This window comes from Notamacropus eugenii, chromosome 4, assembly GCF_028372415.1.
Source record: "Notamacropus eugenii isolate mMacEug1 chromosome 4, mMacEug1.pri_v2, whole genome shotgun sequence".
In the NCBI taxonomy this organism is placed as follows: Eukaryota; Metazoa; Chordata; class Mammalia; order Diprotodontia; family Macropodidae; genus Notamacropus; species Notamacropus eugenii.
Window position 1 is genome coordinate 68553468 of NC_092875.1, and position 127929 is coordinate 68681396.

Sequence of the window (127929 nt, forward strand, 5' to 3'; positions counted from 1 at the left end):
GCTGTGGACTGGGCGCCGGGACTGGGAGCTGAGTGCAGTCCTGCCACGGCCGCGGCACCGAGAGGAAAAGATCCGAGTGGGCTTCAGGGACGGGATCTCCAGCGGCCATGCAGGGTCCCTCCACCCACAGAGGGACCTGCAAACCTCTCTCAAAAGGTCCGTCGCACTGCAGACGTGGAGCCCAGCCCAGACCTGTCGTGGCAGTGGCACCAAGAGATACAGATCCGAGCAGGCTTCAGGGACGGGATCTCCAGTGGCCGCACAAGTCCCTCCACCCACAGGTGACGGGGGGTGGTGAGAGAGTCTCTTTGGCGGGTTGAGAGGGGAGTGGGGTGCCCCCATAACTCAGGCCCCCCCCCGGGAGGTAGAAGCTGAGAAGCGGCTGCAGACCGGGGCTCCCCAAGGGGGCAGGAGCCTGGATCCATTGTGGAAGGTCTGTGCATAAACCTCATGAGGGAACTGAGCCTGAGAGGCGGCCCTGCCCCGACCTCAGCACCTGAACTTAATCTCACACTGAATAGCAGCCCTGCCCCCGCCAAAAGCCCTAAGGCTGGAAGCAGCATTTGAATCTCAGACCCCAAATGCTGGCTGGGAGGATCAGGAGGCGAGGTGGGTGTGAGGAGAATATTCAGAGGTCAAGTCACTGGCTGGGAAAATGCCCAGAAAAGGGAAAAGAAATAAGACTATAGAAGGTTACTTTCTTGGGGAACAGGCATTTCCTCCCTTCCTTTCTGATGAGGAAGAACAATGCTTACCATCAGGCAAAGACACAGAAATCAAGGCTTCTGTGTCCCAGCCCACCCAATGGGCTCAGGCCATGGAAGAGCTCAAAAAGAATTTTGAAAATCAAGTTAGAGAGGTAGAGGAAAAGCTAGGAAGAGAAATGAGAGACATGAAGTCAAAGCATGAACAGCAGATCAGCTCCCTGCTAAAGGAGATCCAAAAAAATGTTGAAGAAATTAACACCTTGAAAACTAGCCTAACTCAATTGGCAAAAGAGGTTCAAAAAGCCAATGAGGAGAAGAAGGCTTTCAAAAGCAGAATTAGCCAAATGGAAAAGGAGATTCAAAAGCTCACTGAAGAAAATAGTTCTTTCAAAATTAGAATGGCACAGATGGAGGCTAATGACTTTATGCAAAACCAAGAAATCACAGAACAAAGAGAGAAGAATGGAAAAAATGGAAGATAATGTGAAATATCTCATTGGAAAAACAACTGACCTGGAAAATAGATCCAGGAGAGACAATTTAAAAATTATGGGACTACCTGAAAGCCATGATCAAAAGAAGAGCCTAGACATCATCTTCCATGAAATTATCAAGGAAAACTGCCCTGAGATTCTAGAATCAGAGGGCAAAATAAATATTCAAGGAATCCACAGAACACCACCTGAAAGAGATCCAAAAAGAGAAACTCCTAGGAACATTGTGGCCAAATTCCAGAGTTCCCAGATCAAGGAGAAAATATTGCAAGCAGCTAGAAAGAAACAATTCAAGTATTGTGGAAATACAATCAGGATAACACAAGATCTAGCAGCCTCTACATTAAGGGATCAAAGGGCATGGAATAGGATATTCCAAAAGTCAAAGGAACTAGGACTAAAACCAAGAATCACCTACCCAGCAAAACTGAGTATAATACTTCAGGGGAAAAATTGGTCTTTCAATGAAATAGAGGATTTTCAAGTATTCTTGATGAAAAGACCAGAGCTGAAAATAAAATTTGACTTTCAAACACAAGAATGAAGAGAACCATGAAAAGGTGAACAGCAAAGAGAAGTCATAAGGGACTTACTAAAGTTGAACTGTTTACATTCCTACATGGAAAGACAATATTTGTAACTCTTGAAACATTTCAGTATCTGGGTACTGGGTGGGATTACACACACAGACATGCACACACGCACACATACATAGAGACAGAGTGCACAGAGTGAATTGAAGAGGATGGGGTCATATCTTAAAAAAAAAAATGAAATCAAGCAGTGAGAGAGAAATATATTGGGAGGAGAAAGGGAGAAACTGAATGGGGCAAATTATCTCTCATAAAAGAGGCAAGCAAAAGACTCATTAGTGGAGGGATAAAGAGGGGAGGTGAGAGAAAAACATGAAGTCTACTCTCATCACATTCCACTAAAGGAAAGAATAAAATGCACACTCATTTTGGTAGGAAAACCTATCTCACAATACAGGAAAGTGGGGGATAAGGGGACAAGCAGGGTGGGGGGGATGATAGAAGGGAGGGCATGGGGAGGAGAGTGCAATTCGAGGTCAACACTCATGGGGAGGGATAGGATCAAAAGAGAATAGAAGTTATGGGGGACAGGATAGGATGGAGGGAAATATAGTTAGTCCTATACAACACAACTATTATGGAACTCATTTGCAAAACTACACAGATTTGGCCTATATTGAATTGCTTGCCTTCCAAAGGGAAGGGGTGGAGAGGGAGGGAGGTAAAGAAGTTGGAACTCAAAGTGTTAGGATCAACTGTCGAGTACTGTTCTTGCCACTAGGAAATAAGAAATACAGGTAAAGGGGTATAGAAAGCTATCTGGCCCTACAGGACAAAAGAGAAGACGGAGACAAGGGCAGAGAGGGATGATAGAAGAGAGAGCAGATTGGTCATAGGGGCAATTAGAATGCTTGGTGTTTGGGGGGGGGAGGCAATAAAAGGGGAGAAAATTTGTAACCCAAAATTTTGTGAAAATGAATGTTAAAAGTTAAATAAATAAATTAAAAAAAATAATACCCTAATCCCATGCTCCACTTCCCATGATCTATATCCACCCTGTCCATTTGAACTAAGAGCTACCCATCCAAAACCATATTACAATCATGGGTCTCATCCCATCAAGTGTCAGTGACACCCATGAGGCCAAATTTGCTTCCTTCCTCTACTTCTCCTCTCATTTTTATAGACATCTAAGGCCATAGGTGTCCCTGTTGCTTAGATTTTTTTTCCTCACATATTTCTGGATGTACCCACTGCCATCTTTCATACACTGGTACTCTCTATAGTCCTGTGCTTAGTGAATAAACCCATGTGGTTTTCTTCTTCCCCTCTTCCTTTTCAATTTTAAAGCCCTTTTAATTAGATTTGCAAAACTGTAAGCACATTCATCCATACCATTCCTTGTTTATTGCACTCCATTCCTAGCCAGGATCCCTTCGTTCCTATATTTTGAGGCATGTGTGGTCCAACAGCCCAAATTCCATTCTCAGATACCATCTTCTTAACCAACTGTTCTCTTCCCAATTCTGCCTTTCTCTTCTCAAGCCTTTGACTTCAGTTGGCAGCAGTGATGAAAATACCACTTGTGCTCCCTCCTCTTCTCATCCCCATCTTTAATTTCACCCTGAAGACTGTTATCCTTGACAATTTTCTCTAGATTCTTTCTGGCAGAGTCATTTGTGCACACATGACCCATCAGACATGGTCAGGAGTCATTGGTTTGACAAATCATAAGAGGTTCTCTTGGGTCAATGTCAATTTGGAAGGAAGTCTCCAGTGGAGAGTCTCAAACACCCTTCAGTTCAGCAATGCAATTCTTTTTTTAATTAGGCATGGAACAATTTTTATTTCACTGACCACAGAAAATGAATAAGACACAAAGGATTCATTGCAGCCCATGAAAAAAATAGAGAAACATAAGACACTCGAAGAGTCCATTAGGCTTATGAGATTCAGCAATTTGATTTAACAAATATTTGTTATGCACCTGTTGTTTGCAAGGTACTGTCAGTCAGCCAACCAGCATTTATTAAGCACCTCCTATATGCCGGATGCTAACCACTAAACTTAAACTTAGCTAAGCATAAGAAAGACAAAAAACAGTCCCTTCTTTCAAGGAGTTCACAGTCCAAAACAAACAACTATGTGTGAATAACACAAAGGCAGCTTAAACTGAAGATATATTCCCAACTGAGGGAAGGTACTAAGATTAAGGAGAACTGGAAAAGGCTTCTAGAAATGAGACTTTAGCTGAAGGAAGCCCAGAGGAAATGAGAAGGGAGAAAATTCTATGCATGAGGGACAGACAGAGAAGATGTTCTACTTTGAAAATGAGAGAGTCATGACCAAAGACCAGCGAGGAAGCCAGGGTCATTGGATTCAAGAGTTTTGGGAGGGTAGTGAGGGCTTTAAAAGTCAAAATGGAAATTTTGTATTTGATCCTAGAGGCAATATGGGAAAAGTGTGGTTTACTGAATCAAGAGTTGATATGGTCAGACCTGCACTTTAGGAAGACAACTGAGGGGAACATGGATTGGAGACCAAGCAGTAAGCTAGTGCAATAAGGTGACAGGTGTCTACGGTAGGTTGGTTGTGGTATAAGAGGAGAGGAGGCATATATGATGAGATGCTATAAAGATAGAAATGACAGGATGTGATGCCTGATTGGATATGGGAAGTGAGAGAGTGAAGAGTCAATGATGACTCTTAGGTTATGACGTTGGGTGATTGAGAGGATGGTGATGCCTTTGACAGTAATAGAAAAGTTAGGAATGGAGGAGGGCTTTAGGGAAAAAATAATGAATTCCGTTTTGGATATGTTGAGTTTAAGATACCTGTGGGAAGTCCCTAACAGTGGAGACAGGACACAAGAGACTCGAGCTTCTCTTCTCAGCTCAGCGCTCAGGAGGCAAGAGATGACAGAACAGCTGGGCTCAGGGTTCAGGGAAGCCACGTGGTTGGAAGCAGAGGATCCTAGTACTGTGGCCAATCTGGCTGCTTTGCTTGTCATTCCAACTTCTTCCCTTCCTCTGTGTTCCTGGCTCTGTGCCTTTTAGAAACTCTTCCTAAGGGGTAATCAGAATGCATGCTGTCTTGGGGTGGGCAGAGGGGAGAGATGGGGAGAAAATTTGAAACTCAAAATCTTGTGGAAGTGAATATTAAGAACTAAAACTAAATGAAATAATTAATAAAAATAAATAAAACCTAGCTCACATGGGTATTGTGAAGTTTAAATGAGATGATATAGAGCCACTTAGCAAAAGTAAAAAAAAAAATCTTTCTTAAAAAAATAAAAACAATGATAAATATGAAGTGGAGAAGGGAAAGAAAGAAGGAAGGAAGGGAGGAAGGAAGGAAGGAAGGAAGGAAGGAAGGAAGGAAGGAAGGAAGGAAGGAAGGAAGGAAGGAAGGAAGGAAAGAAGGAAAGAAGGAAGGATGGAAGGAAGACATGTGGCCCAGAGGGCTGTACCCAAGAAGAGCCATTCTCAGTAGGTTTCTCTTCTACTACAAGGTACGACACCCTCCATCCTTAGCCTTTTCAACGCAGTAGCCAATCAGGGAATACACAACAGGGAATCTCATACATGGCCAGAAGGTGCTCCCCTGCTAGAACTCCCATATGAGCCATCAAAAATAGGTGGCAAATACCTACCCATGTTGTTTGGGGGAGGGGGAGCAGGAAGGACTCCATTACATCAGCATAATGTTTTGTACGCAGCAAGTATTTACTACATGCTGATGAAAGAAGGGAACAAGTGCTCCCATAAGCATAAAAATTAGGGTATGATGTCTTTCTGGTCACAAATCGCAAAACTGCTGAAGTGCAAGAATCAGATCACACTTGAAGAAGTTCTACTTAAAACATCTCTCTTTCTCTTCTCTCATCTCTCTTTTTTCTTTCTCTCATTCTTTTTTCTCTCCTCTCCCTCTTTCTTCTATCTCCCCCCTCACTCTCTCCCTCTCCCTCTCATCTCATCTCTCTTTTCTTTCTCATTCTCTTTTTTCTCTCCTCTCCCTCTCCTTTTCACTGTCTGTCTGTCTGTCTCTCTCTCTCTCTCGCATACACACACACACACACACACACACACACACACACACACACATATGAAGTCATCCAACATCTGCTTGAAGGACTCCCATGATGGATCCCACTGTCTCCCAAGGCAGCTCACTGAATGTCAGGACAGCCTTTAGGGCTTAGAGGTTCCTCTTGTCATCCAGCCTAAATTGCCTCTTTGCAGCTTTACTCACTGCTCCTTGTCCTAGCTCCAGGTAAAACAGGACATGTCTGATCCTCACATCATGGTTCGTCAGGTAATTCAAGCCTGCTGTCATGGCCCCCAAATCTTCTCTGCTCCAATTCCAGCACCCCCAATTATTTCAAACAATACTCAGCTAGTAAGTGTCTGAGGTCAGATTTGAACTCAGATCTTTCTGATTCCAGGTCCGGAGCTGTATCCATGGCATTATCAGCTGCCCTCTTTGTGCACAAACAAGCTATATGCAGGATAAATAGATCATTAGTAGAGAGAAGACTCTAGAATGAGGAGGGGTTGGGGAATACTTCCTGCAAAAGATGAGATTCTAGTTGGGACTTGAGGGAAACCAGGGAGGTCTGTAGGCAGAACTGACAAAGGAAAGCATTCCAGCCATGGGGAACAGTCAGAGAAGTACCCAGAGCCTAGAGATGAAGGGTCTTGTTCATGGAACAGCTAGGAGGTCAGAGTCACTGGACTGAAGAGTGTGTATTGGGGAATAACAGGCAAAAAGGCAGGAAAGTGTGTGTGTGTGTGTGTGTGTGTGTGTGTGTGTGTGTGTGTGTGTGTGTGTGCGTGTGTAGGGGATTATGAAGAACCAATCAGAGCATTTTGTATTTCATTCTGGAAGCAATAGGGAGCCAATGGAATTTATTGAGAAAGGGGGTGATAGAGTTGGGCCATAGCTTTAGGAAAATCACTGGGAGTTGAACAGTCAACAAAAGTGTCAGGTAGAGGGGTTAGCCTTGGTAAAGAATAAAACCACCTCTTCTTATGAGACAAGGGTAAAGGAGGAGAGAGTGACAGAAGGTGCCTGAGTGATAGGAGATGAGAAAAGGGGAAGAAAAGGGAGCTCATGGTAAATGGCCTCAATTTTTTCTCTATAATATGAGATGATGGGAGTGATTGTGATTCAGCAGGGCATGATGGGCAGCATCATATGGAGTCATGCTGGCTCTTTAGTATTGGGCTGAATTTTTTTTCTTTTAAATGTTTTATTGATGCCTTTTGTCTTCATACCATGGTTATTTCACACGTACCCAATCGTCAGATTGAAAAGAGATCTCAGATTGAAACAAAGAAAAACATCAAGCAAAAATACCTAGCCTGCCACTAAATCTGATGGAATTCTCTTGCTGGTTTTTTATGATCACTGCTTCTGTTTCTAATTGTTTACTGACCATCCTTTTAATAATATATTCTACAATTTTGTCAAGAATCAAAGTCTTGATATTGACTTAGAGACTGCAAACTCTAGTCTTCCATTTTTTGAAAATCAGGTCAATATTTCCCCTTCTAAAATACTACAGTATCTCTCCAATTCTCTATCATCTTTGAAAAATTACTAAGTTCTTTTTGTAGTGGCAAAGAATTGGAATTTGAGGGGATGCTCATCAGTCGAAGAATGGCTGAACAAGTTGTGGCATATGATTGTAATGGAATATTATAATATATAATATACATCCATGTACATTTACATGTGAAATGATAAGCAAGCTGATTTCAGAAAAGCCTGGAAAGACTTATATGAACTGATTGATGCAAAGTGAATTGAGCAGAACAAGGAGAACAGTACACAGTAACAGCAATACTGTACAATGATCAAATTCGAATGACTCAATTATTCTTAGCTAGCTATACAAGGATCAAGGACAATTCCAGTGGATTCATGATGAAAATGCTATCCACTTCCAGAAAAAGAACTTAGGGAGTCTAATTGCAGATCAAAGCGTACTATTTTTTTGTTGTTTATTTTTCCTTTGGTCTATGTCTTCTTTCACAACATGACTAATACAGTAATATGTTTTGCATGGGTGAACATGCATAACCTATATCAAATTGCTTACTGTCTCAGGGAGGAGGGAGGAATGGAGAAAGAGAAAATTTGGAACTCAAATTTTTTTTAGAAGAAATGTTAAAAATTGTCCTTACATGTAACTGGGGAAAAATAAAACATTATTTAAAAGAAAAACGAAAAACCAACAACAATGGCTCAGCAATCACATTTGCCAGTTCTTTCAGTACTTGAGGAGGTAGTTCAATTGGACCAGGTGATAAGCTCATCAGTGACAAGTAGATAGTCATTTATCTTGGGTGTCAACTTCCTATTCATCATATTTGTTCCATCTCTTACAGTTTAAAGAATCTCCTTAGCAGAGAAAACAGAAAGTCTCCTTCTCATTGATGCAGGCAAGGAGACTCAAGGAAGGGTTTAGACCCTAACAGAGAGGCAGGGTCTAATAATGATGCTGATGAAGACAACTGATGGAACAGAAGTAGATCAGAGGAGTTCCCTAATCAAACTGATAAATACAGCTCTTCCCTATAGAATGTATTAAAAGAATGAAGACAACTCTTAGTTGTTTTCCAGTCAATAGAAAAATCCAAGTGATTTCTTGGCTGGCACTTCTGTATGAATTTTTGTAGTAAAATCCATCCCTTTGCACTGGTCTATAAAACTTAGCCAACAGACCTACTCTGTCTTTTTTACTGGTTTATTTTTCTGTTTAGAAGACAGGCAGAATAAATCTAGAAGCTTATATCAATTTGGAGTAAGGGTAGCTGGGTTCAAATCCTATCGGTGTAACTTAGAACAAATCACATGGTCTCTCCGAATCTCGTTCTCCTCATCTATAAAACAAAAGGATCAGAAGAGATGATCTTCAAAGTTAATTTCAACTCTAAGTCTCTGATCCTGTGTGATCCTATGATTCTGATGGGGGATGCAGGAGCCTGTTCATAGACACAGTCTCCTCCCCCCAGCAACAAATCCTGGCTGCCTGGGAGCAGGAGCACATGGAAGTTACATATGCCCACCCACAACCTTCAGCCCACTCGGCCAGAGAAGACAGTTATTGACAGGGAATTTTCCCAAGCCCCCGAAATGGCAGCAGCCAGGGCTGTGAAGGCATACCAAGAATTCCTGAAGAAGAAGGTGACAGAAGGTGATGTGTGCTTGTCCATGGGGCCCAAGAGGCAATGTCATGGACAACGTTCCTAACCTCCTGCCTTCTCATTGGAGGAAGGGGTGGGGAATGGTGATTACCTAAGCAATATGCCTCTGGGATAAACAAGGGGATTGCCAGTGTCTGCCGGGATCTGCCTCCATAAGCACAGAAGAAATAAGAAGTAAAAGTCCTGTGTTTTGCAAGCTGCAAACAAGTGATTTAGACAGAGTAAATCCAATGGGAAGCAGTTTGTCTGTCCAGCAATCTCAAAAAGTCTGCTTTTGGGGGAGTCTTAGTCATGTCCAAGTCTTCTTGACCCCATTTGGGCTTTTCTTGGCAGAGATGCTGGAGAAGTTCACCATTTCCTTCTCCAGGTCACTTTACAGATGAGGAAACTGAGGTGAACAGGGTGAAATGACTTGCCCAGGGTCACACAGATAGTAAATGTCTGAGACTTGAGATTTGAGACTTGGGGAGAAGAGTCTTCCTAACTCCTAATTCCTAACTTCTTAACTCCAGGGCCAGAGCTCTGTGCATGATGACCTCTAGCTGCCCCCATTTTACTATGTCATGCTGCTATTATGGAGAGATTAGACAGAGACACAAGTAACCAATAAAACAAAGTGGAGAATGCTGATGTCAAGGGAGAGCTGCATGATACAATAAAGAAGGTTTTGGAGTCGGAGAGTCTGGGTTTGAATGCTTTCTATCTGTATGACCTTGAGGAAACATCTTAATTTCTCTGCATCTCAGTTTCCTCATTTGTAAAAATGAGTGAGTTGAAGAGGCGGCATGGTATAGTGGGAAGAATGTTGGATTTGGGGTCCGAGGAACTGGGTTTCATGGTTCAACAGTCATGGTCATCTTAGCCCTCCCTGACTGATTCCCTATCTCATTCACCACAACAGCTTTTCTAAACCTCTTTATCCCAGCTTAAAGTTCCCATGGCATCTCCTAGCTGCCCCCCACCCCCCAATTCAGAGCCTTGTCGCAAATTTTACCAAAAAAAATTGAGGCCATTTGCTGAAAGCTGCCTCTTCTCTCCTCCTCCTCCTCATCCCACATCATTCAAATGCCTTCTGTCACTCTCTTCTCCTTCCCCCCCACCCGCCCCCATCACACATGGAGAGCTGGGCCATCTCCTTGCTAAAAGCGAACCCCATTACTACCACAAGTGATCCCATTCCTAAGACAAATCCCCTGCCATCATCCTCACTCTCTCCCTTATCTTCATTCTATTCCTGTGTACTGATTGCTTCCCTCCTGCTTACAAACATGCCCACGTCTCCCTCACCCTCAAAAAACCCTCCCTTGAGCCAGACATCCCTGTTGGTTTTCATCCTACATCCCCCTCCCTTTCATGGTTAAATTCCTCGAGGGAGGCTGCCCTAATCTCTTTCTCCTCAGCCTTTTCTCTCACTCCACTTGACTCCTTAAAATCTGGCTTCATATCTCATCGTTCCACCAAAACTACTCCCTCCAATGATCTCTTAGAAGCCAATTCCAATGGTCTTTTCTCAGTTCTCATTCTCCTTGGCAGCTCTGCAGCCCTTGACCCTGGAATCATCCCCTCCTTAACCCCTTCTCCTTAGGTTTGCATGACACAGCTCTCTCCTATCTGTCCTATGAGCCACCTGATGGCTCCTTCTCAGTCTCCTTTGCTGGATCTTCACCCAAGTCCTGTCTGCCCCATGCAAATTCCCCTAGACTCTGTATTGGGCCCTCTTCTCTTCCTACTCACTATTTCCCTCGGTGATCTCATCAGATCCCATGGACTCAATTAGCATCTCCATCTAGATGATTCTCCGATCTATTTATCAAGCCCTCACCTCTTTCCTAATCTCCAATCTCACATCTTCAACTGCCCACTGGACATAACAGCCTAGATGTCCCAGAAACATCAAAGACATCAATATGTCCAAAACCAAACCTATTTTCTCACCAGACTCAAGCTCATGACCTTCCCCTCTTTCTAATTATTCTATTTCCATTGAGGACACTGCTATCTTCTCAATCACTCAGGCTCACTACCTAGCTGTCATCCTCAACTCCGCTGTTTCTCACTGTCTATATCTCATACTGTTGCCAAAGATGTGTTGATTGCCTTGGTAACATCTTTTCATTTGTGACCCCTTCTCTCCTTCTTCTCTCACCACCACTATCCTCATGGACTCAAAGCCTGAATGATTGCAGTAGCCTCTTGGTGGGTCTGCCTGCCACAAGTCTGCTCCAGTCCTTCATCCATTCAGCTGTCAAAGTGATATTCCTAAAACACAAATCTAACCATTCAAAAAATCCCTCTGGCTCCCTACCACCTCCAGAATCAAAAATAAAATCTTGTTTGGTTTTCAAAGCTGACCCTCTCCTACCTTTCCAGTCTTCTTACCCTGTTCCTTCTCCCACGTGCTCTGACATTCAGTGCCACTGGCTTTCTGGTTGTTCCTAGAATAAGTCACTCCATCTCTGCTTCATGATTTTTCACTTTCTGCCTGGATAGAGGCACTCCCTCCTCATCTCCACCCCATCTGTTCCCTGGCCTCCTTCAAGTCTCAGCTAAAATCTCACCTCTATGAGACGTTTTTCCTAATCCCCAGTAATGATGGGGATTCCCTCCTGTTGGTTATCTCCGATTTATCCAGTCTACACTTGGTTTGCACCTAACTATTTGTATGTTGTCTTTCCCATTAGACTGGGAGCTCCAAAGGGCAGGAACTATCTTTTGCCTTTCTTTGTATCTCCAGCAGTTTAACACAGTTCCTGGCACATAGTAGGTGCTTAATAAATGCCTGCTAATTGATAGATTGAGGAGGATGTTTGGAATTTAGGGAATAGCTAAGGGAAAGGGAAGGTGAAAACTGAGGCAGGTCTTGATGGGGCACTTGGGTACATGTACTTGGGCCCCAATTCTAAAATCACATTTCTCTTTAAAAATCACATTCCTCCTTAGCCTCAAAATACTATCTCAGGCACTTTCTTCTCAGCCCAAGGTTGTTGCCCCAGCAACAACCGTTATCTCCCTTCCTGATACAGCAGTCAGCTGCATCTATAAAACTTATTAGTCTGAACCAACTGTGTGCTGGCTGAACAGGCTGTACACTGGGTCATAACGACGTTTACCGCTCACTGACCAATCATATGTATCCTAGACTTAGACATATGTATACTCCTTTACACGCATTTTGTCTAACAAGACATTGATGAGAGCAACCTGGTATTTCTGAGTCATCCCTGACCGTTACTTTACTTAGTGACATTTCAGGTCTAAAACCCCACCTCCAGGTAGCCCCATTTTGGACTATTTCCCGATGAACTCTGGGTAAAATACCTGCATAGTAGATACCAAAAGTGCATGTTCCTTTAAGAATTGACTACTCCTTAACTACTCCCTAATCCTACCCCAAAACACCTAGTTAGCATATTTGGTGCTTGCTATACTGTAGAATATCCTATATAAACTTTACCTGTACCCCTCTAAGGTTGCAAGTTCCCTAAGAACTCTTGCCAGCTGAAAAGTGTAATAAATCTTTACTTTGACCCCAACAATGCTTGAGTTCATGAATTCTTCTTCAGGCAAAGTGCCCCTGGTACTCCTGTCTTTGTGAGGATCTCACAACCCCCTTCCAGCCCTCATCAATATGGCCATATCCTTCTATTCAGTAAACTCCAATGGTAAACTTCTATTCAGTAAACTCCTTGTTACTCCCAATAAAATCTGTCTTGGCTTTTAAGGTCCCACATAACCTACTTTTCCAGTCTTTTTACACCTTTCTCTCCTCCACCTACCTTGTGATCCAGTAGGTGCTTAGTAACTGCTGGTTGGTTGACTGAGAGTGGGGAAAGGAGGGGAATATGATTGTACTGTTGAATGGTAGGGGGCAGGTATAAGGGACGGTGTCAGGGGTAGGGAGGGGAATTTGGACTGTGCAGAAGGGATGGAGAGAGGAGGAGAAAACTTGGACAATGGTGGAGGGAGAGAAGGATTTGACTTGTGTTGGGGTGAAGAACTGAACAGTGTTTTGGAGGTGGAAGATGATAGAAGGGTGATGAGGGCTCCTTACAGAGGGACCCACTAAGGTTGCAGAACACAGTTTTCAAAGGCGCTACCAATCAAGGAAGGGCAGTCACTTACCCGGCCTCCAGCCTTCCCTCCTCTGCCAAAGATGGGGCTAACCAAAGCTCGGTCCCCTCCAGGTCCAACTATCAAGTCCTGACTTTGGCCTCTGGGGGGGGGGGGGGGCAAGAAGCATTCCCTGGACCCTCGTGCGATAAGGAAAGTGATGGAAAATACTTTTAGAAAAGAGTCCATGCCCTAAGCCTGGGGGTTCTTTTTGCCAACCTAGGCATCTGCAAGATCCCTGTGCATCCAGGAGAGGGAGCTGATGGGAATAAAAGAGGACTAGACTTCAACCCAGGAGTATGAATTATAGAATTGAAAGTGACTGGGTATGGGGAAAGAGGAGAGGGGAGCAGGGGACGTGGCAGGGACAAAAATAGATTCATGGAAATTTATTCATTGGGGGGGAAATAAAGAATAATAAGAACTTCAGAGGCATACAGTACACTCAAGAAGAAGTCATCCCCCTTTTGATTCAAAGCCTCCATAGAAGGGGAACCCACTTCCCACTAGCTTCGGAAGCCCCCCATTGCCCTTCTGGACAGCTTACTAGAAAGTCTTCCCTGATCGAAAGCCTAACCTGCAACTTCCCTCCCTGACTCCCCACTCTCCCACCCATTGCTCTGTGGCCAAACAGAACAGGTCCAGTCCTCTTCCCAGGACAGTCCTGCAAATGCTGGGGGAGCTAAACAAGGTGCCTGCTGCATCTTCTCTCATGCAGACTTACCATCAGCACTTTCCCCTACCGATTATTATAAGGAATGATCCCAAACCCCCTCGCCAGCCTGGAGTATCCTTGAGACACTCTCCAGCTTCTGCATGCCTAAAATTTGATGCCCACAATTCTCTAGATGTGGCCCAGCCTATGCTGCTGGAATCATTCATTTAGAACAGGAATTGAGCCCAACCTCTTCATTTTATAGATGGGGAAACTGAGAACCAGAGGTTAAGTGACTTGCTCGAGGTCACCCAGACCAGTAAATGATGGAGCTGGGATTCAAACCCAGTTCCTCTGACTCAGCAGCCAAACTCTTTCCATCGCACTGTATCATAATAATTGTCTACTAATCCTGGACACCTCGAGACTGGACTAAAGAAGGAAATGGTGGTGTGGGGGGAGTGTTAGCAAGGGTCATGAGATGAAAAAGGGAATGGAGAAAGTTCTTGGAGAATAACCGTGAAATCTATACAGCATCAAGCAAAGATCTAGGCTGACAAAGGGGAAACAAGGTGTGCTATTGATGGCTTGGGAAGAGGATTGACACAGTAGTTGTAGAACTCAGGATCAGAAATCAGTCAGGGAGCAGTAGGATTGCCTTGATGCAAAGGACGCCCATTTGAGATACAGTACCTCATTTATAGTGTGCCCTGTGCATGGCTTCATTATTTTCTCTCAACTGTTCAGAAGCACATCAGCAGGAATGGAAGAGGTAGATAAGGGTTGGCAAGGCATGATTTGCAACAGGATAAGGTGGGAAAGAGCAGACTGAGGACATAGGAGGTGAAGGAACATCAACATGTGTTGGGCAGCTAGGTGGCACAGGGGAGACAGCACACTGGACCTGTATTCAAATCCAGGATGATACACTGGGCAAATGACCACCTCTGCCTCAGTTTCCTCAACTATAAAATGGAGGGAAATAACAGTACCTATATCTCCCAGGGGTGTTGTGAGGGTCAAACGTGTACTTTTTTAAGAGTAGGACTTTTGCTTAATGCAGTGCCTGGCAGACAGTAATTACTTAACAAGTGCTAGTTTCCTTCCTTCCTCAGTAAGATTGTTAGTGTTGTTGTCTGTCCTTCATTCTGGAAGAGGACCATGACATCAGGGAAGAGACGCCATGACATGCAAGTGAACTGGGTCTAAGTGAGGCAGGGCTGTGCAGGATGACCAGTCTCATTTTCACCTCCAGAGCCATCTGGGTCCAGCAGCCAGAGATACTCATCAGGATGACTGGCGATGGCCCCCTCCTCAGTTAGGAATTGACAGAGGAGGAAGACGGCATACCAGTTACTGACCTCACTGAGAAAGGAGGGAGATTATCCCCAGGGCGGGAGAGAAATCATCAGGATATCTTTAGATCCAGAGAGATTCAAGGAAGAGGTTTCTGATGGTGATAGGGGGCGAGTCTAGAGGTGTAAATGAGGGGAGGGGAGGCAGGATGTCTTCAACCTTTGCCTCCTACACCAAGGAGTCAAAAGATGAGAGAAGCAATTACCTGTGACCCCAGAGGTCCTGAGAGCTAGAAGATGGAAGAAGTCTAGCACAAATGGGAATTTATTCATTATAGAATAAGACTTCCATAGGGAACAGTATGGGTTGTTCTGGATTAGGACACTGTAGGGGGTGGGGATAGGGAGCATTAAGGACAATGGGGAGAACAGGCAGCAAGTGTTATGGATTCCCACCCCCTACACTCCCTACCCAATTAAATATAAGCACCTTTAGGGAAGGAAATGTTTCTATTTTGCATGGCTCGACAGTGTCTTGCACATAGTAGGTATTTAATAAATGTCTGCTGAATTGAAAGGTTAAGAGACTTGTTGGGGGAGGTGGGAGAGCACCTAGACATTAATTGGCTAAGCCATGATATGATGATGTTCAGTTGTGTCTAACCCCATTTGGGGTTTTCTTGGCAGAGATGCTGGAGTGGTTTGCCATTTCCTTCTCCAGCTCATGGTACAGATGAGGAAACTGAGGCAAATAAGGTGGAGTGACTTGCCCACGGTCACACAGCTACAGTCTGAAGCTGGATTTGAACTCAGGTCTTCCTGACTCCAGGCCTACCGTTCTATCCACTGCAAGCATGGACTCTTCGGACTCCCGAGGTCAGTGTTCCTTGTACATTATTTCCATTGGACAGCTCTGGAAACCAGCTCAGGGGAAGCTGAGTGATTTCCCCTTGGCCACAGAGTGCAATCAGGAAACCCATTCTTTTTGATTCTAACTGTACTGCCCTTTCCTTTCTCCTTAGCCAGATCCTTTGCCCTTCATTAGTAAAGCTCTTGGGAAGGGACTCACTTGAGAATCAAGGTGCCCCAGTGTTTCCTCTTACTAAATAGACTCCGAGCTTTCAGGGCTGCCTGGAGGTGGAAGGTTGCTGAGTGAGGGTGGCAGCTATTCAAATAAACCTCCGAGGAGGCAAGTAAGCCTCCCATTCACTCCAACTGCATTGCAGAGCTGAGAACCACTCAGACTCCAGGCTGTGCAAGGCCTGCCTCAAGAGAGGGCAAAGAACTGGGGGGAGGTATTAGAAAACTCTCAAATTTCCCCATCACCCACTCTGCAACAGGTCCCTATCTTCTCCAGATGATGAAATCCCTCCAACAGCTAACTGTGCGTTGGGGAGACAATGTGAGGAAAAATCACTGCACCCACCCTCTCTGTTCCTGCTCCAGCTCCACGGATGCAGGAGAGAGCTAGCTCTCCCGAGAGCACTAAGCTCTTTGGTAAGTTAGGCGATCCAGATTTGAGGCTATGGATTCACCTTGGGCTAAAACTTCAACCTCCACACCCCCACCCCCACCTTGAGATTGCAGGAGGCAGCCTAAATCCCCTCTAGATCAGGGGTTATTAATCTGGAGTCCACAAACACAAAGGGATTTGTACAAAGATTTTTATGGAGCCCTTGAACTTGGATGAGGGAGGAAAACTAGGAGTAACAGGTTAAAGCCCAGGTAAAACAGCAAGTGTCTGAAGCAGGATTCCACCGGAACTCTTCCTGATTTCCATACTTTATCCAGTGCACTCCTTAGCTGCCCAAAAGATCTGTGACACCAAAAACCCTTAAGAGTCTACAACCATCAGCCTCTAAAACATGACTCAACAGGAAAATCTTTCAATATGGCTTTATTTTTCCAAGTTATTTCTTCCCACAGTTTGCAGGGACCCTGAATTAATCAATCTATTGACCTTCCTGATCAACCCTAGGCAGAAGACTCCTTAGCCCAAACACATCAGTGCTCATTTAAAACAATTTAAAAAAAGGTGGGAGACATCCCCCAAACCATGCCTTGGGATCTGGTCCAGCCTGTGTGGAGAGGCCCAGGAAGACCGAATGGCTAAGCTGATCACCCAAGGACCTCTGGAGGGGTGGGCCTATTTTGCTCCCAGAGGAACCTGTGCAAAGGATATTTTAAAAGAGGGATCCAGGAGTGTGGTGATAGGAAACATGGTAGCCCCTCCCATCCCATTGTTCCCTCCAAATCCTCTCCCAGAAATTTCATCTCAGAGCTGAAAACACAGCATGCCAAAGCTGGAAGGGGCCTTAGAGACTGTGCATTCATTTAAGAAACTGAGGTCCAGCATGCAGAAGGGCCTTCATAATCTGGGCTTCCCAACTTCATCCAAGCTCCCTCTACTAGGCTGAGCTGTAATGCCAGTTACCCAAGGGCAGCCTGAGGTTCTGACGAGAACAAGGTTCCTATGGTAGGAAAGGCTGCCGAGGACCAAAGGCCTGGGGAGAGCACTACAGTCCCACCTAGGAGCAGTGAAACAGAAAAGAGGCACCTTCAGGATAGATCATGGTGGGTGGCATGGATTCGAGAATATAGGACTGTTGTCCACAGCAGCTGTGTGGTGACCCCAAGTTCAGCAGTTTAAGGGCTGGGTGACCAGAGCTGGGATTAAGGGCAGGAAAGCCAGATGGAAAAATCCACCACCCACACTCCTGTCCTTAGCCTTGGAAGCAGAAAAATGGAGGCAGCATCTAATAACATGGGATGATGCCATACTTTGTGCTAGACCCTCTGGGGTCATCTAAATTTGCTTCTGCCCTGAGCACGGAGGTGACGGTGGGAGCTGGTCTCAACCCCACCCTCAAATATCCTTCATGTTTCTGAGATAGCTCCAGGCCCAGTTTACTGCAGCCAACCTTAACCTTCCTCTGACCTCCCATTCTAATCCTCTGTGCACTGAGATGCCCACCTAAACCCAAGTTCTTCCAAGGTAGAGACCACTTGTTTCTGATTTCACTTGTCTGGATACAAGGGCATGGAGTAAGAGCAGTCAGTAAAAACCAGTAGAATGAGTTTGATGGGTGGGTCTGAGACTAGCCAAGGCTCCAGAGCTCTTTTGGAACAGCCTTTCCTAAAATTTCCTAAAATAGACCCCATAGGTCAGCCTGTACACAATGGTCCAATCTGGATGCATGTTGCGTCGACAACCGCAAAAGAGGAGTCAAACTGGTGGAAGAAAAAGGGTTTGGGAAACTTGAGAAGTGGAAGAGAATTCTCTAACCCTCTTACCTCCATGCATGAACTTCTCCCAGAACCTCCCTAAGAGATGGGCACCCAGCTTCTGCTCAGAACATTTCCTGTGACAGGCTCACTACCTCCTAGAGCAATCCATTTCCTTCCTGGGCAGTTGCTACAAAGCTAATTCCAATAGCGAATCACAATCTGCCTCTGTGATGTCCACCTAGTGACTCCTCCCCTCCCCCCACTTCTGAGACAAAATAAATCCAATGCCTCTTGCCTGGGGATGAGTTATTTGAAAGCAGAAATGCCATTTTTGGGGGCTGTCTTCTGACAGGCTGAACATTCCTCTTTCCCATGCGTCATAGAGGAAGGAACCGCCTTGGGGCAGAAAGATGGGAGCAACCAACCCAGGAGGTCAGAGCTGAAAGGTACCTGAGAGGTCGAGTCCAATGCCCTCATTTTCGAGGAGGCTGAGGTTTGAAGACATGGAGATGGTGGCCAGGCTGGACCTAGAATCTGGACCTCCCAAACATCCCTGCCCCCTCTGCTGCTGCTGTCTGGATCCCCAGGATGGAGCCCAGCTCTCCCTCCAGGGCTGCAGAGGGGCTGGGTAGGAAAGGTTCCCAGGAGGCTAATGAGCAGAGATGGCACACCTCCATGTTAGGTGCTTGGCCTCAGGGTGGGCCCATGAGGATAGAGCCCTCAGCTGTGCTCTCCTGGAGACAGAGCCCCCTCCCACAGAGGGCATGTTGGGGGAGTAGGAAAGATGGGGTCTGGGAGCAAGAAGGCTTGAAGCCTCGCTACAAGGGAGCTTCTCCTAGAATGCTGGAGTGATCACTGGACTTCCTAGGCTTGGAGCTCCCTCCCTCCCAAGGCAGCCTCTGCCAGGCTCCCAGTGCTGGGGAGTCCTTCCTTCTACTAACCTAAAGCCCATCACATCCCGCTGTGCCGCTAGGTCTCTAGGGCCACCAGTACGTGGTTGGTGTGCTCTCCCTTGACTCCCCAAGTCTTAATCACAGTCTTCTCCAATGTGGCCCTCAGGCCTCTGGCTCAGACCCATCCCTGGGCACCCAGACCTTCCGAGTGAAGGCAAAGAGAAAGCCTAGCCAAGACAACCGGCCTGGGAAGGAGTCCTCAAGTTTCCGGTTCTCTTTTAATTCAGGTGTGCACTGTTAACATGAGCTCCGAGGTCTGGGGCATGGCAGGTCAGAGGGGGAGAGCTGAGCTTCCCCAGGACAAGCCTAACCCATGTGTCCCTGGGGGGGCCTGAGCTCCTTGGCTACACCCCGAGGAAGTTTCAGGACACCTGCAGTTCAGTGTCTCAACAAAGTCTTGGGGCTGAGCTGCCTTGCCAGTGACAGGGCAGGCAGGCAGACAGGAGGCGGGCCCGAGCAATTCTCTGGGGCTTGTGCCTTCCCTGCCCTGGAACAGAGAGAAGAGCAGAAGGCAGGACCCAGCCAGACAGGATTGGGGGTAGGGGGGACAAAAGGGCAGGGACGTGGCTAGACTGAACCGAGGCTCCTGCTGCTCCCTCCGGGGTGGCTGGCTCAGTGCTGCTTGACGAGGGTAGAGAGGGGCCAATTCACTGCTGCTTCATCTTCAAGGATATTCTCTGTACTGTCTTATAGAGGAGACCAAAGTGCTAGGACAGAATGGAGAACCAATAAGTCTGCATCTCAGAATCGGGCCAGAGGAGAGAGCCCAATCCCTTCTTTTTACAGATGGGGAGGCTGAGGCCCAGAAGGGGAGGGAGCTGTCCAGTGACATGTGCTACTAAGGGCAGAGTCCAGACATGAGCAGGATGGCCAGAAAGCTACCAGCCCATCCTCCACCTGCTGCTAGAATCCCCTCCCCGCCCCCCCTCCCTTCCCCACTCCCCCCCCCCCCCCCCAATCTAGAGAGAGTCACAGCCAAAGGCCTAGATGGGACCTTAGAGTCCCTCACTGTACAGATCCACCCTCTGTGGGCCAGAGCGGGAGACACAGAGAAAAAGGCCCCGTCCCACCCCGCAGCTGCCCTCAGGGTAGGCGTGTACAGAGGCATGGAGGGGAATCTCAGATTGGGGAAGGAGGAAGGAATCCCATGGCAGAGTCCTCTGACTCCTAGGCCAGGCTGCCTCCTTCCTCTATCACCCCTGCTCTGACCTGCTACCTTTGCATCTCACTCCATTGCTGAAACACTTCTAGTGGTTCCTGAGATTCTCTGCCTGGCATTTGAGGCCCTCCCCAATCGGATGCCGTACTGCACCCATTTCTCCCCTCCACAAACTGGAGGCCACAGGCAAACTGGATAGTTTCCACCCCCCACTTCTCCCTATGCCTTTCATCCTCATCTTTCTCATCTTTCTCTGCCCTCCAGGCAGCCCTCCTGGACTGATGGCCCCATGGGCCACACACAGTACTTTTCCTAACTCTCCAGTGTTATGTCTCATGTAACAGCAGGTATCATAGTGATCCACATCAATGTCTTATCTTTCTTCCACAGCCCCCCACTAGTCTGAGCTCCACAAAGGCAAGACTGTGTCACATCTAGTAGGTACTTCACAAAAGCTTGTGATTCTCTTGGAGCCCGAATCTCTCCCAGGGCAGGGCTGTGCACTCAGAAGGTACCACTTGAGGGAGAGACTGGGGCCATGCTGGCTAAACTCCGTGCTCTCTGGGGCTCTGCATCAGTCTGACCACCAGGCTGCCCCGCAGGCCCAGAGGTGGGAATGAGGCAAGGAAAGGCCCCACAACTCTGCCCTCCTCTGCTTCACACTCCAGGAGTTATTTTGGGCAGTGGCCAGCCTGAAGAGAAAGGGCAGGCCTGATGTCTGCATCCCACCTGCACAATTACTAGCTTGTGGCCTTGATTTCCTCATCTGTCAAATGGGGCAAGTAGAACTCAAGAGTGTTCACCTCACAGGGCTGCTGTGGGGTCAAGGACTGTACAAATTGGCCAAAGAAAGCCCTGGGCTCACCCTCCCCCAACTCACCTGGACTGCAAAGTAAGCCACTCCTAAGTAAGCTCCTATGCAGAGGGCCAGGAGTAGATCAAAAATGGCTGGTTTGACCCTGAAGGAAAGGAAAGGGAAGGAAGCCAGCTCAAGTCAACAAAGAAGCCAGGGTGGCTGGAAGCAGACTTGGGAGACACTAGTTCAGACAGAGAGAGAGACAGACAGGCACACACAGACACAGACACACACACGCACACACATATACACACACACACACACACACACACCCCTTCCCCCCAACTCCCACACTCCACATCCCACCAAGCCCCCACCTACCTGTAGGCATTCATCACTTGCTTCAGCTGGTCATAGAAGACAAACTCCGGGTCCCTGGAAGGGGAAGAAATGGGCCTTTCAGCAGAAGTGAAGCAAACACCCCCAGCTCATTCCCTAACACCTTCAGTCTCTTCCACTCTTAAGGAACACTGCTGACCCATTCTCAGCTTTTCCCTACCCTAACTATCACCCAACCCTCATCAGTGCTGCACACAAAGGGAAAACAGAGGAGGAGGGGAAGGAGAGAGAAGGAAAAGGAGAAAGGAAAAAAGGGGAGAGAGAGGAGGGAAGGAGGGAGGGGAAGAGAGAAAGGAGAGAAGAAAGAGGAGGAAGAGAGAGAGGAGAGGGGAAGGAAAAAGAAGGGGAGAAAAAGAGAAGACTTAAAGCTCTCCTGCAGAGGAGCAGAAGGTCTACTGAGAAACAGTTTCACCTCTTGACAGACAGGTGATGGACCAGAAGCGAAGAATGAGACATACATTTTTCAGACACAGCTGATGTGTAGACTGTCTTGTTTATACTTGCTATAAGGGATTTTCTTTTGGGAAGGGGAGAAGGAAGGAAAGGAGAGAAGAAGCCGCCAATGAAGCATTAAAAACCACACACACAGAAGGAGATAGAGACAAGCAGGACAGCTTTGGAACTGAGGTGAAATCATTATATCCTTTAAAAATAAATTCCCAAGTCCAGGCAGCCAGTGACAAAGGATTAAATGAAAAAAGGACGACAAAAAACGTGAACGATGAACCTTAGGGGAGATGTAAATGTGAGAAATGACCAAAAAATTAAACTTCCATTCCCAGACTAAATGCAAGGACTGCATCCTGAAGTCAGGCACCCCAGACCAGCACCCCCACCATTGTCACAGCTGGGGGACAGCGGCGTGTTTGCTAGGGGTGAGGGGGAAGGCAGGGAGAACAGATCTCTCCTTCCCTTGGCCAAAGACTGGCACAAGACACTAGCCAGGTTAGGAGAGAACTCTGGGTGTGGAACACTGAACGTGCTCAGACAGGGCTGATGCATGAGTTAGCTCTGCTAAACTCCTTTCCCCCCATCTTTTTAAAGTCTCTTTATAGGGCACAGTTTGCTGGGTAGGGGAAGAGGAGAGGGAGAGATGCTGAAATGAATGTGATGTGCAAAAAAAGAAATAAAGGAAATCAGTAAAGACCACTTGGTCTGAGGGACCTATCTCCTCAGGCTCCTGGCTTACAGAGAACAGGGCAGTCATCCCAACCCAGGATCTCATGTGCCTGTGGCCTGGCCCCATCACCTCCACCCTCCCTCACCGTTTGTCTGCCTTCACATGGTGCTGTCTGACATCCTTCAGGTAGCGACTCAGGTAATATTCTAAGGTGTTGAGAAAGGTACTGTCTTTGTCCACAAGCTGGGCAGCACGGGGCTGGTTGGTGAGCCAGTCCATCACGGAGTCGATCTGCTCCTGCTGGATCTGCTGCGAAGAGCAGGGTTGCCAGAGACTCGGCCCATTCATTCAAGCTCCTCCCCTCCTTGGTTCCCACCCAACCCACGTACTACAAAGGTCCCCTGTTCCCTTACCATCTGTTCTGTGAAGACCTGAAGATCAGCAGGAGTGCCCTGCAGAGAGAAGAGGAGGAACACAGAGTGCTGAGGCTGGACAGGACAAGGGCGAAGGTGGGAATGAGGGTCAGGGTTCTCTCACCTTCTTAGTCAGGTTGTAGATGACTCGGGTCAGGGCCTCTGCAATGATTCTGGTGTTGCGGGTGAGTGTTTTGGAATCTACTCGGGACCTTCAAAGGAAAAGAGGGACCAGAAATGAGAAGTCTCGCTGCTTCCCTGGTCATCCTTTCCAGGGCTGGAGGCTCCTTCTCTCACATATGCCTTCTTCCCACAATGATGAGACAGGGATTTAGAGGCAACCTGATAATACAGCATCTACTAGGTGCTAGGTCTTGTGCTAAAAGCCTTACAAAATATTCCCTCGTTTGATCTTCACAACCACCCTGGGAGGGAGGTCCTGTTACTATCCCCATTTAACAGATGAGGAAGCAGACAGAAGTGTCCTTCCCAGGGTCACAGTTAGTTTCAGAGGCCAATTTGTAGCCATTACCAACATCTTCAATTCACCTCTGCCCTGCAGGAATGATCATAAAGCTGTGTTGGTAAATGTTTAATAAACAGATCTCCCCCCAAAAAGTCCATGCAACACACTTCCCAGTTGAATCTGCATTATTAACAACTTCTCCATCTCTTTCTTAAATCTAGAGAAGCAACAAAAAAAACCAACCAAGTCCTGGCTGTACTGTTTTCTGATTTTTGAGATGTAAACGTTCACAACGGAAGTTTAACAATTACCTCTCATGAACCAGTATGAGCTGGCTCCAGCATAGTCCTGAAATGGTCATGCCCTAGATCTCCCCATAACCCATAACTGTGCCACCTTCATGAATTTGAAACCTGACATTCCCTTTACAGACTGCAATCTCCCCTCCTCTCATTTCATCCCTCCTGGTTATCCTAACTCACGCAGCCCTGGCTTGACCTCATCATCCCTTCACAGATTTGAATCCACAACCATACAGCCCTCCATCTGTGACTCCCTTGTCCTCTAGTCTGCTATTTTTCACACCTCATTAATTATCACCCCCGAATATCATTTCTACCATCTGTGCAAAGCAACTGAAAGGAATCACCAACCATGGTGACAGAGTTCAGGAAAAATTAGCATTACCTATCCTGGCTAGATGACCCTAGGTAAGTCATTCTGACTGCTTAATGTTCCCAGAAAAAGACTTTTTAAAATATGTACTCCTAATCTAGGATTTTTTGACAGATATATTTCCATATAATTGGTTTCCTTTGTAATACTTTGCATTTTATTTTTTTGCATTAAAACAAGACTTGAAGAAGGGGTCAGTAGACTACATCAGACTAATATGGGGGTCTAGAACATTAAAAAAAAAGTGAAGAATCTTGCTCCAAAGCTACATGTTACAGAATAGTGATGAAATGCCATTAAGAAACACTCCTCCCACCAGAAAAAGATTAATCTCAACTAGGCATTCATTGCATCACGGCTATCTATTTCTTTGTGTTGCTAAATTTATCTAGGTCTGACAGGGACAAATTGAGGTCCCACATTATTACACTTTTACTGTCTATTTGATCCTGTAAGTCAATTTAACCTTTCCTTCAAGTATTTAGAGTCTACTCTATTTGATATATATGCTTGGCACTGATATTAATTTAGCGACTATGGTAACTTTCAACAAAATGTAGCTTCCCTGTTTATTTTTTGTCTGTTTTGCTGTTGTTTTGTCTGAGAGCATGACTGCCACTCCAGTGGCAGGTAAGACACCTTACCTTCTGCTTCAGCCCCATATTTTAACTATGTACATCTTTCTCTTTCACCTACACCTCCTGTAAACATTTTGTTGGGTTCTGGTTTCTAATCATTCCTATCCTCTTCTACTTTGTAGGTGAGTTGATCTCATTCATGTTCACAGTATATTGTTAATTGTGTAATTCCCTCTATCCTATTGTCTTCCATTTTCTCCTTTTTGTTTCCTGCCCCTTCTTTCAAGTTTGTTTTGCTTAAGACCAATCTTCCCCTCATCTACTCTTGACTTTCTTCCCCCCCTCCCTTTTCCCTTCTCCCCTCTCCTACTTCCTGTACCCAATCCCATGTGTATTCTCCCCTTCTTTTACTGGTTCAGATGAGACTGAAGTTCAAGTGTTACTTGCTCCCCCTCCTCAACTATCTCCCTGTTTGTCTAGACAAATTTCTCCTTTTGCAGCCCCATTATGTAACATCATTTTCCCCAACCTTCCACTCTCTTCCTCCTCGCTGTTTTTCTTTCCCCCCGCCCTTTCCATTCTTAAGATTATCAAAACATAACATGACCACTTCCAGGTCCTCTATCTAATTAGACTCCCTCTATGACTTCTGGTGGATACAAGTATCATTTCTGTCCATTAGAATTGCAAACAATTTATCTCTGTTTAGTCCATGTGATTGCTTATTCATCTCTACCTTTTCATGCCTCTTGACTAACGTTTGTATTTCAAAATATCTAGCTGGTTCTGGGTTTCTTTTTCTTTTAAATAACGGAGTCCTTTATTTTATCAAAGATCTATTTTTCTTCCTGTAAGATTACACTTAGTTTTGGTGGATAAATTATTCTTGGTTCTAAGTCTGTATCTTTTGCTTTCTGCAAAATGGTATTCCAAGTTCTCCACTCCTTCATAGTGATGGCTACTAAGTCATGTGTGATTCTGACTGTGGCTCCTCGGTACTAGAATTTCTTCTTCCTGGATGCTTGCAGTATTTCTTCCCGTGTCCTGGAAGCTCTGGATTTTGGCTGTAACATTCCTGGGAACTTTCATCTTGGAGTTTCTTTCAGGAAGTGACCAGTAGATTCTACTTCCATTTTGCCCACTTGTTCAAAGAAAGAGGATCGTTTTTTTTCTTTAAAAATTTTTTTTTTAACATTCTTTTCTTTTTAAATTGAGTTCCAAATTCTCTCTCTCCTTTCTACCCCTACCTCACAGCTAAGAAAGCAAGCAATTGTGATAAGAATTATACGTGTGAAATTATGCAAAACATTTCCACTTAGCCATACTGCCAAAAAAAAAGCAAGAAAAATAAAGTGAAAAAAATTATACTTCAATTTGCACTCAGAGTTCATCAGTTCTCTCTCTGAAAGTGGACAACATTTTTTCATACAGAATCCCTTTGAACTGTCTAGGAACGCTGTATTGATCAGAGTAGCCAAGTCTTTCACTACTGATCATCATGACAAGTGCTGTTACTAAGCACAACGATCTTTTAGCTTACCTCACTTCACTTTGCCTCAGTTCATATAGAGACCGCCGTGTTTTACTGAAACATCCCTCCTGTGTTATTTCTTACAGCACTTCAGTACTCGTATCACTATCATACGCCCATGTTTAGCCATTTCCCAAGGGATGAGCACCCATTTGGTTTCCAAAAAAGACAGCAATATTTTTACACATACAGGTCCTTCTCCTTTAATCTCTTTGGTCTAGTAGTGGCCCTGCTCAAAGGGTACGCAAAATTTCATAGCCTTTTGGGCAGAGTTCCAAATTGTTCTCCAGAATAGCTGTACCAGTTTATAACTAACAATCATGGTTTAGTGTACCTATTTTCCTCCATCCCCTCCTGCATTTGTCTTTTCTGATAGGTGTGAGATGGTACCTCAGAGTTAATTTCCACTTCTCTTATCAATAGCAATCTAGAGTTTTTCACACGACTATGGATGGATTTCTTCTTCTGAGAACTACCTGTTCAAATCCTTTGACCATTTATCAATTAGAGAATCATATTTTTATAAATTTGACTCCCTTCTATATTTAGTTTCTTTGAGAAATAAGATCCTTATCAGAGAAACCTGCTGTAAAATCTTTTGATATTACATCACTGTCTAGGATACCTTTTAGCAAAACGTAGTAGCCCTCTTTTTTTCGAGGCAATCAGGGTTAAGTGACTTGCCCAGGATTTAATAAGTGTCTAGGCTCAGATTTAAACTCTGGTCCTCATGACTCCAGGGCTAGTACTTTACCCACTGTGCCACCTAGCTGCCCTCCCCCTTTGTGGCATAGGGCAATCAGGGTTAGGTGATTATTATCTCTTTTAATTAGGTCTGGTTTTACTTTTGCTTTGCCAAAGATCATGATTGCTATCACTGCCATTTTTAATTCAACTGAAGCATATCAGATTCTGCTCCAGCCCTTTAACTCTTCCTGTTTCAAGTGTTTCTTATAAACAACAGTATCTTTTATAATTTCTTAAAATATAAAGTCTTTGCTCTTTTTTCAGCCATGGCTTTAAGGTACTATGATGATTCTTAAATTGTCTCTCCTATTTTCCAGGTCAGTTGTTTTACTATAAGACTAAACCTTACATTTTCTTCGAGTTTCTCACTTGAGTTTGTTTTAATATTTCTTGTCTTATGGAGGCATTGGCTTCTATTTGGTCCATTCCAATTTCTAGGAGCTTTTCCAAGTTATTCTTTTTTCAAATCTTTCTTCTTTTCCCATATGTTTTCCTCTAATGCTCTTATTTGATTTTTAAAATAATTTTTAGCCCTTTTTTTAAACTCTTGCTTCGTCTGCTCCAGAGATCACAGGTGAACTTGTGTCCAAGCTGCTTTTCTTCGAGGCTCTGTTTGTAGATGCTTTTAGACTGTGTCTTGAGCTCCCCTGTCATCTACTCACAGCACTTCATGGTGCCATTGTTTTCCTATTTGCTCATTCTTCCAGCTTCCTTCCTGACCTTGGACTTTATTTTAGGGCTGGGCTCTGCTCACTTATAAGGGAAATGTCTGAATTGAGTTTTTGTCCTCGGGTTCTTCTGCTGCTTTCTTGGGGGCACCGATCATTATGTCAGTCCAAGGTCTCAGGGACTGCTCTGGCTGGGTACCCAGCAAGCTATCAATGTTCCCAAAGTGGTCTGATACAAGACAAAATACACTCACTACCCCCTGGTCTGAGCTCTGCAAGCTCCTGACCTGAGTTTGGGTCTACACAACACTCCTATTGGCTTATCTTTGGTTGGAAATTGCAGCAGACTCTTGTCCAAATCAGCCACCATCAGTCACCTAGGAAGCTCTGTTGGTTCAGAGTTGGTCAGGGATTCTGCCCTAGATATTTCACTGCAGGCATCAGACTGGGTTGGAGACCAAAACTGAGACCCCACTCCACTTCTTGGGTCAGTCATATAGCTGTTTGCTTCAGCTCAATCCACAGCCCAGGGTCAGCAACCAGTTCTCACACTCCTCTAGGCTTCCTTAGTCCACACTGGACTATGACCTATGACAGTTCTGAATGGTAGTACCTGTTCCTGCAGCCTGCACAAGATCGGGGTCCCTCCACATAGACCCAGGACCTTTGCTCATCTGATGCACAATCCCAGTTCTCCTTCAGTTTCCATATGCTGGAAACTGCACATCACAGTTGCATCCCTGGCTAGATCCTGCTCCTAGTAAACACAGAGACCTAACTCTCTATACTGACCTGGGCTGGAAATGTGACATAATGATTTTTTTCCCCTTGGGTTTCCCAATGAGGATTTGGTCTGATACATTCTCCAGATATTTGTAGGGGGCTTGTATTAGAGAAAAGATATAGGACAATAGCTAAAGGGGCTGGATGAAACAGGTGAGGACTTTTGAAAGTAACTGAGACAGTGAGGTTGGGAGAGGAGGGCAATCTGTTGGAGAACACAAGACAGAGAGACATCACTTCTGCATGTAGAGACTCAGGTCAGCTCTGGTCTCCCAAACCTGCCCAAGCCTGGGCCAGGCACAATTAAACCCACTATACCTTCCCCAGCTACCCAACTAAATCAGCCTCCTACCCAGGTGAAGGATCCACATTATTTGCAAGGGGATAACTAAATATCCCCATAGGAGAGGGGCTTCTGCCCCAGAATCCCATCTTACCTTTCAACAAGCTCAAAACTCAAAGCAATTACAGATATCTCCAATAAAGGAAAAATATGATTCACTCCATTCAGTGCTAGCTTTGTAGTCTGGGGGAGTCCTGCCTTGTCACTCACTACTTTTATGACTGGGCAAATCACTTCATCTCTCTAGGTCTTGGTTTCTTGATCTAACCCCAGGAGAGGGGAGGGAAGAAGACTGAACACATGGGTCCTGCCTTGCCTCTGATCCCTCCACCCCCACACAGAGATGTGCACTTTACCAAACCCTTCTATCTTATACAGGTCCTGGCAAGAAATCCAAGTTTGCCAGCAGCCATTCCAAGATGGGGAAGAGTGGAAGTACAGGGGACGCTGCCAAATGAGATCACTGTACAGATTGGGGACACCCATGCCAGGACCCCATCCCAGGTGTCCACATGTCTCTGGGTAAGTGTAGGAGCAAGGCTTGTTTCTATCACAGCTTTCCAGCAGGACACTCTGATCCCACACAGATTTTCTGGGTGGGCTGCCACAGCCTGGGGTGAGGGCGAGGTGTGACAGCTGGCTGCACAATGAGAATGCCTCTGCAAGCCTACAGGGACATCAATGTTCCACATGTAGGATTCCAATCCTGGGCAAGGAAGGAGCCTCAGAGGTCATCTCATCAAACCCCTTCCCAGTGCAGATGAGGCCAATGTAGCTTCTGCTAAGACCAGAGGGTGTCAAATGCCACCTTTTCCAAAAAGCTTGCCCAGATCTCTTTCTCGTCTGATCGTCTAATTCCACAGTACCTTAGACATGAGGTTCAAGTACCCCCTGGCTATGTGATCCAGGGTTAATTCACAAAAGCACCTCTCAGCATTCTATGTAACTCTCCATGACCACTGCTGAGATAATGAATACCTTGGAATGATTGCTTGTATTTGAATTCACACTATATGAAGGTATAATTATGCAAAAATGTTCACTGATTCCAGACCAACGTAAATATGTCATACCTATGCAAATAATGGGACCACTTTTAGCTGTATAAATTGTAAAGGAGGCACTGACTGGCATGGGGAGGAGTTTCCTCAACTAGGACATCCCTACACCAATGAAATCACAAGTCCATCACTGTCCCTTTTACTCTTATGTACTCTTTATTCTTTTGTTTTCCTTTTGAGACTAGACCTCCCTTTCTTGTCCAGCTGCGGCTCTCAGGCCAGATCTCAAGATTGATTAGCAGCGAAGTTCTAAGCTGCCCCATTTCTGACCTGAGTCAGATCCTTAGGCAACCCAGCTAGTGGTCTTTCCAGGTTCAGCCCATTGGTGCAAAGCCTCCTACAATGTAGAACTCCTGAACTCAAGAGGTCCACCAACCTCAGCCTCCCTAGCAGCACGGACTTCAGACCTGTACTACAAAGCCCAGCTCCATGTTCTAATCTATTGGACTGCTACAGGCCTCACATGCAGTGTAAATTACCTTGGATTACTGAAGGCAGGTTCTATCAAGCTGGAAATGCTTAAGGAAAGTTCCCAGCAATAGCTTCTCTGTTTCCAAGAACAGAGAGGCTCATTACCAGCAGGTCAGTCATGGAGAGATGATTACACAGCCACTGTACCCTATCTAACAAAATGACTCTCAGTCCCATGAAGCCAGCAGCGACTGAGGACAGAGTGCTAAGAATCAGCTTTTAAACTGTCGACGAATACTAACAAGGCTACTGGCATGCTAAATAGCTGCCATACAGTTACAGAAAGAACTAAATGCTATCATAGCCTTGACATTCTCCCCATGAGTGAAACCAGAAGGATCCAGGAGTTAACTAGGGGCAGGAAGGTTCTCCTGGGAGAGGCAGATAAAGGAGCCAGATGTGATCTTGCAGTCAGGGGCAAAGGAAATCTCATTTCAAGGGATGGCTGGTTATCTGATCTTGGTAATCAGGACTCACAATATCAGTCCTTTGCAAAAAGATTACCGTGAAGATAATTAATAACCAGTGACATACCAACAACTGCTGCAGAGAATGAGGGGGCCCAGAAATTCTAAGACTCTCTGAATAAAAATCAACCCATGTTCTGATGATCACAGATCTGCAAGGGACCTCAGAAGCCATAGAGTCTGACCTCCTCTTTTTTACAGATGAGGAACTGAGAACCAAGAAGGTTAAATGATTTATCAGAGACAGGATTTGAACCAAAGATCTCTGATTTCAGAACTGGTGCCCTTTCCCCTATATTCAGTGACTTCAATGCAGAGATACAGTGGGTGAGAAACTGTAAAAGATATGTTGGAAAACCTGTTTCAGGAGTAAAAAACCAAAGATGCCGAAGGCTTGTAAACAATTCTGACAACCCTACCCATAATGAATATTTTCTCTAAGTAGGAAGGCAGGTGGCAATGGACAAACACCAAATAACACCCCAAAAAAATGAAGCTGACTAAACCTGACCCCAAAGAAGAGATGTGAGAAGATACCCTGCCCCCAACTCCTGCTTCTTCACAGATGAGCAGGATCAAGGGTGCGAAACATGCCATTCAGTACTGGTCCTCTGACATATGTTGGCCAGTGATGCACATAGCTCATTTTCCCCCTATTCCTTTTTTTATTCTTTATTAAAAGAATAGTTCTCTGGAAGAGTGTGGGGAAATGACACAATGAAAGATGCAGGTGATGTTAAAAACAAAAGATACTAATAAAATTGTATTTAAAAATTTTGTTAATTAAAAAACTATATTACAACTGAAACAGTTCTGTGGAAATTCCAGCTCTCAAAAATGAACAAATCTTTGAAATAAAAACAAAGACAAGAAACATTCAGACTCTAAAGTGAGAGTCATTTCCACCTCAGTGACCTTGGCCACCAACGTGGGAAAGCAAAGATCAAATACCAAATGTCAAGAATAAAGACAAGAAAACCAGCCAACGAGGCGTCCAGCCTCACCTATTAAACAAGCTATTAATACAGAAAAATGGGAAATAAATAAAAGGACAGATGTGCACTGACCAACTGAAAAGCAAAAGCCACACACAACAAGCACCCAGGTACCATCTCAGTCAAAAAAACGTTCCATCTCTTAGCCAACCTGAGAAAGATGGCAGCCAAGGCCAACGCTCATCTGTAAAATCCCACAGAGGACGACAGTGGGAGAACACAAGCAATGCTTCTTCTCATAAAACTTATCGAGAAGGAAAGAAGAGAAAAACATGTCTAAAGAAAGCCTGAGAAGAAACCAGACAAGCTGAGGGGATATTTAAGGATAAAACTGGAAGGATGGTAAATATTTCTACAAACACTTTTTTTCACCAGTGACAGTGAAGCTCATACACTTGTGAATCCTAATGTCCCAATGCCCAAGTTATGCATGAGGCAGTAGCAGCAAAGATGCCAAAGAAACTAAGAATGGGAGGAGCAGCGAGAACAGACCACGCACGCGCAGTGGGCACAAAGCCGAAAGAAGGCAAGAGACTTGGGGATGGGGGGAACTGCAGAGCTAACTGTCACAAAAGGCTTTCCCACCTCTTCAAAAGTTACGTGTGCATCAGAGTCAGCAGCCTTTTCACTGCCAGGGGCAGCATGGTATAGGGAGGAGAAAAGCAGCCAGGAAGACCTGTGTGTGAGTTCAAACTCAGACACCCTAGCCAGGTGGTCCTGGCTGAGTCACAGTGGCCCAAGCAGATCTTGTCAAGGCCCTGCCCTGCAGAGAAGGTGCTGACCTCCAGCCCCTATTCTACAGCTCCATAGGTCTTCACAATCACACAATTGACCAAAAGATCCAAACCTGGTTACTGTTTGGTGACTTAAAAAAAACTTAGTCCACAAAAGCAAAATACTGCCTGGCAAGCCCTCCCCCAGCAAGGTACCTCCTATGAACATGTCAAAGTCAAACCCTGAAAGGCGTTAACAAACAAGATGGACCCCTCCACCTAAGACCCAAGATATGAGTGTTCTCCCCAAAAGCATTTATTTGCTACTGTCCTGGAGGGTGTCCAGCAGAGTGCAAATTGGAGGCTAATGGTGAGGGCTTCCAGATGCTCCTATGTTTTCCCTCAATCGTGGCAGATCCTCCCAAAAGAGTGAGACTCATTCAAAAATGTTTGGCTAAACCATCTACACAGAAAAAATCAAAAGAATACTGAATTCCTGCTCCCCAGGCTGTATGTGCATCTGGAGGAATGAATGAGATGGCCCAGAAGGAAAGAAGGCTGGATTGCCTTTGGGAAAATGTCTCCCACACTTAACAACTCCAGGGTTTTCTTTGAAACAAAAGCCCAGACTTTAAACTTTGGTATTCTACCACTGTATTGCGGTGTCATGAAAAATTACCCTCTCTAGAAAATTAAAACGTTCAGGTTCATCAGAAGGTGCTGGAGAGGTGTATGGTCACCAGGAGCACCAGTATCAGGGATGTCAGAGAGATGGAGATCCCAGAAAGGGAGGTGGGCTACTCATACAGAGGAAGTAAGTGACATCAGGGTCACCTACATCCTCTAGCTCACTGGATGGATGGGCTCCTTGTGAGAAATGCACAGGAGGCCAAGGGTCACAGATCCCACTGAAGTACAGGACTTATTTCTGCATGTCTCACCTTCCTTTATTAGACTATCAAATCGGAAACACAAAGCACCTTTCTAGGTTCCCAAGGCCCCAGCACCAGCACTGCAGGGACTAGACATACATTTGTGAAAGGAGGAGAGGAAATATGGGATGGAAAAGCCCTCCCTGTTTCACAGGTTCAGTATTAGAAATAAAAAGCAAGATGAGAATGAAACGACTCACTGTGGTAGGTGTGACAAATTGCCAGTAAGTGATGTGCCCAAGCATTAGGGACCTAGGCGGACTGAAAAGGAGGTGAGTGGTTTTTGGAAAAGAATGAGGGCAAATACTGTAAGATAAAGGAAAGGGAGGAAGATGTCCAGGCCCTGGGGAGATCTCTGAGTCCCTGGGGTATTTACAGAAGGCAGGAGGGAGATGTGTGCAGGCTAAGAAGGCACAGAGGGGCAACCGCAGACACACACCCAGGTGGGGATGGCTCTGCTGAAGCAGCACAGTGATAACAATACTAACTCCAGGGTCTGTGGGACAACCCAGTGACCCTGCGAGGTGATGTAAGGACTGAGAGCAGGAGCCTGGTTTTAGAGAAAAGAAAGCAGGTGTGTGGGAGAGGGCCCAGTCAAACAGTGTGCACTGCTGTCCCTGCACTTACGAACCCCAGCCTGCACACCCAGAGGCCCAGGTTCTTCCTCTCCAGTTCCCCTCAGCAGGGGTGCCACGCAGTGTCTAGACTAGCCTGCCTCCTGAGGAGAAGCTGCACCACAGAAAGCACAGGCAGCGAGGCCCAGGCCGGGATGGCTTGATGCACTGTTCCTCTTCTTCCAGAAGGAGCCTCATCTGCTCCAGCCACATAAGCTGCCAGCCAGAAAGGCAGGAGGACCCACCCTCCTCCCTAAAACCGTCCACCTCTCTCCCATTGGGAGGCCCATTAGGCAAATGCAGTGTGGGAGGGGACAGGCCTGAGCTTCAGCACTGAGCCCTGAGTCCTCACTACTAGCCCTGCTTGAGCAGTACCAAGCTATCTGAGACTAAGGAGCCCTTGGCCTTCCCTGCTCAGTGGAGGCTCTTGGCAACGCTGCCCCTCGCCCCAGAGGGTGTCTGTGCCCTTCGGATGACTCCTTAGCTGGCTGCAAAAACATCACGGGGAGGATTCTGATTGGGATGGAGAGGTGCCATCCCCTGTGTGCTAGACCTCTGGGCCTCATCTTCTTCCTCTCGAGAGGAGGCTGGATTTCAATCATTGCTCCCCCCTCTACATGCCACGGTGCTCTCCTGTGTGGCCTCTCTCCCCAGGACCACACTAGTCCCAGGCAGCTCCCTTTCCTTCCTGGGTCAAGCCCTTGCTTCTCATTTCACTAGCTCATGCCCACAATGTCACCCATAAGGAAAGACTCCAAGGACTATTTCTGCTGTGCAGTACCCAACTATCGCAAAACCCAGCCCACCCCATCCGCATCAGAATGTCACCTCCCTAAGGTTGGGGACCAGGTCCTTTTTCAATCCCATGCTCCTGGCAGAACAAGCCCAGCACCTTCATGCCCATCAGGTATTATCTGAACTGAATCAGAGACCCCCCAGGCCTGGCTTGCTGGCAGAGAAAGATTTGAAGCCCTTGAGTATACTGAGGGTCCTCAGGAAGGACTAAGGAGAGAAGAGGAAGAAAGGTCGCAGGGGGCTGGTGTGTCTAGGCTTGAGGTAGCGTGTGGGGCCATACAAGGAGCATCCAGCAGAGGCTGCAGGATGTCCTCAAGCTTGCCTTAGGTTGGACAGAAAGATTGCTGAGGTCCCCGCAACTGCAAAATCCTAACTCCAATCACACCTCTAACCTGAACAAGCTTTCTGGGCCACGAAGGCCTTTCTGAGGCAGCTCCCAGCTCCCCTAAGTAGCTGGAAGGGAGGGGAGTGGTTGGAAGGATAGAGACAAAGCCACCAACAGGGAGAAGGCAGCTCCCTGGGGCCTAGCTGTGGGCAGCCAAGAGGCCGCCTCGGAGAACGCTCAGAGAGGGAGGGAGGAGGAGAGGAGGTGGCCACCCTTACCTGACATCCATGATGCTGTTTCGCAGCCCATCTCGATGGCTCTCCAGGTGGGAGACTGTGAACGCTGGGAGGCGGCGGATGGCAAATCGCTCATGCTCCCAGGCCAGCATGTCCTCTGCCAGGTTGATTTTCTTGTGCACCATAGAAAAGCTCACCTCTGGGAACTGACTGGAAGCCACCTGCACAGAGACCAGGCTGTAGCTGGGCTGGAAATGGGGGTGGGAGCCGGTGGCCAGAGAAGGCTGTCGAGCTCCAGTCTTTACCTGGACAGCCAACAGGGGCACCCTGGTACAGGCAGAGGCTCTGGCTGCCAACTCTGGGAAGGTAGATACGGAGGACAAGAGCACCAGCCCAGCTCCTGCTGGTCCTTTGGGGGCAGTCCCTACTTGGATACACCAGGCATCCATTCCTCAAGCAGAACTAAAGAGGGATGTGGGACTCTGCCTGCCCTTGGCTTCGGTCCTCCATGCTCCCACCCTAGACCGTTACCATCTCCAGCTCTCGAAGGAAAGCGTACTGCAGGGTCCCCTCCTTGGGAGGCTTCGACACATGCAGGTGCAGGCCGTTTCCTCGGCCCAGGGTGTCGAGGCAGAGGACAAAGGCCACATTGTCTTGCAGCAAGCTGGAGTCTGAAAGAGGGTAGGGGGCAGGTGATGGGAGCAGTCAAGCTGGCCCCCTGAACAAGTGGCCAAACGAGATCAGCTTCCCAAGGTATCTCGCCCTGGTTGCCTGGGCCACAGTCTCCAAGACCAGCCTCAGCCCCCCAACAGCAGCCCCTGACTCACCTGTGTGGTCAAGGTTGTCTTCTAGCCACCGCTTAGTGCCCTGATAGTTAAATTTGCCCCCACCAGAGGCAAAAAACAGCAGGTTGTACCTGCCAGGTAAACAGAACTAGTTAGATTACAGTATTAGAGCTGGGAGGGCCCTTAGGACAGGGGATGTAAGAGTTGGGAGGGCCTTCAGACTTTTTAATTTTGTGTCCTTGGCATGGAGCCTTCCTCATGAGCTTTCTCAGTGTTTGTTGAACTGAACTGATGAAAGAGGTGCCAGTCTTGTTCACAGACTAGCTATGCTGAGCACTCAGAGATCCCTATTTCCCCAGCAGTATAAACAGTCCATACATGTATTTTCCACTTTCAATGACTTTCCTGGTATCTGAATCTTGGATAAACACTTTTAGTGTTTATAGTGGAAGAAAACCTGGAATTGGGAATGAGTCACCTTGGGTTCCAGAATCAGGTGTTCTGTTAACTCACTTCATGACCTTCATCAAGTCATTTCCTCTCTGACTCAGTTTCTCCATCTGTACAATGGGGTTGGATTATACTACTTCTAAGGTTTCTCTTAGTTGTGACATTTTGTGTTCTGAGGGTGCCCTCAATACTGACCTTCCATGTCCTAGGGGCCCTCCCAACCCTGACCTCTGGGTTTCTAAGGGCCCTCCAGTTCTAACATTCTACGCTCTAAGGACTCTTTGTAGCTTCTGTGTAGCTTCTGTATCACATACACGTCAACACTAGGCATCAGGACAGCACTCTAATTCAGGAAGAGTGTATGCTGATGAAGAAAGGAAGGAAATGCATGAGTAAAGTCTGAAAAGAGTCTATTTAGTGGAGAACATAATCAGCTTGGCAAAACGGAAAGAACATACTGGATCTGAAGTATCTGGGAGGAATCTGGGTTCAATCCCAGCTGTCACTGACTCCCTGTGTGACCTTGGGAGCAAGTCCTTCCCTTTCTCTGGGCCTCAGTTCCCTCATCTGTAAAATGAGGAGGTTGGATGCTATGACCTTGATGATCAATCACAGGCCTTTCTAGCACAACAGGAAAAAACATAGGGAAGTCCATTCCAGTTCAAACCTAAGAACACCATCTCACAAAGAGGCCATCACATAATGAGCAGCCCTACAGATGCTCCTGCAAGGAGGGAAGTTTCAGTCCCTGAAAGCATTCAAGCATTCACTGACCACCTGTCAAGGAGGTTGCCATGGAGACTGCTACATGGAGTGCAAGCTTGGACTAGCTGAGCTCAAAGGTCTCTTCCAGCACTGAGAATGTGTGATTCTAGGTCTGGTATGGAAAGAAGAGACCCGATGGCAAAAAAAGGGCTAGCATCAGGATAGTGGGAAGACAGGGAGAAAGGGGGAGAAAAGAGTATAAGAAGATAGGAGGGAAGAGAGGAGACAGAGGGCAAAGTCACAGAAAAGAGAATGGGAAAGGAGGGAAAAGGGGGTTCTTAGGTCATCCTGGCTAGACCCCATGGGGGCTTTCCCCCAGCTCTAAGTCCCCAGGATTCACGGGCAGCAAATGGTGCTAAGCCCCTGAGATCCCCAAGGTCTCCAGCCCACTTACGCTGCATGGGTGCGTTTATAGGTGTACAGCCTCGAGAAGAGCCTCGCCAGCTCCAGGAGGACAGAAATCCCACTGCCATTAGAGTCTGCTCCATGAGAGAGCCACTAGAACAAAGCAGCAGTCTTAGGTTTTGCCTCTGAGCAGCCTTCTGGACAGAAGTCCCCTGAACCTCCCTTCCCGCCCTCCCACCCTGGCCCTTCTGAAAGGAAACTCGAGGAGGGGAGAAAACTAAGGGAAACACTTACAGGGGCCACTCCAAAGGAGTCATAGTGAGCCACAATGACAATGGTGGGCAGGTCCTCTCCGCCCAGTCCTGTCAGCCGGCCCTGCGAAGAAAGCCACCATCAGCAGGGGGAGTAAAGGTACCAGGCGAGTTACCACCTGCAAAAAGAACATGGCATCTCCCTCTCACAGACACAGAAGGCCAGCTGGCCAGCCACCAGCCTTGTACACCAGGCTCTGAGACCTCTCAGAAGCAGCTCAAGTTGTGCTCCAATCCTATTCACCACCTGTCATGCCCCACCATTTATTAAGCACCTACTGTGTACCAGGCTCTGAGCTAAGCACTTCACACATATTCTCTCATTTGATCCTCACACAATCCTGGGTGTTATTATTACCCTCATTTAAGCATTGAGGAAAACGAGGCAGAGGTTAAGTGACTTGTCCAAGGCCACACAGAGAGTAAGTATCTGAGGCTGGAGTTGAATCCAGGCCTTCCTGATGCCAGGTCCAGTACCCTGGGCACTATGGCGCCACCTAACTGACAGGGACGATTCTTGACCTCTTAGGGAGGGAAGTAGGCAAACCAAGGCTGGGTAAAAGCCCTGCTGTGGCCTTCCTCCATGGGCTCTCACGGATCCCACTACTCTTACACAAAAGCTTCAGTCAGCAGGAAGTAACCAGGCCAGAAGACACTGAGGGTGAGCTGAGTCAAGGCCAGCATGACTGAGTAATGGCGGGTGCTTGGGGTCCTCCTGACCTGACCCAGCCTGCCTGTCCAGTCTAATGTTCCACTACTCCCACAGAAGGACTCCACCGTCCCAGAACTGACACTATGTTTGACAGCTACTAAGCCAGCCCAGAATCCTCTTCTCTGAGCAGGCGTCACCTCTCCCAGAAGCCCTCCCTGAGCCCCAGAAGTGGAAGGTAGCAGTCCCTCCTAGGAACTCCCTCAGCATTTTAAACCTGCACCATTCATAGGATACACTTCCCACCACCTGATATTCCCCTGGGGAGATGCCACACCTTCCCAACCAGAAGGTAAGCTCTGGGAGGGCAGGAGCCCTAGCTTGTTCACCCCAGTCTCAGAGCAGCTCCCTCTTAGACCCTCCTACAAGGCAGACACTCAACTGTTTGTGGACGCTTCTGCTACTGGCCACTAATAAATAATAGCTGACATTAATACAGGGCTTCCAATCTGGCACTTCTCACTTGAATTTCACAACAATACCATGAGGCTGGCATTGCCAGGTGTTTAACAAATGAGAAAAAAAGGTTCAGTGGTGATTTGCCCAATGAGAAGGGCAGAACCACATCTTCCCCATGCCCATACTCTGTCCACTACAGGTTAGTATCTCTGAAGTCACTAATCCCAAACCATCTGGCTACAAGAGACAGGCCAACCATTCCTGGTGCAAAGAGAGGGCCAAGAAGAGCTGGAAACACCTGGGTCCAGATGCCCTCCCCAGGCAAAGTGGCAGGTGGAGTGAGGGAAGGGGCTCCAGTCAGTATTCCCTGAAATACATCTGCTGTTGGGAAAGAACTACAGGGTCCAAACGTTAGAGAGGCCCTGTGAGAGACCCTCAGGCCTGGATCCTTCACCTTCACTGTGACCTGGACACTGGCATGTCGCCTGGTGAATGAAGCCTGGGAGTGGAGCTCTCCTCTGAATCAGGTTATTAACTGCACTAATGAGATATGTGAGATCACAAAGGAAGCCAGTTATGGAAAGTATCAATACATTAAAGAGCCCAGTTTCTGGGCCCCAGGTTAAGAAGTCTGAACTCATCCAACCCTTCATTTCACACATGAGGAAACAGACTAATCTGAGGTCATAGACAGATGGGACTGGACCCCGACTCTTAGGCCTCTCTATCCAGGGGCACAGGACTGGAAAGCCTTGGTCAGCAGAGGGACTGCCATACACTTAAGAGCAGTGCCCACTACATTGCCACCTGACGGGCTCAGGTAGAAACATGCAGCCCAGTCTCTCCAACAGCAGGTCTGCCCAAGCTGTTCCTGCATCTCCATCCTGAGCCTCTCCTAACTTAGGCTAGCACTGAAGGTCCTCTCCATTGGGCAGACACCGCCAGCACATCACCTCTACTTCAAGAGCCTTCTAGAACCTAGACTCATCTCCACCCTGGGCTAAGGTGTGGCTAGGGGGGAGCAAAAGAGAAGGGGAGCATTAGGGTCTTGGATCCAAGTCCTCTATACAAATCTGTAGCCTCAGTGAATCCAGGCATTAATCGATCAGTTGTATATTTGCATCAGATTTATCTTCACACTACAAACATGCATTTACTGAGCATACGGCACTGCCAACAAGGGCAGGGTGGGGCTCAAAGTTAATGGCTGGCAAGGGGAAGTTCCTTTGGCAATTAAAGAGCTGTAAATGGATACACCACATGCAAAAGACAAAGTTGTCTGCAGGCCTCCTCCTCCTCCTGCTCTGGAGAGGTGGGAAGTGGGGGCAGGGAACACTGCATCTAACATGCCAGGTATTTTCGAATGTAATGATTGTATTCATTCTATGTCATTTCAATGTGATGTTTTTTTTCTCTCTCCTTCCTTCTAAGGGATGGCTCCCAGTGGGGAAAGAGATAGACCTGGAAATGTGGACATTATTAAATCCCTTTTTAAAAGGGAGTTTTCTGTATTTCTACTTCCGCACCTCAATAAATTCAGCACAGCCTGCTTGGGGCTGCCTTGCAGTTCTGGCCTCAGGGCACTCACCTCCACACTGGTGATGAGCCAGTCGCTCACAGCTTTGCTCTGGGCCCCACTAGTGACCATCTGGAAGCCGTTGGCAGTGGCTGTGTGGAGAAGAACTGCAGAGAAAACAAGCGCCGTGCTCAGGACCCACTCCTCCCAATTCCCTCCAGGTAATCACAGTGCACCCCAGCACCTCCTTTGCCCTAGGAGCCCATCTCTCTTGAAATGAGGCACAAGTGGCATCCTCATCTCCCCCACACCCTGTGAGGCCAGTGAGTGTCCTCAATGGCTGAGAGCTAGTGAATGATCCTGGGGCTTAAGCAGAAGGATGTCCAGTACAAAGACTACACTGTCTGCCCACAATTTCTACCATTTAATTAGATAGAGATGGGAGATGCCAGAGGGATTTATTTAAAAATGCTGCCTTTGCACGTTTGGGGGCAGCCAAAAGGGGCCCACTGACTGGTTGTGTCATAAGAGACAACAAATGAGCTGATTTGGGGTGGGGAGGGGGTGGGGGGGCGGTGCAGAACCAGGAACACTACATCCACAAGGACTACAATACCAAGATGAGAAAAGCACCAAAACCTGCTCAACACAGTGTGACTGTGATGAGCCACTGGGAGCCAGGAAAGAAATAAGAATGAAACGATGATCCAGGCCAGGACGGCAGGGGCACCCGAAGGCCCTGGTGGGGTGGGGCAGGGTGGGGTGTCTGGCCTGCCAGCCCTCACCAGTTTGGGCAACTAGGCTTAGCTGTTTTTCTGTATCACCAAGAAAGTTCCATGAATATACATGGGGGAAGGGTGATAAGATTCCAAAGTGATTAATGTAAAAAAGCTAAAGCTATCAATAAAACTGATATTTTTTAAAATGAGTAAAATAAATGGATGCAGCTTTTTTCAATGTTCAATAAATTTAATGATAAAAAATAAATTAAAATGCTGTTTTGTTTACCAGGAGTCAAAGTTATCCTGACATTTCTTCCCAGCTAGAGAGGAAATGCTGATCCATTGCTGAGTGATGGAAGGAGGGAAGAAATGGGATGAGAACATGTCCAACTATCCCCCAAATGGATACTTTCCAGAAGAACTGAAAGGAGAGCGGCCACCCTCACCCCTTGACAGAGACACCAGGAACGCTGAAGTCAAGCCGCTGCCCACCTGCCCACTGCCAGCCCTACCTTCCGCTGCAGATGCTGAGCCCTGGGAGGCTGAGGCAGCCTGTGTCTGCTCATAGATGGAAAGCAAGGCCTCATCCTCCACCGCAAAGTAGACAGGGACAATGGTCTCCATGGCCAGCATCTCAGGCTCAATCTCCATGAATTGCTAGAGAAAAAAAGGAAAGCCCAGGCTCAGAGTGGACCCCACCCAACAGCTTCCAAGCCTGACAAATGACAGAGGTGGGCTAAAAGTTGGCAAAGGCTGTGGAGGTACCATGAGCAGGTTCTGGTCTGCAGAGGTGGATAGGAAGTGGAGTTGAGAGGGTGAAGGGGTCAGGACACCATGACTAAGGGGGCCAGGGCCCCACATCCCACAATCAGAGGACCAAGTCTCCAGTGCCTGGTCCTCTCCATTTACCATGTGACTATGGTCAACTTCTGATCTCTGTGCCTTAATTTGTTCATCTGTAAAATAGGCACATTTACACTGCCTCACAGGGGAGTTGTAAAGACACAAGGAATAAAATGCTTTCTAACAAATCTACAAGCAATTATGAAGCACCAACTATGTGCCAGGGTCTGTGCTTAGTGTAGGGAATACAGAGTCTTGTATGAAACAGTACTGCTGTCTGGAGCACAGTCTAACCCATGAAGATTCTGCAGGTATAAATACCGCCATCATCCAGCACCCTCAGGCCCTTCCTGAACCAGAATCCCTAAGGAGCAAACCCAGGGAAAAGGATCCTCGCCAGACTCAGACACCACCCAAAAAGGAATGACTCCAGAGACAGGTCACAGCTATGCTCCTCTCTGCTAAACCCAGAATACCACAGGGCCTCCTCAGAAAGTCACAATCTCCCAGGAGGTGAGGGGTGGAAAACAGAAATTAGGGAGCTCCTGATCATGCGTGGCTAATGGTGAGATCAGGGTGTGACTACACCCACGGAGGGCTGAGGCATCATTACTGCTAAGAAAATACTAATTCGTAATGACAAGAACCAACATTGACATAGCTACAGAACATTTGCAAAGTGTTTTACAGGCCATTTGATCCTCATAACCACCTTGGGAGGCAGGTGCTATTATTATCCCCATTTTACAGAGGGGGAACTGAGGCAAACAGATGTTAAGTGATTCGCCCGGGGTCACAAGGTTAGCCTGTGTCGGAGGCCAATAACTCCGATCTTCCTGACACTAGGTCTAGTGATCCATCCGCTACATCACTCAGGGACGTCACGGTGGCATTTCTAGAGTCCTTTAAAGTTTGCCATTCACCTGACAAAGGTTATCTTATTTGATCCTCAAAATAATCTTGGGGGTAGGTACTGGGACCCAAAGAGACTAAAGAACTCAGAGACCAGGGTAACTGAGGCAGCTTCAGGGTGTGTGCTGATCCCCTGGATAAGAGAGGAACACTGCGGGCCAGTGAACAAACTCTCAGAGCACAGTGCCGGGCACAAAGGAAGCACTTGAAAAAATCTTGATCAATAATTGAAAAATGAGGCACGTAGACCACTGCCACTAGGGGGAGGATGGGGAAATGGGAATGAATGAAAACCCCATTCAGTGCCTTCTCTGGAGCAGGCACTGTGCTGGATGCTGTGAACAGACAAGTGAGCCATCCCCTGCCCTCAAGGGATTACTTGGAATGGGGGAGACAAGCCAAGAGTGGTGGCCGGGAAAGGGAGGTCTGGCATGGAGCAGGAGGCCAGGGGACAGTCTGATCCTCTCCAACAGCAACAGCAGTAGTGATCTGATGACTGTTTCCAGGGCCAGAGTCAGAAGCAAAGAGGGGAGGACAGAGCAGGATATACTCAGCATCAGATGGCAGAATGCCTGCGTGGTCCAAGACAAGCACTGACCCATCAGCAAAGCTCAAGGGTCCACAGGGACTGGCCAGACAGCGCTGGTGTCAGTGAGGCGAGGCAGCCACAGGGAGAGGCAGGAGAAATGGCAAGACGCCATGTGAATGTCTGCCCTGAAGACAAGAAAAGAGGGGCCATTCTTCTGGTCAAGGCCAGTTCTCTCCCTGTGCCCATGGGTGCCTCTCCTGGTCCTCTTCTCCAAACCTCCCCTCTAACCCTTGGCTTCTTCTCATCCACTGTCTGACTGTCTGATGCCTCCTTTCACATTCAAGTCTCTCCTTAAAAAACCTTCCCTGTACAAGCCAATCTGCTATCAAGGCCTGTTGATTTGACCTCAGTAGCATCTTTCCCACCCAACCCCTTGTCTCCTCTGACACTGCCACCCTCACTGGTGAAGGCCTGCATCGTTCCATAGCTGCTAGGGGGCTGCCTGCCATAACCCCCTTCCCCCACCCCACCCCTGCTCCTATCAGCCACTAAAGTGATTTTCCTCAAGCACACATAGAACCACATCACTCTCCTACTCGATAAACTCCACCATCTCCTTGTCACCTCTAGAATCAAATACAAAATCCTCTGTTTGGCCCCTTCCCACTTATACCTTCTCTCTCCCTGTCCCCACTCTGCAATCCAGTGACACTGACCTCTTGGCTGTTCCTGGAACAAGATACTCCAACTCCTGGCCCTGGGCATTTTTACTGGCTGTCTCCCCACCTGCAATTCTCCCCCTCCTTGTTTCTGCTGCCTGGCTTCCTTCAAGTCCCAGCTAAAATCCTACCTTCTATACAATCGTTTCCCAAGCCTCTTTAGACTGTGAAGGGAAGGGGGAGTTATGTGAGAACGGGGTCTGCACAGTGTCTCACACACAGGAGGTGCTTAATAAATGCTTGCTGTTGACTGACTACACTAGTAGAGTAAGGCCCCACATGGAGTCACTGAAATATAAAACCTGGGGGAATGAGAATGAAGGGGAGAGAGCAGGGAAGGACAGGGATCAAAGATGACAGCCCATAATCAGAACTGCAAGAATCTCTGGATGCCATTCAGTGCAACTCTGTCATTTTACAGATAGGGAAACTGAGACCCAGCAAGCACAAAGGGACCTGCTGCCAAGGGTCCCCCAGCAGTGAGTGACAGAAGCAGGTTTAGAAGCCCAGTCTGCCGAGTCCAAACACTGAGAGCTGTGGGGCTGAGTGTGGCTGAGGCAGCAGAAGGAGGGGGAGGGGAAGGGGTGATGGGGTGACAGTACGTACTCGGATGACATCCTGTGGCACAGCAGCCATGGCCCGTGGCAGGATGATGACCACAGCCCCGGCCGACTGCCGGAGGGCCTTTTGGTACTGCTCATAGGAGAAATCCACCAGCCGCATCATGACACAGCGGCGACTCAGCACATCCGCCTCAACTGTCCTCGCCTCTGTGTTGAGCACTGCATTCCGGGTGCCTGTGATAAGGGAGAAAGCAGAGGAGCCCTCAGCCACTGAAGAAGCTCTCCCCATCCCAGGGAGCTCACAAAAAACTAGCATCCAGTGGGTCTGCCAAGCTGAGTGGGACTACCTGGAAGACAGAAGTCCTGGGTCCTGGGTTTGAATGAATCAAGCGACAAGACTGATGAAGCACCTACTAAGTGCCCTACACCAAGTACCAAAATGGAAACAACCCCTACTTGAAAGGAGCTAACATTCTCATAGGGGAGACAAGGACACCCATAAATATATACAGCACAACCATTAAGTGAATACAGACACACAGCAAACAGGTAAATACAAGGGAATCTGGGAACATTTGGGGGATCAGCAAAAGCTTCATGCAGAAGGTGAAGCCTGAACTGCATCAGAGTGACAAAGGAGCAGAAAGCAGGCCAGTGTGGCTGGAAGACGGAGGCCAAGAAAAGGAAAGTTAGGTTAGATGAATGTATTATGCTGTAAGAAATGATGGAAAGGGTTTCAGAAACACCTGGGTAGATTTGCATGAACTGATACAAAGTGAGCAGAACCAGGAAAACATTGTACATAGTAGCAGCAGTAAAGTAAAGACAAACTGTGAGACTTAGTAACTGATCAACACAATGAGCTAACACAACTCCAAAGGACTCATGATATAAAACGCTATCCACCTCTAGACTGAGAACTGATGCATTTAGAGTGCAGATTGGACAACATTTTTTTTCTCTTTCTCTTTTTTTTTAGAACATGGCTAATGTAGAAATGTTTTGCATGACTTCATATGTCTAATGGGCTTCATATTTCTTGCCTTTTCAACAAGTAGGGAAAAAAGGGTAAAGGGAGGGAGAGAATTTGGAACTGAAAATTAAAATTTTTTTAAATTAAATTGGGGAAAGTTGTATGTGGTTTTAAAAGCTATAGAGAAGCTTATATTTTATTCCCAGGCAGTTAGGTGGCCCAATGAATAATGAACTGAGCTTGGAATTAAGAAGACTCATCTTCCTGAGTTCAAATATGACCTCAGACACTTTCTAGCTATGTGACCCTGGGCAAATCATTTAATCCTGTTTGCCTGAGTTTCCTCATCTGTAAAATGAGCTAGAGAAGGAAATGGCAAACCACTGCAGTATCTCTGTCAAGAAAATCTCAAATAGGGTCATGAAGAGTTGGACACAACTGAAAAATGAGTTAATGTATTTTATCCTAAAAGCAGTAAAGAAGCCATGGGAGAATCAAGCGGTCAAATTTCTACTTAAGGAAAATCACCGGTTACAACGTATGGCTGCAGTGGGAAGAGATTTGAGGCAGGGAGACCTGCCTCAAAGAGGCTGTAGCAAATATCCAAGTGAGAAGTGATGAGAGCCTCAACTAAGGTGGTGGCTGCTAGAGTGGGAGAAGAAAAGAAAGCAGAAAAGACAAGATTAGCAGCTCATTGGATACATGGGGTGATGGAGTGTTTAGAATTGAGGTTAATGCCAAGGGCACATACATGGGAGTCTAGAAGACTAGTAATGCCTTTCAGAGGTTTGAAGAGAAAGGTAAGTTCAGTTTGGGACATGCTGAGTTTGAGATGTCTATGGAACAATCAATACACTGTCTCATCAACTTAACTTGCTGTTGACCTTGGGCAAGTACCACTGGGCCTCAGATTCCTTACTGATAAAATAAAGATGGTTGGACTTAAATGGTTTCTAAGTGGCCTTCCAGTTTTGATAACATATGGTTGATATGTGAATTAGGTTAAAATCCCTTTCTCAAGGGTATCATGGTCTACTAGCCAGGGACATTGCAAATAGATGCAACACAGCCCAGACCTAGAGTTGTGCCCATCAGTGCAAATGTCCATTTGGTTGACAAAGGCCTAGCTAACACAAACAGTTGGCAATAGTTCACTACAAGCAAAACTGCCAAAATAGAATCATCTGAGGGGTCTGGGCACCTTCACTGTTGCTATTAATTTCCAAGACCAATCAGGAAAGAGTTACTCTCGTCACAGCTTCGAAGGAAGCAGGGCTGCCTTTGAAGTGCTTTCACGCTGGACAATAACCAGCCATTCAGGCTAAGGCTGAACATCAGCCAAGTGTAATGATCACTGGAGTTACTGTGAAATAGCATTCATCATCCTTCCCTCCTCCCAGAGAGGGAGTGAACACACTGGGAAGACCAAAATGATTCTTTAAAAGTTTCCTAGGCTTTAATTCCTTATCCACTTAAGTCTTCTCTGCTGAATTCAAATCCCCAGATTCCTTAATGCTGATTATAACATGAGAGAAATGATTATATAACTTGGGGAGATCCAGAGTTCCCCCTTTTTCTATAGTCCTCATTTCAAAGTTCAATCTCTTGAAGGACAGTACTGATAACGAGATAGGTCAGGCATTAACCAATGTGACAAGGAATTTAATCTAAGGTGGGAAAGCCCACAGGTTCTATTCCAGTTTGGATGGGGATCAATTCTTTGATTAGATTGCCCAAGGTTGGGGGTGGACTGGGAGGAGAGATAGTCTCTTTGTCCAAGAATGATATGATGTTACTCTCTCAGACCCTCCTAATAGTGAGCCTACTTCTTATTGTAATATTCATTCTCTCATTAGTTATTAACCAATCAGAGCTGATTGCCACCCTCAGGAACACCCATGTTTCCAAGAGCATATAAGCTGAGCTGGCTGCCATAACTGTCATTGGCATTTGAGAGTATCACTGACCTCTTTTATTAAAATGCTAGCACCATTAATAAAATGATTAATTGCCAAGAAATTATGCCTCTTGCAACTTTGAAACATCACAACTGAATCATAAAATAGTAAAGCTGCCAAGGAATTTGGAGACTGTTCACTCCAAATCCCTGAATTTCACAGAGACATGTACTCACTTTAGAGACACGATGTGGAAATTAGGAGGCCTGGGTTTAAATCTTAGGGCTAACTCTGAGGTGCCACCTCACATCTATCAGATTAACAAAGACGGCAAAAGAAGAAAATGATCAATGTTGGAGGAGCTGCAAGAAAACCAGAACACTAATGTGTTGGTGGAGTTGTGGACTGATTCAGCTGTTCTGGAAAGCAATTTGGAAGTGTGCTCTAGGTTACTCAACTCTGCCTTCCTTTTGACCCAGCAATACTAGGTCTATACCCCAAAGGAGTCAAAGAAAAAGGAAAAGGACCCACATATACAGAAATAGTTACAGCAGCTTTTTTTTTTGTAGTAGCCAAAAACTAGAAACTAAAAATGTGCTTTCTTATTGGGAGAATGGCTAACCAAATTATGGTACACGAATAAAATGGAACACAATCAGGCCAAAAGAAATGAAGGACAGTTTAAGAGAAAACCGAAAAGATCTCTGTGAACTGGTACAAAGTGGAAGGAGAAGAACTAGAACAATTCATACAACGACATCAGAGAGAAAAACAACTTTCAAAGACTTGAGAATTCTGAGCAGTTCAACAATAAACCACTGATCCAGAGAAGAAAGATGAACAGAAGACCCATGCTGTTCCACAGAAGCGATGAACTTTAAAATGCAGAATACGACATGCATTTTTGGGATATGATCAACGTGGAAATTTGGTTTTACCCTGGACTATGCATATTTGTTATGAGGGCTTTTTTTTTTTTTAACATTCAACTGCAGGGAGGAGGAGCAGTAGGAAGAATTCCTTATAAATAAATATAATTTTTTTAAAAAAATCAGCATTAGTCACAGCAATATGGCCACAGTCAAGTCTCTGAGCCTCAGTTCACTCATCTTCCAAAAGGGAACTAATACTTGTACTCAGTACTTCCCTGGCCTGTTGTGGAAGAAGGCAATTTTGTACACTTTAAAACACTAAAACAAGTCAATTTTTCTCAAATTTTTTTAACATTTTTATTTAAAATTCTGAATTCCAAATGCAATACCTCCCTTCCCTCCCATTTCCATAATAGCCACTTTGTACAAGACTTGAATAAAAGTTAAAAAGGAAAAATAGCATGCTTCAGAACGCATGCAATCAATATCAGTTCTTCCTCTGAAGGCAGAGAGTAAGGATGGCGGGGAGCAGGAACGACACCTGCAACCTTGAGGCCACATGTGGCCCACTAGGTCCTCAAGTGTAGCCTTTTGACTGAATCGAAACTTCACAGAACAAATCCTTTTATTATGAGGATTTGTTCAGTAAAACACGGACTCAGTTAAAACTTGGATCATTGTATTACTGAGAATAGCTAAGCTCTTTATTGGACAATATTGTTTTTACTGTGTATAAATGTTCTCCTGGTTCTGTTCACTTCACTGTGCGTCAGTTCATCTAAATCTTTTCAAGTTTTTCTGAAATCATCCTCCTTGTCACTTCTTATAGCACAATAATATACTATTACAATCATCTACCACAGCTTATGTTGCTATTCCCCGACTGGTGGGTATCCCTTCAATTTCTAATTCTTAGCCACCACAAAATGTTGCTATGAACATTTTTGTACAAATAGGTCCTTTCCCCTTTTTTCGGATATCTTTAGGATATAAACCTAATAGTGTGGTACTGCTGGATCAAAGGGTACGCAGAATTTTATAGCCTTTTGGGCATAGTTCCAAATTGCTCTCCAGAATGATCCGGAATGGATGAGTCCACAACTCCACCAACAGTGCATTAGTGTCCCAGTTTTCTCCAACACCCAACATTTTTCTGTTTTTTCATATTAACCACTCTGATAGGTGTGAGGTGGTAAAACAAGTCAACTTAAAAACACTCATTAAGTGCCTACCATGTGCAAAGCAGTAAGTATGCTGGGCTACGGACACAGGATTCTTCATTATTATTTTCTCTCCCTCTACATGCTACCTACTCACTCTCTTCCCAGGGAACAAACATGGAGAAAGGATGTTTTCAGTCAGGCCCCCTTTGGATGAGCTGCTGTTGGCAGCCCCTGGCAGTCACTCTGGATTTGGGACAAACCTCTGCAGCCAACCAAAGCCTTGACATTAGAAAACAGCTGGCCTCCCAATAGACAGAACAAGCAAGCATTAGCAAACCTCAGGGACAACGAGAAGGAACACTTCACTTGGAGAAAAGTAGTCCCAAAAAAACAATTCAATGAAATATTAATTGCAAGAACTTGGAGGGGGTAAGAGGGAAGAATTGATGTAGTGCTTTTCAAAGGAGTTCATGAGGAAAGAGGCTATCAGCACTTGGTCAGCTGGATTTGCCAAGATCTCATCGGGAAGCCAGCTGTGTTCTGGGCACAATGACAGCAAAGATAAATGGAACTCCAGCAGCAAAGAGGATCTGATCACCTTGCCCTGACAACCATCTAAATCCCCCATCAACAAACACCACTCAGTGCCTGGCTCTCTACCTGCCTGGGATGTAACAATCAGTCCTGTCACCTCAACTGGTCTCAGCCAGGATGTGTCCAAATCAGGACTTGAACCCAGGTCCTCCTGGTTTCAAAGCCAGCTCTCTATCCACCAAAACACACTGCCCCTCAGGGCTATAAAAATGGAAATAATCATTCATTATAATCATTACACCAAGAGGAGCAGTTTTATATGTAATCTTTTTCTACTTTTGTCCAGAAATAGAAAAATGTTATTTTTCAGGTTTGTAATAATAGAGAATTTTTATCACCATTACACGTGGAGAAACTGAGATCCAGAGCTGTAAAAGGGCACAGTTTGCCAATGGTCATTCAGCCAGTATTTGAGACAATGGTCCCGGCCCAACGTGAACAAATGCCCCCAAGCAGACCATTGCCCTGCATGGTCCTCTCAGGTTCACAGCCCAAGAACAAGGGTTTTATACTACACACATTATTTGCTTAACAGATTAACAGCAATAATTTTTTTAAAAACCATACAAATATAACTACCATATTTTGGTTATGACCACTGTCATAATTCAAATCACCTCAAATCCTTCATATGGCAGTATTTGACTCCCCTTGTTTTCCTGGCAATGCAATCTTCCTTAAAAGCCACTTTTAAAGGTACTGGCATTTGAACAAATATCTCAACAAGCTCCTTGGGCCACCTCAGGGACCAGATATTGCATGGGTGGTTAAAAAAACACAACTTCACTCTGGTTCCACTTTTCATATCTCAGAATCTTCTGGCTACAAGGGTCCTTAAAAGCTCAAGTCCAAATATCCTATTTTATGAATGGGGAAACTGAGGCGTAGCCAGAGGAAAGGATCTGCCTAAAATCCTGGCGCAATGGAGAGGCAGGACATGGATTTAAATTTAGGTCTTCTGACTCAGAGCCCAACCCAAGTCCCTGCCCATTTCACCTGTCTCCCTCCAGGTCTAATCAAACACATTTGAGCTCATGCTAAACCTTGAACTCTGCCCCAGCAATCCAAGATATAATATAATCTGACCTGGAAATGGGTAGGAGGTGAATGGGGGGAAAGGTGGCAAGGAAAGGAACCTTGAGAAGCCATTCAAGAAGCCAAGAGCTGGCTCTATTCAGGCCCAGCTCTAGAATGCGCAGGGAGCAGGAGGATCCAGGAGCAGGTTAGGTGAGGCCACCACAGCTCACAGAACCAGGGCCCAACTCCAAACCCAGTCAGCCCAACCCTAACTGCACTCTTTCCTCCACACCAGGTCCAGGTTTACACTGCCTTGAGACTTATGGGGCCACTCTCGTCTCCAAGGATGGCAGATACCCCATGCCAATAATCACCTTTCAACATTTCCTCTACTTCCTTCTGTATAAGCCAAGATAGGAGGCTCCAGCCAGAAAAGCAGGGAAGAACAAGAAAGAGGAACCACTCACTGCCTCAGGGCTTTAGACCAACACACTCACCTTCCCCCAGAGGCCTTTCCCAAGCACACCCCAAATTCCTCCAGTTCCACACACATACAAGACCAGAACACAGGGCTAATCTGATCAGCAGAGACAAGGAGGGCAGGGACAGTCAGGCAGGAAGCAAATATCTGGGGATCCGAGAAGAGCAGAGGACAATCTCTGCCTACTGCACTCAAGGAGTCTGCTTCTGCAGCCCCGGCACCTAGCAGAGGGCCTTACCCATACACAGGAGGCCCTTACTTCATGAAAGTTTGCTGAATTTAGCTGTAATCCAAACTTCGGAGCCTGCCCATGTGGCTCAGGGACTGATTAGGAAAAAGATGCAAAGCAGACTTACAAGGAGGAGTCCCTACAAAGCAGGGAGAAGGAAAGAGGAGAGGAGAGAGAGGCTTTCAGGCAGAAGGGCCTGGTCCCAGGGGGATGAAACAATCCAACTCCAAGACCCCATTCCCTGGGGGGGACGGCAGCTCCCAGGCTGGAGCTATGGAGTCTCTCCTGAGGCCCAATTAAGCAGAGCCCAGAAAAACATGCTGCCTCTTCCTTGGGTCTCCAGAGCCTTGGCTCCCCAGGCCAGGAAACAAGGTAATGGCAGGGGACTAAGGCCAGCAAAGCCCAACCTCAAACTGAAAGAAGGAGTCTTCAAATAGTTTAACAGACACTGTGAGTCTGAGAAGCTGATGCCCAATGGGAGGGAGCTCCAAATCTTCCAGTTAACCATGAGGGAAGCAGGGTCCTGGTGCAGCAAGGATGTCCCAAGCCAATGCATCCCACCCCTTCATTTGGAGCTGAAGGGGAGGCTCAGTGACTTGTCCAAGGGCACACAAGCAGGAAGCATTAGAACTGGCACTGACCCCAGGCCCTGAGGGGTTCCAGAGTCATTTCACCAGGACCACTGCATGTCCCATGCTTCTTCCCCAAAGCCAGGCCAACCAGCTGCCCAAAGTCCATGCTGAAGTGAGAGGATGAAGAGATAGAAGGGGCCTTGGAAAGCATCCAGGGCACCCTCTTTGTTTTACAGATGAGGAAACTGAGGCTGAGGTTACACAGGAGCTGTGGAGCTTGGCTCTGAACTCCACTACTCCGGCGTTAGTGGGAGTGTGAAGGCCTAGTATGGGACTGGTGGGCTTTTCCCCAGCACAAGGGCTGGTACTGGGGCCAGGAGACTTCCTGGACTGGGCGCCACTGACAAGGTATTTCTCTTTCAGGGCCTCCGTTTCTTCCCTTGTAAAATGAAGGTAGTACTCACCTCCCAGTGTTACTGTGAGGAAAGCACTCTGCACATGTGAGGCACCAGTTTGGAGGTGCAAAGGTTAACAGCCTCATATTTTTATTTTATACAGATGAGAAAACTGAGGCTGAACACCTGCCCAAGGTTAAATAACTAGCGAATGGCAGGATCAGAAATTTAAAGCCCAGGCTCTAGATCTCAAGTCCAGCTCACTGAAGAGTCGTAGTGGCCCAAGACAACGCCCGGAGAAGACGCGCTCCCAGAGGGGCAGAAAAACGGCTCACACACACTCAACACAGCACACATGCTCTGCAGATTCCTAAGCCTGTCACTGCCAACTGTGCAAGCCTTCCCTTCCCCCCAAAGAGCCTGGTATGGGGGAGGAGGTGGGAAAGGCCACCAGCAATCTGGTCTTTCTGGGAGACCAAGGTGGGAGGGAAGCCCCCAAGCTTAGGGAGAAGCTAACAACCTCCAAATGCTTCCAGTGAGGCAAGGACCTTGGGAGAGGAGCCCAGGAACACAGGGAGGGTCCACAAGGAAATGAAAAGTGTTTTTATTGGGGGGAGGCAGGTAAATACTGGGTTGTAAAAAACTACCTCTGAGAAAAGAAGGTAGGAGAGGGAGCCAGAGGAACAGAAAACAGAGCATCTTTGGAGAATGGGGGCGGGGGGAGGGGGGCAACAGCTGCAGGACAGGGGGCACCCAGCAGGGCCTGAATGGAGCCTGCAGACAGGATGGGGGCCAGGGGTCTCCCCGGGGTCAGGCAGAGTTGGACCCTGGACAGGCGAGGCCCATGACAGGAGCCCGGCGCAGGGTAGATGGCTTCGGGGAACAGTTCCCGGCTCGACAAGCAGAGATGGGGAGGGGGCTCCAGGGACTAGAGCACGGCCATCCGAGAGGCCTCTCCAGACTGAGGGCAGACCCGGCCCAGGGGCAGGGGCCAGCCAGAAACAGCCGGGACTGGGCTGGGAGGGGGCAGCAGAAGGCAGGACTGGTCAGTCTGGGGCAGGATCAGACACGGGCACTGTGACACCAGCTCGCGGGCACGGAACCCCCGGGGCAGCACAGACTAAGGCCCCAGGGCACGGGAGAGGCCGGCCCAGCCCCCCGCATGGGGGGAGGGGCTCCCACTCCAAACGGCAGGACCAGACAGGGATCTGTCTGGAAGGGACGGGTGCGGTGTCCCTCGCCTCGTGGCCAGGGCCAGGCTGAGCTGGTGGACAAGGGCGGGGGGAGGGGCGGAGGTCCTAAGTCTGGGGCAGGAGGCACAGAGAGGGGAGCCAGACTCCAGGAGGGGGAGGGGGCCCACGAGCGCTGCGGGGTCGCGCTCGGGTGGGGCGGGGCGCGCGCACACACCCACTCACACACCCACCCACCCACAGTCGCACTCACACTAGGGGGTCGGGGGCCGGTCGCGGCGGGGGTGCGCATGGGGGGAGGGGCCGGGGCGGCGGCGGGGGAGGACGCACCGTAGGCCTGGCCCTGCAGGTCGTACTGCTGCATGCGGTAGACGGTGAACTCGTGCGCCGCGTCGGCGGCGGGCAGCGGCGGCGCCACGAGCAGCAGCACGGCGGGCAGGAAGACGATGAAGCTGAGGGGCAGGCACGAGGCCTTCAGCATGTTCTCCAGCACCTCGCCCGCCTCCTCCAGCATACTGGCGGCCGGGCAGGGGCGGCCCGCGGTCGGCGGGGCTCCGGCAGGGACACGGACGGCGGCGGCAGCTCGGGCTTGGGCTCCCGAAGCTCGGACTCCTGGTCCGCCGGCAGCACAGCGGCATGGACAGCCCCGGGGTCCTTCAGGCAGCGCCGTGTACTCCGCCGCCGCCGCTCTGCCTCCTGGGAAATGTAGTCTTAGCGGCACTGGGGAAAGAATGCGTTCTCCGGGCGCGCTTAGCCTCATGGGAGTCGTAGTCCTCTGGGCCCACGGTGCTTGTGGGGAGGGGCGAAACGTTGACAGGCGGGCGCAAACGCAGTCGGGAGTTGTAGTCTCCTTGGCCAAGGTGCCTGGGTCATCCAGCCCGGAGAGAGCACGTGGAAATTAAAATGTTAATTTCAAGATTGGGGGAAGGGGCGCCCTGGCACGAGCACCCACGTGGCGCTTGGGTTTGACTCAGCCCTGCTACTCAATTGTGTGACCTTGGGCAAGTCGGTTAACCTCTGCGGGCCTCAGTTTACTCACCCGCAAAATGAAAGGGTTGCACCGAATGAGGCATCTAAAGGGCAAAATGGATAGAGCACAGGGTCCAAAAAAGACCCGAGTTCAAATCCAACCCCAGACACTTTCTACCAGCAAGACCCAAGGCAAGCCACTTTGCTTCTTTCTGCCTCAGTTTCCTCATCTGTAAATTGGGGATAATAACTTCACCTATCTCCCAGGATAGGTAAGGATCAAATTTATTAAAATTTTAAATTAATATTAAAATTAAAGTTATTTTGAGGATCAAATTAGATTGTATTTGTAAAGCATTGGCACACGGTTGACACTTAATAAATGTTTGTTGCATTCCTAACATTCCCTAAAATCTATGATCCTGTAATAACCTTTTTTGCTTCCTTTTGCAGTTAAAAAAGTGCTATCCCCATGACAACCTTGTGAGTCCCGAACAGCAAGTGTTATTATGATTGGTCTGTGGCTGCCCAGCTAGAAAGAGGCACATCTGGGTCCCCTGATTCTGGGAACAACATTCTTCCCATTGTACCACTTCCCAAACTGATCACTGGGGAGCCATGGGATTTCTGGCAAATTATTCAATGAGCAAATGTACATTCTTTCATACTGAAAAAATGTTACATTACTATTTTTAGATATAGAAGATGTCCTACATAGAAATGAGGAGGAAAGGTCCAGACCTTCAAATTCATCCATATAGGATCTCCCAGCATAGAAAAAAAAAATCCCTCCAATGATACAAATTGACAGCTCCTATCCCATGTAGTCCTACACAGTTGCCTGGAGCACTGAAAAGTTAAGTGACTTGCACAAGGTCACCCAACTACAATGATTCAGAAGCAAGACTTGAACCCAGAACTTCCTGACTGAAATCAGCCCTTTATCTACTATGCTCAGTGTTGTGATGAACAAAATGCGAATTCATCTGAAAGCATTAATGTATTTCTGTCATCTTGAATTACCTCAATTAACAGAAACTAATAGAATGACTATCTTGGGGGGGGGGGGATCCTCAAAAGATTTTTGACATTTAAAAAGGACCCTCATGCTAGAAAAGATTAGAAAGCAATTCATTTATTTATACTTCACTGCCTGTCCATGAGTCAGAGAAGTTAACAGACTTTAAAAAAAAATTGTTCAGTTTTATTTTCATATCCACATTCTTTCCTTCTTACTTCCACTCAACCCCAAAGGAGAAAGTAAGAACATTAAAACCTGTATAAATATGAAAAATCAAACAAAGCAAATTCCCACACTGTCCATGTACCTCAATCTATGTCCATTACCTCTCAGGATGTGGAAAGTGTATTTTACTATGGATTGTCATCAGCCATTACACTGATCTGAACTCCTAAATCTTTCAGAGATATCTTTACAATATCATTGTTTTTGTATAAATTGTTCTCCTGGTTCTGTTAACTTCACTCTGTATCAGTCTTTCCAAATTTCTCTGCAACCGTCCCCTTAATCATTTCTTACATCACAATAGTATTACTTTCATGTGCTACAACTTGTTCAGTCATTCCTCAATTGATGAACACCCCTTCAATTTCCAATTCTCTGCCACCACAAAAAGAGCTGCTATCAGTATTTTCGTACATATGGGTCCCTTTACTCTTTTTTGTCTCTTTGGGGCATAGAGCTACTAATGGAATTGATAGATTTGAGGGTAGGCACAGATTAATAACTTTGGGGGCATAGGTTCAAATTTCTTTCCAGAATGGCTAGGTTAGTACACAGCTCCGCTAATATAGTTCATTATACTTATTTTCCCACATCCTTCCAGTATTTGTCATTTTCCTTTGTCAACTTTGTCAGTCTGATGGGTGCACAGTGAGTGATACCTAAGAATTGTTTTGATGTACACTTCTCTAATTATTAGTTATTTGGGGGACTTTTTCATATGGCTATTGATAGGTTGGATTTCTTCCTCTGCAAACTTTCTGTTCATGTACTTTAACTGTTTTTCGATTGAGGAATGACTCTTATTCTTACAAATTTGAGTCAGTTCCTTATATGTCTTAGAAATGAAACCTTTATCAGAGAAACTTACTTGAAAGACTTTTTCCCCCACTTACCTGCTTCTTTGCTAACTTGCTGAATTAGTTTTGTTTAAAAAGTGCAACACCTTTTTAATTTTATGCAATCAAACTTGCCCATTTCACCTGTGAACCTCTCTACCTCTTGGTTATGAATTCTGCCCCCATTCATAAATCTGACCTGGAAAGGGGTCTCCACAAAAACTCTCCAAAATTACCAGTGTTCTCTTAGTTACCAAATCCAAAGGCTTTTTTTCAATCCTCATTCTCCTCAACCTCTCAGCAGCCTTTGACACTGTAGATCACTCTCTCCTCCTTGATACTGTCTTCTCTCTGTGTTTCTGGGACCCCCCCTTCCTGGTTCTCCTCCTCCATCTCTGATCACTCCTTGTCTGTCTCCTTTGCTGCACCTTCCTTCAGGGTATGTCCTGTAATCACAGGTATCCCTTTGGGCTCTGTCCTGGGCCCTCTTCTCTTCATCTATACAACTTCATTTGGCAGTCTCATTAGCTCCCACAGATTTAACTACCAGCTCTACATTTATGATTTGAAATTTACCTGTTCTGCCCCAACCTCTCTGCCAACTTCTAATTTCTCATCTTCAACTGCCTTTCAGACAGTTCAAACTAAAATGTCCAGAAGACAACAATCCAAAACAGATCTGCTTATCCTTCCCCCTAGACCCTCTTCCCTTCTTTACTTCTTATTACTGTGAAGCTGGCACCATCCCAGCCTCTCAGGCTCACAACCTAGAAGTCAGCCTGGATTCCTCAACTATCTTTCACCACCGATATCCAAGCTGTTGCACAGGCCTGTCGATTTCACCTGTGCAACACCTCTCAAATATGCCCCCTTCTCTCCTCTGACACTACCACCCCTCTAGTACAGGCCCTCATCATGTCAGGCCTGGACTATGCCAATAGCTTAAGTGGGTCTGCCTGCCACTGCAGTCCATCCTCCAGCCAGCCACTAACATGATTTTCCTAAAGCAAAGGTTTGATCATATCTGTCTGTCTGTCTGTCTGTCAGTCTCTCTCTCTCTCTCTCTTATACACACACACACACACACACACACACACACACACACCCCACTCAGTAAACTCCAGTGCTGCCTGTTGCCTTCAGGATCAAATACAACATGCTCCATTTGGCATTCAAAGCCCTTCCTAACCTACCACCCCCTCTCCCCACCTTTCTAGTCTTCTTATGCCTTCCTCCCTCTTTAATTCAGTGACACTGACCTCCTGGCTGTTCTATGAATAAGACATTCCATCTCTCTGATCTGGGCACTTTCCCTCCTCTGCTCTGATCACTGACCTTTAAGTCTTTCTTTAAGTCCCAACGAAAATCCTACCTTCTACAAGAAGACTTCCCTTACTCCTCTTCATTCCAGTGCCTTCCTCTCTTAATTATCTATTTATCCTGTCTATAGCTTGGTTGGCATATGTTTGTTTTCTTATTATAATTGTAAGCTCTTTGAAGACGGGGTGGGACTGTCTTTCGTCTCTTTTTGTATCCCTATCACTTAGCATATTGCCTGGCATTGTAGTCACTTTGTGTGTGTTCATCCTTTGTTGCCAAGAAGACCATGCCATCAGAGAAATAATGACATGACTTGCACTTGACTTTGTTTTGAGGGAGGGAGGGCTGTGTGGGTCACCAGTCTCACTTCCCCTACAGAGCTATCTGAATCCAGTGACCAGATATTCATCAGAATGACTAGAGATGACTCAGGATGAGGCAGTTGGGGTTAAGTGACTTGCCCAAGGTCACACAGCTAGTGAGTGTCAAGTGTCTGAGGTGAGATTTGAACTCAGGTCCTCCTGACTCCTGCACTGGTGCTCTATCTGCTGCACCACCTAGCTGCCCTAGTGGTCACTTTAAAATTTTATTGATTGAAGAAAAAAAAAAGCACATGCAAGATACATGAAAAGTAACCTTAGAGTGAAAGGTATTAGCACGTAGGGAGACTAAGAAAGACTTCCCAAAGAAGGTGGTATTTGAACTGAGTCATAAAGAAGGCCAAAGACTTTAAAAGGCATCGTTGAGAAGGGAGAGTACTTCAGGCATGGGGGCAAAGCCTCAGGGATGGAAGCGGGTGTGGGAGAGATGGGAGATTGATAGCAAGTTGGCCAGAGTGGCCCTGGGCTCTTCACATGCCTTGTCTCCTCTTCTCTGAAGAGATGAGCCCTGTCTCTGAAATTCCCTGGTGGGGAACAGAAGGCGATTATAGACTTGTAGCTTAGCAAATATTAGCAGTTTAATATATATTCACATAGAGAAAAGAGAGAAAGGAAGAAAGAACAGAAGAACAAGGGACAAAACATATCCCTGGGGAATCATTTGGGAGATGTCAGAAATTTGCAGGCTGTTTAGTCATAATGATGGGGAAAAACTTCAGGCACAGCAAGGACTTCCTCCGATGTTACAGACATGGAAAGCAACTCCTCAGATCGCACAGAACTGGGAATAGGACTAAGGAAAGAAGCTAGGTGTTTATTAAGTGCTTACTATATTTGAGGTCTTATGGGGCACAATGGATCGAGTGCTGGGCCTAGAGCCTGGAAGACCCGATATCAAATGCAGCCTCAGATACTTCCTAGCTGTGTGACCCTGGACAAGTCATTCACCCTGTTTGCCTCAGTTTCCTCATCCGTAAAATGAGCTGGAGAAGGAAATGGCAAATCACTCTAGTATCTTTTCCAAGAAAACCTCACAAGGGGTCAGGGAGAGTCATGCACGACTGTAAAAGATGCAACAACAACAACAGAGGTGCTAGACCTTGCGCTAAATTCTGAGAACACAAAGAAAGTAAAAAACATGGTCTCTGGCCTCAAGGAGCTCACATTCTAATGAGGGAGACAAAGAAAAAACACTAGGAACATACAAGATGTGGAGAAGAAAAACTGGACATAATCTCAGAAGGAAGGTACTAGCATTGAAGGGAACTGGGAAGGACTTCCTCCAGAAGGTAGGATTTGAGTTGGGTCTTGAAGGACCAGACAAGCCAGGAGGCAAAGGTGAGGGGGAGGAAATTATAACACAGCCAGTGAAAAAGGCACAGACTTGGGAAATGGGGTCTTCATGGCTTGAGAACCAGCCAGGAGGCCAAAGTCCCTGGATCATAAAGGACTCCCAGGAGGGTAAGAAGATTGGAAAGGTAGGAAGCACGGTGATCTAATGAGATCACTAAGTGCGACGATACAGACAGGGAAGAGAAGAAGGCCAAGGACACAACCTTGAAGAGCATCCACAGGGAGCTAAAGGTATCATCTGTATGAAGATCCAGTGAAGGAGGCTGATAGGATTCTCAACCCAACAACCTCTCTGCTAGATCTGTTCAACCCTGGTGAGCCATGAAGTTCAAAGAGGCAATGCTCTTTTGCAAAGTTCCAGCTGAGAACGACCCTCATAACACCTGACCTTGTCTCTAGAACTGACTCTCATGAGCTGACTGGAAACTCAACCACAGTGGCCACCAGGGGGAGCCAATGACCAATAAGCCTAGTTGATTCGTTTCTACCATATAAACAGCTGCTGGACTCTAGGGGCTCCCAGGGTTGGGGAACCTGTGGCCTCAAAGCCACGTGTGGTCCTCAGGTACGGCTCTCTGACCAAATTCAAATTTCACAGAACAAATCACCTTCATAAAAGGATTTGTTCTGTAAAACTTGGATTCAGTCAAAAGGCTGCACTCAAGGATCTAGAAGGCCACATGTGACCTCAAGGCCACAGGTTCCCCAACCCCAGTGGGGCATTGCATTCATTCCCTTTACATTTAAGGATCTCATGTTCTCTGGACTCAGGCGTGTGGTCCAACCTGGTTGAGTCCCAGAGAAGTGTGGCCTATAACAGAAAGTCCCTTTTCTCACATTCTGACTCATTTAGTCCCCCACTCCAATTAGCCAGGAAAAAAATTACCTAACCTTAGGTTTTTGCTCATGGCTAGGGTCTTCCCAAAATAGTAATAAAAAGGTACTCAACATATCACATGAATCAGGTATGGGACAGGTATTTATTTCCTCCATACAAAATAAGTATTAAGCATTAAACACTCTGAAGCATGCATTGACAGAAAAGACTTAAAACAAAATTTACTAACAACATTAGTTGTACAGTCTCTCTCTTAGTCATTGCTGGCAAGATTCTTGCCAGAGTCCTCCTTAATAGGTTGATCCTACACCTGGAAGATGGTCATATACCTGAGAGCCACTGTGGCTTCAGAAAGGTTCGAGGAACAGTCAATATGGTGTTTGCTGCCCAACAACTCCAGGAGAAATGCCAGAAGCAGAACAGAGGTCTGTACACAATGTTTGTAGATCAGACCAAGGCTTTTGACACTGTTAGTCATGAGGGCTTATGGAAAATTATGCCAAAATTTGATTGCCCAGAGAAGTTCATGAGTCTTGTATGTCAATTTCATGATGGCATGTCTGCCCAGGTTCTAGATAGTGCACAATGTTCTTGTGCCTTCCCAGTCACCAATGGAGTGAAACAGGGCTGTGTGCTTGCTCCCATGATTTTTAGCCTGATGTTTTCAGGTGTGTTGTCAAATGCTTTCAGTGAGGATGAACATGGCATCAAGGTCAACTATGTACTGATGGTAGGTTCTTCAACTTGAAAAGGTTACAAGCCAAGATCAAAGTGGAGGGAATGTTGGTGCACGGGTTTCTGTTTGCAGATGATTGTGCATTCAAGGCAGCCTCTGAAGCTGAGATGCAACAAAGCATGGATCAATTCTCTCCTGCTTGTGCTAATTTTGGCCTATGAATTAGCAACAAGAAAACATAGGTGCTCCATTAGCCACCACTACCCCATCCATTCGTAGAACCATCAGTTACAGAAAATGTAGAAGTTTTGAATGCTGTGAATAAGTTCATTTACCTTGGTAGTGTACTTTCCAGGGATGTACACGTTGATAATGAGATTGAGGCATGCATTGTCAGAGCTAACTCAGTGTTTGGGAAGCTCTGAAGGAAAGAATGGGAAAGAAGAGGTATTAGACTGACTACCAAACTGAAGGTCTACAGAGCTGTTGTGCTGACCTCATTGTTGCATGCCTGTGAAACATGAACAGTCTACCAGCACCATGCCTGGAAACTGAATCACTTCCATTTGGATTGTTTTAGGAAGATTCTGAAGATTACCTGGCAGGACAAAGTACCAGACACTGAGGTCCTTACTCAAACTAAACTGCCAAACATTCAAACTGTACTGCAGAAAGCACAACTCGAATGGACTAGTCATGGTGTTCAAATGCAAAACATACATTAGCCAATAAGACTATTTTATGGAGAACTCACACAGGGCAAGCTTTCACATGGTGGCCAGAAGAAGCAATACAAGGACATTCTCAAGGTCTCTCTCAAGAACTCTGGATTTGACTGGGCAACATGGGAGACACTAGCACAGGACCACTCAGCATGGCGTGTCCACATCAGAAAAGGTGCTGTGCTCTTTGAGCAAAGCAGAATTGAAACAGCTCAAAGGAAATGCAGGATACACAAATTTAGAGAATCGACCCCAAATGTTCACAAAGACTATTTGTGCCTGACCTGTGGTGGAGCCTTCCATATTTGTATTGTTCAGATCAGCCACAGTCGGATATACTGAAACTTGACTCTAGCACAGTGATGTCATTTTGGTGAAGGAAGGACAACAACCAGCCGACTAACCAACCAGCCCAGGATGCTGAGATATTTTCTTTAATACTTGGTATCTATCTCCCTGAAGCTGGAAGTACAGGTGCTACTCACAGCCCCAAACTACTCCATTTCTGACCTGGGCAAGTTCACTCTTCCTTAGGCAACCTGGTGGCCCCCCACCAAGGGGTTGAGACTTAAATCTCATCATAAAGCAGTTTGAAGGACTTGAATGGACGTTATTACATTGCCCCTTCGCTCTACAAATGTCCCCTCAAAACGTTGCTCCAGTCCTTTCTCATTGAGCTCTTAAATGGATCTCCCTGAAGTACAGGTCTGTCTATGTCTCTCTGAACTCCTCGATAAACTCTAGTGGCTCTCTATTACTTCCACGATCCAATAGAAAATTCTGTTTGTGGTTTAGTCTTTTACCTCCACTTCACACAGAAAAGATCACATACCTTTGATCTCAATCAGCATCCACAAGCACTCCTCCCTCCTCAGCTCTAACTCTGAAATTCCTCTGACTTACAAGGATGGAGTTGGTTTGCCCCCAGGATGTAACTAGGAGGTATTAGTGTAACTTCTTTTGATTTGGAGCAGGGAAGGGAGGAGGGTAGGGACAGGGCTGTGCTGGAGCCAGCGTGAACTGACTGGAGCTATTTCCCCTCCCTCCCCACTCCCATCCCTCAGAGCTGGTTATTTAACATTTACTCACATACCATTGACAGAGACCAAATTCTCCACTAATTCACCTGTCATAGGATCATGAATTTAAAGCTGGACAGAACATTAGAGGTCATCACATGCTACTCCCTTCATTTTACAGATGAGGAAACTGAGGCTCCAAATGTGGGATCAGTTCTCTAAGTTTGCACATCCTGTGTTTTCTTTGTATTAACTGACTTGCTTAAGGTCATGTAGTTAGTGTCTGAGGCAGGATTCGAACCCCGTTCCCTGACTCCAAGTCAAATGCTCTGGCCACTACCCCATGGTGCCTCTAGTTTCTCTTGATGCCTCATTTTAGTCTTCTTCAGTCTCAGTTGTTGAGCCCCTCCCTGATTGTCCAGATCATTACCTCAATGCGCTCACCTTCCTCCCTTCAAAATCTATTTAGTCATCTGGTTGACCATTATATTGTTTTCCTTGTCCCCCTCATCTTGTTCCCAACTTCAGCCTTGGATTACTCCAACCATCTAGACTCTACTTTTGCTTTCTTGCTGGTGGATGCCAAGGGAGGAGTCAATGCAATGGTTCACTACAAACCCATGTTATCTGACTCAGCTGGGTCCTCACCACTAACCAACAACCAACACTTTTTGTCTTCCCTGATTAACTCTCCCTTCCACTCTCCACGGCGGCTTTTCTAAACCTTTTCTCTTCTCCCCAAACCTTCTGTACCATGCCAGGCCTCACTGGAGGACCACATCCTTTCCTTTGCTGAAAAAATTGAAATCATGGGACTTCTCCCCAATTCTATCTTTCCAATCCCCTCAATACCACCCCACACTCACTCTCTTCTCCTGTGCTCCAGTCTTGAAGGAACAGACAGTCCTCCTTGCCAGTGCCAACTTCTCACCTTGTGCCCTTGGTCCAAGGGTGAGCAAGATCTAGTTCATACTGGCTCCTGAGAGCCAATGGTAACCTTTTTAGTGTCAACATTTACACCTTGGAAACAGTCAGATGCTACAAATCAGGAATTGATTTTGTTGTTGATTGATCAAACATAAGAAAGTGATGAAGGAAATGCTAGCGATGCAAATTACACTTAAAAAGCATTTCCTGTGTACATTTTTTTAGGGAGGAGGGAGCCTGTCATTAAGCATTTACCAGTACACCCCTGCTTTGATCCCATCCTCCTCATCTCCTCCAAGAATTTGCTCACCCTTTCCTTTAATAACTGTTTCCCTTCCTAATTGCCATCACCTTTTCATCAGTATGGAAGGATACAGAGTCAGCCTCAGAACCAGAAAGTCCCAGCTCTGAAACATACCAGATGGGTAACTCTGGACTCATTGTTTTATCTCTCAGAGACCTTGGTCACCCTCTGACAATAAATTTCAAAGAGGTTGCCAACTTGCATGAGTAGAGGAAGCTTCATTATTCCCTACACCAGAAAACTTCACAAGTCTAGTTCCTCTCTATACATACATCTATCTATCTATGTATCTGTCTATCTATCTATCTATCTATCTATCTATCTATCATCTATCTATCATCTATCTCCATATACATTATTTTCTTCCCTGCCCCTTAGAAATATGACCAAACTTTGTCCCATCCTCTCCTTAAAGACCCTGGCTTAACATTAGCCCCTCCTGAAGGGATCTCATACCCCTTCTCCCTCCTGCTGTCAAATGACTGGAAAAAAAACCCACCAAGCTGCCTCCAATCCCCACATTCACTTTCTCACCTTCCCACTTATTTCTCAGTTCTTTGCTATGTGGTCTCCTTCTTGAACTCTTGGAAGCATCTGGCACAGCTGGCAGCCCTCTCCTCCTCTGGATTTCCTCTTTTTCCTCAGTTTCTGTGCCTGTGCTTTGTGGTGGTCCAGTCCCTTCTTCTCAATCTCCTTAGCAGGTTCATCACCTGTGCTCCACCCTCCACACTGGGGGTGTGCCTCAAGGCTCTGTCTTGGGCCCTCTCCTCTTCTCTTGCGACAATCTTTATATATTTATTTTTACCCATACTGTATGAGTTTTTTATTAGCATGTTGTTTTCTTTTAGTTGAGGCATCTAGGTGGTATAGGGAATATCATACTGGACTTGGGACTCAAGATGATGTTTGAGCCTAAACAATTGCTTGTTTTCCACAGGCAGCAGAATGATAGGGGCTTATGTCCACTTCACCAAGAGTGCTGTTGCTTTCTCTCCATGGATATAAAAAATGCTGACCTCCAGAAGCTAACAGAAACCCCAGGCAAGGTCTCTGCATGACTAACCCCAACCAGATCCTTCTAACCTCAGGTCATTCAGCTGCTCTCTTCCCCAAATTGGGCTAACAGCTAGAAACTTGCTACTCCAGGGCCATGAGCCCTGCAGAAGAAAACACTGTACAGATCAAACTATCCCAACAAAACGCTCTTCCCCTATTGCTCAGAATTTCAGTCAATACTCAGTTAAGTGACTGACTGAAAATTTTCTTCCCCAGTTGCTTGAGATTTCTCACCTGTGACGTCCAGAATGCCTAGTCTCAAATATTTCCTAGCTGTGTAACCCTGGGTAAATCACTCAACTTCTGTCTGTCTTAGCTTCCTCAACTATAAACAGGTATAATAATAATGCTTCAGTTTCCTCAACTATAAAATAGATAAAATAACATCTACCCCACAAGGTTGTTGTGAGGATTAAATGAGATACATAGTGTTTTGCAAACTTTAAAGTAATGATTATTATGCATTATTGTATAATAATGATATTATTATTGAATATCAAGTTTTTGAGGACATAGTAGGGCCTAGCACATACATAGTAAGTGATTAATAAATACCTTCTGATTGGTCCAAAGTTCAGCTAATAAGTGAGTACCTATTCTACAGCCCAATGCTAGTCACCAAGATAGATTCCAAGATAACTGACAGAGAATAGAGAAACTGAAAGACTCCCCTGAGGACACCTAGCCCAATGCGTACCTGAGACGGGATCCTTTCAATAAATTCAGAGCAAGGAGTCTCTTTTAAAGATCACCAGGTCTGACCCCACTCACCCTCTCTCTTCATGGTATGAAGTTGCTGACAAATCCAAGGATCGTTGACTTAAGAGGTGAGAGGGACTTCCTCTCATCCAGTCTCCTCACTTAACAGATGAGGAAACTGAAGCACAATTCATAACTATTCAAACCTGGGTCCTCTGATTCTAAATCATTTATTCTTTCCATTGTACCACAAAGTGATTTATTTATTCACCAGGGAAGGAAAGGCCCAGCCAGGAAGGGAACTGGGTTGAAGGAAAGAGAGCATAGTCTGTCAACAAGCACTTATTAAGCACCTTCTAGGCTCCAGGGAACCGTGATAAATACTAGGAATACAGAGAAAGGCAAAAGACAATCCCTTTCCTCAAAGAATTCACAGTCTAATGGAAGAGACAACATGCAGACAATTATGAGCATACAAGATATATACAGGTAAAACGGTGAGTCCTCAACAGAGGGAAGGCACTAACCTTTCCAATTCAGGATCGGGAAAGGCTTCCTGTGGAAGACGACATTTTAGCTGAGACTTGATAAAACCAGGGAAGATTGGAGGTGGAGATGAGGAGGGTAAGCATTCCAATCATGGAGAACAGATGAATGCCTATTGACAGACAATGAATGTCTATAATGACCGACTAGAGCCCAGAACCAGAGGGTCTAGTTCAAGAAACAGCAAGAAGGTGAATGTGACTGTATCATGCTTACAGGGTATAAGAAGTGAGAAAGGCAGGAAAGTTAAGACTTTATAAGTCAAACAGAGAGTTTTATATTTTATCTTAGGGGCAGATTACCCCCTTCCCTTACCATTTAACAGCTGTGTAATAATGAGCAATATCCTCTTCTGTTGTCCTTTTAATAGTTCTCAGTTTCCTCATCTGTAAAATGAAGGGCTTAGACAGATGATCTCACTCCAAAGAGGAGAGGAAAGGGAATAAACATTTATAGAGGGCCTACTGTGTGCCAAGCACTGTGGTAGGCATTTTTCACAAATATTATCTCATTTGATCTCAGAGAAACAAAAGAACAGGACCCTTGGGTTAGCCTTTCTGCTAAAAAGAGCATGAAAATTCTAGAATTTTCCCAGAACTGAGAGGTTTCTCAAAAGTCAGCTAGTCCAGCCCCAACCCAAAGCATGAATCTTCTTTAAAAAGTCCAGAACAAGTAGCCATCCAGTCTCTGCTTGAAGATCATCAGTAATGGGGAGCTCACTCCCCCTTGAGGAGGTTCATTCCATTGTCTGATGGCTTTGCTTTGTTGCAAAGTCCCTCCGAATGCTGGCCCTCCAGGTCCACAGCTTGGGAAATGCTGACCAATGACCCTGTTTTTGTAGAAGCTTAAATTTAAAGCTCTTAGGGACCTTTGGGGTCACATTGTCCAATCGTCTCATTTCATTATTGCTACTTTTGTTATTGTTTTGTTTTAATGAACTTTGTCTGTGCATCACAATCATTCCAGCCTCCTGTGACAAAGAAACAATTAAGCGAAGATACCCAATTCAGAGACTGAATCAGACCATGTAAACAATATTCCAACCCAGTAGTCCTTCACCTCTCTACTGTGAGATAAAAGATATGTTTCTTTATTTGTTCTTAGGGACCTTCCTTATATTTTCAGTTACGCAGAAGTCAGCTTCCTTTAGCAATCTTTTCATTTATATTGTGATAGCCAATGAGTCTATTACACTCTGCATCAGTTCATATAAATCTTTTGATATATTATCAAAGACAATCAAGTATGTAGTAAGGTGTTTTGCACTAGATAAATGCTAGCTATTATTACAAACTATTATCATATTTCTTTGAATTCTTTAGATTCATCATTTCTTGCCACGCAATATTTCATCCATTCATATGCCACCTTTTTTTGAGCCACTACCCAATTGATGGATCTCCACTTCATTATCCAGTCTTTACTGCTACAAAGGAAATTGATATAAATATTTTAGCATAATACGTTGGATCTTCATTTCCGCCTTTGACTTCCTTAGGGGTATATGCCCAATAATTAGAATACTGGGTCTTATATCTCTTTTCTTCAATAATTCCAAATTGAGATTCAGAACAACCAACCACTTCATTTTACAAGGAGAGAAACTGAGGTCCTTAGAGGTCATTGTTGTTGTTCATTTTGGAAGAGGACCAGTGACATCATGAGAGTGATGTCTTGACTTGAGTGAATTGAGTTTAAGTGAGGCAGAGCTGTGCAAAATCATCAGCCTCACTCTCTTCTCCATTCATCAGAGTCCAGTGGCAAGACTAAGATTACTCAGGGTCACAGAGATAGTAAGGGGTAGACCCTCAAATTTAAACACAGTAAGTTTTTCATGACATCATGCTGTCTTCTTCATCCCTTCATCCAACTATTTATTCATCCATCCCCCATCCAACCATCCATTGATGCATCCATCCCCTACCTATCCATCTATCCATTTATTCATCCATCTCTATCCATTCATCCATCCATCCCATTTATCCACCCATTCCCTATCCATCCTTCCATTCATTCCCCATCCATCCATCCATCTATCCACCCCCAGTCTATCTATTCATTTATCCATCCATCTATCTTCCCTATCCATCTAAGACATTAAACAACCATTTATTAAGATCTTCAAAAAAAAAGATCCTCCCATATAATGTAGGAATAAGTTTTGCTTGAATGTTACACAGTAACTATGTCATATATGTTATAAGAGTTTTGTTTTTCTTTCTTCTTTTTCTTTTAAATGGGGTGGGGGAGTAGAAAGGAGAGAAAATAAATGTTTGTTCAGTGAAAATTTAAATAAAATAAGAGATTTGGACGGGAAAGATTTCCCTTATGTAACATTGCAGGAAGTAACAAATTTTGATGGTATTGTACAGTAGTAGACTGACCCCTGAATTTAGAGTAAGAAAATCTGAGTTTGAAACCTGTGAGCAAGTGATTCAACACCTCTGGAGCCCTGTTTCTTCATTGGATTTATCCCTTACACCTCTAAATCTATGACCTTGTGATATGTCAAAGTGATCTCAAGGTCATTTCAACTCTAAAGTCCTAAAGTCTTGGCTAAGACACTTTGTGTGCCTTTGTGGAGCTCAGTGTCCAGTGGAGAAATGAATCTCAAATCCCGTCTGCATGGGTGCTCTCTCTAATGACACCATGCCCTCCTGTAACTCCTCCAGAACAGGTCAATGGACTGGGTTGGGGTTGAGGGGTGCCAATGGAACCTCCACTGAGAACTCTAGAACACAAACCCTTAAGAACACTCAATGCTTTTCCATATCTTCCTGGAAGGACCACAGCTATTTCCCACCCAGGGAGGGGACCAGGGCCTCCCTTCACATTTGTGACCAATACCATTTCAGACAACCCTCTTATGTCTGGTATCTTTTTCAGCAAGACTCATCTCAGTACCACGGCTGGGGTGTTAGCCATTTCCTCCTCAACGGTCACCACATCATACCCTCCCACATCCAGCACCAGCCCTATACTTCCTGTTCCCAAGGCAATAATGGGCGTGGGGAGAGAGAGGGAGAGAGGGAGAGGGAGAGAGGGAAAGGGATGTTTCTGGGGCTTTGGGCCATGTCTGGACCTACCCAAAAGGTGGCCTAGAGGTCAAAACCAAGAAGGAGTCCTCAGCCATTGTCATGATCAGAACATATTTATTGACTTTGCCTAGGGCTATTTTCCTCCAAGGAGGGAATCAGAGACTCTCAGCTGAAAGGGACTCATGGGAAAATTTTGTCCCCTCCACAATATCCCTGAGAAGTGGTCCTCTAGCTTGTCTGAAGACCTCCGGTGATGACATTGCAATACCCCATCTGGCTTCTTTTTCATGCATACCATGCCTAGAACCTCATACCACAGGACATCAAGCTGGGAAAAACTTTTGAACAAAAAATGCCAGAGCTAGGAGAGACCTTAGAATGTCAGAGCTAAGAGGGATCTAGGAACACAAGTGAGCACCGGGAGGGCCCTTAGAATGTGGAATGTCAGAGCTGGAAGCTGGGTCTTACAGGCACATTGTCATTTGATGGAGAAGGGTACTGAGATTTGCCCAAGATGATATACCAAGTTACTGTCCAAGTTGAAACTAGAACCCAAGTCTCCCAGATTGCCAGCCTAAGCCTCCTTCCATTGTTCTAGGAAAATGCAGAAATGAGTCAGTCTGGGAAATGTGGAAAAAAGCAGGGAGGCTGAGAGCACGCAAGTCAAAAGAGGGGAGAGGCTACTGTGTGTCCCCAAGGCAGAGGGAAACGGACCTCTGCTGACATCTGGACTCAGAGAGCCTGGCCCAGGGCTCAGGGTCCTGCCGTTTCCACCTTCCAGCCCTCAGCTGCCTCAGCTGCCCACTGTCCACCTAGAATGGTTACGGATGGGGCCCTACACCCCACATCTCCGAAAATAGCAGCTACCTCCCAGAAGTGACCTGACACTGACTGACAGTTCCTCTTTAATTTGTGAAAAATAACATGTAAGTGTGAGAAGAAGTTAGGGCCCCATAGGGAGGGGAAGGGGGAAGGCACAGGACTCAGAGACTGGGAGATGGAGAAAATGACCTTTCTAATTGTCCCAGGCCAAGGGACTCAGGGACTGGGAACTTTCAGATAAATCACCCATTACTAGAAAGGGGGAAGGGTAATGAATTAAAGTGAGAGGAGGCACCTGCAGTTGGTTTACAAAAACAAAAACAAAAAAAAACAAAAGCCAAAACACCAAAATCAACAGTTATTTGGAGGGCTCTCACTCAATTTCTCCCTCAAATCCCTCCCCAAGCACACAATCACATTCTAAGATTTTATATATATATATATATATATATACATATATATATATATATGTATGTATATTCTTGTACCATGGCTGCCTGAGCCTGGGTCTCTGTTACAAATAAACACTTTTCTTCTCTGGACCTCAGTTTCCACATCTGTAAAATAAGAGGATTGGACTAGATCAATAATTCTTAACCTTTCTTTGTGTACTTAACCCTTTAGGAGGCAGCCTGGTGAAGTCTATGGACCTTTTCTCAGAATCACGTTTTTAAATTCATAAAGCAAAAGATGTAGGATGACAGTTATCAAAATTTTTAAAAACCATGCCCAACAGGTTCACAAGTCCCAGGTTATGATCACCTACACTAATGCATCTCTGAGGTCCCACTGATCTCTGAACCCTGTGAACCTATAAAGTTAATTACAATGAACTCACACGCATACTTAACACATGTCCTAATACATGTGTGCCCACATTCAGACCTTAAAATAACAAGAAGACTGGAATCACCTTTCCTAGAGATTTCTAAAAATAGAGGGATGAGACACCAAGGTGTCTTCCATCAGAGACATTTTAAGTGCCTTGGAGACAAGGGAATGGACAAGATGACTTCTCTGTGTGATATTATGTAGGGGAGCTCTGTGGACTCTGAGATCTACACACATAGACAAATGTCTAATGTCTTATACTCATGCAACAGCACAGATATATCCCTAATGAAACTCTTTCCCAGAATTAATCCCCCTACCTGCCCACATATTTCCCATTCATGCTTTGATTTCCATTGTATTACATTTAATCCAGGGCCCTAGACAGAGCTCCCTCTTCAGTTTAATTGGGGGTCATAGCCCCCCTCTCTTCTCTGCACTGTACCCACTAAAACAAGTCATCAGTCTGTGAGTTGCCTTCTCTGCCCGGCCCTGCAGCCTCAGCATTGCATGGACTCTTTAGCAATCCTGACCCAAGGAAGAATGAGGTTGGGGTCATCTTAAGAACCTTACCCTTCCTGATCAACCAGAAAAGAAAGGTAGGGTGTACATAGGAGTGTGGAGGGGGAGGCAGCTGCAGGCAAAGATCCCCAGCCCACCAAAGCAGCCCCTCCCTATGATCCAGAGGTAGAAGATCTTTGCCCTAGGCATCCTGCCAGTGCCTACTGGGGCTGCTGGGCTCTGTGGTGTAACATCCTCTTTACCCAAGACATCAGGGCCTTGGTCTCATGCCCAGGACTCCTATCCCAGATCATTACCCAAAACCCCTTGCAGGAAACTAGGCAAGGGGGAACAATTCCTGGAACCTCAACCAATAGTTCATAACAGCAAAGGGCATAAAGCCCCACCCCCAATCTGCCCTCCCTTAGGGGGACCACGGTCAGAAGGCAAGAGCAAAAGAGGAGGGTTTGGGCCTGGAGGCTGGGGGCAGGGGATTCGAACAGGCTCAGACACTTCGTACACTGGACACGCTGGACAGAGGCTCACGCATCCGGAAGCTGAGGGAGCGGGAGGTCCGAAGGCTGTCCCTGGGCCGAAGGGAGCTCTCAGTGGAAGAAATGGAATGGGTCTCCATGGCCCGGACCAGGCAATCCCCAGGCCCTCGAATACCCAGGCTAAGGCAGCCGTAGCACAAGAATCCTAACACAGCCCGGCACACCTCCCGACTGCGGAAGGAGTAGATGAGAGGGTTGATGGCTGAGTTGAGCACGGCCAGAGTCAAGATCCAATCCATGCCTCGTAGGTACTCCTGGGCCCAGGCAGCGGTGCCAAAGATGTCCGCCAACAGCAGCCCAAAGAGGGGACCCCAGCAGAGGAGGAAGGTCACTAGGATCATCAGCACCGTCTGTAGGAGGCGCTGGGCCTTGCAATGGGCGTAGCCTCGCGGGACCTTCTGTCCATTGGCACGGACCAAGCGAAAGATGGCGCCATAAAGCAGCATGATGGAGGCCAAGATCAAACTGAAAATGACCACACAGAAGAGGATGTACCACTTGGAATAAAGAGGTAACAGGCTGGAACAGTTGGAGAAGTCACAGATGCAGTTCCAGCCAAGCAAAGGCAGCAGCCCCAGTAGCAAAGCCAGGAGCCAGCAGAGGCCAATGAAACCGTACACACGGACCATCTTGTGGCTACGCGCCACCATGGGATGCATCATGGTGGTGAACCGCTCCACAGCCGTGAAAAGGAGGCTGAAGGTGGACGCAGCCAGGGCCATGAAGAGCAGCCCCTCCCGAAGGAACCAGTAGGTGGGTGTCAGATGGAAAGTGAGCCCACCAGACAGGACAATGTTGACCAGGTAGGCCACGCCTGTGAGGAGGTCACTCAGAGTGATGTTAACAATGCAATAGTAGACCCAGCGACGAGAGCGCATGTGTGTGATGATGGCCACCAAGACCAGCAAGTTCTCCAGGATGATTAGACAGCTGATAGCCACAAAGAGGGTCCGAAGCCAGCCTAGGCCCTCTTCAGGTGGTCCCCGAAATTCCAGGCGTCCTGTGTAGTTGTAATGCTGCAGGATGAGGTCTGGGTGCCCAAGGTCCGCCAGTTGGTGACAAGAGGAGAGGTTCATCACCCAGCCTGGGAGCAAACCACGGGCCACGAGGAAACTAGGCTATTCTATTCCCCAGGGCCACTCACAGGCAGAGAGAGACCTTGGTGTCTAGGCAGGAGCAGGGTGGAGTACCCTGCCTGTCTTGAACAGCAAAGAAGACTAGGCCAGGGTTTCCTGTTGTTTGAAATTTCCTGTTATGCAGCAGAGCAGTGCCCCCAAGGGTGAGGCGGAGGGGCAGGGAGGGGCCAGGGCCACAACAGGGCCTCCACCCCAGCTGTGGTGGAGGAATAGTAATCGAGGAGCCCTCGGTGGCCTCCAGGAAGGCTCCCAGATGGGGACCAGAGCAGCACAGGCCCCAGCCTGGCAGGGGAAGGAGCCCAAGTAAGGCTAAGGTGCTTAGGTACCAAGGGAAGCTGGTCCTCTCCACATTCCCTTCAGGCATGTAGTCCTTTCTCAGAGGAAAGAAGGAGGAAACATGTGCCTTGGGCATCCTAAAGAATGGAAGCCCTTGGCCATAATTCAGACACAACCATCCTCCTTAAGTGGCTCTGTCCAAAGAAGGACTCTGGTCAAGGGGCAGCCCAGATAGTGAGTTTGGAGCCTTGATTCCTGGAAGCCCCAGAAGGGACAATTAGCACAGAGAGGCAGCACTGACATTTACACACACACACACACACACACACACACACACACACACACACCACTGACAATAGACATACACAAGAAACCAGCGCCTGTGTAGACATTAACAAAAAGGAACAACACAGAAATAGAAATACAGATGTCATTGATGGACATACTCATATACTGAAAAGCAAAGTGTAGATGCATCCACTTGGAGGCAACTAGAGAGACCAGACACATCAAGATGCTAGGGGCTGGAAATGACCCAACCTGGCCAGGAACTGAGGGGGATGTTGGATGGTGAAAAGCCTTTCCTTCTGACATTCTGAGTTCTCTGGTCTACGGATCCTTCCAACCCTAGCATTCCATGGTCCAAAGGTCCTGTCAACTTAGACATTGTATTTAATATTATGAGGACCTTCCTACCTCAGCTCTGACATTCTGTGTTCTAAGGGCCCTCTCAGCTCTGACTTTGGATGTTCTAAGGGACCTCCCAGCTCTGATACTCCATGTTCTAAAGACCCTCCCAGCTCTGACATTCTGTGTTCTAAGGGCCCTCTCAGCCCTGACACCCTGTGTTTTAAGGGCCCTCCTAGCCCTGATACCCTGTGTTCTAAAGTCCCTCCCAACTCTGACATTCTGTGTTCTAAGCTCCTTTCCAGCTCTGACATCCTACAAATGTATGATTCTTCAGAGGTGAAGGAGGAAGGACAGTAGTTGATGCATCAACAATTCACAGGGTGAAAAAGGACACCAAGATACCAGAAAGGGAGAGCTCATTGTCTAACAGTTAACCCACCATGGGAGCCCAGCGCCCCCTGTGGGAAGAACTAGGAACTGGGCACAAAAGGAGGAAAACAAGCTAGAGCTAAACCAGTGGGACAAGGGAGAAAGAACCCCTGAACTTCAGGAGGCCTTACTCTCAAGGGGAGACCCAATCTTGCCCTAAGGAAGCCTTCAGTCTGAGGTAGGATCTAATAGTTGCTCACAGATTACCTAGAAAATCCCATAAAAGAGCTTATGTCTAAAATCACCCAAGAAGACTCCATGGACCTGGGTTCAAGTCCTGTTGTGACACATACTGGCTATGTGATCTCTGGCTAACTTCTCCATGTTCTAGCCAAAACTGTAAACCTGTAATATGGAGGGCAGTTGTTTATCTGCATTGGTAGAGGGAATTGAAATCCCAACATCAGGTTCAAAAAACAAAATAAAACAAAGCAACAAAACAAAACAAAACAAAACCGAATCCTGCAAGGAGAGAACTTTGTACATTCTTTCCTTGTGCTCTGGTTAATTTTTATTGTGCCTACCAAATGGAGAAGGGAATCAACATTTATAAAGCACCAGCTGTGTTGCAAGTGAGCCCTGTGCTGTCAGCTAGGCAATTTAAAGATAGGATCTCATTTGGTCCTCGAGACATCCCTGGGAGGGAGGTGCCAGAGAGGTCTGGCGTCTGCTGGGTTCACCCTGTAAGCTCCCGGAGGGCAGGCACCAAGTTGCTTTTCATGATCTTTCTCCAACATGGAGCACAATACATTCATTGCACCCAGGAGGCATCTAAGAGTTATTAGATGGTTATGTATCTAGATAGAGTGAGACCGCTCTACATATCTATAGATACAGACTTATAGCTCTAGATCCATAGAGAGTATGTAGATATACACATCTGTATATCTAGAGAGAGAGAGAGACTATGTGTATTTATATATATGACCTCCATGAATGTATCTTGTAAATACACACATGCACATATAGATATATATATATATATATGTGTGTGTATACATGTGTGTGCATATCTAGTTAATTATGTGTTAACTTCCCCGCCTTTATTAGAATGTGAACTCCTTAAAGGAAAGGACTGATTTTACATCTTTATTGGTATTCTCAACACTCAATATTGTACCTGGCACGTAGTGGATACTTTATAAACGCTTTTTCATTCTTTCATTCATTCATTTTCTCCTGGCTCTGATATCCCATGTTCTAACATCTGCAGCATCTCTAATATCCTCTGTTCTGTACTTCCCAGTTGACATTCTGCACTAAAAAGAGTTTTTTCCGGGACTTAAATTTTAGCATCTTCTTGTTCTTATCCCATCCCACTTCCCATGATCTTGGAGGAAGATTCCTTTGAACTAATGAGGAGAAAGGGGATGAAGGAAGGGTCTTGGGGGGAAAGGAAGGTCCGATGGTGCCAGGGAAGAGTAGGGAGGAACCCTCTGGGGCTCCAATGAGATTTTAGTCATGCCATCCTGAATCTGGGTCTGTTGAGGGCTATCTTAACTCTCTCTTTTTTATCCTTTTCCAGGACTTTCTCTTCTTTTCCCTTCCCTGAGCTGCCCCTCTACTACTGGGTCCTCTTGGTGAAGCACCCAAACATCCATCTCTCTACCTTCCCCTCACTCACTCTCTTGCGCCCAGACCCTGGGCATCTCAGGTCCTTGGCTGCTGTTGTTCAATCATATCCAACTCTTTGTGACCCCCAGATGGGGTTTTCTTGGTAAAGATACTCAAGTGGTTTGCCATTTCCTTCTCTGGTCCTCAGATCCTTGGGCTCAGGTTTTGTGCCTTCAAAGGATCTGAGAATGTGGTGCTATATGTTCTCCTACTGCTCCTCAGTCTTTGGAAACATAGGCAAGCATGGTCCTTCCCTCGCTAAGGAGCCTACTCCATTCTAGGGCAGCTGTAAGTGGTAAAGCTTCCTCCCCCAGCTAGCCTAAATCTGCCTTAGCTGGTGAAATCCAGCACTGATCACACACTGTCTGGCACAAAGCTGGTTGGTTTGAGCAATTCTATTGACTCCCCAAAGCATTTTTTTTTGCATCACCCCTAGGTCTAGTTTTGGGGGATACCCGAATGCATTTGTCTCCTTCAGGAATCAGCCCTTCAGCATCTGAGGACAGAGAGCTCACCCTGCTCCCAGACTTCTCTTGCCCAGATGAAGCCCTTCTCTAACTCATTTAATAGGTCCCTGTAGGAAATGGCCTCCAGCGTCTTCATCATCCTCGCTGTCTTCTGTTGAATGCCTTAGCTTGTCAGCATCCTTCCTAAAGCTTCCTAAAACCCTTGGTGGCTGCACTTTCAAAGGGACCCTGGAACTTCTGGAGGTAACATCCTGCCTAGATTGTCTAACCCATCAGGGGTTCTAGTGAGGGGCTGCTGATTCTAGAGGCCAGGAGAATGGGACCAAGAGGAACTGAGGTCATGATGTGAGGGAGACAAGAATTCCCATTCCCAGCTACCAGGCCTCTTTCTCTGAGAGGGGACCTAGGTTGGGAACAGAAGGATCCCTGCTAGATCTCTTCAGGGAGCTGAGGAGGAGGGGCTGAGATCCTCGGAGGTGATGGCAGGGAGGGCAACCGTGGCATCACCCTTCTACCAGTGCTGAAAGGTTTGGGGGCTGAACAGGATCTCTGTGAGAGGAAGCCAGGGGAGGTGAGAGGAGGTGACCAGCATCATCTTCAGAAACAGCTGCCACATCCCAGTCATGGATCTGGGAGACTGTGTGCCCAGGCCCAAGGAGACCCCTACTCCGTCTGATTCCCTGACCCCATTCTCCATTCACTGTCCAGAGCCCCTGATCCAAGGCCCTGTAAAGAATAAAAGCAGTGGTCTCTTTGCCATTCCCACAGTTCTCAGCTCATCTATACATAGATTCCCTGATTCAGGACCACAAAGAAAGCAGAATACAGTTGCCATGGAGACAGGCCCCCCAGGAGTGCCTCAGCAGGCCTTAGAAGATCCTAGTCACTGGATTCCCTTTACCAAGGGACTGTAGCTTCTTCCAGCTCCCTTGGTGGTCACTCCTAATTACTGCCTGTCCAGTCCTCCAGAGCCTGGAGAGGCCATGTGCTGAAGTGGGAAATTCAGACACACAGGGCCGTGGGTCAAATCTCAGTTTGGCTGACTAGTGGCATAGCTTTGGGCAAATCTCTCAACCTCTCTGCAGCTCAGTTTGTCCAACTGAAAATTGAACTAAATGACTTCTGAGTTCCCTTTTTAGCTCTGCTCCTAATTTAGTGATGCCTTAATCCTGATTATTCTACCAGTTCAATGTGGGATCTTGGACAAAGGTCTACCCTTCTTGAGACTTTGGTGTCCTCCATAAAATGAGGCATTTGGGCTAGATCTCTAAAAGGCTACAGTTCTAGTCATGTTTTGGGGTGCCCATCACAGGGCCTAACCATAGGGCAATCCTTAGAGAATTGGACGCATTAAAAGGCAGCTGAGGCAGAAAGAACAGAAAATTAAATTGGATTTCCAAATCCCAGCTCTGACACTAACTCAGTGTGTGATCTTGGGCAAGTCACTTCTCCTTAGTTTCCTCTTTTATGAAATAAAAGGGGGAAAATAGGGAGGGAGAGGTCTGGAAATGACTGGCATGGAAGGAAAAAGATGCCTCAATAAAATGTTAAAATTAACAGAAACAATGAAGAGTGGATTACCTGGTCTCTAAGGGCTAATTGTTCTACCTGGTCTGAGCTGTGGGTTTTAGGCTACTGAATCCCAACCCTTACCCCACATCTGCCTCCAGGTAGAGAATGGAGAATCCGCCTAGATGTGGTGGAAAAGATGTCCAAAAGAAGGCCAATGGGACCCTGGCAGCCTGGATCCAGCCTCTTTATGAAACTCTAATGTCAACACAACCTGGCACCCCATGAAGCAGGGAGCCCAGGGGATAAAAATGCAGCACATTCTCCACTTGAATACTTACACATATCTTTAATGCCTTCACCCCATGGGGCTCACAAGAGATCAGGAAATAAATAGACAGAAGAGAATGGGAAGCTTAAGAAGGAGTTGGCATCCAATTTAGGAATGAAGATAAATGCCCAAAGTTGACCACTTTGATGGTAAAGTTGCTCCCCAGTGGGATGTACCACTTCCATCTGGGCAAACTCCCTAGGGTGTTATCCAGGTCTTCAAAGGCCACTTCAGGGTTGGACCACCTTCCTTCAGGACCCAAAGTTACTGGAGGACTATTGACACTGACTTAGGAGGTGGCGTGGAACAGTGCTATGGGATGATGATTGAATCCCTTCCTTTGGACTCAATTTTCCCATCAGTAAAATGAGGGAATTTCCAGTTATGGTCTAAGGACCCTCCCAGCCCTGACATCCTGGGTTCTAAGGGCCCTCCTAGTTCTGACATCCTGGGTTCTAAGGGCCCTCCCAGTCCTATATTTTCTGTTCTGTGAGTCTTTTCGACTCTAACTCTTTGCATCTTCATGCATCTCCTATGCATCTTCTCTTTGCCTGCCTTGATGTTCTAAGGTCATTTAAATGCATCCACTCACATTTCCTTCTAGGAACCACAAGGTGGCAAGTTCTGACTGGCTTAGAACCAGCTTCAAAGGGTACAAGGCAAGGGCCCATCAAGAGGACAGCCAGGGAGAGAAAAGGGGTTCTCTACAATGCAGCACAGGGGAGTCTGGCCTCCTCTCTGGCCTCCCAGGCAGCAGACATCAGAGCAGGTTGATCTCATCCAGGTAGCGGGCCAGCACTGAGTCCCGGACATCCTTGAAGACCTTACGGATATTATGGGTGTCTGTGGCACAGGTGTAGTGGCTAAAAAGGCGCCTCGAGCGGGAGTTCTTCCTTGCAGAGCCTTTAGTATCCCCAGAGCCAGTGTATATCCTGGTGTACATTTCTAAGATGAACTCCTTAGCTGCTTCTGCATCCTGCTTGGGGCCTGGTGACAGGGAGGAAAGGGATGGTAAAAGACATGCCTAAAAATGGTGGCCAGAGTTGTGTCTCGGGGTCTCCATGAGCCATGCTTAAGTCACCACAAGAGCAAAAGAGGAAGTGGGACCAACCACCCCTGCTCCCCAGCTGGGGCTGGAGTCTGGTCAGTTAGTCCCCCTTCCTGTCTGGGGTCTAGTTTCCTCAAATCGGGAACCAGAGAGCCAAAGAGCCTCACTGGGAGGAGGACAGGATGTGTGCTCTGTGTTGGGGGTGGGGGTCAGGGGAGATGCCTTGACAACTCTTTCCCTGGGTGGGGGTCAGCAGGGAGTAGTTGTATAACATTCTCCTGGTTCTGTTCACTTCATTATGCATCCGTTCATGAAAGTGAGGGAAATCCTAGGATTTTAGAGCTGAAAAGCAATTACAAGATTGAATCTAATCCTCCTCATTTATAGAAAGAAATATGAAGCCCAGAGGGAAGAGAGAAAGACAATTCATTGCATGTTTATAGAGGAAACCAACCTGTCCTGTCTTGGGAGGGAGCAGGAAGGAAGAGGGGTACCCTAATATGAGCAAGAGACCAGAATTCTAGGGATTTTGCTTCTAACTGGTGATAGCTCCCTTCTCTTAATATTCCCATCTGTAATATCCATCTGTAAATTGAAGGAGGCAAACTTGGTCATCCCTAATGTCCCTTCCAGCTCTGAGGCTCTATGAAAAGAATGTGGACCCAAGGCAGATGAAGCTGGGCCATCCCCCAAATGAGGATGAGAATGACATGGCAAGGACCTCCCTGCACATCCCTCCATTGTGCAGAATGGCCAATAGGGTGTCCTGGAGATCAGGTCGAGATCCGGGGTTGAGATAGGGAGTTGCTCACCAGGGAAGTTGGGGAAATAGGTGGCCAAGTGGGAGGTGGGGATCTTCTCTTCCAGGATGTCTGTCTTGTTAAGGAAGAGGATGACAGAAGTGTTCTTAAACCAGGGCAGCTCCAAAATGGTGCCAAACAGGGCCAGACTCTCTTTCATCCGGTTCTAGGGAGAGAAAGATGTCAAGGGGAATGGTTCTTAAATATAAAAAGAGAATCTCCAACCAGTACCTGAGCAGGAAGCCCCTAGCTCTGTCACTTGCTTCTTACAGTATCTTGGACTAGTCTTTACCCTCTCTTGGTCTCAGTTTCATCCTTTGTAAAATGAAAGAGTTGCCCACTTCTATCTTCTAAGTCTCTTCTAGCTCAAGATCTAGAGTCCCTCTATAATATACTCAACAAGTAGCCATTTATCTTCACTTAAAGATTGCCCAGTAACAGGGAAGTGACTAATCTTCCAAACTTTTAGTCCTTCCTCCCTCTAAAAAAGATGACCTTTAATTTATATTTTGTATAAAATTACATATGGGCAGCTAGGTGGAATAGTGGATAGAGCACTGGATTTGAAATCAGAAATACTCACTCGTTTTCATGAGTTAAAATCTGTCCTCAGACACTTACTAACTGGGTGACCCTGCATGAGTCACATAACCCTGTTTGCCTCAGTTTCCTCATCTGTAAAATGAGCTGGAGAAGGAATGACAAACTACTCCAGTATCTTCGCCAAGAAGACCCCAAATGGGGTCTGAAAATGTTGGACGTGATTGAAAGAACTCAGCAGCAACAAATAAACGTATACATGTATGCGTTATTTCTCTCAATAGAACATTAGTTCTCTGAGGGCAAAGACTTTCATCTTTGTCTTTGGTATCCCTAGAACTTAGCAATGCATCTGGGTCAAAGTAGATGTTTAATAAATTAAGCATTAATAAATGCTTGTAGATTGGCCAATTGATGGCATTCCTTCTTCCCTATGACAACCCTTCAAATATTTGAAGATGTTGTTCAATTTCCCCCACACCTCCAGACAACAGCTTCACTTTTTTCAAATTATAATCACCAGAAATGAAATGGTCTCTATTCCCTTCCCCAAGCTGGTCGCCTTTCTTTGGATGCATCTGGCACTGGAGCTAGAGAACCTGTGTTAAAATCTTATCTCTGAGGATTACTGCCCAAGAGACCTTGGGCAAGTCACTTGGCCTCCGTGGTCCTCAGTTTCCTCATATGTAGGATGAAGGATAATGGCCTTTGAGGTCCCTTCCAGTTCTACCTACACCTATTCCCTTTACTCCTCCAATTTGCCAATGTCTTTCTTTCCCTTTGATCAATATTGATTGGATCTGATTGACCAGATGAGGTTAAGCTTTTATCGAGTACCTACTATGTGCAAGACAAAATGAAAGATGGCCCCTCCCCTTAAGGAATTGAGATTCTCACCAAAGCAGAGGATAGTATTTACGAGTTGTCTTTGTGACAAGAGTCTCTGTCCCTGTACAAGTAAGTGCTTGTATGTCTTAGGGTATGGGGGGACTACATTTGTGCATTGTGTGTGTCTGATTGTATCTGTGCATGGGATTATTTGTTTATACTTTCAGGCTCTCCAGTCCCCCTGGTTACCAGCACAGATCCTTTGTAGACCCCTGGAAGACTTTGGATATGGTCTTGAAGAGTTGCCAGAGTCCAGGGCTATTTCTTAGCCATCGGCCAACCTGGATTCAGACACAAACTTCTCCGAACTTGTGACAGTAAGCCTGTCTCTGTATTCAAACTCAAAGCTTTTGCAGTTTAGTAAAACCTGTCAGATCTCGTCCTGCTGGCATAGTCATCTGGAGCCCAGGGTCCTCTCTACACTGTGGAGGGAGACTTCAGTGCAGATGTACAAACCATGATGTAAATAGTAGTCTCCAGAATCATTTGGTTGCATATCCCTAACATACCCCTAAAAAAGGTGGGAGCATGTACCCCATTATGTGTATATTCACTTATTTGTAAATTACATGCAGGTGCTACTATACTAATAATTATGCGGATTATAAAATTTACCCAGAAGTAAACATCGCAGACAATGAATTAAGATAAAAATCATGCTTGATAGTAGAATCGCAGGAGGAGATGGATGACCCAGTCAGATCTATACTTTGGCAGCTGCATGGAGTCTGAATTGAAGAAGGGGAGAGATTTGAGGCAGGGAGAGCAATCAGGAAGTCAGTGTAATGGTCCAGGCTGAAGGTGATGAGGCCTAGGCTAAGGTAGTGGCTGTGTGAGTAGAGAGAGAAAGAGAGGAGAGATATGAAAGACAGAGAGGGCAAGATCTGCCAGCTGGTTGGATATGCAGGGCAAAGGAATGGAAGGAGGTAAAGATGACTCTGAGATTGCCAGCCTGGGAGACTGGAACAATGGTGGTAACTTCAACAAAAAATGGGTAGGTTTTGAAGAGGTTACTGCTCATCTGGTGCTTCCTCATTTTTTTTAGGAAAGGAAAGGAAAGGAAACGAAATGAAACAAAACGAAACGAAAGGAAAGGAAACAAAACGAAAGGAAAGGAAAGGAAAGGAAAGGAAACGAAATGAAACAAAATGAAACGAAAGGAAAGGAAACAAAACGAAAGGAAAGGAAAGGAAAGGAAAGGAAAGGAAAGGAAAGGAAAGGAAAGGAAAGGAAAGGAAAGGAAAGGAAAGGAAAGGAAAAGGAAAGGAAAGGAAAGGAAAGGAAAGGAAAGGAAAGGAAAGGAAAGGAAAGGAAAGGAAAGGAAGAGACAGAGAAAGGAAGGAAGAGAAGGAGGGAGGAAAGAAAGAAAGGAATAAAGAAAGAAAAATGAAAGATATAAGGGAGATTTACTCACTAGTAACTGCTCCAGAGCCTCACCACTGAGGGGGTGCCTGCTCTAGCCACAAGGTGATGGGAAGGCAGGGCATGGAGACCCAGGCCAAGAGGGTCTCCCTACCAGTCATTTGGCTGTCCATTTGCTTTGGGGAAGAATAGTTTACAAGTGTCCTAGGACCCCCCCATCCTGTACATCCCCAGAAGGCCAGGGGTAGGAGAGATCAGGGAGGGGAAGATGGTTAAGGGGGTGTTGTAGCAGAACAGAAGCCCATAACTGTCTGTGGATAGAGGGAGAGGTTGGGATGAAACTCATCTCCCCACACTCTCATTAGGTGATCCAAGGGATGTACCCCTGAGTGTCAAGCTACAGTCTCCCTAAGATTATTCCCAGTCCCCACTTTGGAGACCACTGATGTAGTACATGGTGTACTGGGCTCCAATCCTACTTCCACTGATCACTAGGTAGATAAGTCTGCACAAATTAAATCACTTTTCAGTTTCCTCATCTGTCAAATAAAGGAAATTACTTTGGGTGCTTCACTGTCTTATTGTGAGAATCAAACCAGATAAGGCAAGTAGAATTTGTTGAAAACCTGAAAGTATGGGATAAATGTGAACTACAATTATGTCACATTAGATAAATATGAAAGGCCACATGGCAGAACGAATGGAGGCCTAGCCTTGGAGACAACAAGACCTAGGTTCGTCTAAAGCTAATATCTTGCATTAACTGATGCCTGCTAGTGCTTTCTGAATACTCTCATTCTGTTTCTTGCTTTAAAAGTAAAGACAAGATTGTTGGACCAGTTAAAAAAAAAAGACCTGGGTTCGAGTTCTGACTCTGACACACCTACCCTACTAGCCATTAACTTCTCGGCTTCTCAGTTTGTGTCTCTAAGACACAAACAAATGATGGATCAAGATTAGGAGAGGACATTTCCACACTGAGAAACTACTACTGGCAAGACCTTAGACCATGACGTGTTAAAACAGAAGACTTTAGAAACCTTCTCAGCCAACACTCTCATTTTACACATGAGGAAACCTGTGATAAAACCACAGGTCCCTACCCAGCTTTTCTATCTTCAAAAGAAGACTGGATAGGGACAGCTAGGTGGTACAGTGGATAGAGCCCTGGAGTCAGGAGTACCTGAGTTCAAATCCAGCCTCAGACACTTGATACTAGCTGTGTGACTCTGATTGCCTTGCCAAAAAAATTTTTAAAACCCTAGATGACCACTTGTCAGGAGGTATTGCAGAAGGGGAGTCTTGCCAAGGTCTGGTTTAGACTAGAGGAAACTCAAGGTCCCTTCCAACTCTGAGATTCTGGGATGCTGAGGAGTGTTTGTGTGATAGTGTATACTTGTCTTCAAGTGACTGCATCTGGTTCTCTGTGTGAGAGGCTGATATACATGCTTGTAAGTCTGACTGATCATGTGTGCCTGACAACACATGGAACCATGTCCAATGAGGCTGTGAATATGGAGGAAAACAAAGCTGATTGTGTCTGTATGGGTGACAGATCACCTTCTGCGTGTTTCAGTGTATATAGCTGACTACCAGCACCGAGGACTCACCTGGGACTGTGTGTCCCTAAAGGTGAATGTCTCGTGGATGGGAATGAGAGCCCAGGCAGGCCCCTCCCTAGGGGACAGAGAATGTTCCCAGGTACCACCACAACCTCCCTTCTCCCCTCTGTTTTCTCCTAGGATACAGACCCTCTCCACCTCACACCTGTTTGGTCTCCCTGCCTCCTGGCTCTCTATATGCCAATCTATCTTCCATATGATGGCCCACTGGGCTTCCTAACCCATAGACCTGACCAGATCACACCCCCTATTCAATGACTCCCTTTGACCTTCAGGATCAAATTTAAAATCCTCTCTTGGGCTTCTAAAGTCCTTTGTAAGCTGACCCTCTCCCACCCTTCTAGTCTTCTTCTCATCCCTTCCTCCCCTTCATAGGACTCCAGTGACACTGGCCACTTTGTAGTTCCTCCATCAATCCATCTTCCAACTCCCTCCCTCAAGCCTAACACGCTCCCTCTCCTCATCTCCACTTCCTGGCTTCCCTTACTGGCTTCAGGTCTCAGCTCCTCTTAGTGCCTTCCCTCTAGGACTATTCCCCTCCACCTTGTGTCCCACTCAGTTGTTTACACATAGTCTCCCCCATTTGATGGTCCTTCAGGGCAGGGACTGTCTTTTGGCTTTCTTTGTATTCTCAGCCTTTAACACAGTGCCTGACACATAGTAGGCTCTTTATGGGCACAGTTGGGTGGATCAGTGGATAGAGCACCAGGCCTGGAGTTAGAAATACCTAAATTCAAACCCTCAGACACTTACAAGCTGTGTGACCCTGGGCAAGTCACTTCACTCAGTTTGCCTCAACTTCCTCATCTGTAAAATGAACTGGAGAAGGAAATGGCAAAGCACTCCCATTTTTTTTTTTTTTTGCCAAGAAAGGGGAGACATGACTGAAAACAACTGAACAACAATAAATACTCATTGATAGGCTGACCTCCTGGTTGTTCTCCTCCAGACACTGATCATATTCACTCAGTGAGGCCAGGTAGATGAGAGCGATGACATTTTCAAAACAGTGAATCCACTTCTTTCGTTCAGACTTCTGACCGCCCACATCCACAATCCTGTGTCAACCAAACAGGCTAAGGTAAGGGGGGGCTCTGGGAGAGACTTCTGGGACACACACCTGACCTTTTACGCACAGATCCAGAATTAATTAAATGCCAAGGCTCCCCAGGACAGCCCCCACCCCAGCTGCACCCACACAGAGGTCTCAGAAACAAGAAGGAATGACACCTAGGACTAGATTGGCCACCAAATTGATGGATGACCTTGGACCTCTCTGAGTCTCAGTTTCCCCATCTATAAAATGGAGGGATTATACTAATTGACTAATAGGCAGCTACGTGGCTCAGTATATAAATACTAGAGAGAGAGTCAGAAAGCCCCGAGTTCAAATCCAGCCTCAGATAGTTATTGACCCTGAACAAGTCACTTCACCTGTCTGTCTCAGTTTCTTCACCTATAAAATGAGGATAATAACAGCGCCTACCTGCCAGGTGTCATGAGGATAGGAGGAGATAATAAGGTTGCAAACCTTATTATGCTTATACACATGTGAGCTGCTATTCATTATTATTTATTTCTAAGGGTCCTTCAAATATTTGCATGTAGAAGGAAAGGGCACATGGATGGAGAAAAAAGCAGTCATTTTTCTGGGCTTGACACTGGGGAGAAGGATACAGGGGCCACTTTTTTGAGCTAAGAGGAGATTTTGAATTAAGAGGCAAAAAGTGTAAAACCTTGGCTTGTCCATCCTGGGGTCAGACCTTACCCGGACCTCAACCTTAGCCTCAAGCAGAGGAGACACCTGCTGTTTGGAAAAGGTCTGGCTGGGTTCCTGACAGGGCCTCCACCCTGCCCCCACCCCACTCACTGCCACAACAGAGCTGAGCTTACAGGTCTTCTTCCTGTTCTCTGTTCTCAGAAATGTGGGTCACTGATAATAGGGTCTACGTCATTTCCCCCCAACCCACATGGACAGGTTATTTCCCAGGGGCCTTCCCTAGTAGGCACAGTCCCAGAAAACTCTGGGGCCCAGCGAGGGAAAAAAGTAGAGTGCTGGAAGCCACCTACCATAGCTTCCCAGGTCTCCAACTCTCTCGCAATAGGTGTCTGAGGTGGCTCCCTAGAGCCAACAAAAACCTAGTGAATGTGGAAAAGTGTGCTATCGAATTAGTTCTAGCAAGAACTAGAAGAGACCGTAAAATATTGAATGGGAAGAACCTTACAGAATGTTGGGGGTGGGGCTCTTAGAGCTGGGAAGGGCCTTAGAACCCAGAATGTCAAAGTTGAGAGCACGCTTAGAACACAGGAGGTTAGGGTTAGGTGGTCTCTTAGAACACAGGATGTCAGAGCTGGGAGGACCCTTAGAAGACAGAATATCCTTTCAGTGCCCACTCACTGTTCAGGGCAGGTGCTGCTGTAGCTGCTGAGCATACAAAATCAAACAGGGAACATCCCTTACCCTCACTGGATCATAGCTAGGCCAGTTCTAGACCTCCCTTCTGGTCCGAGCTGAAATCCTGCCTTCTGCCCAAAGCCTTTCCCAATTCTTCTGGATGCCAGTGCCTTCTCTCTATTGATTATCTGCAGTGTCTCATGGATACATCTTGTTTGTGCATAGTTTACATAATGTCTCTCCCATTAGCTTGTGAGCTCCTTAAGAGCAAGGATTGTCTTGTGCCTTTCTTTGTATCTCCAGAGTGTAGTATGGTGCTTAGCAAATTATGACTGGCACATAGTAGGTGCTTAGTAAATGTTGACAAACTGACAGAATCTAGTCCAACCTTCTCATTTTACACATGAAGAAACTGAGGGGCTGAGGAATGATATGGCTCACTCAAGGTCACATAGTAAAGTGGAAAGCCCTTGACCTCAGCTCCAGTGCCCTTTCCACTGGCTCCCCCTGAGTTCCAGTGGGACACCTGACATATACACAAATAAGTAAACACCCAGAAATACAGGAGGGAGAGAGCTCTGTGAACTAGAAGGACAAAGGCAGGTAAGTGATGGTCCCATACCCCAGTGAGTCATGCTAGTATAACCCACCCCCAACCCTAACCATTTTACAAATGGAGAGAATTGGGCGAATCTTGCCCAGAGTCACACAGGAGACCTGAGCCTACTGGCTGCCCACTATCTCTGTGAGCTAAGCAGGAGATCCTGGAGGAATCAGGGTTGATGGGGGGAAGGAACCAGGAGGTCCAGAGTCTGATCCAGTGATTCAGGGTGGAGAAGGGGCAGCTCTGGGGCACTCACCTCAGGTTGGTCTTCTGAACAGAAAAGCAGTATTCATTAATGCCAGTCGTTGGCATCCGGCTCCTCAGAACATCCTGGGCTGTGGGGATGTAGCTTTCTTCTGTGATACGCTCCAAGTTGGACAGGTAACTGTAAACCCAGACCTGACTCTGAGTCCTGGATCTGACCCTCTTAACCCTCTGGGTCCTGGTGCAACCATTCCCTATCCCACTCCCCCAACACAGCAGAAGCCAGCCTTTTGGTGTGTCCACCACAAAATGGCATTCCCCCCCCCCCCGAAACCAGGAAGCTTTCCAGTACTACAGTGTTCCTTTCCTTCTCTGAGTCCCCACAGGCCCCACTAATTGCACCCCACAGGGTCAAGGGGCCAGCCAATCACTGCCCCTTTCTCCTGCCTTCCCCCACCCCTCAGTGTCTGCCCCAGGGCTGTCTCTACACAGAGGCTCCATCAGAATTTATTGACCTAGGTTGGTAGTAGTGTGAATATGATCAGAATCACATTTATTTTCGAGGGTGTGTGTGTGCTAAAGTGTTCACTAAGAGCTTGCCCCAGTGGATGCTGAGAAGTGTTGGCATCAGATGTCACAGGTGGAGTGAGTGTGTGCCCTTCTCCAAAAAAAGAGAGGAAATGAGGCTGGGGAGCTTATGAGGATATGTGAACCAACAGAGAAATCCAACAGAACAGGGTTGGAGAGTCAATACTCTGCTAAAGGTCTCGTATACTCTATCTTCATGCAAAGACACTCCCCCTGACTCCCAACCATGCATAAACATGTACCACACTCAGCTGAGATACACCAGAAACACACAGCATACCCAGATCCATGCATCACACATAAAGCCCCATGCATGCAGACTCCCACAAAGTGATGGGACAATATAGTCTCACACATACACATCACAAACATATGTTCCCTATTAATAGGTGTATTTTATTTCTTCAGACACACACACTGCCCACAGATGTACCCTTTCTTTCACACACACATATACCCCATGTCCACAGGCACACGCCCTCTAACACACAGACCTCTCTCCCCCGTTGTCCCTACATGCACCTAACATTTCTAGATCCAGACAGAAGCATCCCGGGGGCATGTGTTTGTTCACTTTTGTGATGCATTACTCCCCAATACCTAGAGTTGTGGGGTTATATTTGAGAACACAAACACATACATGTATAGAGATGACTATGGGATAGCTCTGCCTTTCTGGATTCCTGATTCCCCCCAGGAGTCCCCTGGCTCCTGAGCTGAGTCTCTGGGGTTCCATCCAGCATCCCTCCCATGGATGTGACCCAGAGACTTCCAGGGCTCAGTCTTCACGCTTAGGGGGAAAGCCTGGTAACTCAATGACGCAGAAGCTGGATTTCCTCCAGGCAGATCACACACACACACGCACACACACATACACATAATTGAACCCACCAGACCCTGCATCTGCCCTGCACTCACTACACAGCAGAGTCCAGCAGATGGAACTCACGACGGCGATCATAGCAGGTTCTGATGCCAGCATCTTTCCATAGACACTTAATGGCATGGGCATGGGGCTTCTCGAAGGTTGTCACTTTGTAAGCATCCGTGTTCATAATCAGGTTAGCATGATGCTGGAAGGTAAAGGGGCCAAGAAGTCAGAGCCCATAGGGTCACTGAGGCTATCAGCCCAAGTCAAGCTAGAAGGGTACCTCTAAGACAGGCGAGATGCCAGGTTTTGGGTTTCCAAAATAATTTCTTCTGTAGTTTGCCTCCAGGTCACCCACAGCACACCCTCACATGTCATCCTCTTCATCTTTCCATAATCAGATCAGAGAACTATAGAAATACTAGTTCATACAATGGGGAACCTTGGGGATTTAGCCCAACTCTCCCATTTTACCGATAAGAAAACTGAGGCCTAGGGAATGCCTTGCTCAAAGTCACTCAGGTATTAAAGGGTAAAAGTAAAATTAAAACCCAGAGCCTCTAACTTCAAACCCATTACACCAAGATGGCTCCCACATATACTTCAAGAGATAGGTGAATAGGTAACCTTGAACAAATCTCTCTCCCTTCTCTGGGCCTGTTTTCCTGCCTGTCCAACAAAGGATCCTCTAAGGTTCCTTGCAGTCCTCAATTTGTAGTCCTCTCATCTTATAGGGGCCCACATGCCTGGGAGTGGGGGTGGGGTGGATGTCAGGAAAGAGAGATGACCGTGGGCTAGAGCAGCAATAGGGTATACCAACTATCCCCCTTTCCCATTGCCCCTAGACCCTGCATCAGTTCCTCCTTGTTGGGCTCACCCTGCTCTCAGAGCAGCTATAGGGGATGTGAAGGGTGTCCATGGCCTCAATCATGGCCTGCATGGAGGTGAAGATGTTCTGATAGACCAGGGATGTGAAGCCCCTTCGGTCCTCCTCAGAGTAGCCTGCCCCATGGATAATCCGCATCTGTTTGATGAAGGTGCTTTTTCCACTCTCTCCAGTACCTGTGGATAAGAGACCAGATCAGGGTCAGGAATGGCCTCGAGTTCTCCCCCAGGCCCCACATGGGGGCTCCTACAATTTCACCAGCCTATCCTCCCGGGGGAGGGGGAGGGGGAGGGGAAAGGGTTCCCAATATTGTCAACTTATATAAAGATTAGAACCCTCTGCCTGCTTCCCAAGAAACTCTTGGACAGACATTGACAATAAAGACTTACTTAAACAGTTTTATTCAGTAGACAGGGCTCAGGACTGGGCAGTCATGAGACTCCCATTTGAGTGGTGGAGTCAGGTCTGGGACCTTCACAAAATCAGTCTCAAAGTGGAAAGAGACCTTAGTGACCAGCCTATACATCTGAAAAAAATTCCTTTTACAACACAGCCAACAAGGGGTCATACAATGTGTGCTCAAAACCCTCCAAAGAATGGAGTCTTTCCTCAAATGATAAGAATTCTTTCCTATGATCAGTCTTCAATTTGTCTGTTTGAAACTTCTACCCATCTGGCCTAGTTTTGGCCTCTAGGATCAACAGAATCCATCTGATCTCTCATCTAGAATATTATAGCCCTTTAAATACTGGAAGGTAGTTATCATATCCCCACTGAGTCTTCCCTTCTCCAGGCTGAGCATCATCAACTCCTTGGATTCATCTTCTCATGGCATAAATTCAAGGTCCTTCACTGTCCTAGTTTCTCACTTGGGAATATTCTCCAAATTATCAGAACCAAATTCAGTACTTGAGATGCAAACTGACTAGGGCAGGGAGTAGGGCAGTGATTACTGCCTCCCTGATGTGGCCCCAAATTGAACTGGTTTTCTTGGATGTCATCCTCACTCTCCTTCACCACTCCGCTCACACATCCCCTACCCCAAGCCCATATCCAATCAGTCACTAAGTCTTGCCTTTTCTCCCAAACATCCCCTTCTCACAAAGTCACCAAGCCCTCATCACCTCTAACTGGGACTATGGTAATAGCCTCATCAGTCTCCCTGACTCTCTCACCTCTCCAATTGATCTTCTACTGACCTGTCAAAGTGATTTTCCTAAAGCCCATATCTAACTATGTCACTCTCATTCCATAAACTCCAGTAATCCAGTCAAGGATAAACTCTTCAGTTTAGCATTTAAAGCCCTTTATAATCTGGTCTCAACCTATCTTTCTAAACATAGATATCACATATAATATATATGCACACACATACACATATATATGCACATATGTACATATATATAAAACAAATGACTGGATATTCAATAAAGGGTCATTAAAGAAAGAATTTAAAAAGTAACTGGAAACTAGATGACACAATTCTAAAGAACTTCTGGGTTAAAGAACAAATTATATCTTTGTCAAAGAACAAACGATAGAAAATTTCATTTAAAAAATGACAGTAAGGAGACGATATACTAAAACTTATCAACTGCAGCTAAAGCAGTTCTTAGGGGAAATGTTACATTTCTACATGCTTTAATCAATGAAAGAGAGAAAGAACAAATTAATGATTTTTTAAAAATTTGAATAATAACAAATCAAAAATCTTCAAAAAAATAACTAAGTAGAAATTCTGAAAATTAGAGATTAATAAAAGGTAAACAAATGAAGCCACTAGATTAATAAACAAAACTGATTTTGGAGCTGGTTTTTTAAATTTTATAAAACAGATCAGCAGTTAGCTAACCTGATTTTTTTTTAAAAAAGAGGAAAACCAAATTGTTTATATCAAAAACAAAAAAGGAGAACTTGCAACAAGTAAAGAGGAAATCAAGGAAATTATCACAGACGAATTTGCCCAATTACATGCCAAGAAAACCGATAACTTTGGGGCAATAGGTAAATACTTACAAAAAAATAAGACACATATTTTTGAAAACAAGGAATAGTTAGCTTACATAACTCAATATCCAAAAAAGAAATTGAACAACATATAAATGGTCTTTCAAAGAAAAAAAAACCAGTACCAATGGACTCACAAATGAATTTTTATCAAACATTCAAAGAAAAATTTATTTTAATGCAACATAAACTGTTTACAATTTCTAAAAAAGACACCTTTTAATCTCTTTCTATGATACAAATGTGATCTTGATACCTAAGTTGGAGAGGAATAAAGCAGAGAAAGAAAACTACAGACCAATATCCCCAATGGACATTGATGCAAAAATTTTAAATAAAATATTAGCAAATAGGCTAGAATAACACATTAAAAATATCATACACTATGATGCCAGGTTAGATTTATTCCAGGAATGAAAGGGTAGTTCAAAAAAAGGAAAATATGCATATAATAAACCGTATAAATAATAAAAATGATCATATTAACAAATGTTGACAAATCCTAGGTATCAATAATTATATGACAAAATCCAACACTCATCTCTATTAAAAACTATAAAAATCATAGAAATAAGCGAACCTTTCCTTAATACAGTAAATAGTATTTATCTAAATCCAAGAGTAAGCATTATATGTAATGAAGAAGACTTAAGAGATCTTTCCAGCAAGATCAAGGGCAAGAAAAGGATGCCCATTGTTACCACTACTGTTACACAGGGCTGGAAATGCAATTGAATATGAAAAAAATAAGCATAAGTAAAGAGAAAACAAAATTGCCACTTTCTGAGATGAGATGATGGTAGACTCAGAGAACCCTACAGTCAACAAAAAATTAATTGAAATAATAACTTCAGCAAAATCTCAGGATATAGAACATATCCATGTAAATAGTCAACATTCTTATATATAACCAACAAAATCCAGCAAGAAGAGCTAGATGAAGAAATTCCATTCAGAATAATTATGGAAACTAGGAAATGTTTCTAGTAAATTCACCCAGTGATTATGTGAACTCAACTATAAAACAGTCTTTACAGAAATGAAGACAGACCTAAATAACTGGAGAAACAGCAATTGTTAATGGATAGGTCAAGCTAATGGGTAGGGCAGCTAAGAGGTGCAGTGGATAGAGAGAGCACTGATGAGCTTAAATACAGCCTCAGATTTTTGCTAGCTAAATGACCCTGGGAAAGTTATTTAACCCCTCTTTGCCTCAGTTCTTTATCTGTAAAATGGGGACACACTGGAAAAGGAAACGGCTAATCACTTAAATGTCTTTGCCAAGAAAACCACATGGACTTTGTCATGTAGAGTCAGATACAGTTGAACAATAATAGGTCAAGTCAATATAATAAAAGTGACAATACTGCCTAAATTGATTTATTTAGTGCTGTACCAAGCTCTCAAAACAGTATGTTACAGAGCTAGGAAAAATAATAATGAAATTTATATGAAGCAGCAAAAAGGTAAAGAGTTTAAGGCATAACAATGAAGAAAGTAGGAGGGAACGTAGTCTATTAAGATCAGATGTCAAACCACACTTCAGAGCAATAATCATTAAAATGTTTTGGTATTTGTTAAAAAAGAGAGAGATTGATAAATAGGACAGATTAGATACACAATATACAGAGGAAAACCAACACAGTTTGGCAAACCCAAAGACCCTGGTTCCTGAGAAAGGGCTCACTATTTAATAAAAGTGAATGGAAAACATGGATGGCAGTCTGGTGGAAATCAGTTTTAGACCAACATCTCACACACAAGACGAACTCTAAATGGATACATGACGTAGTTATAAAAGGTCCCATGACAAAGAAATTAAAGGAGAGTTGAAGAGATTCTATGGATGAAAAGTTCAGGATTAATTAATTGACAGGATCACTCAGAATAAAACAGACAATATTGAGCATATCAGCTTTCTGACACGTTCTAGTTGTGTGACTCTGGGCAAGTCACTTAACCATGTTTGCCTCAGTTTCATCATCTGTAAAATGAGCTGGAGAAGGAAATGGCAAACTGCTCCGGTGTCTTTGCCAAGAAAGCCCCAAGTGGGATCTCAACAACAAGTCTTGTTGATGCAGTGCCTGGCGCATAGTAGGTATTTGATAAGTGTTTGCGGAATGGAACTAAACGAATTGGGGAATGGTCACACTGCAATCAATGTCTCTTTTAAAACACAACGAAGATGAGGAATATAATGAAATTTGGAAAGAAACAGAAAAAGGATGCAGATAAAAGAAAGCAGAGCTGACAGAATATACTCAGTGATTATGACCATGTAAACAGCCACAACGTTCGATAAATACAAAGCTCCACTTAACTATTTTTTTTTAAAAATTTCCTATTCTTTTATTATTTTAAAGAAAAAGGTATTTTGAGGACTTTGGGGGTTTGGGGGTAGGGGCTGTTTTTCATTTTATTTATTTGCATTTGTTGAAACTGGCAACTGACAGCCTTTGCTCTCTTGGTACCTGCACTGTGTCAGAGAGATGGACCCAGAGTATTGATGGACCCAGAGTATTGATGGACCCAGAGTATTGATGGCAGAGTCTCCTGTGAAGAATTCACCAAGGGCCAATGGAGACTGAAGTCAAAGAGGTTGAGAAGGGGTGGACAAAATTCTCACCTCGACCATGGGAAAGAGGCTCACATGTTCACAAGAACCTAGATCTGTCAAAATTTATATTCTTTTGGGGAGAGGCATAAGAACTACATATGGGATTTTATTGGTGCAGGGAATTAACTCTACCAAATGGTGGTTGGCTTCTCCACATCTTATCCTGAAGACTCACCCAGAGCCCTGAAAAGCTAAGGGACTTGCCCAGGGTCACATGGCCAGGAGGGTCAAAGGTAAGATTCAGATCAAAGTCTTCCTGGCTTTGAGGCCAGCTTTGTATTCACTACACTAGGTGGACACTCATGTTTATAATATATAGAATGTTGTGTAATTCCTAGTAAACATACTATATGTGCAACATATATAGTATGCTTATAATAAAAACTCTTCTGAGCTCTAAGGTTCTTTCAGACTCTTCCATCCTATGACTCTGTGACTCATCCCCTACATCTCCTCCTTAAAGCCTCCTTGGGTATGATCTCATTTGCTTCCCACTTCCTTCTGCAGATTGTAGACTGAGCAAATTCTCCCAATTTTATAGGCTCCAAGGGCACATGCCTGAAGTCATGCCTGGAATTTGGGAATGGAAAGTAGAATCAAACCTCAGGTTAGGATGGGGAGAGTATTGACCTGGCAGTAACAGAAAACACCACCAGATCACCTTTCACTTTTCCTTAGGCCCCCTACTGAAAGGAGAGTGAAGGGGGTAGGGGTGGATGGACCACAAGGGAGGGAAAAGTTGCAGGCCACAAATGAGGAAATGGGTGGAGACAGAGAGGGAGTTGGGAGGAGAGGGCAGGAAGCAGGAGAGTGAGGCAGTGATGGGGGAGCCCTGAGTCATACAATGACTGAATACAGGCTCCTTCCTGCTCCAACATTCTCTGTTCTAAGGTTGGATTGAATCACAGAACCTCAGAATAGGAAAGAGGTCTTTGGGGGTCTTTTAGCTCAAGTTGGAAAACCTCCAGCAGTGACAGACTCATTACCTATTGGGGCAGCTGAGATAGCTCCCACTAGGAAATTTTTGCCTACATGGGATAAAAATTTGCCTGTCTGCAAATTTGTTGATATGAACAGAACAAGTCAGATCTTCTTCTAGGGCGCAGCCCTTCAGGTCCTGGAAGTTAGCTATCACGTTCCCCCTCAGTCTTCACTTCCTCAAGCCAAACACTCCAATTTTCTTCATTCCAGTAACAAAATGCATTGGGTTTGAGGACCAGTACTGTGAGTGCTCAGTTATTAACCCATCAGTAGTATATTCCATCTCTCCCTTCCAGACCTAATATTTCATGATCTGAAGATTCTTTCTGGTTCTGACATCTTGGGCCATGTGTTCTGAGGCCACATCCTTCATCCTTTATGTCTGAACTCTTTTAATAACTTCCAGTCTTCCCCTACTCTAACCCAATCTTCACATTTTCCCCCAAAGTTTATCTCTGATACTTCTCATCTGTTCAAAAACCTCCAGACATTTTCTGACCCCAGCAGAAAATCCAGACTCCTCACTCTGGCATTCAAGGCCTTCCACAAACAAACTCCACCTAATCTTTCCAGATTTTTTCCCCTGTTCCTCTTTATGTTCTTGATGCTCTGTGTTAACAGCGTTTTACCATATTGGTCCAGACAAGATCTGTCTCTAACCTGTGGACACCTGAAGCTACACAAAGCAGGCCAGAGACAGGAGTGTCAGGAAACAAGAAGAGTTTAATTAACAGTTTTCAGAGTGAGGAATGCTCCCCATACTGGAGTAAAGGCACAGCTTATGTATATAAATCACCAGTGAGGAAGGTGGGAGGGGGATTACAAAACAATTCTTTCTAGAGCTTGAGTGGTTTCCCACAACAAGCCCATGAGTCCACAAGCTGCATTGTAAGCTTCCGGATCCCAAGTCAGAAGAGGCAGCTCTGAGAAATTGAAATTATTAGTATATTCATTATATACGTATATCATACTGATTAATATAAAAATCATAATTCCCTTCATATCTGTCCAAATTGGATGGCACGCTCTTTCCTAAATACATTTACTTTTATCCTTTTATTAAGGGGATTTGTTCTGTGAAATTTGTATTCAGCCAAAGGGCCACACTTGAGGACCTAGAGGGCAACATGTGACCTCAAAGCCATAAGTTCCCCACCCCTGTCCTAGACTTTCCCCTGTCCTTGGCATTCCTTCTATTTATGTGAACCAACCTACACCATCTCTGTCCATTGAAATCCTACCCATCCTACAAGGCCTCACATGTATGCTGCTTCCCCCAGACTCCCCTGACTAATTTCCCACCCCACCCCCAAGCCCATAATGATTGTTTTCTTGGTCCTCAGAACACTGATTTCCTCTCACTTATGGCCTTTATCCTATCCTATTATGGATTATATGGGCCCTATTTCATCCCGTTTCCAGACTACCAGCTCCAGGAAAGGAGAGCCAGATATTATCTATCCCTGTCCTCACTCCGTCCAGGGCCCAACACATCAGAGACCTCAGGGAATGTCTGCTGAGCTAAGCAGGCACCTGGAGCTCACATAGGAAGGGCCTGCTTCCTCTTTGACCACCCGGGCTCTGGTTTGAATGGTGAAGGAAGAAGATTCATCTAGAAAGTAGGACTAAAAATGTGTAATCCTCTACGACCAGGAAAGAGGGTTTCAAAACTTGGTATTTAGAGGCCTTTCTGTATCAGCTTTTTTTGTGGGAAGGATCCCTAAGTCCTAACAGGGATGACTAGAGATCATAGAACTCTAGGGAGTCATACAACATCAAAGCTGGAGAGGTCCTTGGAATACAAAACCTGGAAAGTCAAAGCTGGAAGGATGAGCCAATATTCAGTTTTGATATTCAGTGTGTTATTCCTTGAATATAGGTCCCCAACCCCCAAGCCTGGGTCTCCATGGAACCAGAAGATTTGAAATAGGACAGCAAAATGAGGCAGAGATTGTTGGTCTGGGGTTACTCCAGGGAGATCCTGCCAGAAGGCAAAGAAGTGGAATCTTTCCAGGCCCCTGGGCAGCAAGGGATAGAAGCTCTCTCAGTGTGGTGAGAGGAGAGAAGGAAGGGGGAAAGTTGTAGGAGCCACTGACTCCATTAAGAATTAAAGACTAGGGTCACCATCTCCCATTGACCTTACAGGTATCTTTAAGAAAGGCCTTTGGGTCCATTCTGGCCCTCCACATATCTGGCCCACCCTCATTTTTTGATCCTTACCTCTGCAACTCTAGCCTAAGGTGAGAAGGAAGAGAGAAAACAGATATTAAGAAAAGACAAGTTTGAGAAAATATCAGTGGTAGAAATCCCTCTGAGTCTTCACAGAAATGAACAAAAGCCATGCCGACAGAAACACAAGTGGAGACACTCCCCATGCTAGCAGTGCAAGGCCTAGCTGGCCTGGGAGTGGTGGTGGGGAAGGCAGAATAGGGAGCAGGAGAGGTACATATGGTTATCCTGAGGAACAGGACCAGCCTGGTCTGACAGGTTGATGACAGGGCCCTTCAGGGCATCAAGATCTACCGGTTCATGGGATTTGAATTCTGAGCCCTTGAGTTTAAATCCTCATGCTGTCCCTTCCTACCTTAGAAGATGTGACCTTAGGAATGTCTCCTACCCTCTCTGGCCTCAGATTCCTCATCTATAAAATGACCTCTAAGTTTCCATCTAGATCTCAATTCATTTACCTCTGTCCCCACTGCATTGAATGAATGACCACTTCAGACTCTCTGTCCTCCCTGGATCTTTGAGGGGAACAAAACTTGAACCTCCCAGGAACAAGGGAATCAAGGAGAGGAAAGCCAGACAACCTAGTAGGAAAGAGACATAAATCTGGCAATTCCCAAGAAAGGAGTGATTCATGGCCTTATCAACAATACCATGTGGGTGATGCTTGATTCTTTCAAATAGTTTCACCATTTCATAGCTATTGCTTCATTTGCTGACTATTGGGAGCCTGGGGTTCTTTCTGTAGGACATTGGGTCATTCCTTTCCTTTCACCAGGCCTTTCTAAAATGAATATATGGTCTCTAAGGTCCTTCCTTCCTCTATGAGCCCAAGAGAGTCAAGAATTCTTGCCTCTGGATCCTCCTCGGAAGGTCTCTGGTCCCCCTGGGTCAGAGGCCCCTCTGAGGCAGGGCAGGACCAAGCAGACAGAGACACTCACCCAACAGTAGCAGCTTAAGTTCTCCTCGGTCCCTCTTCTTCTGTTCCATGAGGATCTTATTGATTTCTTGGTCAATCCTTAAGGCCATCTTCTCATCCTCTGTCAGGCACCAGGGGCAGCAGTGCCAGCTGAGGGAACGGGCCATGGCCTTGGAACACCAAGGGCTGGAGCTGTCACAGGGCTAAAGCAGCATGTTGAGTGTCTTGGATCCCCGCAAGCAGATTTTCTAGCAGGAAGATCCTACCATTCCCAGTTCTCCCCAAGGACCAACACAGCTCTTTGGTGCAGTTTCTGGTTCTGCTCCGTCCAGGAAAAGATGATGGAATCCAAGGGAAAAGGAGGTTGATCTCTTCTGTGCCCTCTCCTGCCTGGGTCTCCTATAAGTTTTGGCTTATGTTTCAACTCAGGAGATAGGGAAAAGAAGAGGAAGAGGACAGCGTCACCAAGTTCTAGACCAATCTCACCAAGTTGGCAGGCAAGTCAAGGAGAGGTAAGAACCAGCTGTCCCAATTCCCCCTTCTTCTCAGTGTGGAGGAATAAGCTCAAACTCGGAGACTGAGTCGGGTGTCCCTTAGGCGGCAGGCGTGCAGAGGAAGAAGTCTCGACCACAGGTCTGCCCCTGGCTGTCACCCAGCGGGGAGCTCCTTCCTCATTCCAAAACTAGGGTGTGCTTAAGCTCTCGCCTTTGCCTCAGGGTGCCGCACCCCTCCTTGGCTGGGGTTCCCTGGCCCCTCTGGCTGGGAGGAGACAGGGTTCAGCACCCCCTCACTAAAGGCTCCTCCTTTCTCTCAGGCCCCTAGCCACAGGCCTTCCCCCTCACCCAACTATCCAACCACCAACCACCATGCGTGCTCTCTCAAAAAAAAAACCCCCAAAACAAAAAAACTCTCCGCCCAATGAAGGAACAAACCATTTCCGGAAGGGAAACAAGCTGTCGTCTTTGCTTTTCTGGAGACCAAGGGGAGAAAGAAGAGGCATGAGGTCCTCCTGGTGCGAAGGGCTTAGGGGCCAGGCCCTGGTATGAGGGACCCTTCCCAGACAAGGTCTTTGTCTTCAATAAATACTTTATGGCTTCCATGACAAGCAGGGGGAAGTGAACTTCATCCACATTCAGATATCTCAACTTTCTGTGCCTTCTCCCTTTACCCCAGCCCCCTCCTCAGACCCAAAGCCAGTACTCATGCTCAGTACCTGTAAGTGCAGTTCCAGTCTGGAGGCCCTCATTCACTCACCAGATCCTAGGATGAAAGTCCTCAACTTATAAAAGAAACTAGTAGCCTTGGAAAGCAGCTCACACCTGTTTACTAGTGTGAGCCATGGGAATTCTGGGTCCTTGCCTTCTCCCTATTCAGACCACCCTCCTCCCTGAGGAAAACTCCCTCTCAAACACAGACTCATACAAGCTCTGTCCTGCGGGGCTTTGCAACTCCCTAACTGGAAACTCAAGCTGAGAAAAACTGAAAGAGCCCAAGGCCAAACTACCTGAAACTACAACCAACTTAGAGCTGGGGGACCCAGCTTCCCAGAGCTCCAAGCTAGGAGACCAGGTCTGAGTTACAACCCAGGCCAGGCAACAAGAGCCTTCAGGAAAGAGTCAATCTGTGATTTTCAGTATCACAGAGTGTTCTTAACTAGAAGAGTACTTAGAGAACATCTGGGCAAACCCCACCATCATCCAAACTTGGCAAAACCAAGACTCCAAGGGTGGGACTTGCCCAAGTTCATGAAGTTAATAAGTGAAAGAACTCAGATTCAAACCCAGGTCTTCTGAAATCAAACTCAGTGTTGCTTTTACTTTACCAAATGATCATCCTCCTCCTATTATATTTTATGTTCTTTAAGGGCAGATGCTGTTATTATTAATTTTTCATATTTGCATTCCCCTCAGAGAATACATAGTAGGTACTTTATGAGTGTATATTGCATTGAAATCGGTTCTGTATGACACAGCCATAGCCTGGGCCCTAGGATGCTCTGTACTGGACCTGGCATAGATGCCCCATTAACTGAGAGCTGTTAGCTTGTCCTCACTGGCTCTGTGACTCAAAGGCCTCCAGTCCTAAAGAATCCCATGACTCCAAGTTCAATGTTCTTTTCACTACAGAAAAGAGAGAAGTAGATTATTTACAGTAGAGACCTACACACACGCACGCACACACACACACACACACACACACACACACACACACACACACACACACACACACCCTGTAAGATTTGGGAAAAATATCTGACTTTGTTTTGGTTGCCCCTTCACTCACCATCCCCAAACAGTGCTCTACATTAGCCCCCCAACATGGATAGAAGGGAAATGATAGGGCTCTTGGCGGGAGACATACCACTTCCTCCTTGAGTTTGTAATAGAAGAGAGAAGATCCACCTCTAGATTTTGAGAAATAAGATATCCAGTTTAAAGAAGACTTAGGATTCCATAGGTTAAAATTCTACAGGGGAGGGTCAGTGCAGAAGAGAATGAAATTCTGAGGACAACAATTTCAGTGAAGAGGGAGAAATGGGATATCTGAAGACAGAGTTGTGGATGCACAGGGAACTCACCAGTGAACTCATAGTTTATGAAGAAATGTAACCGAAAAGCAGCAGCTTATGGGGGGAAGGGAGCTGGTGTGGGAATCAGGAGGGCCTGAGTACAAGTCCCACTTCTGACACATTTTGACTACCTAACCCTGGGCAAATCACAACCACTCAGTGCTCTGGGAAACTTAACAATGATTAGGTCCCTGGCACTGAGCTAAGCAAAAATACAAAGAAATACAAAATACAAAAAAAAAAATAAAAAATTCCAGCTTCTAAAACAGTAAGCTGTAGAGAAGGTGCCATTCTGCATTGGCAGAGGAGGTCCCTCAAACCCTTCGCTAGGTGTTCACTACGCCAAGGAAATGACAGGTCTGTTTAAACTTTATATAATTTTGTTAATTTATTTCTGATTTTTGACTCTGCCTTGAATTCATATACATCTTCCCCTGCATCTCTGTATTCATCACACCATCTTTTCTTACAGAACAGTAAAATTGCATTACATTCCCATATCACCATTTGTTTAACCATCTCCCAATCAATGATCATATAGTTTATTTCCAATTCTTGGCTCTCACAAAAAAAGTGCAGCTACAAAATATTTTGGAGTATATGGGGAATTTCTTCTTATTAATGGTTTCTCTGGGGTGTAAGCTCAAAAGTCTCTGCTTCACAGGGTATGGATGTTTTAGTCACTTTATTAGCATAATTTCAAATTGCTTTCCAAAATAGTTGTACCATTAAACAGCTCCACCAATAATGCGTTAGTGTGTCTATCTTCCCACAACCCCTTCAACATTGACTGTTGCCATTTTTTGTCAATTTGATGAGTGTGAAGTGAAACCTCAGGGTTGTGTTAATTTTCATTTTTCTTATTACAAGTGATTTGGAGCATTCTTTCATGTGGTTGTGAACATTTTGCAATTCATCTTTAGAGAATGTTTGCTTGTTTATAGTCTTCGACCACTTATCTATTGGGGAATGGCTTTTAGTCTTCATATGCGCACACATACACACACACATAGATATATATAAAATCAATTTTATTACATTGATGCAGCCAAGCCACAAACACTAAATATCCCTCCAGCTTTTTAAGTTGTCTATTTCCATAAGGAATATTTGGAATGGAATCTATACAAATCCTTTGTGTGCTTTGGTAGGCTGATCCTCATACATTTTACGCATTTTGTATTTATTTAGAATGGGACTTCCCCTTTCTTTTATTCTTTCCTGAGCTTTGCTATTATTATATGGAATGTATGTATATTTTCGTATCCATGATACATGAACAATTTCTGTGTATATATGTATATGGAGGTGTTTATAAATGTATATGTACACATGTAACTTTGTATATACAATGATTGGTTGGTTGTTACCCTTCATTCTCAAAGAGAACCAAAATGACATCACTACATTAGAGTAAAGTTACATTGTGTCCTACTGTGGTTCATCCGACCAATATGAATTTGGAATGCTCTACCACAGGGAGGGCACAAATAGCCCGTGTGAATATTTGGGGTGGATTTTCTAAATCTGTGCATCTCACATTTCTTTTGAGCTACTCAATTTTGCTTTGTTCATAGAGAACAGAATCTTTTCTGAGAAAGGCACACCATGCTGGGTGAGTCCTGTGCCAGTGTTTCCCATGCCACACAATGTACACACACACACACACACACACACACACACACACACACACACACACACACACACACTGTCTCTATATCTTGGATACCAAATCTTTGTCAAAGAAATTTCCCCATTAGACTACTTCTAGCTTATCCTAGGTACTTTAATTTTGTCTATGGGAAAATTTTTCCATTTTAAGTATCCAAAGTTATCCATTTTATCTTTTATACCTGCCTCTATCTCTAGTTTGGTTGAGAGTACATCAGCTACTCATAACTGTGAGAGGTAGATGATCTGTTTCTCTTCTAATTTTTTTATAGTATGATCTTTAATATTAAGGTCTCATATCCATTTAGAATGTACTATGGAGTGGGGTATAAGGTGTTGGTCTCAGCCTAATTTTTGCCAGACTCTTTGCTACTTTGGTTTTTTTCCCCACCAGTTTGTATCAAATAGGGAATTTTTCCTAGTTAATTTCTTTTTTCCACTTTATCAGACCAGGTTATTGAGTTCGGGTGTTTCTGATTCTTCCTCATCTAGTCTTTTCCATTGATCCAGCTCTCTATTTTTTAATGCCAGACAATTTTGATGATTACTGCTTTGTAATATAGTTTAAGGTCTGGAAGTGCCATTTCTCTCCCTTCTTGTCTTCTTTTCATCATTTCCTTTGACATTCTAGATCTTTGGTTTTTCCAAATGAATTTTGTTATTTTTTTTTATCAAGCCTTGGTAGTTTGATTGGTATAGCATTAAAAGTATAAATTACCTTTAGTAGTGTTATCTTTTTATTATATTGACACAGTCTTATTAGTACTTCTCGTGTTTTGTTATTATTATACAGACATACTGTTGGTTTTTAAGGATTTATTTTGTAGCCGGCAACTTTGCTAAAGCTATTAATAGACTCAATTAGGATCTTCACTAATTCTCTAGGATTTTCCAATTAACTGTCATATTGTCAGGAAATAGGGATAATTTTATTTCCTTTTTACCTATCTTTACCTTTCTTTCTCTTGTCTTAATGCTCCAAGATCAAACCTTAAACACAATTCATTCTGGAGCTCCTAGACTAGACAAGTCTCTACCCACCTAGCAACTAAATAGTAATTGTTTTTCTTTTACCCAGGAACCCTGAGAGTCTTGCCCTCCCAGCTTGATTTTTTTTTTAATTAAAGGGGACATCCCTGGGGTAACTTAAAGAAGCCTATTCATTGAAAGGGTGTATCTCACTCAAAGTGAGAACGCGATAAGACCTTAACCTGAAAAGGCCAGGGACTCACGTTGCATCCTGCACCATCTCCAGCCATCCTGATGAATATCAGGCCCCTGGACCCAGATGGCTCAGGAGAAGAAAGTGAGACTGGTGACCTTGCACAGCCCTCCCTCATTCAAATTAAAGTCAACTGCAAGTCATGGCATCATCTTGATGTCATGGTCCTCTTCAAGAATGAAGGACAAACACAACAACAACAACTTATTGCTATTGCTAGCATTTCTAGAACCATATGAAACAAAACTGGGGAAAGTGGGCATTCTTCCTTCACTCCTGGCTTTATTTGGAACAGTTCTTTGTGTCTCTCTATTGCTGTATACAAATTTTTATTTGCCTAATATTTATAACCTATAAATTTTATAATTATGTATTATATTTACAAAATTATAATATTTATAATTTATAAAAGTATTATTATTGTTATTATATTTTTAAAGGGAAGGCTAGGTTATAAAAGTCTTTGAATGCCAAACGGGGGATTTTTTATTTGAGCCTGGAGGTGATATGGAACCACTGGATTTTATTTAATAGGGAAGTGACCAGTGCTTTTAGAAAGATCAGTTTGGTGGCTGAATGGAGGGTAGATTGGAATGAGGAGAGACTTGAGGCAGGTAGATCCACCAGAAGCTATTATGAGAGCTTAGACATGAAGTGACAAGGACCTGCATCAGTAGTGGCAATGTCAGAGAAGAGAAGGGGACTTATTTGAGAGTTGCTGCAAAGGTAAGATTGACAGATCTTGGCAATAGATTATATATGGGAAAGATAGTGAGGAATCTAAGATGACTCCAATGTTACAGTCATTGTCAATTTTTATAAAAGTTGTATGTAGCGCTGGAAAAATATTTGTGTTGCTTTGCTGTGCCATTTAGAAGATTCCATAAGTTGTTTTATTCTTTTTGAACTCTAGTTTCTCCAGCAATTTATTCAGTTCTATACATTTCTTTTTCTTTATTTTTCCTTTAGACTTATTCAAAACTGGGAGGGATACTGAAATTTCTGCTCCCCCTTGTGTTAACTATATCTTCTTGTAGCTCAGATAATGTTCCTTTTACGTATTTGGATGCTAAGGCATCTTAGGCATATAAGTTTATTACTATTAATAGTTTGTTCTTTATGGTTCCTTTCAAGCACAATATAATTTCCTTGTTTATCTCTGCTTTCTTGGATTCACTTGATGCATAATAAATTTTGTTTTTGTTTTTTTTTATCCCCCAGTTTTATTTTGTGCATATCTTTGTTTTTAAAATGTGTTTCATGCAAGCTACAGATTACAGACTTATTTTTTAGCCAATCTGTTACTCTTTTTCATTTTATTGGATTGTTTAATCCACGCACATGTAAAGTTATGAAAGTGATGTTTATAGTTTCCTCCATTTGTCTCTAATATTGGGTTTTTTAATGATGATTTTGCCCTCTTCTGCTGTAAACATAAAACTATGTTCCTTCAGTTATTTTGCCTTTCAGTAACTTTCAGTTACTTTGCCTTAATTATTTTTAAGGTAGTCTTGTTTCCAAGGTGGTTCTCTTACCTTCACCCCTGATTCCCTCCTCTCATTTATTATCTGTTTCCCTTTGTAGTTTAGCTTATAAATTCCATTTTTAATTTCTTTTTCTTGGGTTACATAATTTTTCACAGACCCACCTTTTTCCCCCTCTCAATTAATCAAGTAAATTCCCCCTTCCTTTCTTCCTTATCAACTAGTCCTGTTCATTAGCTTTATAAATCTCATCTTCTTCCCCTTTCCAAAATTTTTCTCTTCATTATCTATCCTTTCTTTCTGCCTACTCTAGACCCTCATTCTTTGATTCATGACCCCTAAAATTATGTGGTCTCTCTCTTTTATCTATGTTCCTTATTCAATCAAAGTTTCAAAGGTACCCATTCTAGGCTTTTCATTCTTAGTAGTTTCTACCACTACCTTATATAGCTTGTACCATAGATTCCCTTCTTTCATTGTGCTTCATACCCAGAACAATGCCCTGTGATAGATCCCATCCTCTGTTACATCCCTGATTATGCAGCTTATCGCTGATTTATACACTCTTCTAGTTACCTTTTTCCCCATTTACCTCAAAATCTCCTCCTTGGGTCAATGCTCTATCACTCCCCTAGGTGCCATTTGTTGCCTGGAGTTCAACTCCCATTTTTCCAAGGTAGAATAGATAGACTTTTCAAACACCAAACTCCCCAGCCCACACCCAGCACAAGGTCCCCATCTCCCTTCACAGATGATCCCTCTTCACCCATAGGATCATTTATCAGGGGGATCTCCTCCCACCACTAAAGCAAGACCTCCTTCCTTTCTTCCTCATTTCAATCCTTTCCCCCCTCCTCCTTACCTACTCCCCTGTAGGTTCTTCTCTGTCTGAGACCACAGGAGTTACCTTCTCTCCTCATTATTAGTCCTCAATTTGACTCTTGTACATCGCACATTCCATTCTGGCCCCCAATTCTCCTCCCTCTTTTCAAGTACCCTCCCATGTTGTAATATAGTCCTACAAAAAATGCATTGATTCACCTATCGACAAGGTGTCACCAGGTTCTGTTCATATTGCCTCAGGTCCATCTTTTTACTGTTACTTTTACCAGTCTCTTTGTGTAGATTCAGAAAGAAGTCTCTTACACCCTGTGTTCAGGGTGTTCCTGTCCTTGGTTGCTGCATTTACTCAGTTTTGCTACATTTCTATTTTCTGGGGTATTCAAGAAGCAGATAATCTGTCCTGGTTTTCTTTCTAAAAATGTTTCAAATGACTCTTTATATTAAATGTCCATCTTATGTCATGTGTGGTTACACTCAGGTTTGCAGAGTAGGTCACCCTGGGCTTCATTCTGAGCTCCATCATTCCATCGCCTCCTATGTTTTCTAGTGGGTGAAAAATAGTCTTGCATCATTCAAATGTTCTTTCTTTTGTATTTGAAAGTCTTTCTCCTGATAGCTTGCAGAACTTGTTTCAGAATTGAGTTGTTAAATTTAACCACTGTGTGTCCTGAAGTTTGTAGCCTTGGTTGTTGTTTTTTATTTTCTGGAGGTAATCTGTGAATTCTTTCAGTTGGAATTTCATTTTCTATCTTCAGAGGGTCTGGACAGTTCTCTCTATTTCCTTCATTGTAGTGTTAAGGGTTTTGTCCTATCGTGTTATTCTGAGAGACCTGTCATCCTTAAGTTGTCTCTATACCTCCTGTCTTTGAATTTAGTGCATTTTGCTTGCATAATAAACATATTCTCTTATAATGCTATTTCTTCCCTTCTTTTCTTCTAGATAGTTCTTTGCTTCTATGTGTTTGCATTTCCTATCTATTGTTCTCTCTTTTGTTTCTAGTAAGGCTTTCTATTGTAGATTCAAGTTTTCTATCTGGCTCATTATTTTTGCTGTGCAGGATATAGATTCTGCTCTCATAATTTTTATTTCTCTTTTAAACCACTCAGGAACAGCATGTTGTTCCATATTCTCCTCAAATTCCACAAGATCCTCTCCACTAAACAGAGCATCTAGCACATAGTAGGTCCTTGATAAAAAAAAGCTTGGCTTAATGTATCAGTATTATTGTAGGGGGCGGGATGGAGTAATATAGATGAGACACTAATACGATCAGTTGGATTCAGAAATGGCTGTATGGCTGGACTCAAGGAATAGTTGTTAATGACTCAATGTCTGTATGGCAAGTCATCTCCAGTGGAGAACCTCAGGCATCTGAACTACTTAAAATTTTTATCAATTTGGATTTGGATAAAAGCATAGGTGGAATGATCATAAAACTTGCAGATGACACAAAACTTGGGGAAATAACTAATAAAGAGGATGATAGTCAGGATCCAAAAAAGATATTGAAAGGCTAGAGCCAAGACTAGAGCATTAGCCAAATCTTAACACCTGAAATTCAGTAGAGATAAATACACAATCTTCTGCCTGGGTTCAAAAATTCAAATTCCCAAGGAGGACAAGATGATTATATAGCCATTTGTCTCAAAAAGATCTAGTAATTTTGGAGGACAGCAAACTTAATAGGAATTCACAGTGGGATATCAGAGCCAAAAAGGTTAATGCAACCTTGGACCTTTCTCTATGAAAAGCAGAGTTTCCAAGAGTAAGGGGGTGCTCTGCTTCATTCCTACTTCAGTCAGTCAGTAAACATATATTTATTAAGCACCTACTATGCACCAGGCAGTAGTAAGTGCTAGGGATACAAAGAAAGATAAAAAACATGGTCCCTATCCTCAAGATGCTCAAATTCTAAAGGAGGAAATAGAGAAACAACATGCCAAAAAAAGGTACACCGAAGATATATGCAGTGCAGATGATCCCCCCCCCCCCCGGTGGGGGTGGGGGTGGCACAGGGCAGGTGAAGGTTTCCTACAGAAAGTGCTGAGTCTTGAAGACAGGGAAGATCATAGGCAGAGGTGAAGAGAGAGAGCATTCCACCCCTTGGAGGACAGACTGCAAAAAGATCCAGTCAGGAGATGGACGGTTTGGTGAGAGGAACAACGTGAAGGCTGGTGTCACTGGCTCCCAGAGGACATGAAGGGGAGCAAGGTGCATCAAGACTAGAAAGGTAGGAAGGGGTCAGATTGTGAAGGACTTTAAAAACCCAACAGGATTTTATATTTGATCCTGGAGGGAATAGGGAACAACTAGCATTTCATGAATAGGGGTTGACAAGATCAGACCTATAAAGTTAAAGGTTGGAAGTGATAAAAAGCCAGAGACATTGAAATGTGAAGGGAATGCTTTCAGATGAAGAGAAAACATTATACAACTTAGAAAGGGTCAGAGGCTTCAAGTGAACAGTCTGACAAGAAGTGAATTTGACTGAAGCCACTGACCACTTCAACGTCCAAGTCTTTCACTTACTTATCTTCAGTAACACCCAACTAGAGAAGTCAAAGGGATATTTATCAATTGGGGAATGACTGAACAAGTTGTGGCTATATGATTGTGATGGAATACAATCGTACTGTAAGAAATGACAAGAAAGGTTGTTTACAAAAAACACAACAGGACATACATGAACTGATGCAAAGTAAAGTGAGAAGAACCGAGAGATCATTGTGCACAGTCACAGCAAGGTTGTAATGCTGACCAACTGTGAAAGACTTGACTATTCTGATCAATACAATGATCCAAGACAATTCCAAAGGACTCATGAAGAAAAATGTGCTATCCACCTCCAGAGAAAGGACTCTGAATACAAACTGGAGTATAATTTCCTCACTTTATTTTGTGTGTGTGTGTGTGTTTGGTTAATTTAGAATGTTTTGCATTATTTTAAATGCATAATTGATATATGTTTACCTTCTTTGTGGGTGGGAGGGAGAGAATCTGGAACTCAAATTTTAAAGAAAAAATGTTAAAAATAAATAATAATTTATTATTAACTGGCTCTTGGGAAGTGAAACTCAGCTGATCATTATAAGTAAAGTTCCAAACTGAGGGAAACCACCTCATCACTTTTCACTAGCAAAACAAAAGCAGATGATGGGGCTGAAATTAGCTGACCCCTGCTAAAACAGCATAATCCCACCCTGCCAAGTCAAAGGCTAAAGGTACTGAAGGTGTTTGGTATATAGTGCCTGGCACCCACTTGATGATTAACTGAGAGACCTGCTTGACAATTCCAGCTTATGTCACACTGTAAGGGGAGGAATGCCTGGCTGGGTCACTTGTCCGGCTGAGATACTGTGTCTTACCAGAAGCCCACCCAAATGAGTAGGGGAGCAATTTGTCCGTGACTGACACCCCCCCCAAGGTAGATATGAACTTCATGAGGACCCTCTATAGTAACCATGCAGTTCCAAGGATGTGAGCTGCATTGGTCACACATGTTCCTTAAATGTAGCCTCACTACCATTGTACTACAAGTATCTATGCTTCCTTACCACAGACTTTGTGTGAAAAAGGCATTAGACTAGCTTGTCTGGTCTCAGCGAAAAGAACCAGGAACAATGAGCTCAATTTAGAAAGAATTTAGAAAACCTTCCTAATAAACAGTGCTGTCCCATGGTGGAAAGGGGTTCCTTGAGAAATGGTGGTTTTCTTCACCTAAGAGGTCTTCAAACAGAATCTCAATGACCACTTCTCAGATACTGATGAGGATTGGGGAGGATTCCTCACCAATATGAGTTGGATGAGATGTTTAGTGAGGTGAGGTCCCTTCCAACTTTCAAGTACTGCAATATGGTGTCTCCTTCTTAAATTTATGCTCCTGGTAGAAAAAATAACAAGATGCTGAAAATACAAAGAGTGAGAGTTTGGAGATAACCATTGAAAATTGGGGAAATCAAATTGATTCTACTTTGTTATCAATTCATTCTGCATCACTGCTGACATTTTTGTAACTGCCTAAGTCATGTTTCATTTGTTTGGAAATCTGTCTTTCCTGTAAATTGTTCACCATCTCTAAGTTTAGAAGTCAGTTCTCCTGCTAATCACTCACTATTCTATTCTTGCCTCAAGGAAATCTGTTCTCCTTGAAGGATGCAGGTGAACACCAGGGAGTCTGGTCTGTTATCCAAGATAATCTGGTCCGCTATTGCTGTGTGTTCATCCTTCATGGCGAAAGAAGACCATGCCATCAGAGAAATAATGACATGACTTGCACTTGACTTTGTTTTACGTGAGGGAGGGCTGTGCAGGTCACCAGCCTCACTTCTCCTCCAGAGCCATCAGAATCCAGTGACCAGATATTCATCAGGATGATTGGAGATGACCCAGGATGAGGCAAATGGGGTTAAGTGACTTGCCCAAGGTCACACAGCTAGTGAGTGTCAAATGTCTGAAGTGAGATTTGAACTCAGATCCTCCTGACTCCTGTACTGGTGCTCTATCCGCTACACCACTAGCTGCTCCTTCCACTATTGCTAAACTGTCATTGAAGGTGGACTCAAACAATGAACATTTCTTAGTGGCAAGATGGAAGTGGGGGGAGGTGTTGCTAGCTCCTCATTCCCAATTTTCAATCAACCATATTATTCCTCATTCCTATGATGCTATGAGATTTGCAACTGATTGTAATATTTTCCCCTTCTATGATACTGCCTTCTATTCTAGATTCTTCTAGAATAAAAGAGAGCTGTCCCCCTCATTCAGGATCTTAGCTCTTTGGGAGGAGGGGGACTGTTTATTTGCAAATTCGCACTTTGTCAATAAAACAGAACTTTGTGCCTCAGCCTTCGTTCATTTCATATCATACCATCATCTTGCAGGACTTCTAATGATGAGCCTCCAGGCTCAAGCCACTAAGAGAGACCATGGAGACTCTTCTTAAGGAAAACTTCCCTAAGGAGAATGGTAACTTGCTGGCAGTGTGCCAGTGCCCTGGGAAGCAGGGGATTTAATCTAAAGTACCTCCTCCAAAGTCCTTGGGAAACCATGAAATCCATGACTTCCCCTGAAATCCACATTTTATCCCTCACAAGAGATATGGTTGGGGAGGAGGGGAAGGAGGGAGAACACTTAAAATAATGCTATCTCTTCCTTTACTCCCTGATTCACTTCTCTCTTTGTATCTCAACATGTACTATTTTATTATCACTTTTAGAAGAAGCACCCTCCTCCTGGAGGTGCCTGCCATAGATTCTAGAGAGGTCTCTGCTTCTAACCTTTGGCAGCTCTGCCCGATGCTGTGCCTCAAGACCAAGAAATTTTCTAGGATCCTAAGACTCAGATGGCTCTAAGCCTCTCCCCTACCAGAGGATACAATAACTTGGGGATGGGACTGGGGAAGGAAAGAGCAGAGGAAGGAAAGTAGGGTTTGAGGGATGGAAACCAGGGCAGGAATAGGCCCCGGGATGAGGTGGAGAGGGGAGCTTGCCCTGCTGTGCCTCAGACTAGTCATGAGGCTGACAAAGGCTGACAGCAACCAGTTCCTATTTACTAAGTGCCCAGCGTAATCCCATTCAGTACCTATCATTCAGAGCTGAGAAGATGGGAGGAGTCAAAGTAGGCGTGGCCAGGCAACGAGCCAATCAATGCCAGTCTAGGTTAGGACTCCCCTCTCTCACTCCTCTAAGGGAGTAGTATCCAGATTTTATTTGACTGCACACCCCTAAAAGAAAAACATTTTTGAGCATGCAATTTGTAGCAATATTTCTATTCTTTATAAATCATATGCATGTTGTTTTTGTTCAGTCATGACCAACTCTTCATGACCCCATTTGGGGTTTTCTTGGCAAAGATGTTGGAGTGGTCTGCCATTTCCTTCTCCAGCTTGTTTTACAGATAAGGAAACTGAGGCAAAGAGGATTAAGTGTCTTGCCCAGGGTCACACAGCCAGTAAGTGTCTGAGGTTGGATTTGAACTAAGGTCCTTCTGACTCTAGACTTGGCACTGTATCCACTGTGCCACTTAGCTGCATATACTGCTGTACTAATAATTATGTACATTATAAAACTTATATAAAAGTTGACATGAAAAAAGATGAAATAAAAATGAAATAATTCATGAACCTACAGTCAATAGAGAGAAACAAAAATTTATTGAGTAGGAAGATTACATGGACAGACCTATATACTTTAGGAAAATCACTTTGGCAGTGGTTTGGAGGACCGAATGACCATAGGAATGGTCACCAAATTGAAATAGTCCAAGTCAAAGGTGATGAGAGCTTGAACTCAGCTGGAGGGTCTCTGCTAAACATGAAAAGGGAACAGATGATAAGAGGCATTATGGAGATGAAAAGGCCAAAACTTGGCAAGCAGTCTTATACATGAGGTGAAGGGGAGCAAGGAGTCAAGGATAACTCTGAGGTTTTGAGAAGCTGAGTAACCATAAGGATGGTGGTGTTCTCAACAGGCATATGGAAGTTTGGAAGGCATTAGAAGTTTTGGTTCTGGGAGGGAAAGATGATGTAATGATATCTGTGATGTAGAGATCCATCCATGCTTACTCATCCTTCATGATTCATTCTGTCCTGCCCAAAAAGAAAAGAAGGGAAGTGGGGCTCTTCTTCACAGGTCAGTGGCCCCTAGCAAGAGCCCACCCTCCTATGGAAGGCAACTATAACCATAAGATGATGAGGGAGAAAGGATGGAGTTTTCCCAATGACCCTACAAAACTGTTGCTGAAGGCACTCAGGTAATAATTAGGTTGTAACCGCCTGAGTGGGTGATATCCCAGCTCAGAAGGTGAGAGGCAGTCTTTGGTGCTCCTTTCTGTATAGGGACAAACCACTTCTTGGCTAACCTTCCCAACTCACCTGAAGGCACAATACAGTCAGGACCTGCTCACTAGCTGGTAAAGCAAGACCCAGACAAACCACTTCCTGACCACACCACTACCAGGCATGTCTCAATTCACAGCAGCATTAACATGTCTGGCAGTTGAGGACTGTATCAACACAAAACCTTGACCTTGAATCTTCTAATTACCTGCTTTCATCTGTGCACCTCACTGTTACTTGGTCTGGGCTCATCCTCCAATGGTTAGCACCCCTCCTATTCTACCTGTATCTGATTCTGAACCTCTACCTGACAAAGAATGAACTCCCCTTCCCAGCCGCAGCTGTCCACTCCTTCATTCCCATGCCCCCCTCCTGCCTTCCCAGTGTCCTACTCTAGATTTATCCACTTTTCCACTGTGCCCTCTGGAATAACTGATTCATAATTAAACAAATTTCCATTCATCTTATACCACTTCTTTTCTAACTCTTATATTCTGAAAGTCACTGATAACTGACTCCCTGGACTCCCTGTCCTGTAATGGTTGCATTTTCATTCATCCCCATCCCTCCTCCACATCCATCTCAAAGATTCATCATTGTTCATCATCACCACTCTCACACCCTCCTTCTACCATCTCTCATAGCCTCTCCTCTGATATCCATTCAATTCAAATACGTTACCTAATCCAGATTCTATTGTCCCTAAAACATTCTCTCTTTTTTATAAAGACTTTGGTGCCTTGCTCAGAGTTTCCTTCTCTGACTTAAATCCTTCCCTCATCCTAGGGAACTTCAACAAGCGCATTGATGTTTCCTCTGAGTACCCTAACTTCCCACTTCCTCAATATATTCAGCTTGAATGACCATGCCACTTCAGCTATATCCAAAGATACATTTACTCTTGATCTTGCCATCACCCACATGTTCCCCTTCTCTGTTCCCCTGATTCCATCTCCCCTCCTATATTTTCCAGAGGATGGTTTCTACCATCATCTCCACCCTCTCTGATTTTCAGTCTCTTCCTTTCTACTGGCTCCTCCCTTGCTGCATCCAAACATGCCTAAGTCTCCCCAATCCTTAAAAAATCTTACTAGACGCTATCATGCCTACCAGCTATCACCGTTTTCCTGCTGTTGTTTTCCCACTCTCAGCCAAATACCTTGAAAAAAGCTGTCTCCAGCTCCTGCTTTCACTTCCTCTCTCTCTCTTCTAAACCTTCTGCGAGCTGGCTTCTGCCCTCGACATTCAACTAAAATTGTTTTCTCAAGAATTACCAGTGATCTCTTAAAAATAACTAATAATAGCACTTATGTAGCAGTTCTAAGGTTGGCAAAGTACATATACTATGTTGTTTGATCCTGTGATGTAGGTACTGTTATTCCCATTTCACAGATGAGAAAACTGAGATTGAGAGAGATTTTAAGAGACTTGCCCAGGGTCATGCAGCTAGAGTCTGAGGCAGAATCGGAACCAGGTCTTCCTAACTCTAATACTATCCACTGTGCCACCTAGCTATCCGCCAAATTGAATAGCTTCTTCTCAATCCTTATCCTTAATCTTTCTGCAGATTTCACACTGTTGAATGTCTTCTCTGCTCCTTCTCAGTGTTTTGTTTTGGGTTTGGGGGCTGATTCTTCATTCATGTTATGATCACTGTGAATGTCCCCCAAGATTCTCTCCATCCTAGGTTCTCTCTATGTTCTCTCACTCAGTGATCTCATGTGCTCCCATGGGTTCAGTTATTACCAATAGGCAGGGGATTCCCAGATCTACATATCCAAGTCCTAGTCTCTCTCCTGAACATCTCGTCTCCCATCCCCAATGCCTGTTGGACATTAAAAACTGGATGACTATTGTTATTCTTGTTTAGCCCTTTCAGATGTGTCCAACTCTCCATGACCCCATTTGGGGTTTTCTTGGTAAAGATACTAAATGGGTTTGCCATTTCCTTCTCCAACTCATTTTACAGATGAGGAAACTGAGGCAAACAGGGTGAAGTGACTTGCTCAGGGGTCACGCGGCTAGTGGTTTGCCATTTCCTTCTCATTTTACAGATGAGGAAACTGAGGCACACAGGGTGAAGTGACTTGCTGAGGATCACATAGCTAGTAAGTATCTGAGACCAGACTTGGACTCAGGAAGATGAATCTTGACCACACTCAGCACTCTATCCACTACGCCACCTATCGACATGTCCAAAAAAGAACTCATTATCTTTTCCCTTCCCAGTTTCCCTATTATTTTTAAGGGCACTATCATCCTCATGGTCCCCCATGTTTACAATACTGTGCCTGTGTCTGACACACTTATCCAATCAACTGCCAAATCTTCTTCTTTCTTTATATCATTCCAATCCAGCCCTTTCTCTTCCACTCACATGTTCTCCCAATCTAGTCTAGACCTTTGTCACTTCTCACTTAGATTATTGCAGTTGCCTGTCTGATCTCCCTATCTCATCTTTCTTCACTCCAGTCCATCCTCCACTCACCTGCCAAAGTGATTTTCCTAAAGCACAGATGTTACCATGTCCCTCCCCCAGATTCTTCCCCCCCCCCCAGCTCCAGTGACTCCTTACTATATTCTTATTGTATTTGATCCCAAATGAAATATGAAGACTTTTACTATTTTAAAAGCTCTTAACAACCTGGTCCGTTCTGCCTTTGCAGTTTTCTTACATTCTATTCACCTCCTTGAACCCTCTGAGCCAGCCACGCTGGCCTAATTGCAGTTTCTTACACCTGCATGCTCCATCTCTCATCTCTGTGCTTTGGAACTGGCTGTTCCTCATGCCTGGCACGCTCTCCCTCTGCCTCTCCACTGTTCAGACTCCCTGGCTTCCTTTAAGACTCCCTCCGTATCTCCTCTGGGAAGCATTTTCCAGGTTTCACTAACTACCTTCCACTTTCTTATATGCAATGTGGTTACTTTCCCATTTAAAAGATAATCTCCTCAAGGAAAGGATTGCTCTCACCATTTCTTGGTATCATTACTGTTTAGCACAGAACGTAGCACATAATAAGCATTGGATAAATGCTTATGGATCAATTGGATAATAAAAAGAGAGATAAATGAGGGGAGTGCTGAGAGGATAAGGGAAGGTGTGGTTGTGTTGGAGATAAGTCTTATATTATCACAGTGAAAGTGTGATGCCACTCATCTTTCCATCATTCAAATGGCTGATCACATAATCCTAGGGGTAAAGACTTGGTCCACCCAAGGCTTCCCGTCCATGCTTCGGAGATAACTGTTCTAGGGAATTCTTCAGAATTGAATTGAATATCCTCTTTGTAAAACAAGGAGCTTGTCCTAGACTGTCATTTACAGTTATAAAGTGCTTTCTGGAAAGGAAAATGACAAATGTTGGAGAGGCTATCAGCAAACAGGCACATTAATGCATTGTTGGCGGAACCATCAATTAGTCCAATCATCGTGTAAAGTAATTCACACTATGTCCCCAAAGTTATTAAACTGTGCATATACTTTGACCTTGAGGTAACGCTACTAGATCAATACCCCAAAGAGATTAAAGAGGAAAATGTCCCATTTATACAAAAAAAAATATTTATGGTAACTATTTTTGTGGTGATAAAGAACTAGAAACTAAGTGGGTGGGGAGGTATTCATCAACTAAGGAATAGTTGAATGCAATAGAATACAATTTTACCATAAGAAACTATGAAAGAGAAATCAGAAAAGACTTGTTTGAACTGACACAGAGTGATGGGAACAGAACCATGTGTATGATATCAGCATTGTAAAGATAAACAACTTGGAAACGCTTAGGAACTCCGAGCAACACAATGACCAACCTTGATTGCAGAGAATGGGTGATGAAGAGTGTGACCAAGAGGTGACAGACTGCATATAGAATGAGACGTATTTTTTGGATCTTGCCAATTTGGGAATTTGTTTTGTTGCAGGAATTTTGTTTTTCTTTTTTCTCCCTCCCCCCAACCCTCAATTTGGGAGGAAGTAGAATGAAGAAAATACTTAATCAAAAAAATTTAAATGCTTTATGGTTCCAAAATGCCCTTTCATACATTCTCTCATTCAGTCCTCATAACAACTTTAGAATAAAGGCTGGAGAAGAGTTGTATCTATTTTATAAACGAGACTGAGGTCCAAAGAAGGGAGGAGATTTATCCAAGATCACATGTATCAAGCCAGGTCTCCTGATTCCTTCTCCAAAGCCCTTACTGCTCCTTTTCTTCTGCCTCAGTTTCCCCATCTACAATACATTAATACTACCACCAGCTCCAGCCACCATCACAAATCTGTTGTCAAGATGAGTCATTGTTCAGTCATTTTTCAATGGTGTCCAACTTTTTGTGACCCCATTTGGGGTTTTCTTGGCAGAGATCCTGGAGTGGCTTGTCATTTCCTCCTCCAGCCTATTTTACAGATGAGGAAACTGAGGCAAACAGGGTGAAGTGACTTGTCCAGGGTCACACAGCTAGTAAATGTTTGAGGCCAAATTTGAACTCAGGAAGATAAGTCTTCCTGACTCCAGGCCTGGCCCTCAGGCCACCCAGCTGCCCTACTTTTGCTTCTGCACAGGGAAATTAGATTCTTCAGGAGAAACATAGCTTCCAATAGCTAGATAAAAGAGAGTGGCCTGAAGTCACTGTGCAGGGTGTCAAAGCAGATAGAGCGCTGGATCTAAAGTCAAGAAAACCTGGGGTCAAAGCCAGCCTCAGACACTGGCTGTTTGACCGTGGGCTTTAGTTTTGTTTGCCTTATTTCCTTCATCATAAAATGGAAATGCTAACAGCACTTTCTTTGTAGGGGTGTTCTGAGGATTAAATAACATTTGTAAAAAGTGGGTAAATAAAAGCACCAGCCTTGGAGTCAGGAGGATCTGGGTTCAAATCTGACCTCAGACACTTGCTAGCTGTGTGATCTTGGACAAATCACTTTATCCCGTTAGCCTCAAAAAAAAAGTGCATAAGACAGTGCCTGGCACATAGTAGGTACTGTATAAATGCTTATTCCTCTTACCCAGCCCTATGTCTTTAAAAGTCACCAGATGGCCATGGGAGCCAGCTCACTCCCAGCTGTGCATATGAAGAAGGTACCTGGCTATCCCAAAGTCTCTCCTTCATCTTCTGTTCCCAACCTTGTCTTTCTTCCCCAAGGTGAACTAGGAAAAAACTCTAAAGAACTTAATCAAACGTATTGATGAGAACATGTGATTTGGCTCTTTTAGGAGGCTGAGCACAAGCTTCTACCTCTGCTGCTGGCAAAGTCTGGGGTTTCCACTTTTACCCAGGGAGGCAGTGTGTTAACTTTGGTATTACCAGACCTGAGTTTGAATCTGCAAACTCTGTTCTGTTATGGACTACCTGTGTGAGCTGGGGCAAGTCATCTTTAACCTCTCTGGGACTCAGTTCTCTCATCTGGACTCTGTGACCTAGAAAGTTCTCATGCTCTGTTTCCCTTCTGCATCCTCCCTCTTTGCTTTGCAGAGCAGAGACAGATGCACCAAAAAGTCTTTGTAGAAAAGCTCTAAGAGTCTTGGATTTCAGAGTAACAGGGGGCAGAGATTCTATGCCATACTCCGGCTTACCCCCCCTCCTGGCTGACAACCGGGAGAAACCAGTGATCCAGAAAATTCCTCCACCAGCCCTAGGAGCAGATTGAGTCTTCCCTCAGTGTCCCAGGTAGACTCTTAAGAGTAGAATCAGATGTTGAGAGGGAAAAAAACATTACCTTTTTTTTTTTCATTTTTGTCTTAAAGGTCCTAGCAGGGAACCAAATCTAATAGTTGTCTTTTATGGGTGATGACTTCATTCTGGGCAGGTAGGTGGCAAAGTGAATTCAAGCACTGGGTTTGGTATCAAGAAGACTCCTCTTCCTAAATTCAAATGTGGCCTCCGACGCTTACTTAGCTGTGTGACCCTGGACAAGTCATTTACCCTGTTTGCCTTTGTTTCCTCATCTATAAAATTAATGGAGAAGGAAAACTGCTGCAGTCTCTTTGCTAAGAAAATCCTCCCAAAATGGGATCGCAAAGAGTTGGACAATGAATAACAAGAACAAATGATTTTATATTTCTCTTTGGTGCCTAAAGATGCATTAAAATGCAAGGGAGAAAAACAGGTACAGGTTGAAACATAATTGTTTTTCAGATAAAGATTATATTCAAAATAAATGAATGTCTATAACATATGAAGGTTTGTATAGTACCTTGCATGATTTTTCAGGTTGGGGTTACTTAACTTTCATAAGGATACAATTCTAATCCAGGCCTCTTGATTCCATGTTCTTTCTATTATATCTCTTTAAAGCACACACTGAGTATATGTCCCCATGTGAGAAATAAGAGGAAAAGATAGGGTCCTACCTTGAAGAGCTCGCAGTCTTTCTATAGAGATAAGATTCACTAACCTATTCAGTTGATCACAACATCCCTGCATTCCCAAGGAGTATAGATATGGTTGTTTGCTAAGTTAGGCTGGGGCAAAAGCTTGGAAGACCTTGAATGTCAGTCAAAGGGGTCTGGACTCTTCCAATGAACCATGAGGAGCCATGAGAGATATCTCAGCAGGACAGGGATGTGATAAGAGTTGGACCTAAGAAAGGTTAGGGCAGCCTTTACAGGAGGGAAGATACTAGGAGGAGTCTGGTTAAGGAGCTAACACAACTGTTCAAGTAAGGTGGGAAGTTGTTCTGTCATGTCCAATTCTTCATGACCCTATTTGGGGTTTTGCTGGCAAAGATATCAGAGTGGTTTGTCATTTTCTTCTTCAGCTCATTTTACAGATGAGGAAACTGAGGCAAACAGGGTGAAGTGACTTGCCCAGGGTCACACAGCTAGGAAGTATCTGAGGTCAGATTTGAACTCAGGTGCTCCTGACTCCAGGCCTGGCATTCTATCAGTGCCACCTGGTTGAACAATCCTACAATTAATAATGAAGAATTCATGGGATTTAATCTCTTACATTTACCTCCTAATTCCCAAAGTATTCTTACATGCCGAATCTCACAACAACCCTTTAAGGGAAGCACAGGATTAGCCTTAGACATTCAGAGCTGGCATGTATCTGGTCCCTACCCCACCCCCAGCTCCAGGGTCCCCATTTTAAAGGAAACAAAGACCCAGAGAAACAACTTGCCCAAGATCAGACATTAAGTCAGCCAAAGAGCCAGGAGAGCCCAGCAGCCCTCACTCTGGGCAGAGCTCTTCCTCTATACCTCGTGGACTATATACCTTGCTTTCAATCAGCGAGGACAGAAGTTCCTAATGCATCCAACCTTTGTGACTGAAAAGTCAGAAGGGAGCTGGGCAGAGTGGAGAGTACACTGGAGACTGGTTACCACAGCCAACCCGAATGACCTGCATCCTGCTCCTCTCTGGGTCGGTTTTCTTCCATCAAGTGAGATTCTGCCCCTGTGCCTTGCCATGCTCCTGGAATAGACTCCGATTAGAATCCCCAGCTTCTTCCAGGGCTCAACTCAGGTTCCATGTTCTACACAAGATGTCTCCTAGTCACCCAGTGAGTAATGTTCTCTTCCTCTATTCCCTCCAGAGGATTAAAGATTAAAACTGTAAGATCAAAATTTTCAATTATTCTTGATACAGAGGGAAGGTCTCCACCACAGCCCCACACCAGTGCTTCATGTGGTGTGTAGGTGACAGAAGAACATCAGCTCCAGTGGGTCCCATCTTTCAAAATGGAAACAGTTCAAAATACAGGCCTGATGCTGGGTTCCACCATTCATCTGAAGCAGCCCACCTAAGTTCAGAGTGGATTCATCACCTGGGAAGCCACAGCAGGTGGAATTTATCTTAGCACCTCATGAAGACTAAGCAAAACATGGATTGTGCTCCAAGAGAGAATATCTACCCAATAAAACTATAAAGTGCTGAGGGAAGGAAGTGACCAGTCCTAGCCAGGGCCTAAGGGACTGAGAACAGTAACTAAGACAACTCCCTAGATATGGCTCTCTACCATCACAAACTCAAAACTGAAAAGTTCCTTGGACCCTAACCTGTAACAAAGTCATAGAAAAGAGTTATCTTTGAATTTGACTAGGGTTTGGCCACCACACTGGGTCTGTTTCCCCACATGCCAAATAACTGGGCACCAAGCTCAGTATGTTCATTATATTATATGGTCCACTCAGCAGCACCAGTGAAATGACTGTTAGTTCCACTTTACAGAGGAGGCAACTGAGGCACTGGAAGTTTCACTGCAGCACAGACACACAGCTAGTGCTAGAAGCAGGAGTCACCAGTCTCTCCTGATTTCAAATCTGGCACCCATTCTTTCCATTCCTATGCTGCTTTTCCACCAATCCCCTTGGGAATTAGCAGGCTCAGACTTGCTGAGTAACCCCAGACAAGTCACTTTCTCTTTCTGGACCTATTAACGTGTTTTGAAAAGTAATGGGTTTTTTTTTTTGTTTTGTTTTTAGCAATTCTGACATTCTATATCCTAAGATTCCTCCAGTTTCATGGTTTTACATAAGTAAATTCTTGTTGATACCCCAGATCTCCATGGGAGGGACCCTGTGCCAAGGGAGACACCTAATGGCCCCTAGAGGAAATCTCCCAGCAATCCAACCTTGTTGATTGACCTGAAGCCAATACCCTGATACACAGGAGTAACCAGTCTTTCAAATTTCCTCAAACCCCCTCACCTTGATCCCGTGAACAACTCTACATATACATCCATATATCTATATATACACACATATACATATATACACATAGACCTATAGACGTATGAGGAGACAGCTGGGAAGGGATTGGGGCATGGTCAGTTGCCAGGCTGCCAAGTGAAGCTCTAAGCTCCCCAGTCAAAAGTCACCTAGGCTTGATCTCCAGTGACAAGAAATTCATTACCTCCCAAGGCAATCTATTTCCTAGTTCTAATTGTTACTAAGCTTATCTACAAGAGTTTGTCTTCCTGTAATTTCCATCTATTGAAGGGCAAACACAACCTGTGAGTAGCAGCTCCCCTCCTCTCCTCTGGTGTTCTACCCAGGGAAAGGTACACTTCCACAGCCAAAAGCTACCTTTTTCCTTTGGGTTTACCAGCTACTGACTTATTTATTTATTTAGATTAAAGGGGCCATCCCTTGAGTAACTACTTAAAGAAGCCTATTCACTGAATGGGTGTATCTCACTCAAAGTGAGAATGTGGTAAGACCTTAGCCTAAAATGGCCAGGGTCTCCCATTGCATCCTGGGCCATCTCCAGTCATCCTAAGGAATATCAGGCCACTGGACCCAGATGGCTCAGGAGAAGAAAGTGAGGTTGGTGATCTGCACACCCCTCCCTCACCCAAATGTAAGTCAAGTGCAAGTCATGCATCATCTTGATGTCGATGTTCCTCTCTGAGAAGGAAGGACAAATACAAGAGTCTATTGAAGAGCATTAGTCTTTCTGCCTGATGATACAGACATAGCATTGAAATGTTTGTCCTTCATTGCCAAAAAAGACCATGCCATCAGAGAAATAATGACGTAACTTATACTTGACTTTGTTTTGAGTGAGAGAGGACTGTGCAGGTCAGGTCACCAGCCTCACTTCTCCTCCAGATCCATCTGAATCTAGTGACCAGATATTCATCAGGATGACTGGAGATGACCCAGAATGAGGCAGTTGGGGTGAAGTGACTTGCCCAAGGTCACAGAGCTAGTGAGTGTCAAGTGACTGAGGTGAGATTTGAACTCAGGTCCTCCTGACTCCTGCACTGGTGCTCTATCCACTGCCCCACCTAGCTGCCCCTAGCATTGAAATAGAACACCCCTAGACTTGCATTCCAAAGACTTGGCTTTGAATCCTAACTGCTGCTCACTCATTTGAAGCCTGAGGATGCTCCTTACAAGTGAAGATGAATGAAATAATTTATGAAAAAACACTTTTGCTATTTAAGTAAGCTATTATAGAACAAGTCTACTCACTCTCCCATGTAACTGCTCTTCAGATGATTTGAAGATAATGATCCTCACACACATACACTTTCTTCTCCAGGCTCAATATTCCCACTTTCTTCAATTAATTCCCACAGAAGTTCAAGATTACAACTCCAAATTTTTCCCCTGCAAACTGGTGGCACAATTTGGATTTTCCCCTTTCCCTCCTTATCTTTCCCTCTTCCTAGACTCTGGTTTCCTTTGAGACTCAATTCAAACACTACCTCTTGCAGGGAGCCTTCTCTTAAGGCCACCTTTCACTGATGCTGTATTTAACTTCTATGTACTGATTCATGTATATGTTGTCTCCTCCCTTAAAACAAAAGCTCCTGGAGAAGTTTTTGACTTTGTTTAGCATAGTGTGTAGCAGATAGCAAGAGCTTATGACATTCTAGCAAATGCTTATAATTGATGTACAATTATCAGTCAACAAGTCCCAACAGGGTCACTAATCAAGAATAGTTGATAGAGGGTGCTAATTCTTAGCCCGTATTTTACTTAATGAAATGCCTCTGGAAAGGCCTGGCAATTATATGTTGGGATCTTAAGTCCTTTGGACCCCTTCCCCCATTGTCAAGGTCAGTTACGACACCTGTCATGCCAGGACACCAAGCATTTCCTCAGACCCATCTTTCTTCACTAACTTAACTTGACACCTGACAGCTGGCCTCTGACAGCCTCTTCCTCATTCTTGCTTTGCCAACGTTAAGAAATAAGTCCAAAGGGGCCAGAGCATTTAGGAACAAAATTTATTCCAATTTGAAACAGAGAATTTATTTCAGGAGAAAGATATGAAAATCAATTTCCATCAGGTATTTCTGGAATAAGGAGTCAGGGCCTGACATCAGAACAAACTCCTGCTATCTCACCTAGCTGGAAGCCACAAGCACCCACATGGCTAGTTGGCTGGCACTGGGGCCATCCCTTCTGCCCCGCCCCTCTACCCTCCCCCCACCCCAACACTCACAACAATACATGCATTTCAAATGACAAGGTTTAAAAAACAGCATCTTATATAGTATCTTTTTAAATAGGTTAATGTTTAAATTGTCTTAAATCAGGATTGTAGAATATACAAGTATTACCAAATAATTTCCACCACATTGGCACTTTTAAAGAATCTCGTGCACTACAATGGGGGGGGGGGGGCATTGGCACAACTATACTTTAGAAAAAAGAGGGGGTGCTGCAGTAGATTTTATCTTTGTTGGGGAACTTGGAACACCTGGATTCAGCAATGACAATAAAATGGTCAGCACACTCCAGAAGCATTGGAGAAGAATGCAATTTATCAAGTGATGATTAAAAAAAAACAACACATACAAGCACACATGTGCACACACACACACACATACACACACACAGGAGGGGGACCTGGGAGGGGCAGTATGGCAGAGTGGTGCCCCACCCAGCTAAAAGCAAAGCCAACATCGTTGAGAGGCAAAAAGTCAAAAAAGGTTTGGTTTGGGCAAGAGGAGAAACAAAGAGAAGCTGGCAGAGATGGATAATCTGGAGCCTCGGGCACTGGATTTTTATGGAATGATGTGGAAAAACAGATTGGCCTCACAGTGGGTCACCTTCTTTCCTGCCTCTCTCCCTGATCAGGTTGGCATGCTAACATTGGTGGCCAGCTAAACTGTATGTCCTCAGCAGGGCAAAAGAGCTATTGGGAAGGAATCCAGCAAACAACGGAAGGTAGGATTTGGGAGGTGGTCATCTGCTCCTGCTCTATGACTTGTCTTTCACATCCCCACTCCTCCCTTCATACGCACTCTCCACCTCCTCTTGCTTGGAAAGGAACAGGTGTCTTGTTTTGAGTTTGGCACTTTCTGATCAGTGGGCATATTGGGAAATCCAACAACTCAAACAAGGGGCCTCACCAGTGGGGTAAGAGTGTTCACCAACCAGTCAGACTTGGGTCTTGAGGATATGCTTCGAGAATCCCCAGCCACAGATGATCTAAACCAGAACTAAACACTCACCCCTTTCTTTTCTTGGGTGGCAAGGCCCTCATATAGTTTCCATCATTTCTCTAGATGGCAAATAGTATTAAAATAACACACAGCATTCCCTATCAGACAAAAATTCATCCAATTCCATCAAGAATCATGTAATCTCTACTGCTTCAAAGGGCCCCTCTCTGGAGCCACTCAGGAACCTGAGGGTTAGGGCAACCTGTCCTATTTGCTATCCTTCTACTTTTGGGGTCCTGAGTTTCTTGGTGTAGGTCCACCGCCAGCAATGGACCCCATGCCAGCCACTGGTACAAAAGGGTGCAAAAAGGAATGGGGTTTAGCACCATCTGCTCCCTAAGGAAGCTATTTGGACTCACCCCAAGAAGTTGGGTTTGTTTGGTGTATGGTTTAGGTTTCTGGTAAAAATCCTCTTATATGATTTCATGCTACAAAAAGACCTTTTTTGGCATAGACACGAGAGGGAAACTGGTTCCAAGCAGCTAGTCACCCCTATATAGGATTACAACTAGACAATTCGGAATGTAGCTGTTGTCTCAGATGCTGGTCTTCTTGGCCTACCTAACCAGAGGGCCGAGTGCTTCTGGGCAGGCTCAGACAGCATGCTGCCGCCACAGTGCTTTCTGAGATACAACACTGATGTCCCTTGCCTCATATATACCAAAAGGCAGGAAGGAGGACTGAAGGGATGAAGAGGGTGGAGGAAGGAGGAAGGGGGGAAAAACATGACAGCCAAAAGAAATGAAACAAACCACACAACAGACTACTTGAAGTGTAAGCTCCAGACTTAGTGTTATGGATCAAAGGCATCTCCGGCGGTTCATTTCCCGTTACGTTTTGTGCAAAAAAACACTGAAGTAGTGTTCAGTCTACAATAAAACGATAAAACCAATCTCCCCTTCCCTCCCCCCTAGGGGAAAAAAAGAGAAGAGAGAAAGAAACCCAAACTGGGATGCCTTCTTTCAAACAGTCTGCTTTGGGGGAAGGGGTTCTTCATGCTCCATCCACCAGGGTCCGTCCTAAGAGCTACTGAAGCAGGGCTGGGGAAGGAAAGGGCACAATCCTGCCGGCAGCAAGGAACCGGGCTTCCCACTGCTTCCAGTGGAGATGTCCCTCAGCTACCGGGTGCTGCTGTCTTCCTCAGTGGAAACCTACTAGGGAGGCATTGGCATTGGGCACCTCTATTGGCCTCAGCTTCAAAAGGACCCAAGTGAAACACTCGTTTCCTTTGGCACCTGGGATTCAGGCTAATTTGCAAGCCCTGGATGTCCATTATGGTTCTAAGGCACCTGGCCTTCTTGCCTAAACAGCCTGATTCTGACTTTGGCAATGCCTGTAGACCCACCTCCCCTGGAAAAAAAAAAAGTGCCTGTGCTGGCCCCCCCAACCCTCCCCCCA

General features: G+C 45.1%; 3 protein-coding genes across 4 annotated transcripts; all 3 read right to left on the bottom strand.

Annotated features, from left to right (window-relative positions):
• Window positions 1-19385: 19385 nt before the first annotated feature.
• On the bottom strand, window positions 19386-55125 carry NCLN (nicalin). 2 transcript variants are annotated; one of them, XM_072601696.1, is made up of 15 exons: window positions 54756-55125; window positions 45085-45275; window positions 41988-42132; window positions 40826-40920; window positions 38113-38193; window positions 37868-37971; window positions 36301-36389; window positions 36005-36144; window positions 35516-35694; window positions 23198-23285; window positions 23074-23112; window positions 22806-22969; window positions 21523-21576; window positions 21226-21304; window positions 19386-19893 (listed from the first exon to the last, which is right to left on the bottom strand). In XM_072601696.1, the coding sequence occupies exons 1-15, from the start codon at window positions 54937-54939 to the stop codon at window positions 19834-19836; spliced, it is 1692 nt and encodes a 563-aa protein (XP_072457797.1). In that variant the 5' UTR covers window positions 54940-55125; the 3' UTR covers window positions 19386-19833. The 2 variants fall into 2 exon arrangements, with proteins under 2 accessions (XP_072457797.1, XP_072457798.1); XM_072601697.1 differs by having other exon boundaries at window positions 22806-22966; window positions 54756-55124.
• A 6365-nt stretch (window positions 55126-61490) lies between these two features.
• S1PR4 (sphingosine-1-phosphate receptor 4) lies at window positions 61491-74393 on the bottom strand. The gene is made up of 2 exons (XM_072601699.1): window positions 67298-74393; window positions 61491-62464 (listed from the first exon to the last, which is right to left on the bottom strand). Exon 1 carries the CDS (start codon window positions 74136-74138, stop codon window positions 73014-73016), a length of 1125 nt encoding a protein of 374 aa, XP_072457800.1. The 5' UTR covers window positions 74139-74393; the 3' UTR covers window positions 61491-62464; window positions 67298-73013.
• A 5059-nt stretch (window positions 74394-79452) lies between these two features.
• On the bottom strand, window positions 79453-100808 carry GNA15 (G protein subunit alpha 15). Its single transcript, XM_072601698.1, has 7 exons — window positions 100032-100808; window positions 91251-91435; window positions 90424-90578; window positions 88970-89098; window positions 86643-86772; window positions 81315-81468; window positions 79453-80441 (listed from the first exon to the last, which is right to left on the bottom strand). Exons 1-7 carry the CDS (start codon window positions 100174-100176, stop codon window positions 80215-80217), a joined length of 1125 nt encoding a protein of 374 aa, XP_072457799.1. The 5' UTR covers window positions 100177-100808; the 3' UTR covers window positions 79453-80214.
• Window positions 100809-127929: the final 27121 nt, after the last annotated feature.

Excerpts from the sequence above, each read along its gene's own strand:
- NCLN (XM_072601696.1), bottom strand. The coding sequence starts at position 54,939 with ATGCTGGAGGAGGCGGGCGAGGTGCTGGAGAACATGCTGAAGGCCTCG. Across the intron at positions 37,972-38,112 it reads ACTCCTTTGGAGTGGCCCCT|TGGCTCTCTCATGGAGCAGA; the intron begins GTAAGTGTTTCC and ends GCTTTGTTCTAG. Across the intron at positions 19,894-21,225 it reads TGGCTTACTTTGCAGTCCAG|CACTTTGGTCTCCTCTATAA; the intron begins GTGAGTTGGGGG and ends ATTCTGTCCTAG.
- S1PR4 (XM_072601699.1), bottom strand. The coding sequence starts at position 74,138 with ATGAACCTCTCCTCTTGTCACCAACTGGCGGACCTTGGGCACCCAGAC.
- GNA15 (XM_072601698.1), bottom strand. The coding sequence starts at position 100,176 with ATGGCCCGTTCCCTCAGCTGGCACTGCTGCCCCTGGTGCCTGACAGAG. Across the intron at positions 86,773-88,969 it reads GTTCAGAAGACCAACCTGAG|GATTGTGGATGTGGGCGGTC; the intron begins GTGAGTGCCCCA and ends TGGTTGACACAG. Across the intron at positions 81,469-86,642 it reads TGGAGGAGAACAACCAGGAG|AACCGGATGAAAGAGAGTCT; the intron begins GTCAGCCTATCA and ends TTCTCTCCCTAG.